We start from the raw sequence: 144,179 nt of genomic DNA on the forward strand, positions 1-144,179 counted from the left end.
AGATGTTTTACGAAATAATTCTATGCTTCAAACTGTATACATGTTAATCTTTTTATGCTTGATAAACCTAGTAGGAACTTGATAATAGGTATATGTATACGTAAGTTCCAAACAGGTAAAAACTGAGAAGCATGAGGATTAAAACATGTTATATTCTCTTTTAACCTCGGGTAGATGGTAAGCAACACTAATCCGTTGGATCTCAGTGATATGGATTTGTTTATCATGTGATATTAATTATCATGTGATATTAAGAGACTAATTGAAAAATATGTCTTGTTTATAAGTAATGAACGCAAATGGACACTTGGTTACTTTTCTTAATAGAAGAGATGATGAACTGTTTGTTGAAAGTCTTTTCTATCACAGGGTTTGTTGCTAAATGTTCATTATTTATGAAGTTATGGATCTAACAATGGAACCTAGTTCCAGTCATGTTTGATGTTTGTAGTAGGAACACAAGATTGACAACAAGTTTCCAACTTTGAATCATGAAAGACATGAAGAAAACAAAGTTATATGCTAATGGTCTTTGCAGGTTCTTTGGAATAGTTTTCAATGTCTCTTACTACATCATCAACACTGAAGCAATAGATCTTTGATTAACAAGACACCCTATGTTCCACTTAGGGATGTTTGATGATAGAAGTGCCAAGGCGATTACCCATAAACGCCTAGATCAGTAAAACAAAAAGAGTTTACACTATCATGTTTGATGTGCAAAAAGTGAACATATTTTGAGACTAACAGGTTTGTTCTCATCAAGCAGGTTATAAAAGATGAACTCACAAATTCTTGTAGAACTAACTGAGTTCCTAATAAAGAAATATGTCACTAAGGATAACAGCAAGGCCAGGGCTAGCTACACATGTTGAGGAACTTTTAGATGTTAAGTTCCATCTCGTGCAGCAAAGTTCAATGAACTCAATACAAGAAAGCAAATTCCGACGAAGTTCCAGAACTGAGATAATATTTGTTCCGACCAGCAAAATCTCAACAAACTATGGAGCTACAGTGTCTTATATGCATATGTAACTAAGATCGAGCCTCAAGATATTGAAGCATTTGAGGATGGAGCTTGAAGGTTAGATGTGTAACAAGAACTCAATGAGCTTAAAAGGAAGAAGGTGTTTGTTACATCCTGAACCTATTCTAGAACACCTAAAAAGGGTCGGAGATTAAAAAGGGTGTTCTGGAAAAAGCTTGTTGAGTAAGGCACGTGATTGGAACAAGGCCATGTTGGTTCTTATAGGAAACAACCAATACAAAGGTATGTATTGTTTTTCAGGAACTTGTTGCTCGTATAGCTAGACTTGAAGGTAATCGAATATTATTTTATCTTGCTGTTTATATGGGATTAGAGTTGTACCACATGGATGTCTTTTGTATAACTTTCTGTTATAGATGTCTATGTGGAACATACTCTAGGATAGATTGTTATCCAAGTTCCTTCTTGAAAATTGAGCTTTAAAATTGTCAATTTTTGTTTTCAAGATGGATTAAGGTATTAGTTGTACTTACTTACATTGATTATATTTTTGGTACAACTAACGAGCCATTGTGCATCGGTTTTTGATGATTCTATGATGAGAAAATATATTTGTAAGCATTAACCATTGACAATGGAACTTGAGTTAGAAGTGGAAGTTCATATTAGATTTGAGATCATCAAGGAACAAAACAACCACTTCAAGAACTCCAAGGTAAGCCATCATATCAACCAATAGTTTTAAAAGTTATATTTTTACTGGTTTAAGACTACATAAGATATAAGTTCCTGTTCACATGACGGTATTAGATGAATTGAATTGATATATTTTTGGTATGAATGCAATATGTGAATTTATGAATTGATTAACTTATGGTTATGTCTTAACTTGTCATATTCTTGTATATTTCTTAATGGAACAAGACTTGATGAAACATAACATGAGTATAAAGTATTTTTCCCTTAAGTTATGTCAAGTTGGGGTTCTTATGCATGTTAAACTTGAAGTAAGAAATGTACGCTTATTGTTTATGTGTCACACTTAGTTCTTGTGTTGTAAAAGACATACTCACTTGCCTAAGAGTATTAGAGGTCTCATAATATAACTATGGGTGCTGTCAAACACGAAGTTCCTAAGTTTCCAAAGGAACAATGGAAGAAACTTTGATGGAACAAGACAGGTAAGTTCCCAGACCGTTTGTATCTCACCCGTTTAAATTTCAGAGGGAACTAACCTATCTATTAGCCAACTTTCAAGCATCCACACCATATTTCTTCGAATGCAACATTATTCAACAACTTTTAGTTGTGTGTCCGTGTTGCGCTATACTTATTTCATATTTTCATATATTCGGAATTCTATTGACCCTATTTCCTTATCTTTTCATATAGCCATAATACTTCTTATTCTTAATTCCCATGTGCTCTAAGTTTGTTCATCATCTTTTTATGGTTCAATGAAACGTGAAGAAAGTGATTACATGTTGAGGGGGAAGTTGAAGAAAAAGAAAAGAAGTAAGCACTTGAAAAGGAAGAAGAATGGTAAGGAACTCAGGGGGAATAAGGTAGGAACCAAGAAATCAAATTGGTTCATATTTGGTTGTGGAAATCAAGTGTATGAGTAAGTATTTTCTTCATTGATTTAAAATTTGTTATTCTAGGAAAGCATGCGAAATCTTTGTAATGACACCCTATGTTAAAAAATAATAATAATAATAATAATAATAATAATAATAATAATAATAATAATAATAATAATAATAATAATAATAAGGGTGATCCAATATTTAATTTCCTAGATATCTAAATATGAAGAATATTGACTATGTTGATGTCGTGTACTCGTATACTTGGTAAGCTAGCTAGTGAAGGAGCAACATTAAACGTTGAAGGAACTTGACTATGAAGCTGAAATCTGTTTAAGTTCCAGTAAGCAGAATGTTTCTCAAAGAAGTTGGTAGTTGAAGTAAGGGAACTTGGTTATCAATTAGCAAGATGAATATGTGTTGTGTTTAGTAGGAGGTTCAAGAGTATGAAATGAAGAACAAATGTGGTGAACCTTATCATCTCAAAGGGTCTAAACAAAGAGCACAAATTCCACTTCATGTTCCCTCTACTTATTTTGTTCCATATGCTTCTTTATATATCCTTTGAGCTTGCGCTTTCATTTGCCTATTCATACAATCCATTTCTAACTTTTTAGCTTTGATCTTTACTTGATTTTTAACTTCTTATTTGTCAAGTTCAATTAAGGGTTTTGAAGTTGGGCCTTTGGATTGTGAGTTGGAAATTAGTGTGGAAAGAGTATCCAGTTTGAAAAGTGAGTACCTTGAGGCTTTTAAGAATAACAAGTGTTTAACCATTATATATTTACTTATTATATGGTGGTAGGTGTGACATATGACTTTATGTGTGTGTAATTTACGGAAAACAAACTTGTGGAACAATACCCTTTTTGATAAAGACAAAAGGGGGAAGAATATGTATGATGCTTATGGTATGTAGTAGTTAAGTCTAAAGTTCTTACAACATGATCTTTGAAAGTATATATATATTGATAAGGATGTGTATTGCTAAGTTTCTAACTATGTGAAGTTCCTGTGTATGTTCCCAACTTGTTCTAAACGTTATTTCCTTGAAGAACTAAGGGGGAATAAATGTACAACGATTTATCCTTTAATGTGTGATAAGCATCATTAGTTTGTCATCATCAAAAAGGGGGAAATTGTTGAGTAATTAGGTTTTGATGATTGTAAACTAATGATGATTATCTATCTAATGTGTTTGTTATGTTGTGCATAGAAAGAACAAGTTATACTTGGAATAGGATACAAGGAACCTGAGCAGTCACATATATATATATATATATATATATAAGGAACCTGAGCAATATATGACAAGCAATAGAGAAACAAGAACAATGATGAGTGTTATGGTTGATAAACATGATGATGGCTAAAGAACCATGAAGGTAACTATGTAAATAGGTGTTTGCATATGTTAGCTTCATAAGGTAAGTACACTATGCATACATGAGTTGTATATGTGTAGGAGTATTTACATAAGCTTTAAGTTTAATTAGTTCTCTCACTTGAAGTTTGTTTATGACAAACAAACTTCAATCTAATGTTTCTCTTAAGTGTTTATGTGAAGACAGGAACTGACTTAGGTGAAGTCAATGGGTTGGAACATAGAAGACTTCAAGAGGAACAAGAGAGAATGAATGAACCTAAAGCAGGTTCTCCCATGAGAACCAAACCACGAAGGAACCTGAAGGTATTCTCTAACAAGATCCAGAAGGAACTTTCGGCAGGCTTTCCCACGAAAGCCGGAGCATGTTCCCTAACAGGTAAATGAAGAGTTCCATGTTCCCTAACAGGTACATGAAGAGTTCCCTAACAGGAACTTAGTTCTCTAACAAGAACTATCTAAGTTCCCTAACAGGAACTTGCCCCGAGATCTAGAATACATCAATACTACAAGATTCCATAACAAGAGTTTCAAAGAAACAACATGAAGACGGAGAAATCGAAGTATATCGCTCTAGGATTCATGTAAGTATGTTGGACATAAAAGTCAGTCTGGAACAAGTCTAAAGAACCAAGGTGAACTCATGATAGTCAATGAAATTGGAGTTACTGACTTGTCAGGAACTCAGAGACTGTCATAGTTCCGAAACCTAATCGGAACTTAGGTCTGCACGTCGTTAAAGGTCGCAGGTCGAATTTAATGATATAAATATTTACCTAATACGTGCATATCTTTTAGGGATTTGGTTTTACAGAATAAAAATATTTATTTTCTAATAAATCCCTTTTGGAAAAAGATAAGTTATTTTTGGAAAATATTTTCAGTAAAATAAGTTTTAAATAAAATCTAATTTTATGGCAAGTACATCTTTTGTTAAAAGATATGGTAATTATATCTTTTATAAAAAGATATGGCAAGTATATCTTTTGTTAAAAAGATATGGTAAGTATATCTTTTGTTAAAAGATATATTAGTATATTTGAAAAATATAAGATTTAGATAAAATCTGATTTTATGGTAAATATATCTTATTATTATTGATAGAATATATTCTTAACAAAAGATATATTTTTGGAAAACTTATTTTTGGAAAATATCTTTTATTTCTATCTTTTAATAAAACTTATCTTTTACGAAAAGAATAATTTGGGTGTACTATAAATATGCTCATATGTATTCATTCAAAGTCGAGGCTGATGAAGCTTAGTGGTCGTGCTTAATGGTTTCATCCTTCACCACGAAGCTAAGTCAAACCTCCAGGTCGAAGTTCTAGTCAGGTTCCAGTTACAGTTCGTCCAGTAAGTTCCAGACAGATCTTGAAGTCTCCAACATATTAGTTTTATCTCTTTATTCATTGGTATGTATTTAGAGTTATTCTTTGAGATCTTGTAATTGGGAAAAAGGGTTTTGAGTGTTTTATGTATTGGGGTGTGAGAGTTCGTGAGGATTCTCGTTATAATTATTTTGTAAGAGTGCAATGTATGAGCTTCTAGGTGAGGCCGATTGAGCTTCTAGTGTGAGGCCGAGTGGGTAGTACTTTGGTGGTACGAGTGAATCTAAGTGTGGTACTTAGATTGGGTAGGATAAGGTCCTATCAAGTAGCAAGTCCAGTGAGGAACTTGTGAAATAAAGGTCCGTGTCTAATAGGTTGTAACTTGGTGTTTGCCCTATTATAGTGAAGTGGTTTGTGTTTGAAATCCCTAAGGTAGGGTCGAGGTTTTACTTCCAGTTGGGCCCTGGATGGTTTCCTCGTAAAATCCGCTTTGCATTGTCTAAGTTCCTAACAACAATCAGTTTTATATTCCGCGAAAAGTAGGCACTAGGAACATACTACAATTCACCCCCCCTCTTGTAGTATATCATCCGAATTAACAAAATGAATGATTTTCGAAAACAGAAATGAATTATTTTTATTAAAAACAAGAGAATTCACGAGACTTTTTCACATTTCACCTCGTTCGATAATCAATGACGTGAAATATATTCATCACTAGATTTTGATTTTGGGGAGACACAATTGGTCATCGCGCTTGGTTGAAAAGACAGTGGCGCGAAGCTACCGTGTGCTAGATTATGAGTGAACACCTCTAAGTAAGAATCCGGGCCAGAGCGATGCATGCGTCCGCCGCCCGATTTCCGTCCTACAGTAGGGGCATCGTACCCCAAGGGCTAAGCTGGCGCGGTGGATGCGGCGCGAGAGCTGCCTTGAAGTACAATTCCTACTTAGCGGTGGGTTGAATCCTTTGCTGACGACTTAAATACGCGACGGGGTATTGTAAGTGATAGAGTGGCCTTGCTGTCATGATCCAATGAGATTCAGCCCTATGTCGCTTCGATTCGTCATTCCCCCCACCTTATTCCCTGAAAACCACCAATATTTTGGGAAACGAGGTTAAAAGTGCTTCTTATATGCTAAAAAATGCTAAGTAGTGGATTAAGACAAGTCACAAAGCCAAAGTGTTGGGGTGTGAGATGAAGCAAGGGGGCGTGTGGCATGTGCACAAGACATATGCACCCAAGGATAAGGCATACAGACAACTAGCTTTGTCGTTTAAGCGCATGTCGTCGTTGCCTTAAGACATGAGGATTAAGGATGAATGAGATGGTTCTGGGCATTTTTTATGACTCCCAAGGGCCTTTGGGAACCCATGGAAGTACTTGGATGCATAATCTTGCCGGGTGAAAAAATGATGTACAAGATCCAACTTTGAAGGCTATAATACACGAATTCGGAGCAATTTAGTAGGTATCGGGACCCGGTGTCAGAAATTCAAGGAATTGTACAGAATACATCCCGGGGTCATATGATGTTTTTTGGACCCATATAAAACCATAAGTCGGCTACACAAAGGCCAAGTGGAAGCTTATAGCTAATACAAGGGTGTGAACGAAAACTAGTAAATTAGATTCTTGAAGGCAAATTGGATGGTTCCACCCACCCAATTGGACTTCCGGAGGGTATTACGGTCTATAGGTAGCGTCTCGGCAATTGTTGTTACCGGGTCAAAAAACTTCAAAAATTGACAAAATTAAAGGCTATAATACACGCTTTTTGGCTAATTTCGGAGGTTCTTGGACCCGGTGTTCAAAAGTCTCGAGATATCAGAGGATACATCCCAGGGTCATCTAATTTCGTTTGGAACCATATATGATCATTATATGCTGCTATAAATGTTTGTTGTAGCCTCGAGTTTATGAAATAGGTGCAAGTTTTAAACGGGTAATTTGATAGTTTGAAGGCATATTGGATGGTTTTACCCACCCAAATGGACTCTCGGGGTGTATTGGGGTCCATGGGAAGCATCTCGTCAATTTTTGTTTCCGGGTCTGAAAAAGTGAAAAAATTGTCTAAAACTGAAGGCTATAATACACGATTTCGGGTCAGTTATTGATATTTTTTCAAAAATTGAACTAAATGGGTGGGGTGACTCATGGGGTTATATATGGTTGTTTGAAACCATAACACACTTATAAAGATGTCTATAAAGTACCAAGAATGAGTTATGTTTCTATTTTGAAATTCATGAAATTTTGAATATAATGATGTCATAAAAGTAATTGAAGTGATATGACTTGACAATAATGATGTCATATGAATAGAATGATGTCATATGTATAACTATAATGATGTCATATGTATAAATATAATGATGTCATAAAAGTATATTGAAGTGATGTGACTTGACAATAATGATGTCATATGAATAGAATGATGTCATATATATAACTATAATGATGTCATATGTACAAATATAATGCTGTCATAAAAGTATATTGAAGTGATGTGACTTGACAATTATTATGTCATATGAATCTAATAAGTGTAATGATGTCATATTATGTAATTATATTTACAATGATGTTATGACATAATATGATGGGACTTGACAATAGTAATGTCATATAAGGAAAATAGTGTCGTATAACCATTAATATTGGTGTGATGTGACTTGAAACTATGACTTGGAATTGGAAAAGAACACATGTTATATATGATGTAACTATGGATAATCATACTACATTCACATGTGTGTTGATTGATGTGCTTAATGATAGACTATGGATAATAATTATGCTACTATTCATGTTTGTAATCTAAGTATCACTTCAATTCTCATCTCATATTCCATCAACTATTAACACAAATTGTCCCTCTATCACCATGTCCAAAGGTCAATTGACACATTCTCGGTCCAAAACAACCCCAAACCTCGAAAGACGAGCATACGGGTAATATGGGATGTTTCAAAGTGTCAAAAATTTATCCCCCTTCTTTTCCAAAGTGTTTTCTTATCTTCTGGGTCTGCTTTAGCAACTTTCCCACTTTTCCCGATTATCGCCTTTTTCCTGTATTTTCCATTTTTGTGTCCCACAAAAATTATTTTTTGGAAAAAAAGTGCCAAAATGAAGCTTAATACCCACTCTTTGGATTCCACCAAAAAAATGGGCGTTATTACAACATTTTCACAAGTTTTAACCATTATTGTGTTACTATTAGTCGGGTGTTCACTTCAACTTTACAAGGGGTACATTATAAAGCTCTTTAGGGGAATTGGGAAACTCAAGCTTGAAAATCTAAAATTTAGTTATATACAACTTTGGGGCCTTCTTTGGATTTGAGGTAGGTTGTGTGCATTGCCAAACGCTAGTAGAATGCACACAAAAATCTCACCGGGGGCGAGGCGGAAATTATGACGGTCTCATAGCTTCAATGTAACACCCTAGAAATTCTTTTCTTTTAAAATACCTGTTTTGACCTGTTTAAAACTCTAAATAGGAAAATAAAAGATATTACCGCCACTGAAAAAACGGCTAAGGCAACTATCAAAGACACACAGCGGAAGAATCTCTTTTAAATTATTTAAAATGACTCAACATAAATAGTCAACCAACCAAAGTAAAGTCAAACCAAAGTAAAATAAAGTCAAACCTACAATTTGGAACCATTGTATGCCCTTATCAAGACCAATCCAATTTAACCTTTACGTTAGTCTTGCAATAGAAATATCATAATATATTTAAAGCAATAACACATCATAAACTTATAGAAACTAGCATGATTCGCTCTTCACTCATGCCCATCATGAATATGCTTCATCACCTGAAAAACTTCTCTCTACTTGTTTTCGCTACTCTCCATTAAAAATGGGTCATCATAGGGCCAAGGTAAAGACAAGTCCAACAAACACATAATCAGCAAAGCTGCGTAAATAAGCGTAATTAAACACACTAACATGCTTTTACCTATCAACACACAACTTACCTCGTAGCACCTGTTTTTAAGCACACAACATACAAAAAAACTTCTAAACTAAGTAACTAAATAATTTATTTAGTTTTCATTACGCATTGAACAAATTTGCCCCTAACATGCCCCAATAAAGGGGTACTAACACAGTAGCTAACCGTGTCAATAATTTATTTAGTTTATTAATTGTTTTATTCTTATTTTTAATTTAGACTACTTTTCTATCCCAATTTCATGACACAAATTAGTTTATCAAATTTCTTAGAAGTTTTATTGAATAGCCATCTCTCTGTGGATTCGACCCTATTTACCCTACTACATTGTTAGTTGGTTTTGTTACGAATTTATTTTTGACATGTTTACGACAACCTATCAGTGGCGGAATCCTGCGAGTAATAAAAAAGGAAAATACAGCATCCTGTACTCCCAGTAGAAGTTATAGTCAAATATAAAGTCGCATAAATCCCCCCATATGTTCATACTCAAGGTATATACGTTCCAAGAGTTTTGGTGCGTAATCTCTTTCACTTTACGTTCTTTACATAATATTAAACTTGGTGATGACTATCAAATCATAATAACATCAAACATTATAATTATGCAAATAATTAAACACTCCAATTTAATTATTGAATAATTAGTGACCATATAATATTTAATGTTGAACCCGTTTTAAATCTACCTCGGTGTCAAAGACACCTTAAATGCTTAATGCGCAAAAGTCCTATCCCTTTAAAAACACCTTATGCACTAAGGCACCAACATACAATTTATTCCTCGTGTACACAGACACTTACATAGCTCATTTCCCATGCTTATAGCATCAATAAAAATTATATGAACCATAATAAAATTCCCTATTAATATTCAGTCCAAATTAAACATTTAGTTTAATTAAACATGCATTCTATCATGCCATAAATAAAAGTGTGGTTCATAATCAACTTGTCAAACTATTATTTTCCAATCATTAATCCATCACAAATAAATCATGCTTCATAATTCAATCACCAATATCAACCTAATCACACTTTCCATTCATAATCTAGCATGATACTACTCGTAATCAAGTAATCACATCTAGCATGCTACTGCATCATCAAAAATATGCTAAGTATGCGAAAGTACCTTGAATACGATCTTAATATCGCCACGACTAATAGAAATCACTCACTTCAAAGTTTCCTACAATTTAAAATAATAGTATAGCATTAAATCCTCTCTACATAAAGGCCCGACAATATATTCTCTTATTAAACCACTCATAATTTAATTAAAATAAGCTGAAATTTTATTTAAAATCTCATACTTTAACCCCAATTATTGAGTAATTAAAATTCCTTAAAGAAACTTGATTTTTAATATACTACCAAAAATTCCAGCATTAGATATTAATAAAAACTTGCTGTAATTATGCTTTAAAACACTTAAATTAAAGGTTTAAACCACTCTAAATCATAATCCTTTAATAATCAATTACTTATGAATCTAGGGTTTCAAAATTAGGGCTTTTTAATTAGAATTAAAATCTGAAAATTAAATTACATACTACTTATAATCAAGCATCATAATATTATCATAAAACCCATATTTAACAATTAGATCTAAGGTTTAAAGAAAAATTAAAAAGAAAGATTATTTTTTTTCGAAGGGAAGAAGTCCAAAAAGCAGGCCGACCACCACTGCCGGTTGCTGCTAGCCGCTGGTGGTTGTCGCCGTTGCCGACTGGTGCTGCTGGTGGTCGACGGCCCACCGGTGGTTGTGGTGGACGGCGGCCCACCGGTGGTTGTGGTGGCCGTCGATGGGGTTCCGAAACAAGGGGAAAGGGAAAAAAAGAAAGTAAGAAAAAGAGAAAAAATAAAGGAGAAGAGAGAGAAAGTTTACCTTGGGTTTTCTCCACTCTAGGCAAAGTATAATTTGCCCAAGTGTTGAATATTTATACACTTTCTCTAGAAACCCTTCTTACCTAAACTTCCCTTTTTTAATCTTTCCTGATCCCTTTCCTAATAAAGCTTTACTAAAATAAAACTTTCCTAAATTAAACCCCAACTTTAATAAAATAAATAATTAAAGAAACTCTCCTTTTATAAAATATATCTAAACTTATTTAAAATAAATAATTAAAATGCCATAAATAAAACATTTCAAATTATTTAAATACTCCACAAAATACTTATTTAAATAAAATACGTGTACAAAAATACAGGGTATTACATTCGAGGCCGGAAATGTTGACCAGACCATTAGCTAGGAACGATGCAGGCGCGACTTGTATCTATGAAGTCGATATTTCTCATCTTGTCTTCGATTAAATGTCCCTCCGTTGACGTTGTGATTTATGTTAGTTAGGGTGTTTTCAACTATTTCTTATAACAACTTTTTGTTATTTCAGGATACGTAGTTCAGGGATTCATTCGGCGAAGCAGTGGTACAACGCGACAAATATTCCTTGACGGGGAACCTATGTGAGTTTGGGGATTCCGGCAAATTCTTCCTATTACGTTTGTGGTTGTGGGGTTTCATGATAGGAAAACCTTGGTGAACTAATGGAACTCTGTCTTTTGCCTTATTTTAGACGTCTACATAAGGTACCCGCGAACCGATGAGGATTTAGTGTTTCAAGGTGGATTGATGGCGGACTATAATAATCGGATACGAGCGAGGTCGATTAGTATTCGTGACTAGTCCAATTCTTCACATTGTTGCATGAAATCAGCGTAGTAGTGAGTCTAGCCCGAGTTAATGATTGGAATTGTTTTTTTCACATCTTACGGTGCTAGTTGAGGGATTTTGACAAATTCTTGCAGCCATATTTGTGGTATTCGATTGTACGCTCGGGATTTCTTGACATAGTGGTACGGAAAACGTGTGAGTAGTTATCGATTTTTTTGGTTGGCGGGCTTCATGCTTGTGCATCAAACCGCACTTTGATAAACCTCTTTAATATTTGCTCCAAGTACGGTAAGTCTTGGGCGAGGTATGATTTTCTATGTTTAATTCCTAATGACGGTATTTATGTCCATATAAATCTTTTGTTTTCGCCTGACATCCGTTTTTAGGTGTTTGGTGGATCTTGTGGTTGGGTCCGTCCTCCAACCTCAATGGAAAAAACCAAATGTTGTTGGTCAGGTGTGTGGTCCCTAACTATGCCCCGAGATGCAGAATTTTGAGGGGGAAAGGGCTTTTATTCATCGCAAACCCAATTAAGCGTTTTACGCTAAGCACGAACGACGTTTGTGTACGAGTTGACTCTCTCCGTCAAAAGGGAAAGCTCATGTATGCCGGTGTTGAATGAGGAGTGCTTCCTGGTTGATCCTGCCAGTAGTCATATTCTTGTCTCAAAGATTAAGCCATGCATGTGTAAGTATGATCTCATTCAGATTGTGAAACTACGAATGGCTCATTAAATTAGTTATAGTTTGTTTGATGGTATTTGCTACTCGGATAACTGTAGTAATTCAAGAGATAATACGTGAAACAAAATCTGACATTTGGAAGAGATGCATTTATTAGATAAAAGGTCAACGCAGGCTCTACACGTTACTCTAATGATTCATGATAACTCGACGAATCGCACGGCTTTTGCGTTGGCGACGCATCATTCAAATTTTTGCCCTATCAACTTTCGATGGTAGGATACTGGCATACCAACACGGTCACTTTTGGGTTGACCTAGGCAAGGCCGTCGACCACCCCGCATAGGCGCGCAAGGCCTTTGGGATCCCACTTGCCCACACGAGCAAGTGCGTGCTCGATTCTGGAAGAACGAGCCAAGTGAGGCTAGAGTTTCTCACTATCATGTCTAAGGCTTGTAAGGTTATCAGGGATGAACCCTGAGTACTTAGACCATGGTGCTAGCAAAGCCTTGGTCGGCTAGGCCTTGGGCCATGGCTGGCGCATGCGCACGTGCACCAGAAGAACTTCTGAGTATTTGGTTGAGCAAAACTCCATAACAACCTTTGATACTTATTTAGGGGACTTATTAGGACCCTAAAAGATCATACATGACCATAGAGCCCAGGTTAGGTTCGAGCATCGGGCTTGAGAGCTCATTATTTTGTTACTGTCAGTTAGATGTTCACTAGTATTTCATGACTAGATCAGATCAAAATAAAGCTCTTTAGGGGGCGCGTGATCACTCAAGGGGTCAGTGGCTGACCTTAGGGTGGCCTTATGGCTAGGGGCCTTGGGCATAGTCTTGGACATAGGATAGAATATGGGGACTATAGCACACTTGGATGGCTATGGTGGACACTCGATAGGACAAATCGACTCGATAGTCCCGAATAGGACAGACGCGGGGTGACTAACGAAGGCTGAGGGCTTAGTACGGTGCATTCTAGCTAGGTGGTGCGTAGTTTGACTAAGGGATGCTCTTGGAATCATGTTGGGATGTCTCTATGGTGGTAACCTCAGTGGCTCCGACATGGAGGAATGAGTGCAGCCCGGGTCAACGATGACTATGGTGCCTCCGAGGGAACCATGGACTTGTGTGGCCATACGCTTGATGATAAGGAACAAACTTGGCTTGTAGATAGTCTACCCAAAGTTTTCCTTGGTGGACTATTTATAGAAGGGACTCCTTGACAGTTAGGCTTAGTAATTGTGGTTACATGCGGTTGCCTTAAATCCAGGGATTGGATAAGTAGTGGGGATAGTGGGCGGTTGAGGTAACCACCCACGTTGCACCACTCTCCCTAAATTGTTGGGACGGTTAAGCTGATGTGGCACGTGGCTAAGTATGGTTCCTAAAATATCGGACCATGATGTTTGTGAGTTGACTAACGATTATCTTGACAACGGTCAAACAGGAATGCGGTTAAGCCAATACGAAGACGATACCTGCTATAAAATAGGAACACCAAAGTAGTGGGGTGTAACCATGAACGTGGGTAGTTATTCTCAGAGGATAATGCCACGTCATGTGGAAGTTACTTCACTCACTTAGTGGCCTTAGAAAATAGGAACATTAGGGGAGTGGGCAGTTACACTTATCAGGCTGTTGAGCGCCACCTATGCACACTGATGCATGACTCTTAAAATGTAGGAACATGGCATAGTGGGGTGTGGCGGTTACCAAGTAGTTATGGGAGCATCTTGAACATGGATAAACTCCCCATGTACGTGGATGACATGCTATAGTCGTATCACCTAATCAAAAGTAATTCCTAAAACCACTAACTAATAATAGATAGGGAAGTAGGGTCGAATCCACAAAGAAACGGGTCTTTTTATTCCTAATTAATTCAAGCAATCTAAATTATAAAGTAACCAAAATATTGTAATAAAAGGAAACTAAACTACGAAGATTAAGAGTAAGGAGAAAATAATGAATAAAAGGCCTAGGGTATAGGTTCACCAATAAATAACATTCCAGGGTAAAACATAATAATCAATCATCAATGCATAATTAATCAGATTATAAAGGGATTTCGCTACGTATTATAATCACACAATTAATTTACCGGTATTAAATCTCATCTCTCGAATCTCGACTTAACCATTTATAAATTAACCTGCATATTGAAACTAGACCTAAACATCAATTCTCATCTCTCGAATCTCGAATCAATATTGTCAAACTCATGCATAAAAGATCTGCGCAAATCTAGTCACAGAGCATTAAATCAATCAATAGGAAATTAGTCTAGCATTGACAATCGATAACAATAAATTACCCCTTCATATTATTTATGGATCCCATAAACCCTAGAAATAGAACTACTCACACATAATTAAATCTAAACTAATCAAAATAATAAAACAAGACATGATCAAAAGAATAAAATAAATAACTAAGATTAAGAGAAAAGAAATCGTTACCAAAGAAATCTGGAATTAAGAATAGAGTTAAGAACAAAGTATTAGAGAGAGAGAAACTAATCTAAAAGCTAAGTAGAGAGAGAAAATCTAAGAAACAATTAAGAAATAGTACAAAGAAGCTCCTAAACTCGCTTAACGGAGAAGTATTTATATTAAGCAAGAATCCTAAACTAAAACAAACTTAAACGACGCTAATCGTCTCCTAATAATAACACGCGCCCGATCGGGCGCGCCTTTTTCTTATCAGGTACGTTTCTCGTGCCCGGCCGGGCGCAAGTTCGGGCGCCGACCTTGCTTCCCCCGCCCGGCCGGGCGCGCCTTCGGGCGATAGCTCCTTTGGCCGGGCGGCACTCTTGGGCCACTCTTTGGACTTCGATTGGGCTCCAATTCTTCGGGCCAATATGGATTTCCTCTTCGGGTCTTGAATACTCGGTCCAATTGCCCCGGTATCACATATACCGAGCCCTTAATCACCGGTTCGATGGCTTTAACCGATCCTGGGCTATAGAAATTGGTCATGCTTCTCTAATGCTCGTAGTTGCTCCATAATATCTCGGGAAAATGCTCCAAAAGTGCAAATCCCTACAAAAGTCAACCAAATCTACGAAAACACTAGAAAACACCAATTAGTAATAAAAGTGGCTCTAAAGAGCCAAAAACATTACTAATTATGACCAAGGGACGGGGGTAAAATACTATATAAAATAGACATATCAGTGGACAAGGCCAGATACATCCAAGTAAGCTTACAAGTAGTGGGCAATTACTAATCATGGGTGTAGTGGGCGTAGTGGGTAGTTTTCCTATCTGAGAAAGTTGTATCTCAAGTCACATCACTTCAATATACTTGTGCCCGCATTAAATTATCCGCCGTCACAATCCCCGACCACCCGTACTCCATCTCCCGGATAGACGTGAGTGCTCCTGAGACATAATTGTCCGCTTTTGTTGCTTTGTGCTCACAAGCCCCTTTTTCGCTCAATGCTAGCGTTCTTGCCGCCAAAAGGCTAGAGCGCACCGCACGTTTCGGGGCCCAAACTCCAGGACCGTGTCACTACAATTTTCTATCACTCTTCAATTCGAATTAGCAAATGCGATGTCTCCTTGCATAATATGGATTCCAAACATTAGCTGTTGAGGACTCGTAGGACCCTTAGTTTGTTCGCCCTTAGGGGCGGCAAAACCGTTGCGACCTCAGGTCAGACGGGGCTACCCACTGAGTTTAAGCATATCAATAAGAAGAGGAAAAGAAACTTACAAGGATTCCCCTAGTAACGGAGAGCGAACCGGGAACAACCCAACTTTAAAATCGGGCTGCTTCGTCGTCCGAATTGTAGCAAATATTCAAATAAGAACTTTGAAGGCCGAAGAGGGGAAAGGTTCCATGTGAACGGCACTTGCACATGGGTTAGTCGATCCTAAGAGACGGGGGAAGCATGTCTGATAGCGCGTTTTGCACGAGCTTCGAAAGGGAATCTAGTTAAAATTCCTGAACCAGGACATGGCGGTTGACGGCAATGTTAGGAAGTCCGGAGATGTCGACAGGGGCCTTGGGAAGAGTTATCTTTTCTGTTTAACATCCTGCCCACCCTGAAATCGGCTCTGCCTAAGGTAAGGTCTAGCGGCTGGAAGAGCACCTCACGTTTTGTGGTGTTCGGTGCGCCCCCATCGGCCCTTAAAAATCCGGAGGATCGAGTACCGACCACGCCCGGTCGTACTCATAAACGCATTAGGTCTCCAAGGTGAACAACCTCTGGTCGGTGGAACAATTTTAGGCAAGGGAAGTCGGCAAAATGGATCCGTAAGTTCGGGAAAAGGATTGGCTTTTAGGACTGGGAACGGGGGTCCCAGTCCTTAACTCGTCGGCTGTCGGCAGACTGCTCGAGCTGCTTCCGTGGCGAGAGCGGGTCACCGCGTGCTGGCCAGGGGGACAGACTGGGAACAGTCCTTTCAAGGGCCTTCCCTGGGCGTCGAACATTCAACTCAGAACTGGTACAGACAAGGGGAGTGGTAATTCAACCTAGTACGAGAGGAACCGTTGATTCACACAGTTGGTCATCGCGCTTAGTTGAAAAGCCAGTGGCGCGAAGCTACCGTGTGTTGGATTATGACTGAACGCCTCTAAGTCAGAATCCAGGCCAGAAGCGACGCATGCGCCCGCCGCCCGATTGCCGTCCTACAGTAGGGGCTTCACCCCCCAAGAGCACGTGTCGTAGGCTAAGCTCGCGCGGTGTATTGTAAGTGTTAGAGTGGCCTTGCTGCCATGATCCACTTAGATTTAGCCCTATGTCGCTTCGATTCGTCCCCCCCCCCACCCTATTCAATTCCCTAAAAACACCTATATTTTGGAAAGGTTAGTAGTGCTTCTTATATGCTAAAAAATGCTAAGTAGTGGATTGAGACAAGTCACAAAGCCAAAGTGTTGGGGTGTGGGATGGTGCAAGGGGGCGTGTGGCATGTGCACAAGACATGTGCACCCAAGGATAAGGCATACAATCAGCTAGTTTTAATTGTCGTTTAAGGGCATGTCGTCGTTGCCTTAAGACATGAGGATTAAGGATGAATGAGATGGTTCTGGGCATTATCCATGACTCCCAAGGGCCTTTGGGAGCCCATGGAAGTACTTGGATGCATAATCTTTCCGAGTGAAAAAATGATGTACGGAAGCCAACTTTGAAGGCTATAATACACGAATTCGGAGCAATTTAGGAGGTGTCGGGACCTGGTGTAAAAAATTCACGGAATTGTACGGGATACATCTCGAGGTCATATGATGTTGTTTGGACCCATATAAGACCATAAGTCGGCTACATAAAGGCCCCGTGGAAGCTTATAGCCAATACAAGAGGCATGAACGGAAACTGGTAAATTGGATGCTTAGAGGCAATTTGGATGGTTCCACCCACCCAATTGGACTCTCGGAGGGTATAAGGGTCTATTAGTAGCTTCTTGGCAATTTTTGTTTTCGGGTTTTAAAAAGTCAAAAATTGACAAAATAAAGGCTATAATACACACTTTTTGACCAATTTCGGAGGTTTCCAGAGTCACATAATGTCGTTTGAAATCATATATGATCATTATATGTTGCCATAAATGTCCGTGGTAGCCTCGAGTTTATGAAATGGGTGCAAGTTGTAAACGGATAAATTGGCAGTTTGAAGACATATTGGATGGTTTTACCCACCCAGTTGGACTCTCGAGGTGGATTGGGGTCTATGGAAAACATCTCGACAATTTTTGTTTCCGGGTCTAAAAGATGAAAAATTGTCAAAAACCGAAGGCTCAAATACACAATTTCGGGTCAGTTTTTGATAATTTTTTTCAAAAAATGAACTGAATGCGTGGGGTGACTCATGGGGTCATATAAGGTGGTTTGAAACTATAACTGAGCGCGGGGAAATTATGTCGTTGACTAACCTCCTCACGGCCAAACAAAATTTATTATAATCCTAAACTAACCCCTAAACAAGTCTAGTGGTAAGTTCGGAGTCGAACCACAAGGAACGGTAATGTTGGATTGTTCTCGATCTAATGCTTAAGCTACGCCGAAGTCGGTTTATGGATAGTGGACACTACAACTACACTAACACACATACAAAGATCAAGATATTACAAAGTCTACTAGGGGCAAAGATCCACTTTGAACAATTAACAAGTTAATGGGAATCGATTTGATAATCAATCATGCAAAGAAAGAATTAAAATGGGAATTAATTACCATCAAGAGCAATCTCTCAAATTCCTAGCCTAGATCCCTCATTGACTAGGTGCATAGAAGAAATTTACCCAAAATGCAATCAAATATAAAAATTCTAATTCACAATCCCTTGTCAAACTAGAACTAACATGCATTAAGTTTGCTATATTGGGAGATCAATCCAATCTAAAACAAACAACATGCCATCATCAATTCAATCAATTTAATCACACAATTATCATCAAATTTATCTCAAATAACTCAATTAACCATAACAAAGCTTCACTCAACACCTAGTAGAAGGAAATCTACTCAAACATGATTAACAAAGCAATTAATAAAGCATAAAGAGAGAAGAGAGTAAGAAATGCTCATTGATATAAAATGGAGATCTTCAAATCATCAAATTCCTCCTTTGATTATCCAAAATCCATGAAAACCATTGTTTCTCTCACTTTCTCTCTCCAAAATTTGAGAGTTTCTCTCTCTAAAAACCTAAAACTAACCTAAAACTCCTGAAAATATGAATTTTTCTCCCTAAAATGAGCAAAAAAATCTATTTATAGCCCTTACTAAATTGCCTAAGAAGCTCCGCAAAAAGTCGAGCAGCGCGTAGAGGAGCGGGCGTGCAGGAGGTGGAGCGCCCGCTCCAGGTCCAGGAGCGGGCGTGCAGAAGGTCGGAGCGCCCGCTCCAAATCTGGAGGAAACAATCTGTTTTTTTATTTTGGATTTCCTGTGAGGAGCTGGCGTGCAGATTTTGGAGCGCCCGCTCCTGGTGGTGGAGCGCCCGCTCCAAGAACCGGAGTTCCCGCTCCTCTCGGACTGGGCAAACTACTCAGCTTAAAATGAGCATATCTCCCACGTTTTACATTGGAATTGAGCATATGACCTGTCGTTGGAAAGCTCTCGAGATAATCTTTCATCTCCAATTAGAATCGCCCCAAAATGTTTTGTAGATCAAAAGATATAGGCGTTTGAAGTATGATCTTTGCAAATCAAGTGCACATTTCTTCATTACTTGTTCTTTTATGTTTTATATTTCTTCAATGTTGAGCAATGAACTTATCCAAGTGTTCCTAAACATAAGAGTAAACCAATAAAGTTTAATCTAATGTCATAAGCCACCAAAATATGCAAGAAAAGCCAAAATTGAGCAATAACGACATTTCACACACAAACATGACAAATGTAGTAAAACGCTATTAAAACCAAGTAAAAAGATAGAAAAACTATGAAAAACTAACTACAAAACTCCTAAAAATAGCGACATAAATGACACTTATCAATAACACACCTATAAAGATGTCTATAAAGTACCAATAATGAGTTATGTTCTTATTTTGAAATTCATGAAATTTTGAAATATAATGATGTCATAAAAGTATATTAAAGTGATGTGACTTGAGAATAATGATGTCATATGAATAGAACGATGTCATATGTATAAATATTATGATGTTATAAAAGTATATTGAAGTGAGTGACTTGACAAATATGAATCTAATAAGTGTAGTGATATTATATTATGTAATTATATTTGCAATGATGTGATGTCATAATATGATGGGACTTGACAATAGTAATGTCATATAAGGAAAATGGTGTCATATAACCATAATAGAAGTAGGAGTTAGCTGAAAAATGAATGGCTAATAGAGACATGAAAAGCAGAAAAGGGAAGGGTTGGAGTTGGGTCATCTTTAGTGTAAAAAATCAATGAAAAGAGGGGAAAAGTGAGTAGTACCTTTGCAGATAAAAAGTCTTTGGTTGAGAGGACTCTAATACAATACAAGCAGCTAAGTATGTAAATGCAGTTAAAGAGAGTTTACTCATGCTTTCACATGTACACACACAGCCTAGCCACAAACACATTTATTTGTGCTTCATCATTTCTAAAACCCCTTTTTCTTTTATTATTTGTACATTTCATTTCACTGTTATTTGATAATGAAAAGTGCAGCCAAAGATAGGAAGGTGCATGGTGCGTTTGGACAAACAACTACTCGTATGTATGTCATTGTCGCCCATTTTTGCATTTTTATTTATATATAATCAACTTTCTTAAATTACTTTCACTACTACAGTACTACTACTACTAACGCCTACAATCTACTTAAGATTATTGGTAGATTACTGTCCTCCCCGCCATTGTGTGGCCAGTGATAGGTTGTGTACCGTGCTTAGAATTCTTCAATGTCACTTTAAGGGTTACATCGAGAGTGATTTCTAATTTTTTTTTAGAAGAAAACAAAAATGCGTGTGAATTATATGAAATCCATGCACCGTGCTAGGCTAAACCTTCAATATAAATGCTCTCGTACAACTTGGGTAACCATTTTGAAAAATTATTATACGTAATAGTATATAGTTATGTTAAATTAAAAAATCTAACAAGAAAAACCTTTGGATTCTTACAGTTGGCCAAAAGGGTCACCCTTAGTGGGCTGCCCTTGTAAGTTGTAACCTGGAAAATGGTAATAATTGCATATTGTTTTGTTTGACTGTCTACTACTATAATTAGCTTTTCCCACACAAACCTTTTACTCTCTCTTTGAATATCACCTCTAAACATCAATAATTATTGATGACCCCACTATTATACTTCATGTTCTCTTTAATCTCAACACCAATTCTTGCACCTAAATAAATCCTTGTGTTAATTGTCATCCCTTTTTGGATCTTAAACTTGATTAATTAACAAAGTCTAAACATATACTACTATATGCAAGCTCACGTGTATACAGAGAGATTATCATACTATTACTGTATTACATATAATATATTGGTGTTATTTATCAATTACACTTATCAATACAATCATAATCGATCATAGCAGTAACAAAAGTTGACTAGAAAAAGAGTAATAATATAGGCCAAAAATTTCAAAAAGAAAAAAAAAACAACTTTACAAATGGGATCCTGTATTACTATTACTATTACTACTTAGTAGAGTTACTACTATACTATAGTAGTATGATGACTATAAAATTGGTAATTCAATCAATTGCTGGTTGTTGATAACTTCATAAACATTCAGCAGATATTAGGTCCGAATCCTACAAAACCATTGGAACCATCAATAGATATTTGAATACCCTCTTGTTGAATGTTTCCTATGATGGACAGTCCTGAAGATGAAGGAGCAAAAGCGAAGCAAAACGTACCCGCTTCGTCTATAGGGATCAAGAAGTTCTTGGCCGGGAGGGTCAGTATTGGCCCGTCCGTAAAGTAGAAAGATACGGTCGGGACTCGCACTGACCCGAACCCGGCCAAGTTATAGCATGTGTCGAAAATCGACACCCCTGAGGCCCGGGGAAGGTTGGCGGTTTGGGTCAAGAATGAGTCCCGAAAAGCTTGGTAGGCGGTGGTAGGAAACCTGGTCACGGCCGTGCCCGTGTCCATGACCACTCCGCCATCTCCTGACCCGGTGAGGTCAAACACACCTTCAGGAAGCGGGACTCGAACCCCGCCTACCCCGAGTCCCATCAGCCCTATGTAGTAGAAGCTAGGGGCCCGGGGACTGCGGACTAAGTTGATCCAAGCAGCCCCCACGGGCATAGCTTCTCGTCCAAATACTAGTGAGCCGGGGGTACCAGACCCCCGGCTCACTAGACAATAACTAAAGGCTCCACCAGTTTGACCCCCAAGTTGGCCTACAAAAGACATGGACCCACCACCTAACCCCAACAAACCAGCAGCCCCAACAAACATGCCTTGATTACTATGTCCACAACCCATAGCAACGTTCCTTACAACAGTCCCACCAATTGTGATGGTCTCAAATGCAAGGTTCCCCTTGGTGTAAGATCCGTCACTGTATAGCACCTCGTACCGGCATCGGTCGGCGTGGCTGCAACCCGAGTTTTGAATCCGACTACACACGGACGACGAGCACGAGACACCCGAATACGAGGCTGATTGGGCCGGGTTGAATACCGGGTCAGATTGTTTGTAACATTGTTTGCAAGGTTGGCATTGTACCCAAACAATGTCACTTCCTGAGTCAATGACAACATATTGTTTTCTTGGAGGACTTCCTACTCCTAACCTTATGAAGTACTCTCCACTCCCTTGATCCATACCCGAAACCACGTCCGACCCGAATGACTCCACCACCTTGTAATCATCCACACCACTAGTGTTAGTATTCGAAAGGCGGTGAATGAGGCCGGTAACTCGCTTGATGTCGCGCTGTATTCGGAGCGAGAATCGATGGGTGTGATCATGCTTGTGCTTGCCAGATGCTGATAGTTTATTGCTAAGCTTGTCCCTATGAATGAGATTGAACTTCAGGTTCAAACTTGAATTCTTATTGTTGTTGTTGTCATTGGATAATAATGTGACGGTCTTTTGTTCGTTAAATTTAGGAAGAGGATGATGATGATGATGATCGATATCTAATTTTGTAGGACGAGAATAATGCTTACTTTGAAGCTTATTGGAGGCTATTTCTTTAGGGACATTTAAGTGTTGGAAATTCGGGTAGGATGTCACACGATTGGTGGTTGTGTGGGTGGCCGCGACACCCGAAAGGCGGAGAAACACTAGTAGTGTAGCTGTGGCCACTACTTGAAGAGAAAAGGAGTTGATGGATAAACATGATATGGTACTAGTTTGAACTAGTCTTCTTTTGTGGAGTGTCATTTGGTTGCAATTATTATGTAGTATGTATGTGTGTGTGTTTTGTTTTGTGGGTTTAAAAGTGGGATAATTAGAAAGTGAAAAATGTGAGATTTTTGGGGGTGAAGAGTGGGAGGATTTATTGGTATTGGGTTTGGAGAAAAAATGAAATAGTGAAAAGCAATGCAAAGAAATGATTGTTGACTTTGATGGCCCATTGGTCTGTTTTATTTGGGTTAATATTGTTGTGTGATGGGGTATGATTAGGATAAAGTTGTATGATGTAAATTTACCAATCTTATTGTATTTTGTATGAGGTAGGTAGTATGTAGTAAAGAGGGCAGAGGAATTTTTAGTGAGCAGTGAAATCATCTTTGTTTGTCCTTTTTAGAAATAGGTGTGGTTGGAATTGAGTGATTGAGTATGAGATTGTATTTGTATTCACATTACTACAACTTACAACATCCCAAGTAGGGAATGTAGCCCCTCTTTTACGGGGCATCTACACGGAGACTATTGCATAGTGCATATTCATGGACGATGCTATGTTGTGACCAAGGCTTACGGGCATGTACATTTCATCGTTGTTTTGTAATCCCTTTGTTCATATGTGTTTGTCTCATAGACGAATTGTACTTTATTAAGGCTTCAACTAAAATTTTGCTATTGAATAGAGTATATGTTTGCCTCATTATATATACTGTATATTTTCAAGTTTAATTTGTACGAGTGAGTGCATGGGGTAAACGATGAGGACATGTTACTATAAAAGAAAATAAGGCAATTTTTTTTTTTTAAAAAAAAAAACAACCTATAAGTGAAATTTGGAGCAAACAATTAGGGAGTACGTAATAAGTGCTAATTGTGCTAGCTATTACCCTATCAGGCTATCACAAGTAAACTATTCAAAATATAGAACTCGGGCTCTTGAGGATTGAGGGAAAGGGATTATGGAGCCTCAATTAACTGGTAGCTAGAAATCAAATGTAGCTATAACATCAATATTAAGGTTCTAAGGTGAAATCCCTACCAACTACATTATCAATGTTATTGTGTTATCGGCTAATGTAAATTTCCTAAGTAGACATAAAATCTGTAGCTCATGCTTTTCCCATAAATAATTATATATCCCCAACTTCTAAAATCTCCCAATAACAAAAATTAAAAATAAAATAAAGGATTATGCATGCAGTATAATAGGATATAACTACATACTTGATAGGTTATGGAGAGTTAATGGAACATGAAAAGGTTAGAGAATACAATATACAGTAGCCTTTATAATAAGGTGCGCTTTAAAGCTAAGACATAGATAGGTAGACAAGCTAATTCCACTATACATGCTCGCATTAGTTTACCTTTCTATAAGCTTGTACGTATATTTTTAATTAATTCATGACTTTTCAAATTTAACCACAACAATAAGCTATATTTTCTATAACTATGTATTTTTAGTGTTGCTTTTACACTTCAGCAGCCTGCTTTGTGCTTAATTAATTAAATGTTGCTCCTTATGTCATACTTGCGCTCACAAACTTAAATCGGGTCGCGTTCAGGTCAACCCGTATATTTAGATTTAACTTTTTAACCCATTTATCTAAACAAGTTACATTCGGGTTGAAGGTGTTCACCCGTGCATATGTAAACAGGTCAACCTGAAACCCATCCAACTTGTTTGCTAGCTCTATTTTTTTGTATATGTCTCCTTTCAGTGGCTAAGGGTCATCAATGCATTTATGTGACTAATTAATTGCTATATATAGTTCAAAAAAAACATTATATGACTCAAAAGCTCGAAAGCTCGATCCTACAATTGTGTGAGTTTTTAACATCGGGTCTCAAAAGCTCGATCTAAAATTGCTCCAATTTCATGTATTATAGTTTTCAAATGACATATTTTAGACACGAGAAAATTACGCATTGAGGTGCTTTTTGGTGTTCCCAAAGGGCCTCAAGAGGCTTACTTGGTGCCTGGAACAATCTCATTTATTCCTTGGTTCACCCTTATCATTATGTCTTAAGATGTCTTATCTTGTCTTATCATTTATTACTTGGTGCCTTCACAACCCAATTAATGAGTTTATGAAGTTTGAAGAATGAGTTTGGTTGCAATAGAGGTTATATTAAAAATGTGTTGCAATGAAAGTCTATAGCAGCTAGAGAGGATCCAATCACCAACATGGAAAAATAAGGCAAGTGGAGGTGGTTTTGGTCCGTGGTGGGTAGTAGCAATAAAATAAGACGTACAACATAGTCACGCACTAGTTTGTATGCTAAATACGTGTGCATCAAGCTAAGACGATATTTTCTCATTTCCCATATATTTATCTATATATCTATCCCTTTTTATTTTAGTGGTTCAGAAACTTTCACCATCCAATCTCTTCTAACTTAAGTCAAGTTTAATTATTTGAAGAAACTGCAATAAGATAACACACGAAATTTACATGTAATTTCACTCTTTGAGCAATAATGTATGCACTTTCTTTGTGAAAATTTTAAGGTACATGCAACTGTACCGTGCTTGGTACAGATAAAATACGCGAAAAGAACATGTAGTTATTTTGTAAATAACATACAATCGTTTTGTAAAGAACATATAGTTGTTTTGTAAAGAACATCCAATTATTTTTTTTTTCATATCTAAAGAACATCTATAATATTAATAAAGAACATGATAATATTATGCAATGAACATTATCTATATATTTGCACCAAAAAACATTATCTATATATACCCACCATAATTTGAAGACAAAATTCAATGAACATTTCACAATAAGCAATGAAAAGTATGTCATAAATAAAAGTACATTACAATGACAATCAAATAACATAAACATATGTTCTTTTCACTCTTTTTTGGTGCAAATATGTTCTTTTCGCTCTACGTATATTTGATTACATTTTGATAATATATTCTTTTCACTCTAGGTATATGTTCATTACATTTAATAGTGTGTTCTTTTCAATATAGCTATATGTTCATTACTTTTCTATATCATGTTCTTTCCTACAAAACGACTGTACAATGCACCGTACAAGCGCCTGTTAGGAACCAGCGATTGCTTTCTTTGTGATAATTAAAATACTTTGTAGCACTTTGATTCTTTTTACTATTTACTTATTATTAATTTTTGTTAACAAACTGTGATACTGAAAAATACAACAAATATGACCATTCCATTTAATAAAAGTCCAATTTTATCCAAAATCTATTCCCTATTATAAATTTCGATTTATTTCATTGATCAGCTTTCTTTATTTCATTTAGTAATAACCTTACTATAATTGTGTGCAGAAACATGAAGCCATTAGTCTCAAATAATATTTTCCAAACATCAATTTTATAATCTATACTAAATATAAAATATGAAAGCCAAAGTTTTGCAAAGTAGATTGAATTTGATCGAGAATGTAGTAATTTTATCTATGCAAATCCATCATTTGAAGAGAGATAACTCATGGTTCAATCAAAGAGGCGAGCTAGTTATATATATTTATTAAATATTAGTTTTGTTTTTTTTTTTTTTTTGAGGACATATTAGTTTTGTTTATTAATAATAGTATAAGATACCAATTATACTTTAGTAGTTGCATGATCGTTCAACTCTTTACGTGTAGAACAATTGGCTAAATTGATAAAGACACTTAGCAACATTACAATACTAGTGTTCCAAATAAATTCGATCACTTTATAAATTCCAACCTTTTTGCTTTCACTGATTAATAAGTAATGGGTTATCTATATGAAAAGTTGGAATTCTTTTGTTGACAAAATGGTTGCCAAGTTCAATTAATTTAAGGATAAATCAAAGTGTGATTGTTTATTTAGCCCACCTTTTTTTGCCTCTCAATCAGTGTAGGGGGTTAGTTTATGAAACATAATATGGCCTGTATAATCTTACATTTTTAATTTATAAACCCTAAACTGTTGCGTATATATAGTACTTATCTTAATCAACTTATTTTGGTCTATAAAGAGTCACGCAATTACTATATTAAAGGAATTGAAGTTAACTATATAATGATTGATCTAAAATCTTTGAGCTGGTAATCCATTCTAGATGTATGCCACGCAAATTAAAGTGAGCACATTCAATTATTTTTGTAAGACTTAGCAATTTATGCATTATATTGAAAGTGGGTGCATGCCAAATTACTGGTCATGTAGGAGCTATTTTGCCTAGATATTTTCGTGCACTTGTGCTTATGCTACATACATGCATGTGTTGGGTTCAAACTTAGGTGGAAACATTTGTGGTTAGTTGAATAGTTGGGTACAACTCGACTAGACTCACACGTATCCGTTTATAAATAGAAAAACTCTCTAAAAAACTCCAATATTAATAACAATAATATATATGCTTGTATGATATAATTGTATTGATATATAGGTATGGCATTTTATGTAAGTGATACACATGATTTGCATGATCAATTCTAATATTGTAGATTTGTAGTGTGACAATTATTTGAAATGATCAAGGTGATCGACATTTTTATCTCATAATATAGGATCATCTATCCTGTGCTATAGGTCATAACATATCATAACGCTTAATTCATAGCCGTTAAATTCAAGCATAATGCAGGACAAATAATAATATGAATAACAAAGAGAAAAGTATATTAAAATAAAGGAGTGTTTTCCAGCACAATTAGTAGGTAAAATGGAAAAATATGATCTCATAAAGCTAGTAATTATTGTTAATGCAGCTTGTGTATGCCCCCATTTATTAATTAAATCTTCCACCTCCCATTATAAAATATATATTAGAATACAAGGCTAATTATAAAAAAAAAAAAAAAAAAAAAAAAAAAAAAAAAAAAAAAAAAAACCCAATTAATCAAAGCTAGCAATCAATTGGATCATAATATCCTTGAGCTTAGGAGTGGACATGGATTACGATGGGAGGCAATAATATCAAAATTTTATTATTCTACTAAATTATTTTGCATGAATACACGACAAGAATGTACCAAACTGATGATAGATTATTGTAGAGAAAAATAAGATTAAGTGGAATAAATGTCACCAAATTAAAATTAAAAGGAGGGTTTAGAAAAGGACATATATATACTTCGATCTTCTGAATGGAAAGTTGGGAATACATTTGGCATGCATAAACTAGAGATTCTCAATAATTGAGCCATTATTACCACCTAAAAGTTTTCTCCATCTTAATCTTATTTTAATACAATATCATCTTTGGTATTTGAAAAGTGGTTTACAAATTAATATATTTTTTTATTTTATCTGTACTATATAGTGGTACGTCCACAATTGATATTATTTTAAATCTTTTTCTTTTGGTCCATATACATAGTTTTCCAGTTTAATTAGAGAAGTTTCCTAAAATAAATAAATAAATAAATAAAAAAGGCTTAATTAGACTCTGGGTCTAGGTTGAGTTTAGAGAGTGTAAGTCCAAGATTTGATGTGGAAGACTATAAAAATGAATAGATCAAGACATTCCTCTTATATTCTCATGTAATGTACGGAATTTGATGACTTTTGTCTATATTTTTTGCCCAAGTGTTAAAAAAAAACAAACTATAGTATTTAGATTCGTTTGAGAACAAAACTGTTCAAAACAATTTTTTTTTGTTGATATACTGAATGATTAATAGATCTAGCTCTATATGCATATAGCTAGTACAAACCTTTCAATTAATCTATTATTTTGAGCAAATTGCACCAAAAGATTTGTCATATGAGTTGTTATAACATTGAACATTTTTATAGATTGCACAATTACATCGATGGCTAAAATTTTACATTAGTTTAATTATGCTAATTGAAGGGATATATAACTCACTTTGCCCCTTAAAGATAATTGTAGCAAGCCACTTCGGAATTCCGAACATGAAAAACAATAATTTGGAAGAACAAAATCCATGGTGGGACAATACGTAGATGATCAAAATCATGCCTAAGATTGCCACAGTGATTCCATATAAAATGTTATAACTGGAATTATATATATGATTGTGAAAGTAGTCTTAGAATATACTATAATCTTACAACCTTGGATAAATGAAAATTGATAAAATCCTTGATCAAAAGCACACAAATCTTGACAAGATTACACTTACATCAACCAACTTTGTCTCAAGTGCATATAGTTCGTCATTTCATTGAATACTTTAATTTATGCACTCACCAATCAACTCTAGATGATGATGATGGCCAAATTCCTACACCCTTTTTCTTCTTTTTGTTTTTTGTTTTTTCCATGCTTGATAATCAATATAGAGCATTGAGACAAACGCAAGGATTTAGATCATCTCCTAGACTCGTACACTTGCATATGTCGCGTCCAAATCAATTATTACATGGCCTGGTGTATATGATTGAACAACAGATGATGTCCTAGCGTTTATATAATTACTAGTGGAAATTAATATTAAGTGGGTTTTTTTTTTTTTTTTTTTTTGAAAGCATGTTAATTTAAGTGGGTTTTAGCTATACCATTGCTATAAGATCAGCAAGATTTTAACTAACTCGAAATAAGGGCATGAAGCCATAAATATAACTATTGGGAATAGCATGATGAATTTAGGGTCAAGAGCACCAGATAGATTGTTAACATGTAAAATCAATTAATCAATTCCTTGTACAAAAAGATAATTTAATAAATTATGTTTGAGAATCCTTACGCAATGAGATAGAATTTTGAAACCCTTAAAAAAAAAAGAATTTTGAAAACTAATTAATGGTACTTCGTTCTAGCTTTTCTTATATTTATTTTTTTTCAATTACAAATCCTATGTGTAGAAGAAAAGTAGAAAACCAATTTGTAGAGAATTGAACTATGAAAACATGCACAACATTAACACATCTCTTAACATGGTTATATCCAAGTTGCTGTGGAAGTATGAAATTAAATTATACATGTGAATCAATGAGAATTATGAAATCTCAATCTGTTTAACTACATACATAAAGTACTAAAAATAGACTCATAATCCAAAACTTAACTTCGTCATCTAAGTACAAAAACTCAAAGAATAATTACTATCATAAAATCCAAAAAAAAAAAAAAAAAAAATCAAGTAATGCCGGAGTGATTATCCTTGAGCAAATCCACAAATTCGAGTAAATCAGATCGCATTTGGTTCTCAACATAGCACCGGAGGACTTGGTTTCGAACAACTTGATACCAAAGACAATATTTGTCATCACTGGCTTTCGTAGACAAGTACCATTCACATATAACGGCAGCAATTTTCATGACATAAAGACCACAATCATACACATTGCTTTGTTGTGGAGTATAAAACTCTATATATACCGCCTCTTCATCATCATCCACCTTTTTGTTGCCTATTCCGTTCTTCCGAATCTTTGTAGGCCGCTTGTCGTCGTCATCATCATCCCCTACAAAATCCTTGACCGTATTATAAAGCTTTTTGGCGTCCGAGTGGTTTAGTCCATTAACACTGTCATGGTGCACAAACACATCAAGGGTCTTGTAATAGACTAGTAGACTCCAATGTGTACATTCTTCCGTGTCTGTCGAAAAATCTTCGTTATTGATGGTGTTGTTGATGGTGAAGAAAATAAGTTTTTTATCGACGAGTTTGAGGGATTCTGCAGTGTGTTTAATACCCGCAAAATCAGAATTAGCGAGTAAGAATGAGACTGCAGGGGATACAAAGAGGATGTCTTGTTCGTCATATGTGAATGTTAAGTACCGAAAGTAGAACTCTATAATCTGGTCATTAATGTAGCATGGGTTTTTAAGGATTTCTCGATCCGACATGTATAAGATTATGCCTTTGAAATTTAGTATCTTCTCGTCTTCCATCACCTGCATCAACAATTTAAGTGATCAGAGGTAAATATGGAAGAAAACAAAGTGCATAATAATTAAATCAAGTTATAACTATAATAATAATGATTTATATAGTAACAAGAATAATGTTTCTTGCCTCCTTGGGGCTCAAGCACTTAGAATTGGGAATTGGTCTAGCTAGGTTACTTGGTGGCCAAGCATTCAAGATTACGTTGTATACAATTGGTCTAGGTTACTTGGTGGCCAAGCATTTAAAGACTTTTAAAGTTTTCATTAAAAAAATAAAAAATAAAAAAAAACCATTGATTTTATTGTTTAATCTCTAAAGGTATGTCTATTTAAGAAAAATAAAAATAAAAATCTCTAAAGGTATTTGAAAACATACAAAAATTATCCCTGTGAAGTATATAACCATCCGATCCTTGGGATAAGATATACTTAACAAACCAATGTAATCAAACTAAATTTAGCATTTTGTCAAAAAAAAAAAAATAAAAATAAATAAATAAAATAAAAAAAAAAAAAAAACACTAAATTTAGCATAAAGTGAGAAATTGATGAATTTGTATGACTTTGTAATTTTAAGTATACCAGCTTTTCATATTTATTTTATTATAAATTAACTTGCAATTAAAAAAAATCAATTTCTTTGGCTTCAAAAAAAAAAAAAAAAAAAAAAAAAAATCAATTTCTTAAAATGTAATAATAGACATGCTACAATAATTAAGTAAACTTTTAGCTAAATTTGGTAAAAGGTGTCAATGCAAACTCCAATAACACTATTAGGCTGCAAAATTTGGTTTAACAATTTGAAATCCATTCGAACTGTTGAGTGAAATATACTTCGCCAACAAAATTCTCTTATAGCTTTTCAAAGCAACTTCGTTTTGCCCTTGAATCCCAAAAAACACCCCATTACATTGCCCGAAACTATAAAAAAAGGTCACTGTTATATGCAAAATTGCATTATCATAGAAAATATACACCAAAAGGGGGTAAATTATAAAAGATAATAAAAGCGATACCCAAGATAAATTTAACTATTTAATACTAATGGACAGCTATAGATTATAGTATAGCAATAACATTCTAATACAGAGCTCTGTGTTTTCAAAGAATTGCCTGGTAACAATTACTATTTCTAATAAAACTACACCCTTGAAGGAGTATTGTAAAAAAGAATAGGGTGTCAAGTCCACATCAAAAATTCGATGTTACCAACACTGCGATCCATACCCTTAAACCCATACAGTTTGTTTATCTTACATTTCACTATTTCAGAGCTGTGTTAGGATATAGAATTGATGAAGATAGATATGCCTTCAACAATACAGTAACGTGTATCGATTGTTGCTCGTTATGGTTGAACCAGCAACATCAGGCAGCTAACTTGCTCCAATACATGGAACTCCAAATCATGAGTAGCTCAGCGCATAACGCTTTCTTTAACTAATTTCCGGCCACCAGAACTGCAAGAAAAGAATGTCAAATCACATATATACATTTCACTGCAACCATCCAGTTATAATATGTTGTCAAGAGGCTCACGTGTATTCAAGATGAATATTCATGAACCGACGGTTCTCCTTGCTTTGCGTTAGGGTCACAGATCCTTCAATGAGCTGGTCTTGCTCAACTTCTATTGGCTCATAAAAGTAAATCAACGTCTGCAACCATCCAAATACATGTTTTTATATCAAGAGGAAGGCTATTCCAAACATAACACAGTAATAAATTCTACTGAGAGGTGCAAGCAGTTCACTGATCAATTACATAAGCAATCCGCCAAGCCACATGATTACGCATGAAGCCAATAGGTTTTGAAAAAAAAAAATCTTGGACATTATCACACAATTGCAGGGGCGGTCCTTGATGGGTTGTCTGAGGGCTTCAGTGGGGATGTCAAGATTCAAACAAACTATGTCCATTAGCTTTCATAGAAAGAGGTTGATGCAACGAACCCACAACGCCCATCCATTACCGTGACTTACAGAAGGAGACACAAGCAGCAGCAGCAGGACAACACCCACAACTCTCAACTACTTGCTCAAGCAGCAGCACTAAAGTTGCAGGAGACAAACTTGGCAGATTTGGCTTATTAGCATTAGTTACTGTGGTAAATTGGAATGGAGACAAGTAGTAGTAAAATTAGCAATTAAGGCTTTTGCCAACTATTGTAATGTAGTGGTAGTATATATAGTAGTTGTCCCTAAGTTAGAAGGCATTCAGAAAATATTTGTATTGACATATGAGAGTCATGGCCTAAAGCCATGTTTATTTCACGCAAGCCTTGAGCTAAATCGAATACAACCTACCGACAACATCCATCTTGTGTTGTGTGCACCACCAGCCCATTGCAGTTGGTATCAGAGCCACCATGCCGCCGACGCCGTTGACAGTAACACCGGAACGAGTGGCGGCGCTAGAAGAACGAATAGAGGAAATTCTCGAAAAAATCGAAGACGGAGAAAACTCCATCCAGAACACCCTGACGAAGAATCAAGACAAGTTTTTTGAGGAGATGAGGGCAATGATGGCCGCGCTGCAGAATAGGGGAAAAGGAACGGCGGATGAAGAAGTGAACCAGCCATTTGGAGGAGGAAATTTTAATGACACGCCACTGGGTAATGCCGTAATGGAGGTCTCAGGTTTGGCAACTGGGATCCCGGCGCCGGAGGTGGAATGCGAAATTTTAATCAAGACCCACGAGAAGGGAACGGAAATTGGAAATATAGGAAGTTGGATATGCCGACTTTCGACGGATCCGACCCCGACGGGTGGATTCTCCGGGGGGGAACAGTTCTTCCAGTTTTATAGATTGGCGGAAGTAGAGGCCGCAGTCGTGGCAATGGATGGAGACGCTCTCCGTTGGTAACAATGGGAAAGTCGCCGGCGACCTCTGATTGGGTGGGAAGATCTCAAAACGCGGATCTTGAACCAATATCGGCCGGTGAACGCCGGTAGCTTGCACAAGCAGTGGCTGGCGGTGTCGTAGACTGCTAGGAATTAACCCAAAACAGGAAATAGAAAAACAGGGGATTGATCAGAAAATTAAGTAAGGGGATGATATTTGTATTGATGATCAAGGTAATCAAACAATACAATCACTCTTCATTCGAGAGGAAGAGTAGCTCTCCAAAACTAAGCAAAAGCTTAACAATATTTTTCAGCATAACCTCTCCCTCCAGCTAACCTCCTATTAATACCACTAATCATAACAAACTGACCAGCTTAGGGAATAATCAACTAGGAAGAGAATTACAAAACTTCCCTCAAGGCTAACAAACTCATAACAGAATTATTCCAGCTCATTCTTCACTTAGATGCTCCAGCCGACTTAGTTCTCTTGCGGGAATAAGTGTAATGGATCATAGGCCTGGGCTGCACATTGGGCTGATTCCTTGCAATACCTCCTTCCCAAAGATTCACCTTGTCCTCAAGGTGGAAGTGAGGAAATCAGTGATCTATGTCAGAGAAACATTCCCAGGTGGCTTCCCAATCTGGCAACCCTTTCCACTTCAGCAAAACTTCAGTGGCAGTCTGGTTGGTGCGAACCCCAAGCACTGCCTCTGGCTCAGTGTCAAGTATGAGCAGCTGTCCTGTTCCCAGGGCTTGCTTGAGCTGAGAGATGTGAAAAACTGGATGGACACGTGCTGTAGGAGGAAGTTCCAACTTATAAGCAACCTCCCCAATCCTTTGCATCACAGGGTAAGGACCATAGTACCGAGGGGAAAGTTTCTAATACCTTCTCCTGGCCAAGGTTTGCTGCCTGTATGGCCTGAGCTTCACATACACCAAATCACCAACCTGAAAAGTGCCATCCCTTCTACTCTTATCCTCCTGTTGCTTCATATACACCTGAGCTTTTGTGAGATGAAACTTAAGATCATCTAGAATAGCATCCCTCTCCAACAACTGATCTTCCAGGGAAGGAACATTAGTGCTACCAGAAATGAAACGCACTAATTGAGGTGGGTCTCTGCCGTAGACTGCCTTGAAAGGAGAGCATTTAGTAGCTGTGTGATAGGCGGTATTGTAGCAATACTCTGCCCAAGGTAACCAGGTTGCCCATGATCTAGGCTTGCCATTAACGAAGCAACGCAAATAAGACTCTACACCCTTATTTACCACCTCGGTCTGCCCATCAGACTCCAAATGGTATGAAGTACTTCTTTTCAGATGTGTACCTTGGAGCCTATATAATTCTAACCAAAAGACACTCAGGAAAATCTTGTCCCTGTCAGAGACAATTGAAGAAGGAATTCCATGAAGTCGGACTATCTCCTTAGAGAAACTTTGAGCCACGGATTGAGCAGTGAATGGGTGTTTCAGGGGTATAAAATGACCATATTTGGACAGCCTGTCTATAACCATGAGGATTGAATCCCAACCCAAAGATTTGGGTAATCCCTCTATGAAATCCATGGAGATGTCCTCCCAAACCTTGTCCGGAATCGGCAAAGGTTGGAGTAATCCGAGGGGAGAGAGAGTAGAAGCCTTGTTTTGTTGGCAAACATGGCAGCGTTTAACATAATTAGTGACATCCTTCCTCATACCTTCCCAATACCATTCACTTGCCAATCGTTGATACGTTTTCAGATCTCCAGCATGCCAACAGGTGAGTCATGATACTCCTTAAGAAAAAGAGTAATGAGCTCAGAATTCTTGGGAACAACCACTCTGCCCTTATACTTCAAAATCCCACTCTCTAGGGTGAACCATTTAGGAACCACTTCACCATTTTGCAACTGAGAAATCAGCTTTTGTAGGGCCTGATCCTTGACTATGAATTCCTGAACCACTTCCCAACTTAGACCACAGGTTGTGGTTAAGAAGGAACACTCTGGTGAGAATTGCCGAGATAGAGCATCTGCTACCTTGTTACAAGGCCCCGGCTTGTAGTGAATTTCAAATGTGTACCCCAACATTTTACTCACCCATTTTTGATATGCTTGCCCTACCTCCCTTTGTTCCAACAAAAACTTCAAGCTCTTCTGATCGGTTCGAACTACAAATTGTCTACCCAAGAGATAATGCCTCCACTTCTCAATAGCAAACACAATGGCCATCAACTCTTTTTCGTATATGGGCTTCGACCTAGCACGCATTCCCAAGACTTTGCTAAAGTAAGCAATGGGGTGAGCATCCTGAATAATACGGCCCCTAGTCCATGGCCAGAAGCATCTGAATGGCCGAGAGAAATCTGGCATAGCTAGGATGGGGGCTCGAGTCATGGCTGCCTTCAAAGATTCAAACGCAACCGTAGCTTCTTTCGTCCACCCCCAACACTCCTTCCGGAGTTGGTCAGTCAAAGGCCTCGCAATCAAGGCATAATTCTGGATAAACTTCCTATAGTACCCTGTGAGTCCCAAAAAACCACGGAGCTCCTTGAGACTAAGAGGGACAGGCCACTCTAGCATAGCTTGTACCTTAGTGGCATCAACTTCCACCCCAGCTACTAAAATTACATGTCCCAAGTAGGCAACACGTTCTTTCCCTATCACACATTTTTTAAGGTTAGCATAAAGTTGGTTTGAAGCCAAGGTGACCAACACTTGCTGCAAATGAACATGATGCTCTGCCATAGACTTACTGTAAACCAGAATGTCGTCGAAGAAAACCAATACAAACTTCCTAAGGAACGGTCATCTGGAAGGTGGCAGGAGCGTTTGTGAGGCCGAATGGCATCACTAAAAACTCATAGTGCCCTTCGTGGGTTCTAAAAGCGGTTTTATGAACATCCGCTTCCTTAACCCGAATCTAATGATATCCTGATTTGAGGTCCAATTTCGTGAACACCTTTGCCCCAAATAATTCATCCAGCAATTCATCAATCACGGGGATGGAAAATTTATCAGGAACAGTTTATTATTTAATGCACGGTAATCTACACAAAAACGCCACGAACCGTCTTTCTTTTTAACTAAAAGGATAGGACTCGAAAAGGCACTAGTGGAGGTTTGAATGATATCTGCTTTTAGCATATCTCTCACCAATTTCTCAATTTCGTCCTTCATTGGGGATATCTATACGGTCGAACACTCACCGGGTTGGCACCATTCTTCAATGTGATAGAGTGATCAATATGCTGTTGAGGAGGTAATCCATCAGGCATGTGAAAGACCCCTTGGTATTGAGTGATCAAAGGCCTGAGAGCTGTTGGTAATTGTGGTTCCTCTTCAACAGAATTTCCCAGGTGGTTCAGCTCTACCAATACACCATGACCAGCCTTCTGGATCGTCTTCACCATGGCCTTGAGCGTAATGCAAGTGCGCCCCACCTCGTAAAATCACCGACTCACCACCTGTCTGAAACCGGAGTGTTTGCGTTTTCCGATTTGAAGAAATTGTTCCCAATTTCTCGAGCCATTGGACCCCCAAAATGACGTCCGAATTGCCTAAGGGAAGGACGAGGAAATCTTCTACTATTGTAACTCCTTGCAGCTCCAACAGTACTCCTTCACACACTCCATCACCTTGCACCGCCGCTCCAGTACCCAAAGTAACCCCAAAACTCTTGGATTCAGTTACGGGAAGATTCAAATGAGCCGCTGCCACTGTTGAAATAAAGTTGTGGGTCGCCCCCGGGTCTACCATCACAATCAACTTACCCCCATTGATCCTGCCTTCCATGCGCATGGTTTTAGGGCTAGTAATGCCCATGACAGAACAAAGAGAAACTCCCGGTGGTGGCTCAATTGGTGGGAAAGAAGGTGGCGGTATGGGTGGTTCCATTTCCGCGGCCAAGAGCTCTCCAGCTTCCTCGTCTTCACCCACATCGTCATCAACCATGAGCAAAACACTTAGCTCACGGCGGCGACAACGGTGGTTGACGTGCCACTTGTCATCGCAACGGAAACAAAGTCCTTGCTCCCTTTTTTTGTTGCACCTCCTTCTGCGCCAGGCGTCTTATGTCGCCGGTGGTTTTATGGGTGGATCGAGACTGAGGAGAGAGAATGGCCGAGTTGTGGAGATTTGGATTTGTGTTTAGATTCGTGTTTAGGTTCGGGTTATTTGGGTAAGTGTTTTGCGGGTTGGGTTTGGTAGTCGGGTATGGAGTGCGCCAAGTGGGTAGGCTGCTAGTGGGCTTGTGTTTTGGGCTGAGTTTTAACTTCTCTTCAATCCTCATAGAAAGCTCCATGGCCTGGTCCAATGTAACCGGATCTAGGATCCGAACTTCGACCCGAATTTCTTCGCGCAGACCATTCAAATACTGGCCCTTAGCTATTTCCTCTAGCACCCCCTCAATTGGAGCAAGCAACTCGATGAAGCGGCGCCGATAATCCTCCACCGTGCCCGTTTGCTGGTGAGCTGCTCGTGGATGGAGTATTAGAGAATATTCATCAAAAAAGCGGCGCCCTTAATTGATATCCCAGAGAGTATAATGAAAGGACAGTTTATCAATGGGCTAAAAGAAGAGATTAAATCGGAGATTCGAATGTTGAATCCCTTCACGCTTGAGGATGCCATGGATTTGGCTATCCGGTGGAGGAGAGAAACCGGGTCAGCCAACTTAAGAAATCGGGTGGGGCATTCTTAAGGCTCGGGCCCTATTCCTATTTCAATCGAAGCCCTGCTACCACTCTAGGTATTGAGTTAGCCCAAACTTCAGCCCCATTTCAACCAGCCTTTAGCCCACAAAGAGCCAACTCACAAAACACCAACCCAGTACACACCAACCCACAAAATACCCAAACCCCACAAAATACCCACACCCCTCAAACTTCAGTAGCCTCTGTTAATTTCCAACCCACGAGTTACCAGACTCGGGCAAACCCGAGCTCGACTCGTTTCAATGGGGAGGTCAGGCATCTAAATGATCGAGAAATTCAAGAGATAAAGGCGAAGGGTCTGTGCTTTAGGTGCGACGGGAGGTGGACTGGACCCACGCACGTTTGCTCCGCCAAGGGGCTTAGTATTTTACTGGTGGAGGACGACGAGGAGGAAGCCGGGGAGTTGTTGGCCTTAGAAACTCCGGTGTGTGAGGAAGAACAAGCTTCGACCAGCGTTTCTATGTGCTCAATTGTGGGGTTGACTAACCCGAAAACGATGAAGCTCACAGGAGAGATTAAAGGGAAGCCGGAGGTGGAGATGATCGTCCTCGGCGCTACCCATAACTTTATTTTGCTCAGAGCGGTGGAGGAGTTGAAAGTTCCGTTGACCGGAGAAAGCAGCTTCGGAGTATCCTTGGGGAACGGGGAAACCATTAAAGGCCAAGGTTGGTGTTAAGCTGAAGATTAATGAGATGCTGACCATTGAAGAGGAGTTCCTCCCTCTTCAACTGGGAATTCCGATGTGATACTTGGCATACAGTGGCCGCAGAAGCTTGGTCCGGTGATGACCAACTGCAAACTCCAAGAGATGAGCTTCATGGAGGGGGAAAAAACGATCACAATCAAGGGGGATCCTAGTTTGATTCGTACAAGGATCACATTAAAGGCAATGGTCGGAACTTTAAGGAAAGAAAAGGAAGGGCTGTTGGTAGAGATAAATCAACTTGAGAGTAAGGATGAGCAATTGAGCAGTGAGATTCCGAGTTTTTTATTGGGGTTATTGGAGGATTGAGAGGGCACGAGCACAGCATTGTACTCAAAGAGGGAAGCAACCAGTAAGTGTACGGCCCTATCGATATCCGTAGTTTCAGAAGGACGAAATCGAAAGGTTGATTGGGGAAATGTTATCGGCAGGAATTATACGGCCCTCTACGAGCCCGTTCTCTAGCCCGATTCTTCTAGTCAAAAAGAAGGACGGGTCCTGGCGTTTTTGTGTAGATTATAGAGCCCTAAACAAAGAGACCGTCTCGGATAAATACCCCATACCGGTGATCGATGAATTGTTAGATGAGTTGCACGGAGCCCGGATATTCTCTAAACTCGAACTCAAGGCGGGTTATCATCAAATCTTGGTGAGGCCGGAAAACACCCACAAAACCGCGTTCCGGACACACGAGGGCCATTACGAATTCTTAGTAATGCCCTTCGATTTAACGAACGCGCCGGCCACGTTCCAATCCTTAATGAACGATGTCTTTCGCCCCTACTTGCGCAAGTTCGTACTTGTGTTTTTCGATGACATACTAGTATACTCGGCTAGTAAGGAGGAGCACGCTGAGCATTTGAAACAAGTTTTGGACACTTTGAAAGCACACACTTTATTTGCCAATATGAAAAAATGTGAATTTGGGAAGGAGGTAGTAGCTTACTTGGGCCACATTATTTCCAAGGAGGGGGTGGCTGTTGATCAAGACAAGGTTAAGGCCATGACTAATAGGCCCACTCCCAAGTCCTTAAGGGACTTAAGAGGCTTCTTGGGCCATCGAAAATTCATATGCCATTATGCCCACATTGCACATCGGGTGGTCCGGGGAAGCCGAGAGTGCTATGACTTCAGCCCCTGTTTTAGTGATGCCGGACTTCAGGAAGCCGTTTGTGGTGGAGTCCGATACCTCCGGCTATAGCCTTGGGGCGGTGTTGATGCAGGAGGGGAGGCCGGTGGCATATTTTAGCAAGGTTCTTGGTCCCTGGGGAAGGTGCAAATCAATTTATGAGAAGGAATTGATGGCGGTTTGTCTAGCCGTACAAAAATGGAAGCACTACCTCTTAGGGAGGAGATTCATAGTCCGGAGTGACCAACAAAGTTTGAGGTACATTGCTCAACAACGAGAGGTGGGTACGGAGTACCAAAAGTGGGTGAGGAAACTGATTGGGTTCGACTTTGAATTACAATACAAACCCGGGGTGGCAAATAGAGTAGCTGACGCTTTATCTAGAAGAGGGGAAGACGCGGCAGGGGCGGAATTGGAAGCCATTGTGACAGTGCAGGGGATGAATTGGGAGGAATTGATACAGGAAATTCGTGAGGACCAAGGGTTGCAAAAATTAAAAGAAGAGACAGGAGGGGAGAGAGTAGTCTGGGTTACACCGTGGAAGATGGGCAGCTGCTCTACATGGGGCGGTTAGTAATTCCACGAAACTCCAGGTGGAAGGCAGCCCTATTGAGGGCATACCACGATTCACCCGAGGGTGGCCATACCGGAGACACCAAGACCTATTTGAGAATGGCAGGAGAGTGGTTCTGGCTGGTATGCGTAGGGACGTGGCAGAGTGTTCGGAATTGCGAGGTATGTCAGAAAAACAAACATTCTCAGCAATCTCCGGCGGGTCTATTACAACCTCTCCCCATTCCCGAGAGAATTTGGGAAGATATTTCCATGGATTTTATCGAGGGGTTACCGAAGTCAAAGGGGGTGGATACGATCTTGGTGGTGGTAGATAGGCTGTCGAAATATGCCCACTTCATAGGGTTGAAACACCCTTTTACAGCTTATGTTGTGGCCAAAGTTTTTGTGAGGGAAATTGTGCGATTACATGGTATTCCCAATAGCATTGTGACGGATAGAGATCGGATTTTTGTGAGTAAATTCTGGCGCGAGCTATTCCGTTTGCAAAGGACTGACCTGAAGAAGAGTACCTCGTATCATCAGACGGCCAAACGGAGGTGGTTAACAACCTAGGGCATGGGCTGTTTGGTTGCCCTGGCAGGATACTCTTATAATACCACAAATCATGTCTCCACTCAAGTGTCTCCGTTTAAGGTGGTGTATGGGCGAGACCCTCCGACAATTATGAGGGTGGGGTTAGGCCAAACAACTGTGGATACTGTGGAAGAGTTGCTGCAAGAGAGAGATGTGATGTTGGATGAACTCAAGCTGAATCTCACTCGTGCACAACAAAAATCATGTAGACAAATTCTGATTTGAGACGGAGAGAAGTTGAATTTCAAGTGGGGGATATGGTATTTGTCAACCTCCAACCTTATAGGCAGCGTTCCCTTGCACGGAGGCCCTATGAGAAGTTGGCCGCGCGCTTATATGGTCCCTTTGATATGGTTCAAAGGATAGGGAAGGTGGCGTACAAGTTAGCTCTACCCCAGCAGTGTAAGCTTCATCCGGTGTTTCATGTGTCTCAACTCAAGCGAGCCGTGGGAAACCACTTCAGCAGCCCGAGCATTCCTGATTAGATGAACCCCGAACTGGAGTTGGTAGTAGAACCAGGGGAAGTACTTGACAGCAGGCCTAAGCTGGGAGGACGAGAGGGGTATGATGTCCTCGTTCAATGACAGGGACTGCCAGCTTTTGAGGCAACTTGGGAGGATGCCGCAGCAATCCAAGCCCAGTTTCCAGCTTTCCACCTTGAGGACAAGGTGGCGCTTTTGGGGGGGAGTATTGCAACGAACCCACAACGCCCACCCATTACCGTGACTTACAGAAGGAGACACAAGCAACAGCAGCAGGACAACACCCACAACTCTCAACTACTTGCTCAAGCAGCAGCACTAAAGTTGCAGGAGACAAACTTGGCAGATTTGGCTTATTAGCATTAGTTACTGTGGTAAATTGGAATGGAGACAAGAAGTAGTAAAATTAGCAATTAAGGCTTTTGCCAACTATTGTAATGTAGTGGTAGTATAAATAGTAGTTGTCCCTAAGTTAGAAGGCATTCAGAAAATATTTGTATTGACATATGAGAGTCATAGCCTAAAGCCATGTTTATTTCACGCAAGCCTTGAGCTAAATCGAATACAACCTTCCGACCACATTCATCTTGTGTTGTGTGCACCACCAGTCCGTTGCAGTTGAGTACAACCAGAGTTCTCAGAATTCCTAAACAAATGGAGTTTGATCTCTACTATATAATCAATGGACATAACTTACCAAAAGTAACTACCACAAAATTCCCAATTTAAGGTGACAACATTGGAGTTACAAACTCAAGCCTCCTAGTTATCAATAATTATCCCATAAGTCTTGCAACCTTTTGGATTTATAACCACAAAGTCCACAATGTTGGTAAGCCAGACGGGACAGCCTATCAGGTGAAAAACAGGACTAAAATTTCTTGAACGATTGCAACACGACTTGTCGACTTCAACTTTTGGGATCTTTAAATCAAGGCTCACATCTTACACCCATCTTGTTAAATACAATCCCAGGTATCTTAATTCTAAAACAAGCACAATAGGACAAGATGCTGTAGAGACAATATTGAATAAGCACATAGAAAGACCACTGGATGAAAACTAAAGCTTCTATCATCTGACTAATAATAAAGAGTCTACTATGACATCAATAAACACACTTATGTAGAGGAGCACTAGAATATGTTGGAAGATATGCTGAATCTAAGAACCTATCAAAGAGAAGTATCTCACACATAACCAAAAAAGAAGAGTATGCATTTAGAGCTAGGTTGTTGGGTTGGTACTTGATACTACTGAATCATAGATTCCACATCACTGCACATGAAAATAAAATTATGGATGAAAAATATAGAAAGACCTCTGGATGAAAACTAAAGCTTCTATCATCTGACTATAATAATAAAGAGTCTACTATGACATCAATAAACACACAATGTAGGGGAGCACTAGAATATGTTGGAAGATATGCTGAATCTAAGAACCTATCAAAGAGAAGTATCTATCACACATAACCAAAAAAGGAGTAAGCATTTAGAGCTAGGTTGTTGGGTTGGTACTTGATACTACTGAATCATAGATTCCACATAACTGCACGTGAAAATAAAATTATGGATGAAAATAATGTCATGATAACAAGCACAGAATCCACATCCACATTACAAAGGAGTTCGTTTATCAGGCCAGGATCTAGCTAGGATTATGTATAAGGAAGAAAGTACCTGTTGCCAATGTGTTGGTGGACCCTCAGGGGCAGTAGATAAAACAAGTGCTTCACTAGGATTTGTAGATCTCTTTCTATGTCCGTCATTTTCACAGTTATTGTTGGTAGTATTATCATTGGAGGAAGCACCATTGTTGGTTGGCAAATTGGCAGGTCCACCAAATTCAACGTCAAACCAGAATGCAAACCCGTGAAGTGGAGCTGAATTCATAAAAATGTAACAGAAGACACGAGTTATAGCTCAGCTGCTCACAACTCACAATTTGAAATGCCACACATATTAAATCAGAATTAAAGTAACTTTTGGAATCATTATAACCATTATTCCCTATTAGTGATCTACAAAGATGTAAAGAAGAAGCAGAAACACATTTCATGCCTTAATTGCCCTCAGCCTATTACTTGTACCCTAGTATGCGGAATCAAGGAGCTACGTTGTCAATCAGCCTCAAGGGTATCCCATAAAATGAAATAGAAGCTGTAACTGTGAGTATAACCTAGATTGCACAGAAACGGATACGGGTACAAAAACGGGTACGGATACGGGTACGAAAAACGGCAAAATAGAAATTCTAAAAAAACGGGTACGGCGAGGATACGGCAAAAAAAAAATCAGAAAAATTAAAATTCAGAAAAATGTTTATAAAAAACCAACTGATTTTTTTTTTTTACATGCAATGTTTTTAAATTCTACTAAGTACGAATCGGAATAATACAGTAGATAAGTAAGACTAAAAAAAAAAATTTAAAAAAAGGAGAGTGAAAAAAGTTAGAGAATTAAAGCTAATTAACCCCTGTTTTTTTAATTACAATTACAACTACTTTACGGCCCTGTTCTTTTGAGCTTCTGGCAAGGCAGAGCAGATTTCAAGATAGCATAGCACAGCTGAGCAGATTTCAACATTATTATTAATACTATTATTAATGTTATTATTATTAATGTTGTTGTTGTTGTTGTTGTTATTATTATTATTATTATTATTATTATTATTATTATTATTATTAAAACCTACAAATTCAATCAATTTACAAGAAATTGGTAGGGAGCCGAGATACAATCTGGGCCCCCACCCCGAACCTACTGAAGATGTGACCGGCTGCAGGAGCACCAATATCTATTATTATTAATTATTGGTCGTCCTATGCACCAATATCTTTTTTTTTTTAATTCTTAAATTGTATGGAAAGATTTGAAAAATAATTCAACTCAATGAACTAACAATCAATACCCACATACATATAATGTTTCTACACATTGTGATTCTAATATCAAATGTTTATAAAATAAATTGTTATTATTATTATTTATTTTTTTGAAAGAATTGTTATAATTATTAAAAATTATTAATTAATAATATTATTAAATATTAATTCTTAATAGTTTGATTTATTAAATATTAATAATGATAACTATTATTATTAATTATTATTATGATTAATAAATATTAATTATTTTTAATATTAATAATTATTAAAATTATTTTTAATATTAATAATTATTATAATTATTCAAAATAATAAATTATTATCATCAATACAATATTAATTATTATTATTACTGAATATTAATTATTATTATTATTGAATATTAATTATTATTATTATTGTTATTATTAATTATTATTTGAGAATAGAGCAGAGCACAGCAAATCTGCTTTTGAGCACAACAGAGCAGATCAGGAGCAGAGCGTGATGAGCTCAGCAGCTCTAAAGAACGGAGCCAACCTTTTACCAATTGAAATGTTAGAGAAAAAAAAAAAAAAAACCATCTTCTTCCTAATCTCTCGAAGGTTCAGAAATGGCTGCTTGTAGATCGCCAACCACTAGTGTCATCTGCAATTGGTCGCCTCCAAGGAATCGTGGGGCGCAATATTGTAGGTGGCTTCTTCAATTTTTAGGGTTTTCAAGAAATCAAAACTAGGTAAGTAAAATTGGGGTGTTTTAAAAAAAAAAAGTGGGTTGGGCTTCTATTGGGGTCGTCGGAAATGGAGGTGATCCGTCCCCGTCCCCGAAACGTTTCTGAAGGTGCTCCAAGCCGTCCCCAAATTTTCTCCCCGTACCACTTTTCAAGGGTACGCCTTGGGGACGTATCCGGGCCGTACCCGTACCGCACCCGTCCCCGGTACGGAAAACGGCATGAGGTTGGCGTACCCGTGCATCATTGAGTATAACCACCATAATCTACACTATACACTCAAGCAACGTGAAGTGTTCAACAACAAACTATAATAGACTCATCATAAATCCATTAATATTTCTTTTATTATTTTTTTTTTATTGGAGGGGGCTGGGGGTAAATATCATTTCTTCAACTTCAATAATACACTTTTTTTACCTGGAAGCCCATGACTGGTACTAGCCTTGTGAAATAGATCACTTCACAAATTTTATAATATCTAAATTTAACAAATAGACAAGATATGATCTTATAGAATTGGGTAATGCAATGATTGGGGAAAAAAAAAAAAAAAAAAAAAAAAAAAAACAACCAATGCTTACCTCGCATCATAGACTGCAATTTAAACTTTGCCTCAACAGTTTCTAATTCTGTCAATGTAGTGGTATAGCAATCTACATGCTTTACCTGTATATAAAAAGCTGATCAGCCATAGGTACTAGATAATACACCACGATAAAGAAATTTCAGCTATCCAAAGAACTGATACATATGAATTAAAATTTTCAAGTTCACAAGAAAATTGCATTTAAGTTATAAATATAGGTAATGTTATTTCACAAGTACATAACAAATGTTCTTGAGTCACACATAGTGGCACAGTCACCAAACTGACCTAAGGCAGAGCTTGAAATCTTGGATGGATGGCACAAAAGTAAAGCCTCGCTAGGTTGCACAAAGCGGATACAGGGACAAAAACGGGTACGGATACGGGGACGGGAAACGGCAAAATCAAATTTCAAAAAACGGGTACGGCAAAAAAAATCAGAAATATATAATACATTAAAGGTTTTTTTTAAAAAATCCACACAGTAGAAATAAAAAAATTAAAAAAAATAAAAAATAAAAAAAAATAAAAAATAAAAAAAAAACCACTTATGTAATAATCACATGATAATAATAATCATTTAAAACAAAAACAAAGCACAAACCTACAGTGATTTGAAAGAAAAAAGAAAACAAAAATCAAATGATCATATAATCATAAAAAAGAAAACATAAACATAAAAAAAATAAATAAATAAATAAAAATAAAAAAATAAAAAAAAATAAAAAAACAAACAAACAAACAAACAAACTGATTTACTGCTAAAGTCAAAGAGAGAGAAAATGAGCAAGTAGAACAGTAGGTAGAAGGTAGAGTAAATTGAAGTTTCGCCGGTCGTGTAATAGACTAACCTATGGGAGGTAGTATGGGTATTTTATTAATATTAGTTTGCTAGGTTAATAATCCTTGGTATAAATAGGTAGAGAGGGTAGAAGGAAGGAAGGAGAATTTTGGAGTAGTTTCTTAGGAGAGTTGTGACCTAAAGTCACTATTGGAGCTTTGTAGGCTAAACCTACTATTATGGTTTGTAAAACCATTAATTTGTTTAATCAAATTTCTGAGTTTTCCCCTTCGTTGTACTGTTATTACATTGAGTAATATCAGTTTATTACAGGTCGCGGGTGTCAGGGTGGGTCGCAAGTGGTCGCCGGCAAGGAATAGTGGGTTGCAGCAGGTGGTCGCCTCCTAATCTCCAAGGAATCTTGGCTTCTCAATTTCTAGGGCTTTTGAAAAATCAACCTGATGCAAGTAAATTTGGGGGTTTGTTAAAAAATGGGCTGGGTTTGTATTGGGGACGTCAGAATAGAAGAGAATTCATCCCTGAAACGTTTCTGGAGCTGCTCACAGCCGTCCCCGAGGGTACGCCATGGGATAGTATCTGGGCCGTACCCGTCCCCGGTACGGGAAACAGCTGCACTTCGGCGTATCCATGCATCACACAGGGGCCTAGTCAACACTTACAGATTTCCCCTAGTTCTATTTCCATCAATTTTTTTTAGTCCCTCTATCGTTTTAAGTGTTACACACTTACACTTCCATTTTTGGCAAACAACTACATTTTAATATAATATCTCTTTTCTCATGGCCCCCACTCAAACCCACTGCTACTTTTTTTTTTAATAATTATTTCCTTCCATCTCACATCCCTTATCTTTCAATAAAATATTAACACACTATCTTATTCTATAATTTTTTTTTTTTTAACCAAAACTGCCCTACTTACCTCTTATTATATTAGAGTCAATTTAATTGCCTAAAACTATGTACCGGTCAAAGTGTAACACTTAAAAAGAAAAGGAGGGAGTAGTGTCATACAACTTGAAGCATTGGGCATTCAGATTAAGAGTAGGATCACACAGCATCCTCCCTAGTCAGTCATCCCTTTGACCCGATGATACTATAAAAACACTACTAAAGCCCATAGCATATGTGCCTTTTCATAACATATTTCTGTTACATCTTTCTGACATTTTTGCTTCAGTGCATTTTCATCTCCAAATGATTCCAATATAAGATGCAATTTTACCACTAGATGTTTTAGATTTTTATTTTTTTTCCTGAAGTAATTGTTTTGATCCACAACATGTCATTACTATGTCTCCTAATTTGTTAAACATTGCTGTATGTCTACCTCACTTTCCCATCTCTGTTCTGCATATTAGTAAATTTCTCACAGAAGAGGCACGTCTTAACCTTATAAGGAAGAATTTTGCTATCCTCTGGCTTATGTAAAGTTTTTGCCACAACCAATGGTTTTATCAATTTGTTTAGATCTTACAAGCAAACATTCCAAAATCATTTTCAAGGAGCTAAAGAAAAGGAAACATTACTTGAACATGCATAAATTCAAAAAACAAAACCTCTCAATAGGAAGAGCATTTTGACAAAAATGCAATCAAACACTTTACATGTGGCTCAGAGATAACCAAAGCATAGGAATGCCACTCGAGAAGATGAATTCAGAGAAAAACAAATCTCAAAAAGTAGAAACATAATAACAAGTTAACCTATAAATGTATTGAAAATGAACATTAATAAAATAAACCACTTGCTCGAACCCTAGATACTCGTCACTCAACTATAATTAGATTTGAAAACAAAAACTAAAATGAGGTGACTTGGGGAAGAAAGGACTCACCATGTGGGGCCAAGTCAAGACATTCTCACCCGATATAGTCTCCACACTTGGCTCTTCAAATGCACACTGTTTAGCAAGTGGCACCATAGCAGACACTAGTGACAAAAAAAAAAAGAAAATTCATCAAATTGAAAAGCCTAGCAAAAAAGGGGTAGTACAAACAATGACTAATAGTTTACTAAAATCTGCTCTTTCACAGTGATCGAATTGAGATAAATGATCAGACAAGATTATTCCTCTTTTATATAGCTTGCAACATAGCTACCAATGTATGTCATCTTGACTTTGCATATAAAGCCATTAGATTATGCATAAAGTTGGTGCATGTTATGATCATAGCTTTAGATTAGTAAATTTACAGGATAAATAAATTTAGTACAGCAAGATGTTTAATAAAAGATTCACAAATAACCTAGTAGCAGAAAACAAAATGTGAGATTCTCGAAAAAGAGTGAAGGATTCTCCATGTGATAAAGACATGGAACTATGGAAGGAACCAAACAATACCAAACAAATTATGCATGTGTGGAGAATGTTGCAGCAACCTTTCTGTACTTTGTAGTTGATCTTACAACTTTACAAAAAGAATGACCTCCCTCAGAAAGAGTAGAAGATAAAAGATGTTGAGACATAATGAGGAGAGAACAGGGCTTTTTCAATATCTCAAAGGAATTGGCACCTCAATAATTGCAAAACTATCCTGACCTTATAAATTAGATAATATACATTACTTTTAAAAATTCTGATGATTTATAGTCAGCAATCTTCCTCATTGCAGTTCAAACAAGGGATACAGAGCAAGTTACGAGAAATTTATTCAAGGGAAAAGCAAACAACCAGTATGGACATAATCCAGAGAAAACATTAAAACTAAATAAATTTGTCAATGGACATGCAATAGTTCATACTTACTATCAATTCCGTATACATTACGCCAAAAATCAATGCTCTGGGAATATCGATCGGGATTTGTAACAGGTGCCATATATAGCTGCAGATAAACCAGTGAAATGCAGATGTTATATACAGTCGTACAAGATGCATTAATTAGTAATTAAAAAAAAATAAGCACAGAAAAGAGCATACAGTTGCATGTGAAGGAAGAATAAGACCTCCAGGCTTCAGCCAACGATCTCGAGCAGTAATCACGCTTCCAAGCATGCTCTACAGAAATAAAAAAGACTAAAGGTTCAATGACAGCGAAATAAAATTTGAAACCTCAGGCTGCAACATCAGAAATGAGCAATCTCAATACTGAGAATATTATAACTGTGACACACATGTTTGAATCTTAACCTCATATAGAAGCATGTACCCCATCCATTCTGATATTATAATATCAACCTCTTCATCAATCTCCACGTCCTGCAGTAATACAAGAAATAAGGTAATACATGATAGATACAATAGTTGGCAAAGCTGTAAAGACTAAAAGAACTACAGACAAGTATTTGAAATGTTCAAATCAGGATATTTAACAAAACTAATAAAAACAAGTTATTTAAACTTTACTAATAAGTCAGGCAGGAAGACAATCTGCAAATTTAATCGTTGTTTCAAATTTGGAAATCAGATTAGAGCGAATAATGGCAGTCAGACATTGACAAAGATCATCAAACAGGCTGGCCATACACAACAATATTTCCCATACAGTGAGATGTCATTGGTAAGTAAATCAACACAGGATAGACTAACAACATAGCAAATGTCGAAACAAATACTTCTGGTATGATTTCGAATACAGCATTTAAAAATGGATAAAAATCATTGGAGTTCTCATAAGCAATTTTTTTTCCTTCTTAATTTCCAACCCAGAAATTCCTGCAAACTGAAAGTTGTAGCATTTATTAATTTTCTCAGTGTCTTTGGACTCTGATCTCTTCAATCACAACAATAAAGGGTTGGAAGGTAGAAAATTCCGGTGTCTTTTAACGCAGTTCAGATCATAGGCACAACAGACAAAAATATCTATCCTTCTAATAATTTGAAACAAAGCCTTTTACAGAAAGATATTGTTGCTATAAATGTCAGGTACAGATTTCAGCTTCAAATACAGTAACCAATGGAAGATTGCTATTATAGAAAAGTAGAATAGTTGAAAACTCGAGACACGGTAATTGCTATTGTGTTTCCAATACTCTGTTTGTCCTGGTTCTAAGTTACATATTAAGAAATGCTTCAGAAGACACATGAATTCCAGAACAATACTTCAGAAGGAATGCTTTTCTTTCAGTATATCAGTGCTTGGGGTTTGAAACAAAATACACATGGGAAAGAGTTGTCTTTTCTTATTTTTCTAAGGGCTCATGCATCTACATGGCTACACCTTTCCCTTTTTTCACCATATACTATTAGATTTAAGTTTGAAAATCAAATTCCTCTGTAATTAACTGACACAGATTACATGAATATATCGGCTTCTGGTGAGTAAAAAAAAAAGACACCTTGCCCAAAAATATGTGAGAGGACACTCAATGATAAGCAGGGACAAACAGAAATCACTGGTTGGATTAAAGCTCATAAATCTTGCTCTTCCAATGAATCCTAAAACTTGTTGTTGAGGTGTTGCTGTCATCGGTTTCTTACAATTGAAATAATACTTGTACAAGAGTTGAATTGAGCCCAAGTTTCCCGAATGAAATGCAAATTATGCAACAAGTAAACTTTCAAGATCTAGAAAAGCATAATCACTCAGAAGAAAAGTTCTATCATATTACATAGCCAGACCTTTGTGGTTTAACCAGATAATGAAAATGTTTGTTTCAGAGTCATACCTCCACTCGTCCATGCAATACTTTAACAATATCAGATAGATTATTTGCATTGACGACTTCATTTGCCTGTTAGAAATGCAACAATTGTGAGGAGGTGCTTGAAATATTTTAAGGAAAAAAAAAGTTTACACACATATATATATTGTGACAGAAGAAGAAAGAGCTACCAACAGGAGCAGACCTTGGGGGTGTTGTTGGGTAGGGTGGGTTGGGGTGGGGAGTTTTATGACCTAAACAAAATATAATTCCTCTGAATCGTTATAATTGCAACAATTTGACTTCCATTTTTTTTTTTTTTAATCCAATTTTGACCACAAATTTCACTAACATTAAGAATATGTTATTATGTAAATGCTGTTGAACAAGTATCAACGTATATTAAAGATATAAATTGTTAGAGATGTGCAGTAGCAAACATGAAAGTCAAACTATTGCAATTTCTAAGGAAATTGAGAAGTCAAAAGCATTGATGGATACTTCAAGTGGCTTGTCAAACTAATAGTGATGATACTACAACCTTAAAGTCATCAAAAGCAACTTGGCACTTCTCAAACCATTCCTATTTCTAGCATTTCTTTCAACATGTACTAGCAGCGATACCATTTTAGAATACAGCTTGATGGATGTGCTGTAGTTGGCTATGGCTAAGGAAAAATGAAACTCTGAAACAAAATTGAATGCCTTGTAATAAAAGAATGCCATGACATTGGTTTCATCCATTTGACATGCCTTCACTGATTATACTTGTCAATAATATTAGGTTCCTAACATAATCATTTAGGCATTTTGAGTACATAACAATGTCATGTGAATAATAATACACAACAAAATGAAATAATTAAAACGTATGTCATTGATTAAAATATAAAAAGAGCACTCCAAATACAATTACAATATTTAGTGACATACATCTTCTAAGGCTAATCCCCTTTCACATAAATACAGTTTCAAAAAAGTAAACCCTTGGTAGAGTTTTATCAACCTCAGATGGAATTCATTACCTCCAACAATGCAGCAATGTCTTGTAATCTCCTCTTCTTAAACTGGTATGTTCAAGGATACACGTTTTACTTTCATATTCAGCTAAATATATTATAAGCCCACATAACAACAGAGAAGCCAAAAGGTTGGCATTTGGGTTATGTTATTGTTGCTACAGCCTACAAAGGCATTGGTTGGTTCAAACGTAAGATACTTGGACTTGGAAATGGGTGTCGGACTTAGTTGGATATTGTACATATAAGATACACTATATGGATGATCCGAGAGTAATGAGAAAAAAAGTTCCAGACTAAAACCAAAAACAAAAGATAGAGAAACACTTACATAATTAAGCTGACTATGCAACAATAGGTAAGGGGAAATAAAGAAGAATAGTTGTTGGGTCACGACTCACTTCAAAATGAGAATAATACATGAATAAAAAAGGAATGGAAACAAGGGACAAAGAGAGAGAAGAAGAAATTTAAATGACAGCACATGACCCTATAAAGAGGGTGTTAAACTGTGACTCGAAATCTAGTAGGGCTGCCTTTGAACGCTTATATCTCTCAAACTACAACTGATTTTGAGGTGATTCAAGTTGGAGGTGATTCAAGTTGGAGGTGATAGCTTGGTTCAAGAGTTTTACAACGATAGGTCATATGCCCAATTCCGATAAGAAACAAGAAAGTTATGACCGTTTTACGAAAACCTGACGAAGCCGGAGATTTGCAACGAAAGCTATAGCTCTATGCGAGTGAGCTATAGCTCGGCCCTATGAGGACTTGCGGCAGGCATGAACTAGCTACCGAGCTATAGCTCGGTAGTTAGGTTATTCTAGGATAATTGATGGAATATTTCCTAAAATTATATCTTTTCTATGACGGCTATTTGAGTATACTTATGGAACAATCTTAAGGTTTTATTAGGGTTTCCTTGTGTTATAAAAGGACCCTTTAGTTGATCTTTTAAATCATACCTTTTTGAGCCATTAGATTTAGGACTCCTTGCATTATTCTCTTGTTTCTTTCTCCATCATAGTGAAGAAGCTCTCGAATCCCCACCCGTGGATATAGGTCTATTTTGACCGAACCACGTAAATCCTTGTGTTCTTTGTTTATCTTCTTTATTGCTTGTCTAAATTCTTATTTTTCATTGATTTGTTCCGCATTAATCAAACACAATTACACCCTTATTTCCTAACATAGGGCAAATAGGACATCTAATTACATCTAGATTTTTTTTTTGGTGTTTAGGGAGCCATAAGGGCAGGGATCTCTAGGAAGCGAGAGGGGAGCTCTAACCACTTGAGTTATCCTTCACTCTCCCAAATTACATCTAGATATTAGAATCTCAAACTTCAAGAAGTCTGACAAGCATATTGATTTCCCTTCTCACAAGAAACCTCTCTTCAATAAATATGTTACATTTGAGAAGATATAAAAAATAAAATATAAAAAAAAAAAGGGGTTATTCTTTCAAACATAAAGTCCAACAAACAAATTAAAAGGTCTCATAACTAGATAGTCTTGATGTCTCATATGAGATGAGAAAAGGTTATCTAGGTTTTGCAAAGTCCAAACTTCAATAAATTTAACAAGAAAATTGAGAAGTCTAAGGTCTAAGAAGAAAGCCCTCTTCCATTAAAATGTTCCATTTTGTTTCTTTGATAATTTATCTCATTATTTGTACTCTACTATAAAGGAAAAGACGGTTTCAGGAATAATTATGACAAAGGGGCCTATGTTTCCTAAACAAAGGCACGTCTACGGTCTATGGATCCAATTGTCTAATATAAAATTTCTTAACTTTTCATTGTGGCAAAGCATAAATCCTCAAAAAAAAAAAAAAAAAATAATAATAATAAGTAAAATAAAAACCACACACATACATACAAAAGGCAATGTATAAAAAAGCTCAAGGCGCGCTGAGGCGATAAGGGATATGCAGCGCCTCAGTGCGCCTCGTTGAAGTGAGGCACACTATATAAATACTTGAAAAAAATTGGCAGAATTTTGCTTCGAGTGCGCCTTGGGTGCGCCTTATCAAAATCGCCTTGACAGGCCAAAAAAAAAGCGCTTACCCCCTATCGCCTTGCGCCTCACACTGACAAAAGGTAAAGAATACTTCAACAGTAGTTCATGAGGAATATAGTGAAAATAATGGAGCACATGCACCAGAGAAGACAACTAGTGCTCTAAAAAATCACAATTTACTCTTCTCCCCTCCATCAACCAAAACACTAAATGTAATCTTTCTTCATATTGTAGATTTCATCTTCAATAGACCAATCTTCGGACTTTCTCCTAGATCTAAAGAGCTTCAACTTTATAGCTTTAATAAAAATCTCAAAGTCAAATTGTCACCCATATCTCCCTCCATCCTCTCTAATTTCTAGTAGGGAAGTTTTAACAACCCTTAATTATTTTGTACCTGAATATATGTCATAACCGATATCCCAACAAATATTTCATGTTTGACTAACATAGCTTATGACATTATGAGTTAAGGGTTTTTTTATTTAAGGTTAAACAAATAGCTTAGGAGGGTAGAAAAGATATTGAATTAAGTGTTGCTAGTCACTTGTTAGATTTTTAGAGATGACAATAGGTGCTTCTAAAGAATGATTTTCTAAGAGATGGTGGTTAATAAGTTGTGGTACATGAACAATCATCACCGTTATTTCACATAGGGTTGTGTTTAAGGTGCAAGGAAGGAATTTAAGGTAACAAGTGGAGGTCTACTACATGAACACGACAACCAAGATTATCTCTCTTGCTTTCCTTTTATCTAATGTAATATTCCTACAAACCAAACTTTTTCATGTACTTTTACAATCCCTTCCATCCAAGATCTATCCTCTCTTCCTTGCCTTATAATATTCCATCATTTCCTTATCAATGTATAGCTTCCATAGTATACCGCCTTTGCATAAATTAAAATTGGTTCTCATAGATGATAGATCCTCATAATTTAATGGTGTGGCTCATGAAATTTATACCAATAGTTTGAGAAATCTAGAGCATCCCCTCTAATCTAATAGATTGGTACCTAAGTGTTTTTTCCTCAAATCGTATGGAATCTTCTTAGTTCTCCAAATCTTGTTAAAAAACGGTTTTAGCCAATCAATAACGACCATTTCCAAACATATCCAACCCTCCACAAGGATACGATATGGGCCAAATGCTTTATTTAGTTAATTCTTTTCAATGCAATTCTAATTATTTGCATAGTCTCCCAATTGATATCCTAATCTTAAATTGTGATGTCTTTAGTGACACCCACCTAATAACCAATGAACCAACTCATGAAACCATCATTACACCTAAATGTGTCTCCCCAAAATAAAATCCTCAGATATTACACCTTTCACATAGTAGGCCGTAGATGGAATTCCGGGTATTGTAATGATGCTGCAAATAACTTAAGGAAGGAATGATGAATGATTAGGAATCCCTAAGGCTCAATCTATAGCTCGGACGTGAATGAAAATCGGTGCTGAAAAAGGCACAATATCTATGGGCTAAGGTGTGGAAAAAGATAGGAAAATTTTGTCATGACGCGACATTATCCCTTCCAACTTTCCTTAATATCTTCATATTAAACTAGAATCTTTTGATTTTAATCCTTCATGCACTTCATTGACAAAAGGTCTATAGTACCATCAAATTACCATCAAATTGAGGTGGCAATCCTAGTAAACTAATAAACCTCTATAGTACCATCAAATTTTTTGTTACATGGTTCCAATGGTAATTGTGAGTAAAGTCATGAAAATATTCAGATATTTGAGGGTAAGTTCTACGAATCGATATGGCACAATAAGGATCACATAGTACAAGCGGGATTAGGATCTTACGACACAATAAGGATAATCTAGAGTGGTTTTAAGGAGTAGTAAGTCACTGTTAAAGATTCCATATGTCAGGAGAGGGCGTTATTTTGTAGGATCTTACGACACTTCGATCCGATTTGATGCTACCCCTTAAAATAATGGAAGAGTGATACAGAAAAAGTCACATAAAAATCATCCTTATTCCTTGGCTCTCTTTGACCTTTTTTATGGCTATTCAGTTCACTTCTATTCCCAAAGTAAACATAAATTGAGGAAAATCATGTTTGTGACACCTTACAAAAAGGTATGAATACAATTTAGTTTGTATATTAACTTGAAAAAAAATGACTTTTAAAAGAGGGAAAAGTAGTTGATTGCCTTCCATGATTCAAAAATGCGGGCAACATCATCACAAAGCAGCCTTTTGGTGATGGGATTCAGTTAATCAATCAAAATTTTCCGAGTTGATACGGCTTAAAACAACAAATTCATTTTTTGCATGTTTGCCCAACTCAACTCCGAATCAAAAATTGATCAAATTTTTCAGATTTGTTGTATGATTTCCAAGGGAATAAAGCACCTTTTCAAGGATTGTCTCCCAATAACATAATAATGGGTCATGGATTCGGACTGCACTGACACTTGGCACATATTATTTTGGTCTAATGCCAATAAAGGTAGGGATGGATTTCCAAGATAAACAAATAGACTTAACAGTGACCTACCTTCAGGAAAAAAAAAAAAAAAGAGGACAGACAGTTGAGAAATTTAGTATAATCCAAAACTGCGCAAAAATTAAAATTGACTTGCCAAATCTTTCCTTTCAACAACTGTTGTATGATTAGCAATCTGTCACTAAACAAAATTGGAAGACTAGAAAGGAGTTATTGCAACAAAGAAGAATCTAGTCAACACATGAACTAAGCAAAGCATCAACTGACTAGTATTAAGAAGCATCACCTGACTAGTATTAGACAGCATAATCTCAATAAAATCACATGAAAGAGTCAGTAACTACTATTAGGAAGCAATGAAGCATTAATCTCAATAAAAATACCTGCACTGCAATGTCACTAGCGTCCACTGCATAAACCTGACAAAGGAAAGAAATTTAGAAGACATAAATGTAAAGAGAATATACTACCCCCTTTCCATATACTTTGCAAGCTTTAAACTTTTAGTAAATCACAGTTCCAAAGCTAGCATGAAATTTGGGAAGCAGGGAGTAATCAAGATAGTTAAAATTCAGCGAAATTTCAAAAGACATAGAGGAACAAGGCATAAATCTATTGGTTTCTTATAGTATGTAACTACTCAGAGGTCTTTCGAGAAAGAAAAATCAAGAGCTAGCTAGTAATATTCCCAAATCCTGATTCCCTTTTAAATCTGGTACATGAGTATCATGACTATAAAAACTTGTAGAGGGAATTTTTTTTCCCCCTTAGGAGTCAATATCATAAAAGGAATATTAACTTCAAATAACAATCACCTTCCTTGTTTAAAGTGTATGGATAGAAAATTTTGAAGGAAAAAGGGGGGGTCAATTTTCATTGTTTGATAGATATGAGGTTAGGATAAGAAAAGAGTGAAAAATAAAAAGGAAAATTTTTAAATCCCTGCTCACAAATCACACCTACTTTATTATAACCACCCGTTAATTTTTTAATTTTATTTTACTACCCCTTTAATCAAAAAAGTACTCGAATTCGCACCTTTTTCAAATTTCCGTGGCTTTTCATGAAATCCTAATTCCCCAATTTCATGAAATCCCCCAACTTCTCCTTATTAATTTGTGCGAAGAACCCTAATTCATGAAATCCCCCAATTAATTTGTGCGAAGAACCCTAATTTATGAAATCCCCTAATTTCCCCCAATTAATTTGTGCGAAGAACCCTAATTTATGAAATCCCCTAATTTCCCCCAATTAATTTGTGCGAAGAACCCTAATTCATGAAATCCCCCAATTTTTCCCAATTAATTTGAGCGAAGAACCCTAATTCATGAAATTTCCCCCAATTTTCTAGGGTCACAAGAACAGTTTTCCCTCACAAAGATGAAATCTTTATCACTATTTTCAACTGTTACATCTTTTGGGAGGACATCAAACATGCTTTAAATTAATGGCAGAGTCAGATTTGAGGAGGGTTTTAGAACTAAGAATTAAGCACAGACTGCCAACAATTCATGGTTTGTGTTGATGATTTTGATATAGTAAGTGTAGAGAAAGAAAGTACTGAGAGAATGAAGATGGAGACTGAATTGAAATGTAAAGATTTCATCTTTTTTGTGAGTTTGGATTTGTGGGTTGATTGTGATTGAATTAGTGAGATGGGGTGGATGAAAATTCGAGAGAAAATGAGTTTGAGGAAATGTTTTGTAGAAAAAATTGGGGGGAAAAACAGTAATGAAGGCTCAATATAGCCGTTATGTGGGTTCCAGTGACGGAAAGTTCACCTAATTTTATAAAAAGGTGAGAATTTGAGTATTTTTTTAATTTAAGGGGTGGTAAAATAAAAATAAAAAATTAACGGATGGTTATTTTAAAATAGGTGTGATTTGTGGGTGGTTATTTTAAAAAAATTTAATAAAAAATGTAGACCTACAAAGATATTGATTATGCCACTAATGAACTTCCAATATGATCATATTTTGACGGCAGGTATGGCACTAATGCACCACATTGGTTTGTTTTTCTCCGGGTGACTTGCTTAAACCTCCTTATCTGGGAGCTTAGAGACTCCTTCTAAACTATACTTGGTCATATCAAGCCTTCAAATCATCCTGTTTGATGCTTGTGTAAAGTAGTAATTAAATTTCAATTCAGCATTCCTGGTCATTGGATGAATATTACATACCATGATCATTAATTTATCTAAGAAAATCAACACATTAACAGTTTTCTGCAGCAAAACCTAAGAGTTTTTGTTTCTTACCTTCATTTCATAAATAAATCAGCTGAAAAAACTGGGAAATCCAAAAAACTATAAAAGTCTCAGTAAGAATCAAAACATATTTACCCTTTTAGCTCCAACGTGTGCACAAAATATAGATAGAATGCCTGTACCACAGCCGACATCCACAACAACCTGCAAAACTTGTTAAGTAAAATCTATTAACAGGTAAGCGTGCATAATCTCCTTTCACCTATACCATAAAGCCAATGCATATGCCTTCTTGTCATTATAATTACAAAGGGAAACTATAAAAACTGACTGTCAATTACGCATTTAGAATTTTAGAGTTATAGTATTAAAATAAGATATGACAAATGTATCATAAATGGAATGAAAGAGATTTTAGATGACTTTGAAAAGAGAGTTATTGATTTTATGTAAATCCAAGTATACCCATGATCACTGTTTGCAAAGGTTGATACTAATGTTTTAGGTGTGAGTTACCAAAGACAAAATCCAAGTAGAAAGTAATTACAAAACGCCAACAATATAAGCCTTACTTTGCCTGCAATCAAATGTTGATGTTTTAGGATTGCATTCTGATAAGTGCTAGTCCTCACATGATCCTGTGCATAAATTAGAGAGAGTTAAGAATATTTATGGTAAGTTACATGGTAATAGGTAGCGTAAAATTACAATAAAAAAAACTCTACTCGTTAACGTCTATTTGATCATAAAGACACTCGCGTAAACAACTCATCATTACCCCAAACTCTGACTGGTAGTTCACAAACCAACATAAATAATAAAGGAACTAATCATAGCAACATCACCACCACCACCACCTCAACACGTCTACTACACTTCAAAACAACCGAATACAATTAAAAGGACAGACCAATCAGATGAAAAGTACCTAAATTATGACAATTCACACCATTTCTAACAATTCCCCATTTTCCTAGATCATCCCCATCCCTAAAAAGGTGGGTTAAAAAGATTACCTCCACCTAATTGCATGTATCATCTACACTCACAAGATAATCAAGAAGTTTATATCCGACTCTCGGAGTAACACTATTATAACAAAAGAGGCAATAATTCACGGCATATAACTGAAACCCAAATAAAGAGTCAGCAAGAAAAGCTTCACACTAAAACCCTACATTACGGTTCAAACTTGTAATACATTGACAAAAAGATTAAAGGGTTGCATAGCAAACATTACCGACTTTCGAGGCTAGTTTTCTAGGTTATAAAACAAACCCGAAATCAATCGACATTAACTAATGGCCTTAATCAATCTTAACTTCAATTAACACAAAACCCCTAAGCATTTCTCCATATTAATCAAAAATTAAAATCTTAAAGCGCCAATGTCCTTCATTAGAAGGTTATAATTAAAGAGACAAAAAGCAATTAACTGTTAATAAACCCTAATTACTGAATTAAATAAAATGATGATAAACGAGAATAGAATTATTAGAAAGAAATTGAAAATAAGAAAAGGCAGAAAATAGAAAGAAAGAAAGAAAAACCTTAATCATCTCTTCATGAATGCCAAGATGAGAGTAAGACTGGAAGTAGGCAACATCGAAGTCAGTACAAGGAGGTGCGTCAGAAATGGCGGCACCGTCGGCGGAAGAGGCGTCGCGTGATAAACGGCGCGCCTTCCTCAGCCTATCTCTGTGACAAGTTGCCGGCGCCGCCGTCGTAGTCGTCGCCGCTGTCGTCGGCGCCGCCATAGAAGTAGAATGGCCGTTGCAGTCGCCGCCACTTGAAGTCGCCAACATCTTCTTCACACACACTCACTCTCTCTATCTGTCTACTGCGAGTATTTCTCTGTGACTCTGTCCTTATTTCGCTAAGCCTTGATGCTTTCTTTTTGTTTTTATTTTTAAACAAGGTTTAAAAAAAAAAAAAAAAAACATTGAATTCACATATACTAAGGCCTATTCTAATAGACTGAACTGAACTAAACTAAACTGAATATTTTATAAGAAAAGGAAATTAGGAGCTGAACTGAACTGAAAATAAACGTATGATAAGGATTGAATAATTTAGGGCATGTTCGGCAAAATGTAGCTGTGAAGGTAGCTGTACCTATGGAGATAGCTGTGAGCTGTGGAGATAGTTGTTAGCTGTCAACAAGCTGTTAGCTGTGAAAAAAGATAATTTAGGTATGATTGTTCGGTAAAGTAGTGGTTGACTAGCTGTTACATTTAAGAATCAATATTTTATTTTTAAAACTATACATTAAATTTTCAAAAGCTACTTCAAAAGCTACCTCTAATTCAAAAGCTAATAATCCTAGCTTTTAATAAAAGCTACCTCCACCACTAAAAGCTACTTGAACCATTACTTTGCCAAACACTCACATTTTTTGTTGAGTAGTGGTTTGACTTGGTCAAACCACTAAAAGCTACCTAAAAGCTACTCAAAAGCTAGCGCCGAACACGCCCTTAATCTCAAGGACGGTCATATAGACATATATACTTGTAAGGAAACGAAGAATTATGATTATATCTGTGTTAATGTAAAGGCAAATTTGTACAAATAATAAAAAATAAAAAAAAAAAAAAAAAAAAAAACCCTTTTAAATGTGAAATTTTTTCTGTGAAAGCGGATGCAACATGCTAGGTGAAATGAACATTTAGTTGTTCAGTGAGGAACATATAGTTGTTTTGTAAAGAACATATAGCTATTTTAATTATAAAGAACATCCATTTTTATATGTTTTTTTTTTTTTTTTTTTTTTTTTTTTTTTTTTTTTTTTTTTTTTGTAAATCTAAAGAACATTTGTAATATTAGTAAAGAACATGATAATATTAAAGAACATTGTTCACATAGTAAATGTACATTGGTATAAATGATCATGTATGTATATGAAAAAGTAAATTTTTACTGTATTATAATATACAATGTATTATATTCTAATGAACATATATGTTATATTGTTGGTTACATGTTTAATGTACATTGTATTATTTGAATCATGTAAGTATATGAAAAAAGAACATTTTACTGTATTTTAATGTACATTGTATTATTTGGATCTACAACTTTTTCTAAGTTTGTCTATTTGCTTGCTTTCATTCTTCTTCCAAAATGTATTAATCGGTCGATCATCTTCAAGAACTTCATTTTATTTTTCATTGCAACAACAAAATTACATCAAAATCACAATTAATTCCCAATAAAATCAAATGTTACAATTTTCAATCAAATTTATAAAGAGCAAACACTCAAACTCAAAATAAACAAGTATAAATGTCAAATAAACAAGTATGATTGTCGAATTTGGTCTTACCTTTCGTTTTTATATGTCATCTTGAACAAAAAATTCGAATTTCTTGAAATTTTGCTTGAGGTTTGAGGATTTAAATGAGTTTGAAGTTTTTTGAGAGAGAAAGTGAACTTTTGGTAAAGAAAAAAATAATAAAATTGAAATGATTTATAATTAATGTATGGCAAAAAAAAATAATTATAGTACCATTTATCTATTTCATTATACAAAATTTCTTTCAATAAAAAAATATATACAAAATTGTTGCACAAAAATCTGATGTATATTATAAATGAACACTATGTTCTTTTATATATGTCCATGTACATTATAAATGAATACTATGCTCTTTTATATGCCCATGTACATTAGTATACACCTGCATGTACATTCCGCCTTTTTGTATTTTAGAGCGATGCACCATGCGGATTGTGCATCCGCCTGCACGAACCAAGCTTTATTTTAAATGCAATATTTTGCGGGAAAAAAAAAAAAAAAAAAAAAAAAACTTTTAAAAGCTTTTTGGCAAAAGAAAACTCAAACTTTAACATTTTAGTAAAAGAAAACTCGATTGTGAAATTTTTTTTGTTCAAGACAACGTAATGCCTCTAATCCACTTAATTAAGCTCTAATTTTTTTCCTAATTACCCTAAAACTTCCACTTAGCCATTAAATAATTAAGTTAAATTATAAACAAAAATATAAACATAAACCGCCATCCCCACCAGCAGCAACCACCATCTCCCTTTCCCCCTCCCATGCCAGCAGCCCCCTCCCCCCAATCGAATGCGCCGCCTTGAACCCCCAACTCCCGGTGACCCACCTTGACCACCAGTCGACCCTCATAACCTTCCTACTTACCCTCGCTGCAACCCTCGACCCTTTTTAATAGGTGTTTCCGGTCAGGCTTCTTCTTCCTTTTCCTTTTCTCTTCTTAACTCACTTTCTCTCTCCCACTTTATGGTTATCCCCGCCACGTCGCGTGCCGACCTCTCCAAGGATCCCTCGCCACTCGATGTTTGATGCTCTCATCGTTGTCTTAGTTGATCCTCTAAGTGAAGAATAAATCGCCGAAGCTAGGGTTTAGGGAAGGGGAGGGAAGCAGCGGGGGAAAGGGGGAAAGGGAGAAGGGTTGACTAGTGGTTCAAGGCGGCGGCTCGGTTAGGGGGAGGAGGGTTGCTGCCAGGGGAGGGGGAAAAGGGAGATGGAGGCCGTTGCTGGTGAGGTTGGTGGTTTATGGTTTTTTTTTATATAATTTAATTTACATATTAAATGGCTAAGTGAGAGTTATAGGGTGATAGGAAAAAAATTAGAGCTTAATTAAGTGGATTAGAGGTGCAGGTTGTCTTCAACAAAAAAAAAAAAAAAAAAAAAAAAAAAAAAAAATTAACTTCAGGTTTTCTTTTACGATAAAGCTTTAAAAAGGTTTTTTTTTCGCAAAATGGTGCATTTAAAAGTTTTATTTTGAAAAATTTGCCTAATGTAAAAGATAATTTTAGTTTTAGATGATAAACTACTTAAGTGATGTATTAATTGACATTCATGATGATATAAATTGGTTGACTTTCTCATATTATTGCTACTTTAAACGGAGTACTTAACTTTGAGGAGAGTATTTGAGGGTGTCGCAATAGAGGTCAATTATACATCAAGAATCAATTATTGCATCAACTTTTGTTCAATTTCAAAACTTCAATAAATTGAAAGATTGTACCCTTTCATAGAAAAGTTATACTCAGCATCAATCAGTGAGAGAATGATCGTGGATTTGCACCAATATAATATTACTCTGTATTTAATTTAATTTTTAAATGCTTTTTTTTAGGAATTTTTTTATATGCTAGTTTGATTTGACTTCTCTTTCAAATGTTATATGACTAGATCAGTACTCGTGTGATGCACGGTTTAATTAGAATTTTTTAAAAAATCAATAATAGGGACTGTAAAATAATTAACCACAAAATAAGGGTTTTTGAAAAGAGAAAAATCATTAATATGTTTTTGATTAATTGATGTTCACACTTTTATTTATTTTTAAGAATTATGTTTTCCAATCTTGAATTTCGAAAGACAAAAATAGGAAGAAAAAAAATGATGATGTCATAAGAAAATTGGAGGGAAATTTTTTAATGATAAAATGACATGTGTACACATGTGATGTAAGCGGTTTTTTCTTAAGTTATAACTAGGTTAGAACCCGTGCGATGCACGTTTATATAAAGCGTATTTTTTATTTGTACATTTTTAAAAAAATAGCTATTATACATGAATATAAATAAAAATTACGTATATTTTGTAATTTTAAAATTTTTTATTTTAATCTAAATTATGATACAGTATCTGTTCAAGTTGTCTAGTTCATAGTTCAATGTAGGAGGTCATTTATTGGTGTGCTATTTAAAATTGTTTCAATTTCCTACGATAAATTGATAGATTTTAGTTGTAATATAGAAGCTTCCAATGTTTAAATTTTAAAAATGTTAAATATGATAGCTTTCCCAAAAAAAATGACATCATCATTGCATTTAGGCGGGGAAATTTTTATTGAGGAAGCGACACGTGGATAATGGTTATGTTAACAACTTCTGTTTTAGTAATAGTTAATAGATTATAGATTCTTCTATTTATAGTTATTTTTTATATTAAAAAAAGAAACACTCTCGTGGATTATCCTAACATAAGCATTAGCATGCCTTAAGCTAATGTATTTAGATTTTCCATTATAAATCTTATTTTAATGCTCTTAAGTATAGGCAATGTAGATTCATTCTTGCAATTCAAAGAAATAGAAGAAATAGACGATCCCGTCGGTTGTGGCCAAATGTTCCTTATTAATTAGCATAATTTAAGATATTGGCTGTGTTTGATAAACAACTTATTTAAGCAAAATTAGCTTATTTGACCAATATTAGCTTATTAACTATTAAATAAGCTAATTAATATGTTTAATGGAAAGCTTAAATTATTTAAAGAACTTATTCCACTAGAGAAGCTCTTTTTGAATAAGCTCATTTTAAGATATTTTTTAATTAGCTTATTCATTAATTTATGGTGAAATGACACTAATACCCCCATTTAATTTAAAATTTTACCTAAACAGCCTACCCTACAATTAGAATATTGGTCATTTCACATACTCAAACAACTTTAAGCTATTAGCTATTTACCAAACACTGTTAAACAATCAACTAATAAATAAGTTAATCAAATCAGTTAATACAATCAGCCAGTCAAAATCAGCTAACACAATCAACTTCAGCTTTTAGCTTTAAGCTATTCACCAAACACGACCATTATAAGTCAAAGTTTTGCATTGACATATGTATACAAAGGAAATGTTTCGCTTATTTTAGATACACAAACTATTGGGTGCGGCAGCAGTCCACACCCAATAGTTCGTGTCGCAACATTAACCCTAATTGAATGATCTTCAAAGCATTACCGGAAAAATACGTTGAATCCATTGCAACGAAGGAGTAATCGTTGATCAAAGATCGAATCAAGAAAACTCAGATTCGGGATTATTAAACCATACCTCACGGACCTTAATTGATTGAACAAAGGCCATGAAGAATCCAGATTTTATCGAAATTGTTAGGGTTCTTCAATCTTCACTTCTTCAATCAATATAGAGTACTTCATTCGGTCGCGATTCGCTGGTGCAGGTCACGGGGGAGGCCGTGATTCGCTAGTGCACGATTCGTTGTTGTGGACGGTGGTTGTGATTAGTGGCGGTTCTATGCTGGTGGAGTACGCTTGTTGATGGTGGCTGGTTGGGCGGCAGTTGGGGAGCAGCGGTGGTGGTGTTGTTGGTTGGGCATTTGGGGAGCAGCCGCTGATTTGTGCGGTTGTTGGGAAACAGGGGAGTTATGCTTGCATGAGTGGTGAGGAGAAAATGACTTAAAAATAATGACGCTTATAAGCCATTAAAATGAATATATTAGCCAATTAATGCTGATATCAGGCAACATTAGGGACATATCATACATTAATAAAAACGTATAAATTAAACTAACAAAAGGAATATATCAGCAAATAAAACATACATATCAACCAACAAGAGGAATATATCAACCAATAAAAGGTACTCATCAGCCAACAGAAAGAACATATAAGCCAATAAATGAAGCATATATATATCAGCCAGCAAAAGGATGAAATCAGCAAACAAGGCAACAGGTAAGCTAACAAAATAAACATATCAACCAACAAAATGAAACATATAAGACAACAATTAAAATATACATATCAAACAACATAATAAAGATATCATCCAACTAAAGAAATATATCAACCAACTGATGTTTGATATCAGCCAACAAAAGGAATATATTAGCCTACATAAAAACCATATTAGCCTACAAATGAAACACATTAGCCAACACATAAAACATATCAGCTAACAAGTGAAATATATTACTCCGCCAAGTCTGACGCAAGCAAATTTTCGTGCGGCAGTCCGCACCCAATACCTTCTCTTTTAGATAAGGAGGGAGTATGCTTTTTGAAGATATTCAAGATAATTATCAAATAATTAAGAAAATAAGGTTAAACTTACTGTAATATTGTACTATTTTTTTTTTAAATCACGCATAATATTGTACTATTAACTTACTCTTATCATTGTCGTACATTTTATATTAAGTAGCAACCTGCGGCATTTTTTGGGTTGCAAGTATTCTGATCTAAGCACATACTATCTCCGTTTTATTTAATTGACATGTATTCCTTTTTAGGATTTTTTTTAGTTGACGACACATTTCTATTTTGGGTAATATTTGTGTTGTAAATTGTCTATTTTAACCTCAAACTTTCCAACTAATATTCTCTCTCCTCCTTTCACATGTTCATTATCTTCTCCACTCCAAAGATGGATCGGAGCAGCCCCACCACCCGTGAGGTCATCATTCCACCACCACCATTTCAACCACCCATCAACCTCTTTAACACCAATTTCAACACCCGCCAACCCCCTTGTCATCATAACACTCAATCCCACCACCTGTAGATCTAATGCCACCACTTCAACCGTCAACCCCTTGCCACCATTCCCAACGATTTCACGAGCTCTTGCCCACAATAATGTTGGGAAAAACTCCAATTCCCTAAATACAGTCCCTTTTTTTGTTATTCCCACCGTACTGTCCACGTCACCGGTTCAGAGAAATTAATTTTTTTTACAGGTTTATTAGAAAACCGCTACTTGAAGTAGCGGTTTCTAATTTAAAACCGCTACTTGAAGTAGCGGTTATTTTATCAATAAACCGCTACTTGAAGAAGCGGTTTTGTATAAAGTAAGTTTTGTTAAACAAAATTACTTTTTACTTCCTCCAGTAAACAAGTCACGAAAAAAAAAAAAAAAGTTTGAACAACCATCTGCGAATTGAAGTTCAGAGGGACCCCAACCGCCGCTACCGCCGTCGTCTCCGTACCCACCACCGCAAATCGCCGACGCCGAGTTTCAGATTCTGAATTGTCTTCAACGCTCAATTGTTTCTGAATTTTGGTATGTTCATATATTTTTAAAATATATTATAAATGAAATTATATATTATTTATAATATTTATTTGTATTTTTCCGGAATTTAATTTCAAAAGTTTCAATTTTTAATTTTGGGTCGAAAATTATTTTGGTACAAATTTTTTATACATACCTTCATTCTATAATTTATGTCCAACAAACAAACCTAACCAACTTTACTTACTTAATTGACCCATTAATTTTGAGGCCCAATTTTACTACTTACCCTACACCACTCTCTCTCCTATAAATACCCCATACATCCCCAAATTTTTCACCACACAAAAAAGGTTAGTAAACTCTCTTCTCTTTATTTTATTTATCTTATTTTCCCTTTAATTTTCTTTTCTTTTATTTTTTTCCCTTCTTTTTCCTTTTTCTTTTTTTTTTCTTCTTTCCCTTTCCTCCTCCTTCACGTGAGGAAATCCTCACTCACCACCATTGCCGCCCAGCCACCTCCGGCGCACCCCCCTGCCGCCGCCGCCGGCGACCCTGCCGGCCCACCAGTCCAGCCACCACCGTGGTTGCCGCCCCTCTCTCTCTCTCTCCTTTGTTTTATTTCATTTATGCTTAATGTTTGATTAATTAGTTTTGGATTTTGATTTTATAGTATAAAGTTTATATTTTTAGTATCAAAATCATGTTTTTGATGTTTTAAACTAATAACTTCAGATTATAATTGTTGTTATAATTTTCAGATTTTATAATTTTAAAACCTAGGGTTTCAATTTATTTAAATTGGGATTTTAGGGTTCTAATGAGCAATTAATTTGGGGCTTTTATTCCTATTGTATTTCCATTGATTAATTAAGCATAAAAACATGTTTTTAATGAAGTTTTAAGGAGTTTTAATCTAAATTATAATGCTGGAAATTTGGTTAAGTATTAATTTATTGTTGTTGGTTGTTTTCTAGGAGGTGATTATTCCTTAAGAGACTTTTAAGTGATTAAAAGTGGCACAAAGAATTGTTTATACGAGGTACGTACATGTCTACTTCGTTGTAAGTAGTATCATGTTTAAGTACCAAAGAAAAGAACTTAGTTTCATGATTAGAGAACACTTGGATGAAAATTGTTTGGTTATACATTTAATTAATTCACGTGCTTATGTTTATGAGACATGCTTTGGTGAATTGATTATGTTTGTATGGAATTATGGATGCAAACATGTTGAATTATATTGGATTAATTGTTTGTATGGAATGTTGATACAAGCATATTTTTATTGGACCGGTTTGTTAACCACATTTGGATTATTAAAGGATTGAAATTGAATGGTTTAAGTGGAGTGAATTTATTAATTATTCCACAAGGTTGTTATTTATTTTATTACTCAATCATGAATTGTTAGTATGTTGAGTAAAGGTGGATTAAGCCGAAATGGCTAGGTGAGTTGACTATGTTCAACAATTTGGATAATTTGGAAGTTTAATGAAATTAAAAGTCAATTTGTGATGTGATCACCCTTGTTCTAAATAAGATTAAAAGTAAATTGATGTATGATTTTTATGTATGGCCTATTTGATTGAGTCGGCTATCAATTAAAATTGTAATCACGTAAAGTGAAACATGGATGAGCAATAAAACTCTGGAAAGCGTGCACTTCTGGAGTATTGACAATTATGGGTTGGGGTACACGGTGGTAGCCCGTGGCTTTCCGAGGCTTGTTTGATCAACATGTCCTCTTTTCTTTTGGTATTTACATTTTATTTTATAATGAAAGTTAGATGGGGTCCTAGACTAACTTTGTGAGAATGGAGTCGCGCCCATTCTTGCATCGCGCTAAACTTTTATTTTAAATGGTCATTTGGGACCAAAATGATTTGGTGGATTGGACAACCTCGTCTATTGCTTACTCCAAATTAAATTAATTAAATTAAATATAAAGAGTCAAGTGTTTGGAATTGATTAGCAAGTATGTTTAGTCGATTGAATTGTTTAAGTGTGGAGTCTTTATTAATGAATTCGTGTTGTATGTTTATTTACTTTAATTGGTTGAGCATGCTAGGTTTGGTACGTTTTAGCTTGTATGTACTCAGCTTTGCTGATTGCGTGCTTTTGTGTGTTTTCTTTTGGTCATGGCCTTCGCCTTTCAATGACCCTGTGATGATCCAATTATTACACCTGTATTATTGGAGAGCAGTATTGCACAGGTTAGCTTGATGATGTGAAGTTCGGGGATTTGGCATACGCATTGTCAAGGGATTGGTGTGATTGAGAGTATTCGTTCTTTGTGTTGAACTTATTTATGTTTTACTATTTTAATTATGTTTTGGGATTTTGAATATTGGTTTGGTTTTAATAAGGGCCTTTATGGTTCCAATTTGTAAGCTTTGACTTATTGGTTTTCTAAATTATATTATTTTAATATTTAAGTTGGATTTCCGCTGCAATACTTTGATAAAGTCTTAACGTTTTAACACGTGGCGGTAACATGCCAATGATTCTCCTCTATTTTTATTTAAAGTAAGTGGTTTGGAAGAGGGAGAATTATTGGGGTGTTACAATTTAAGCAGTTGAATTACTTTGAATGCTTTAATTTTATTTTAATTCAATTATCAAATTTATTTGTTGTTTTATTGTTAATCTATGCTATATTCATAGTGTTTGACAATTTGTGATTACTTTGGGTAGTTTTAGTGTTGAAGTTAGAAATTATTGAACTTTTTTGCTGCTACTGTTTTCTTTTTCAATTGAGGTAGCATTGATGTTAGAAAAACGCAATGGGTATTGTGATTAATGGGGAATAATAGTTTGAATTAGTCTTGGGTTGGGTGTTCTTATTTGTAGATTAGTGTTGTTAATTTAATATTAATCATTGTTAGAGTATGTATACTAGCAACCTCTATCAATTACAACATGGGACCATATGCATACTACTTAAATACATACTTTTGTACCTATATAATATCATATTCTTTTAATTTGTTGGGACCATTGACTTTTGTTTGTTTCATATTCTATTATTGTTTTTAGTCACTTTATGGAAAAAGAAAACAAACCTGTAAGTTGTAGTTGTTGATTTGAACTATGTGTTTTTCCTTGGTGAACTAGTTATTTGGTTTTGTTGTAGCTGCTATAGCAGCACTATCAAACTTGTGGTGGATGATTTAGTATTAATATAAGTCTCCTTTTCTCTAAAAAAAAGTAGTTGTTGATTTGAGATGAGTTAGTTTTGTGGCTTGTCAATTCTAAAGTGTATGCTAAGCTAATAGTCTGGATGGAGTTTATGTCAGCACAAAATAGACATGGAGAAAAGAAGGTTAAAGGCTTAAAGCAATGTTTTATGAACTAATTCATGAAAGGGATACATAATGCTCTAGTAGATATAATTCCTTATTGTACTGTAATGACAAAAGTGGGAAATGGTAGAGTAGAAAGTTCCAAATTCTCTTCCGCTGCAATTTTAATAGTGTTTAATAAGAAATCCCAAGTTAAAGTGTTTATTATTTATATTTAGAATAATTGTACTAATTATGTTGTTATCAAATATTACATTGCAAAACTAATGCCTTTGAATAATTCCATTGTTATCTAGAACAAAATATGGAGGTACCAAAAAACTATCCTCTTTATTGCTATTGGAGTGGGGAAATTATTCAGAAAGAAGGTGATGTAGCTTATAGAGGAGGAAATCAAAAATTTATTTTTGTTAATCCGGAGATGACATATTCACAAGTTTTGACCAAGGTATATGAGGAGTTGAGTATTGATCCTAGATTTGTGGAGTTGAGGCATATGCCGCAATTCCTTTGAATGACGATAATGCTATTAAAGCTATGTGGATTGCTATGACTCAAACATCTTCTGTTGCAATGCAATTGTACATTGAACAAGTTCCAAAGCAATCAGTTGTGCAAACTGATATTGGTTCCTCTCTTAAAATGGATTCCTCTTATAGCATGAAGTAACTTATTCCCCTTACTTATCAAAGTGTGGGGATGGGGTCATTCACAAGAATGCTTGTTGACGATCAATATGTCACTGAACATCTTTCGGAGATTAGGTCTCCAACATCATCACCAACCGTTGGAGCCTCAACAAGCACACAACAACAAGGCATTCTTGATTCTCTTGACCCAAACAATGTTGATGTTTTTGGAGACGTTGAGATGAATGATACTGACGAAGATGATGATGAAGATATAATAGAAGCTCGTGATAAAGCGATCAAAGAAAGTGCTCCCACACAAGATTTCAGTGAAGTGCCATAAGTTGATCCACTTTTGAATAACTCTTGGATGACTTGGGTGAGAAATGAGACATACAATACCAATGGAGAATTTGAGGTTGGACAACAGTTTGACTCATTGCAGCAATTGAAGGATGTTGTGAAGTCGTACTCAATAGCTAGAAATCAAACAATTCGAGTTGTTGAGTCAGAGCCAGAGAAATATGTTGTTGAGTGTAAGAGGAAAGCGCAATGTAGTTGCTCGTGGAGGCTTCGAGGAGTAAAAGATCCAGCACTTCCCACTTTCAAAATTATTTGGTACAACGGCCCTCCTGCAAGTAATTGTGTTGGTGACATTGACTCGGTGGCTCATAAACTACTCACTTCTGACTTTGTTTGCAATTCTCTTTTAGATGTCATTCGTGTTGACCCTTCATTGAAAATCAAGACAATAGTGCAACTTTTGAAAGAGAAGTTTAAATTTTCGATAACATACAAGAGAGCATGGCTTGCAAAGGAAAAGGCAATAAAAGTCATTTATGGGGATTGGGAGAGTTCATATCAAGAGTTGCCTAAGTTCATGCAAGCATTGAGGGAATCAAATCCTGGGACCGTGGTTGAGTGGAAGCAAATACCGACTACAAATCAATCGATGTATTTTTTCCAATGAGTTTTTTGGCCGTTTAGGCCATCAATTGAAGGATTTCGTCATTGTAGGCCCCTCATCACCATCGATGGGACTCATTTATATGGAAAATTCAAAGGATCTCTACTTATTGCTATGGGAACTAATGCCAATTTTCAACTATTTCCCATTGCATTTGCTGTTGTTGAAGGAGAAAACAATGATAGTTGGTCTTGGTTCATGGCTTGTATTAGAGCTAGGGTCACTGATAGGGAAGGGCTTTGTGTCATATTTGATAGGCATGTTGGGATCTTAGCAGCAATGGAAGAAGTTGGTAGTGGTTGGGAGCAGCCTTATGCGTACCACAAATATTGCACCCGACACTTAGCTTCCAATGTGAACAACAAATTTAAAAGTGTTGTTGTGAAGAACCTTTTTGGGAAAGCGGCCGATGCAAGGCAGAAACATAAGTTTGATTACTTTATGGGTAGAATCGGTGGCTTGAATGTTGAGGCTTGTCGTTACTTGATGGAGATTCTATACCATAAGTGGTCCATCCACCATGATGGTGGTTTTAGATTTGGCGTGAAAACTACTAACATGTCAGAATTTTTTAACGGGGTCTTGAAAGGGGCTCGATGTCTACCGATAACCGCCTTAGTACAAATGACCTTCCATCGAGTTAACTCCTACTTCGAAACTAGACGTAGTAGGGGTAAAAAGAGGCTTGATGAAGGCCATGAGTTTTCCGAGAAGGCAACAAAGACAATAGAGGCCAACATGGAGAAAGCTATGTATCATCGGGTTGAAGGTTATGATTTTGACGTAGGGTTGTATCAAGTTGCTACTGGTCGTGGGAGTAGAAAGGCGGGTAAAGGAGGGAAAACTCATACTGTGAATTTGTTTCGGAAGACCTGTACTTGTGAAAAGTTGAAAATATACAAGTTTCCATGCTCTCATGTACTAGCAGTTTGTCGACAACGAAGCCTTTCACATTTTGAGTTTGTTGACTCTTCTTTCAAGACAACCGAATATAGACTTTCATACTCGAAATGTTTCTTTCCTGTTCCTGATCCTTTTCATTGGACCCCATATAATGGACCAATAGTTTTAGCTAATCCGGATCTAAAAAGAGGCCCATGTCGACGTTCAACTAGAATTCGCAATGAAATGGATGAGCGTCCCTAGCTATATTGTCAAGAAGGCATGTAGTGTTTGTCGACGACAAGGACATAACAAAAAGACATGTCCCACAGTTACTAGTAGTGTTGGATCATTTGGGTAATGTTGCCTAGTTATTGTTGAATTGCGTTATACATGCTTATTACTTTTATGATTTTATTATTTATTCATGCCTTATTATTTTTTTTTCCTCACACATGCTAACATAATTAAAGTTAATGTGGCTGAGACGACATTTCTCGGTGGTTCCAGAAGGAGCGGATGACATGGTGATTCAGCAATATAGTCGAGCTTACATTTTAGCTCTAATGGGATCCATCCTCTTCTCCGATAAGAGTGGCGACGCTGTGTCACTCTACTATCTCCCATTACTCAAAGATTGGGAGACAGCTTCGACCTACAGTTGGGGGAGTGCAACTCTTGCTTTTTTGTATCGTTAGTTGTGTCGAGCATGTCATAGAGGAGCATGTCAGATTGGGGGTGCACTCATCCTCGTGCAGTTGTGGTCGTGGGAGCACATTTTCATTGGCCGACCCTACATACGGGGGGCTCGTGACCCACCTCAAGAGGACCTTCAAGAGGAGGGAGACATTTTAGGGACACAACATGTGCGAGGTGTTGACTCCCTTGCGTGCAGGTAGTGTATTGTTTAACTTTTTTTTAAAAGATGGAATTTAATAAATAAGTAATTTAATTATGTAATTTACAGTTGGCTTCGTGTACACCTTTCGTGTGCACATACAGCATCTGGACTTCCATATTATCGAGATGCTTTTGACCATCAGCGTGAGGACCAGGTACAATAAGTTGTTCAATATCTCTTTTTTTGTTAAAATTCACGTATTATAGTTATGCCAATTTATTACTAATAACAATCATGTGTTGTGAAACAAATGGTTTGGCAGCCATATACCGAGGCTGTGATGGAGCGACTACCAGAGATTTGTCGTTCTGATACTCATATTTGGCGTACACGATCCCCATTAATTTGCTTTGATGTCGTTGAGTTACATTTACCAGCTAGAGTCATGCGTCAGTTCGGGTTAGAGCAATCGATCCCACAAGGAGTTGACACAGGTGATGCTCTACACAAGAAGGATCGGAGGGGACAGAGTAACTGGGAGTCTCGACATTCCACACATGTGCAAGAATGGAGCCGACGAGAGGCATTAGTTGTTTAGGATAATCCGTTTACCGAATCTTCGTCACCGGTTATGACAGAGTACCTAGCTTGGTATCGTCGTATCACCAGGCTTATTATTACTCCGCCTTCACAGTCTCGTCCACCGAATCATTACCAGCCATCCACCTCCGACCTCTTACTCGTATGAACTTCATTTCATTTTTATTTCAATGTAATTGTTTAATTGTCTAATTCATTGTACTGACATTGGATGTTTAATGTAGGCTCGTGCAGTTGCAGAAATGCACACGAGGCTATGTAGAGCTACAGAGACCATTTCTGATTTGCCTGCAGACAAGGCTTTACCTTTTGCCATAGAGACCATACGAAGTCTTACTACATTTTGTGGCCAAAGCTTATCTAGGGTTGGACATTCACGCCTTATTGAGCAACCTCAAGTGTCATCTTCTTCTTCTTCTTCTTCTTCTTCTTCTTCTTCTTCTTCTTCTTCTTCTTCTTCTTCTTCTGTGAACACTCAACCGATCAGACCACCACCTCATCATGGTGGTTAAACTTCACTTGCATTTCGTGCACCCTCTCCTATTGTGCGGCCTCCCTTACGCACTCATGTTCCTACTGTGAGACCTACACTTCGTACTCCTTCTCCTATTATGTGTCCTCCCTTACGTACTCCTGCTCCTACTATAACACCTACACTTTGTACTCCTCCTCCTTCTATTCATCCCCCTTCCCCTCCGCCACCCCTCCGCCACCCCTTACGTACTCCTACTCCCGATTTGGTTTTTATATGCGGCCCAATGATCTAGAGGAGGGCCTATTATTAATTATCATTACTAAAGCTATTAGGATTGATTATAGTCTTTTAGAATACTCTAGGAGGTTCTTTTAAATCCTAATGGAGTTAGGATTGATAATTATGTTTTAATAAAGAGTTTGAAATTGAATAAAACTACTCCTTTTAAGAATCCTTGTTTTGTACGAAGTGGAATATATTCAGATTTTATTTTCGTGCCTCATAATACTTATCCAAATTTTATATGGTTGGATAGATCTTGAAATTATATTTCCAATGATATATTATAATATTAAATCCGAGTTATAACGAAAAAGATATGAATGAGACATGAAACTTTATCCAAAACCGACAACCTTCCAATATTTTGGTAATATATTTTTATCTACAAAATATTTTAATCTTATTCTAATTGGGTTGGAAAGTAGACTTTAAGAGCTTTCCAACGACATATTATATGCCTTATTTGGACTTCCGGATCAAAACATAAGATAAAAACAAAAACGCGTGAATTTCTGAAATCAGCGCCTGGAACTAGGCCTGGCGCCAGCCATTGGCGCCTGGTGCTAGCCATTGACGCCTGGCTTCAATAAGCTGGTGTTGGCGCCAACTCTGTTTTAGGTGCGCCAATCTTGTTTTACGTGCGCCAAGTGCGCTGTTTTGATATTTTATCTTTTTGGCTGATTTTCTTTATAAATAACGTCGTAAAAACTCCGTTTTCATTCACGAACTCTCATCAAGATTTTCTTGATTATTCTCTCTCTCTCTCTTTCTAAACTAGCCTTTTCTCAAATACAAAATTCCGCATTCGCAAGATATAGATACACCTAGCCATATTCGAAGTTTCCTTCGCCCTAGACGTGAAAGGTTTAATTTCTGAGGGTTTGGTCCCAAATCTCTATTTCAATTATTTAATTTAATTGTTTTAATTATTATTTTCCTTGAAGTTACTAACGTGTGTATTTTGTTATTAGAAAGAGGTACAAAGCATCAAAGTAAGTGCTTTAATGGTTTTTAATTGATATTATGATGTAGAAATCATGTTTAGATTGTTATTATGATATTCCTAGTATCATGTCTAGGGTAATTTTAATATTAAATATGATTGTTACGATGCTTCCTATTTTCTTCCTAATATTTATGATTGTTAGTATCATGTTAGGGCTAAAGATTTGATTTTTATTGCTTAGTGACATGCTAGGGTTTGTTATTAATCTTGTTAGTATCATGCCTAGGATCTTGCTATTTTTATTATGCTTTAATATTAACATGAACATGATTATGATTATAATTGTTATAATTTATGATTATTATTATTTTGATGATGATTATTTTATTATGATTATAATTTTGTTATCGCTATTGTTTCGGGTGTTTTTAGGATTTCCTGGGATACTGGTCACGCTCTTCAGGCAACGAGACGGTCCAACCTGCAAAACAACGAATATTCCGATCAACGGAATATTCGCCTCCGACGATCAAGTCAGTGATCAGAACTGAAAAGGCTAGAGGGAGAAAGTAGAGAGAAGGTGGAGCTATTTAATGCTCTATTGTTGGTCAATGTCTTCATCCCCCTCCCATCATAAATGATTGGGGTATTTATAGGGGTGGGACTCGTGCCCCTCTCTAGGATTTATACCCTAGATTTGTGTGACGTGATTGGCTGCGCAATCAGTGAATGCCACGTGCTACTCTGGGGGCGCCGCTTTGCGGATTTCATTGATATCTCTCGGGATTTGGGCCCTGACGTTGTTAGGGTTTTCTGGCATGTTGATTATTAAGGGAACAAATGCCCTTAACACATGGCATCTTCTCATGACGACACGTGTCACCCTCTGACTGGGCCACGTGTCGCGACGAGACTGGCCTGCGGCCTTAAGGGCTCTGAATTACGTGGCATCTTCCCGTGGTGACACGTGTCACCCTATAACTGGCCACGTGTCACTATGGGATTTGTCCACGTATACGGGGTATTTTTACCCACAACATTTGCCCCTCAGAGGGGGTGGCTCGTACGCTTACAGGCCGACTCCTCTGACCTCAAATAGACTTGGTGCGTACAAGTGTATTATGGTTTTGTCAGTTTTTCGTCCGCTTGACAATTTTAGAGCGAACACCTGTCTATACAAATGGCGCGGACGGAGATAGGCCGTCTTTCTTTTGGGAGATGCGACCGTCTTGCCATCGCGGAGAGGGCTTTAGCTCTGCCAACTTCCCTGGACGAAGATAGGCCGTCTTTCTTTTGGGAGATGCGGCCGTCTTGCCACTGCGGAGAGAGCTTTAGCTCTGCCAACTTCCCTTTGGACGCGCCGTTTATTAAGTCATCCTCTTTTCCGCTTAATTTAACGGAGTTGCTCCTTGTCCCTCCAAATTCTAGGTCACATTTTCAAATTGTAACCGTTCAGCTGTGTTAGGCGGGAAAGATGAATTTACTCTCTTACCCTCATAAATTTTCCCTATATATACAAGGGTTTTGACTTCATTTTGGCACTTTGGAACTTTACATTTTCTAGAGAGAAGTCAGAGCTTCTAGAGAGAGAAAGTGTGTTTTCCTTTGAATCTTCAAGAGCTCCGCCGTGCGTTTGAGTTTTCCGGGAACATTTGTTGAGTTTTCCGATCAATCTTCAAGGCTTCCAAGTTTTCAACACGTATAGAGGTAGGCCGCCTGTTTTCTTTTCCTTGCATTTTTATTTCTTTGTTTATTTAAAAGCTGGCTCAACACTCGGCTTCGTCCGTTTCTCCTCATGAGGCCGGCCGTTCGCATGGGACTGAGGAGTCTAGAGTGGACGGAGACGAGTTGTCTCCTTCATGGAGTGGGTCCATTTCTAGTGCGTACCAACTCACATCCACCCATTCTTCTCTGTCCCTGCAGTCGAACATGGCACGGACGATGCAAACGCACGATCGTCATGCGGCCCAAACGGAAGTCTGTTACATCCTAGGCCTCCCTATGACCCCAATAGGGCTGACTTAGAGACCCCTTCTACCACTCCTACGACCGCTTCCATGGGCACTTACTGCTCGGCCGTGGAAGTAACTTCCTCGTTCGAGGAGCGCCAAAGAGCTCAAGGCGCTTCTACTGCGGGGGGAACGTCCGGGTGAACTCCGGGGCTGAGGTTCCCCTAATATGCCAGCTCGGTCATGGATGGGGCCGAGTTGCTACTCTGTGAAGGGCCTCCTTCTTCTTCTCGGGCGGACGCTGATACGTCCGTCCCCACTCCCTCAGAACTCTATCTCCAATATGACAGGTCGGACAGACCAAGAACAAGGGTTTCAATTAACGAACCGTCCGACCTGCCCCCTCGTAGAGCACCTCCTACGGGAAGTCAGGCGGCCGGTGCCAAAGATAAAGGCAAAAGGCCGCTTGAAGATATTGTCTCTCCCCGAGGCGGCCATAGTTCTAGGAGCCGCAGCTCAGCGGAGGCAGCCGATCTGGACAAAGTGTTGTCTTCCAAGTTGGGAGCATTCCTCAGCGAGATGAGGACGAGATTGAGAATGCGGCCGAGGGCAACGCAGCGGCCGCTGAGGGTGAAGAGGTGAACGAGGAGGATGTTGCCAATATTGACAACTTCAAGGATCCGTTCGCCTGTACGGTGGGTAGCACAGCCTTGGGCTACCTAAACTACAAATTTGAGGAATACAAGGCATTCCTCCATCTTGGGGAGGGATTTGAGATCCAACCTCTAAGAAAGTCCCGTGCTTTGGCCGCTTGGGAAGAAGAGAGGCCGCGACAAAGATCCTTTAGCGTCTACAGGGCGGCCTTAGACGTTGGACTGCGCTTCCCCCTCCATCCTTTCGTCCGCACAATCTTGGACGAGTATGACATAGCTCTCTTCCAGCTGATGCCAAACAACTGGTTGAATATTTTTGGGTACTTAGTGACGTGCATCTGCAAAGGCTTCAAGCCGGACTTCGCAGTTTTCTGTGAGATGCACTCACTGACTAAGCTGGACGCGGATACGGACGGCTGGTTCATCTTGAGCACCACTAGAGACTACATGATGGTGGTGGACCGCGTCTCTAAGTGGCGTGACTGGAAGCACCGATTCTACCGCATCAAAACCAAGGATGTTGAATTCAACTTGCGGATGAATCAGTTCAATGCTGAGCCAATTCAACTTGGACGCGGGGACCTCAAGCCTGATAAGCCACCTATCCACCCCAGCCAGGAGTACCAGCTTGAATATTTCAAAGTCAAGCGGGTGAAAAGGAACGACAAAACTGAGCGCGTTCCAAGTAACTGGGTCCCTTCATCGAGCTGGCTGCGGGATCCCACATTCATGTCCGCCTATGGGTTGTACAAGAACCTGCCCTAAGGTGGACGCATGGACACATATTCTTACACATACACAGATTATTTGAACTTGAAAAATTTTCTAACACTCTTTCCTTTTCTCTTTTAGCTGAGGCGTACAAGATGCTTGACCCAGAGCAGAAAGGGGAGGTCAACATGACCGAGATTGACTTGGCTCGGTACAAGGCTCGCCAGAAGCTGTACGAGCAATCTAAAGGAGTAAGTAAACCCATCTTAATTTCTTCTTTTCGTCCGTGTATGCATTACGAAAGAGATCTTCTTCCTTACTTGGCACGGCCTACCAATTATATTATCTTGCTCTCTTTTTACTAACTTTTGCCTCTATAGCTGGCCACTCCAACCCCTCGGTCCAAACGGAAGCAGTCGTCCCCTGCGTCCAAGATGGATCAGGACGGCAAGGCGTCTAAACAAAGGAAGACGGTCGCGTCCAAGACCACTTCCACTTCTGCGGCCAAGACGACGTCGCAGACTGCCTCTAAGAAGTCCAAAGGAGAAAAACCCGGCTGAGTGATAGCGGGGCCTCCAAGTCCATAGATCCGGCCGCCATGTCGGGTCATGTTAGGTCCGAGAAATCGGACGATAGGGGTAAGTCGACCCCGGCAAAACCGACCAGGCCAAAAGTGACTCCGCCCGTCCAAAGAGTCAATGAATCTGATTGGCTTGATGCCAGTCAGTCGGCCGGCGATCAGCCTGGCCGGATGGAGGAAGAGGATAACGAGCCTGCGCCGTCCTCGCCATTCACTTTCAACCTTCCTATCACTCCAAGCTTCTCTGACGATCAGTCCAAGTAACTTTGGATTTCAAATTTTGTATCTTCTCTTTTTTAGTGAGCTTACATTAAACTCTTTGCGTCCGCATACAGATATTGCAGAGGAGCTACACATGAAGACGCCCGGCCAGTCCCTTACTGGGGCGGACAGAAAGGCTATGCGGGAAGCCATGGCCCGGGCCGTCCCTGCTGAGCAACGAGATAAGCCGCGGGGGATACATGAGGGCTTCCTCGGCCCCATGATCAATTGCAGCGCTGAGGTAACTTTTCCCCTCAAATGCACTTAGTCAATTTTTTTTTACTCTTACTTGGCTAACACATTTACCCTGTTTTTCTTGTGCGCAACTTTTCTTGCGGCTGACCGCCTTCCTTGAATGGAAGGAAAAAGAAAACGAAAGGCTGAAGCGCGCCTAGGAAAATGTCCAGAAGGCCCAGGACGCTGTTACTGGGGAAACGACCATCCAGCGCCGATATTTTGATACCCAGATCAACGCGTTGTCCGACAAGGCCGCGCGGCAGGCGGAGGACCCGGTGAGACTGGGTAAGGCCCTCGAACAAGAGGCCTTAGTCAGGGACACCATGAGGCAGGAGAGGGATCAGGCCCTCTTGGATGGCCAACGTTGGAAGGAGGGATTTGAGGCTACAGAGAAGCTCAGAAGTGAGGTGTCCTTGGCCCAGAAGCATTTGAAAGAATCCCTGGAAGAGGCGGACGCACTTAGGGCCGAGGTGGAGACCTTGAAGAAGTCTGTTGAGGACTTGACTCTCCAGCTGAAGACGCCTCGGGCCCCTAGCGCAGACGAGGTCGTCCGCATTGAGCAAAACGCTGAGGATAGGCTGAAGAGCCACTTCTTCGAGGCGTTCGAGCTCATGGTGGACGAAGAGGAGGCTGCCTATTTTCAAGAGCGCTTCACTAAGCGCCTCTACTTCGTCTGCCTCAGGGAAGAAGCTAAGAAGGCTGGACAACCTTCTCCAGAGCTAGACGCCACACCAACAACCTCAGAGGATGAGGAAAATGAAGTGGCGGCTGGCCATGATGGTGAAGCGGAGAGCAAAGAGGTGCTAGCTGAGGACGCTTCTCCTGCAGCTTCTCAGGATCCCATCCCAGCTTCGACCCCGGCCGCCCCCTGACTTTCAGCTTTTTGTCTTTAAGTTCTATTTATGTATATTTTTCTTGACTTTTTCAATCGCCTTTTCGAGCGGTTTTATGTAAGATATTTTACCGCCTTTTGAGCGGTCCTTTTATTAATTCAGCTTTCAGGTTTTGCTTCATACTTTGCAAATTTTACACTTAAGTTTTTGCATTTTTGTACGCATATTTTTTCACGTTTGAGCGATTTTATGTATGCGTATTTTTGTATCTTCGTACAATTGGGGGGTATGCCCCTTTATTCGGCGTTCGCCTAGTCCATACTTTGGGTGGTTTTGATTGACTTGGTAGAATTTATACCTTAGGTGGTATGACTTCTACCAAATTAATCAAATCATAATAATGATTGCCCTTGGACTAGGTGATACGACGAATCAACACATTAATTGGCCGTTCAATTGGCTTTATGTGAGTTTGTCCGTTGAAACTATCGCTCGGACACACTCAGAAAATTCCAAGTACGATCTCAACTTAAATTTTCATGTTCGGCTGGGCTGGAATGCCTAGGTATGCCCTTGCCCCATTATATGGGTTTCACAGGGTACCTTACCTTTTCTGTCCGCCTTAAATAAGGGCGGACGCATTCATATGACTTGGGATCAAGTTGCCCATTCTTATTTTATTTAATTTACTTTTGTTCTGCGACCGAGTTGCTATGTTGCAAGCAACCTACTTGCAAATTTCACGCGGCCTATCAGTATAAGTCATGACTGTGCAAATAAGCATAAATTAAATGGAAAAATAATTATAACAATGTTTGACTTTTTCATTAATTTGTCAAAATTACATTGTCGTGGCCGTACGGCTTACATTGCTCGGTCAACAGACCTAGCTGTATACACAACTTTTGGCTAAGTAATTAAACATAATATTTCTTCAGATTGTCAGTGTTCCATGTTCGCGGGATGGGTCGGCCGTTCATAGCTTCAAGACAGTAAGTCCCATCTCGGACCTCTTCCCTGACTCGATACGGCCCTTCCCAATTTGGGGTCAGCTTTCCATCCTCATTTGCTCGTCCCAAAACCTCTATCTTCCTTAGGACCAGATCTCCCAATTTTATCGGCCGCTTTGACACTCGGCGATTGTATGCCCTTGTCATCCGAAGACGATAGATTTCGTGTCTAAGCGCCGCGTTGCCCCTAGCTTCAGGAAGGAATTCTAGGGCGGTCTTCATGGCTTCCCAATTGGCCGCTTCATCATATAGCATCACCCTAAGGGTGGGCTCATACATTTCAATTGGAAGGACCGCCTCGGCACCATAGACTAAGAAGAAGGGAGTTTCTCCTGTGGAACTCTTGGCCGTGGTTCGTATGGACCACAGCACATTAACTAACTCATCAGCCCATAAGCCGCCTGCTCTTTCAAGCTTGCGCTTAATTCCATTGGAGATCAATTTGTTGTATGCCTCTACCTGACCATTTGCTTGTGGACGGCCGACTGAAGCAAAGCAATGAGCTATGCCTTGGTCTTCCAACCATTCTTTGAGTTGAGGCGTTTCGAACTGAGGTCCGTTGTCAAACACCATAGACTGAGGAACGCCAAAGCGTGTAATGATACTCTTCCATATGAAAGCTGAAACATCCGTCCATTTGATGCCCCGGACGGCCTCGGCCTCTACCCATTTTGTGAAGTAGTCTACTGCTACAAACACATACCGCCTCTGGCCGGACGCTGGTGTGTACGGTCCTAAAATGTCCATCCCCCATTTGGCAAAGGGGAGCGGACTACTGATGGCCGAAAGACTGTTGGCGGGTCGGTGAATTAATGTTGCGAACCTCTGGCACTTGTCACACTTCTTTACCATTTCCATTGCGTCCGAATTTAAGCTCGGCCAGTAGTAACCCAGGCGGGCAGCCTTTTCAGCCAAAGCTCGTCCTCCAATGTGAGAACCGCACTGCCCCTGGTGAAGATCATCCAAGACATCATGCCCTCTCTCAGGAGTGATGCATTTTAGGTACGACTTTACAAATGCCTTTTTGAACAACTCTCCTTGCTTAATTTCAAACCAGGCCGCTCTCTTTTTCATCAGCCAGCTCTCTTTAGGATCGGCCGGGAGTAATTCGTCCTTTAGGTAAGATATGATCCCGTCCATCCAAGTGGAGCTTCTATCAATGGCGTGTACTGGTTCAGCGTCAATACTCCTCTTTTCTTTCACTTCCCAAAACACTGACATGGGAGTATCACATGATGCTGAGGATGCTAACTTAGAGAGGGCGTCCGCCTGATGATTAGACGAACGAGGGACCTGTTGTAGAGTAAAATGATCTAGGCTCTTAGCCTCCTCTTTTACAATCTTCAAGTACTTTATCATGGCCGTCTCCCTTGCCTCGAAGTCTCCATTCACCTGGACGACTACAAGTAGGGAGTCCGAGCATACATCAATTTTTGTCGCTCCTGCCGCCTTACACATTCTAAGGCCGACCAAGAGGGCTTCGTACTCGGCCTCATTATTAAAGGCTTGAAACTGGAATCTTAGAGCATACTCAAACTTATCTCCCTCAGGAGACTGACATATAACACCTGCTCCACAGCCAGTAGCTGTCGCACTACCATCCACGAACACTTTCCAGATCTGGTCTCCGGCCGTCTGAAGATCCGGCCGAGTCATTTCTGCTAAAAAAATCAGCAAAGGCTTGCCCCTTAATTGCTTTCCTTGGCTCAAATGCAATGTCAAAACCTCTCATTTCCAAGGCCCATTTAAGCATACGGCCGCTTGCCTCTAAAGTTGTAAATGGCTTCTTCAGAGGTTGGTTTGTGTAGACCACAATTGAATGTGCCAAGAAGTATGGTCGCAGCTTTTTCGATGCCATGTATAATGCCAAGCCAAATTTTTCAATAGGGGGTACCTTAGCTCGGCGTTATGAAGTACGTGGCTAATAAAGTAGACAGGGATCTGGCGGCCGTCCCGTTCAGTAAGTAGGACTGCACTTAAGGAGTGTTCTGAGATGGCAAGATAGATAAATAGCTTCTCGCTCTTAAGTGGACTGACTAGCCGAGGCAATGTATGTAGATGGCCTTTTAACTGTACGAATGCTTACTCGGCCTCCTCTGTCCACTCAAACATGGCTTTCTTTTTTATGGTTTGAAAGAAATAGCGGCACTTATCCCCTGATCTTGACAGAAATCTACCAAGTGCGGCCAAACAGCCGGTCAATCTTTGGACTTCTTTAATTGTCCTTGGTGACTTCATGTCCATGACAGCTTGGATTTTTTCAGGGTTGGGCTTAATTCCACGTTGATCAATTAAAAATCCGAGAAATTTACCGGACTCAACACCAAAGACACATTTCTTTGGATTTAACATCATCTTATGCTGCCTGAGTTCGATAAGAGTTTCTCGTAGATCCTTTAGATGGTCGACCGGCTCTTTTGACTTGACAATCATGTCATCAATGTACGCCTCCATATTCCGGCCGAGCTGATCTCTGAAGACTGTATTAACAAGTTGTTGAAAGGTAGCTGGGGAATTCTTCAGGCCGAATGGCATAACTTTGTAACAATACAGCCCCTGCTCAGTCACGAACGCTGTTTTCTCCTGGTCTTCTTCCCATAATGGAATTTGATGGAATCCGGAGTATGCGTCCATAAAACTCATCAGGGCATGCCCGGCCGTCGAATCAACCAGGCGGTCGATTTTGGGCAGGGGAAAGCTATCCTTAGGGCATGCCTTGTTTAGATCGGTGTAATCCACACACATTCTCCAAGTTCCATTCGGCTTCTTCACAAGGACCACATTGGCCACCCATTCTGGGTAATAACATTGCCGAATGAAACCGGCGTCCAGAAGCTTCTTGACTTCTGCTGCGGCCGCCTGATTCCTCTCTTCTCCATGATTCTTTTTCTTCCGGCGGACAGGTTTAACGGCTGGGTTTACAGCCAATTTATGCACGGCCAGGTTAGGACTTATACCTGGCATCTCCCCAACATCAAATGCAAATACATCTTTGAACTCTCTCAATAATTGAATTAACTCATCCCCAAGCACACCCACAGCTATAGTGCCTACACTAACTATCCGACCTAGTTGATCGGGGTCAAGCACTATATCCTGGTGACTGCCGGTCGGCTGGGGTCGTAACTCTTCTGGCCGACCGACAGTCATTAGCTGCTATGCTTGCTCTATCTTGGCCGCCTTACGCTTCTGGCCGACCTGGTGTGTTGGGAGTGAGGTTCCTTCTTCTTTTGGCTCGGACGACTTTGGTCCGCGCGCTGTAGGCTTAACTGCCAACTGATTACATTCTTTTTCCATCTTCTGACTTCCTTAGATTGTGCCTATTTTCCCGTCCGTCCTTTCAAACTTTAGCAGCATTAAGTGAGGCAGAATGACTGCTTTTGCTGCAGTCAGTGTAGGACGGCCGAGTATGACATATCCCTTTCTTCCCCTTTTTGCCCGAATCGGACGGGTAAGTCTATCCGCCCCACTGGGTGGATGACATTCCCCCCAAATCCAACCAACAGGTGAGTGATATCTTGGAGAGCATCCTCTGGGAAGCTTAGATTCTTCAAGGCGGCCAGGCTGATGATATCAGCCGCGCTACCCGTGTCAATCAATATTCGTCCGACCTTCAAATTGGCTATCTTCATAATGAATACCATGGGATCATTGTGCAAGGCCTTGACCTCCCCCCGATCGGCCTCACTGATGATTACTTCGGGGAAGGGTTCAGCCTTCACTGAGTCCGTCTGCATCACCTTTCCCAGGTTCCGGGCGTCCTGCTTGATCCTTTTCATAGTGGGACCGCCCGAGGCAAATCCTCCTGATATCACGGCCACAAAGCCTGAGTCAGTGCTATTGCCATCATCTTCCTTATCTTTGTTCTTATCATTCTTCTGTCTTTGCTCAGATGTGTTGTTTGTCCGTGTGTAAGTGAATTTGGACTTCATCACATACGAATTCAGCATGCCCTTCTCGGCTAACTTGTCCATCAGTCTCTTCAAGTTGATACAATCGTTTGTGTCATGTCCCACGTCCTTGTGGTAATGACAATACTTGTTCTTGTTACTATACTGAGCCGGGCCTCTCAGCGGCTGTGGCTTCTCAAACTCAAACTTATCCTTGATTTCCATCAAGATTGAATAACAATCCTTGTTGAATTCAAACTGAGGCTCGTACGCCTTGACCTTCTTGGACTTCTGTGGCTGGGCATCAGCCACCCAGACTTCCTTTCTCTTTTTTCCTTCCTTCTTTTGGCCGGCCGAGTCTTGCTGAGAAGGTTTTTTCTCAGCCCCCTTGGCCGGCGCTTCTGCTTTTGTAAGCGAACAAAAGTCCGTCGCCTCAATATAAGCTTCGGCTTCCCGCAGAACACCTGCGTATGTCCGAATATTTTTCCTTACCAAGTCAAATTTAAAACCATTGTGCCTTAATCCCCGGAGAAATTCAGAGTAAGCCATTTCGTCCGGCAGATTATGAATTTGGGCTTTTTCTAGGTTAAATCGCTGGACGTACGAGCGTAAGCCCTCATTTTTTTCTTGGACGATTGTCGCCAAGTTAAGGCTAGTCTTTCGAGGCGGTATGTTGTATGAAAAATTTCCCACGAACAGCAAACTAAGAGTAGTAAAACAATTGATACAACCGGCCGGCAAACTGTTGAACCAATCCTGCGCCACACCTTTCAGAGTGGCCGGGAAACATTTGCACCAAGTAGCGTCATCTACGCTTTGCAAGTACATCAGGTTCCTGTACGAGGTGATGTGCTCTTCTGGGTTGCCTGTGCCATCATAGGCTCCCACAAGCACACTCTTCACCTTTGGTGGCTGAGGGGCATTTAAGATATCTTGCGAAAACGGGGGCGGCTTATCTCCCAGAGTAAGTAGGCGCATCTGCCAATCGATGGGCTGTGGTTGCACGGATGGTCCAGCCAGGTAGGGAGCCTGTCCGTACACCTGTCCGTATGGCCCAAATTGTCCGTATGCTTGGGGGTTTGGCTGCATCAAGCCATTGAACCCCTGAGGAGGTTGATATTGCAATGATTGGGCTGGAATAGGAGTAAGAGCATGGAAGATTGGAATAGGAGTTGGGGTGCGGACTGCCTGACTTCCACTGGAGATGGCCGTGTTGGTATGTTGGGAAAGAGAATGATGTGAAAAATCATCCGGCATAGTTGGGGTTGAAGCCGTGTTCAAGTAGGCGGCGCGCTCCCGCTGCTTATGCCGAAGGTAATCTCTTGCGTCCTTCCATCGTCTGGACGGCTCAGGCTCCTCTCTTCGAGGCTGCCTACCCCTCCCCCCAGCCGACTGCGTTTTCGCCAGCAAGTCAGAGAAATTAGTCCGCGGTACTCTCGGGGACCTTCCAGTCGGCCTTCGAAATGGAGTGTTTCCAGCGTCCGTTGCATGGACTGCTTTGCTGTGTGTCTTCTTTGGAGCCCTGTGTTCCTCTCTCCTGGGCGGCTGCCTAGAGGTAGAGGCTCCATTTTCAATTTCTTTTCTGAGTTTGTTAAGCGCGGCCTTAAAAGAGGCAGCGGTAACAGGAGGGTCATCAGCTTCTTCAAATGTGGCTATCAGAGGATCGCTAGTACGGATCGTAGGGATTAAATCCTCTACATGTCCATCCTCGCCTGGATTAGGTGTCTGACCGTCTATCACAATAACGTACGAGTATCCCCACAGACGGCGCCAAATGTTTCGGGTGTTTTTTGGATTTCCTGGGATACTGGTCATGCTCTTCAGGCAACGAGACGGCCCAACCTGCAAAATAACGAATATTCCGATCAACGGAATATTCGCCTCCGACGATCAAGTCAGTGATCAGAACGGAAAAGGATAGAGAGAGAAAGTAGAGAGAAGGTGGAGCTATTTAATGCTCTGTTGTTGGTCAATGTCTTCATCCCCCTCCCATCATAAATGATTGGGGTATTTATAGGGGTGGGACTCGTGCCCCTCTCTAGGATTTATACCCTAGATTTGTGTGACGTGATTGGCTGCGCAATCAGTGAATGCCACGTGCTACTCTGGGGGCGCCGCTTTGCGGATTTCATTGATATCTCTCGGGATTTGGGCCCTGACGTTGTTAGGGTTTTCTGGCATGTTGATTATTAAGGGAACAAATTCCCTTAACACATGGAATCTTCTCATGACGACACGTGTCACCCTCTAACTGGGCCACGTGTCGCGACGAGACTGGCCTGCGGCCTTAAGGGCTCTGAATTACGTGGCATCTTCCCGTGGTGAAACGTGTCACCCTATAACTGGGCCACGTGTCACTATGGGATTTGTCCACGAATACAGGGTATTTTTACCCACAACAGCTATAATAATTATTATTCATGATATTTATGGATTATTTATTATGTTGCTTGATTATTTATATTATTGCTTGATCACGCCTTTTATGCATGTTTAAAGGGAATTTGTACTTGTAATCACGCTTAATAAGATATTTAATAATCTTGTTTAGGATTAATGTGATTATAATTCAAGTGATCGCCAATAATAGATTTATTTGTGCATAATATTCAACCAACATAGATAAACAGGTTTAGGGTAAACTTATTGATTGCATGTTAGTCAGAAAGCGCACATGAATACGATCAAAATAAAGTAGAGGCCTATTATTAAGGCAGGTTCAATCTCTTTTAGGTTGGATTTGTACCTTCATTTCCGAACCCTTATTTGGTTCTAGACCTTATAGAGTTGACGATCTCTTGTATCGTTAAGGGGTGTAGCCTTCATCCTATGAACGGTTTACAAGTTCCTAAAACTTGTTGGCGACTCTTTTGCTCTATATTCTTCCCTTTTGGACGTTGTAGACACCCATTTGTGTCTCCGCAAAACCAAACCCAGTGATGAGTACCTTTCACGTCGAATCATAATCGAATGAAACGAAAGTGTGGAAAGGTCTAGTGTTGCGGAAAGTTTTAATTTCTTTTCTCTTCTCTCCGTTTTTGAAAACTTATTTTAAGAAAACAGCCAATCCAGTTTGGTTGGTCCATGATATGGGTCCAATAGTAGTGTAGTTGGATGGGGCTTGCAAAGACCTTTCCAACGATATATTATAAGCCCAATTCCGATAAATATTGAGGAAGTTATGGCCAATTTACTAAATTGGGCCCGGTTTGAGCTTTATGTACGGCCTAATGATCTAGGGGAGGGCCTAATATGATTTATCATTCCTAATGCAATTAGGAATGGTTTTAGTCTTCTAGATTCTTCTAGAAGGTTCTTTTCATTCCTAATTCAATTAGCATTGATAAATTGACTTTTGTTGACTTTTCAGAGTTTTAATCAAAATCAAATAGCATTTTCGAGGAAATTATATTATTTTATCCTCCAGTACGGTAAACTTATCGGATTTTTGAAAACGCGTTGGAATCAAGCTTGGCGTCTGACTCCGGGCCTTGGCGCCTGGAACCAGGCTTGGCGCTTGGCGCTAGCCATTTGCGCCTGGCGCTAGTGTTGGTGCCTGGCGCCAGCTAGCCAGAGTTGGCGCCAGCCCTGTTTTCTGAGCGTCAGACTCTGTTTTGTTAAATTATCTTTTTTGGCTGATTTTCTCTATAAATATCGTATTAAAAACTCCGTTTTCATTCACCAATTATCATCACATTCATTCATTCACCAATTGAATTCATTCATCTCTCTTAAACATTCAATTCTTTCTCTTTGCTTTTTTAATACAAAATTCCGCATTCGCAAGACTTAGATACACCTAGCCATATTCGAAGTTTCCTTCGCTCTAGACGTGAAAGGTTTAATTTCTGAGGGTTTGGTCCCAAATCTCTCTTTCAATTATTTAATTTAATTGTTTGTTTTATTATTTTCCTTGAATTTACTAACGTGTGTATTTTGTTATTAGAAAGAGATACGAGGCATCAAAGTAAGTACTTTAATTGATTAATTGATGTTATGATGTAGAAATCATGTTTAGATTGTTATTATGATATTCCTAGTATCATGTCTAGGGTAATTTTAATATTAAATATGATTGTTACGATGCTTCCTATGTTCTTCCTAATATTTATGATTGTTAGTATCATGTTAGGGTTAAAGATTTGATTTTTATTGCTTAGTGACATGCTAGGGTTTGTTATTAATCTTGTTAGTATCATGCCTAGGATCTTGCTGTTATTATGCTTTAATATTGACATGAACATGATTATGATTATAATTGTTATAATTTATGATGATTATTATTTTTATTATTGCTATAATAATTATTATTATTGTTATAATTATTATCCATGATTATTTATTATGTTGCTTGATGCTATTTATTTTTATTGCTTGATCACACCTTTTATGCATGTTTAAAGGGAATTTTGTACTTGTAATCACGCATAATAAGATAATTAATAATCTTGTTTAGGGTTAATTTTGATTATAATTCAAGTGATCGCCAATAATAGATTTATTTGTGCATTAATATTTAACCAACATAGATAAACAGGTTTAGGGTAATCCTATTGATTGCATGTTAGTCAGAAAGCGCACATGAATACGAGCAGAATAAAGTAGGGGCCTATTATTAGGGCAGGTTCAATCTCTTTTAGGTTGGATTTGTACCTTCATCCCCGAACCCTTATTTGGTTCATGACCTTATGGAGTTGACGATCTCTTGGATCGTTAAGGGGTGTAACCTTCACCTCGTGAATGGTTTACAAGTTCCTAAAAAACTTGTTGGCGACTCTTTTGCTCTATCTTCTTCCCTTTTGGACGCCACCGTACTTTAGTGTATGATCACAGTGGGGTTCAAGCTAGTGAGATTTAAAGGCTTGAAATTATTCCCTACTGACGCCACCGTACTTTAGTGTATGATCACAGTGGGGTTCAAGCTAGGGGTTAACGCTTGAAATTTATTCCCTACAGACGCCGAGGTACTACTTACTCTCGGGGTGGAGTTGCTCTACATGATATTCCAGAGGACGGGTCTGCTTTGCCATCTTCATCATCACTTCTTGGGAAGAAGCAACGTACAAGTTAGGTGTAAAGATTGAGATTGTTTTGCTAACATTATTATACATATTTTGCAAATGTTGATTGATTGGAATTTGGTTAATGGACTTTGCTTGTAAAGTTACTTGAATTATGATTGGATTTTAGATCAAACAATGCTTGTTGATAATTTATTCTCGTGATGGATGAGATTGGAGTGTGTGTGATTTGGTTGCTTTGCAGATTGAAATTGAACATTTTGCTGGTTTAAATGATGCAGGTTATTATAGTGTGTTATGCAATTACATACTTTATTTTTAAAAATGTATTCAGTAGAAACCGCCACTTGAAGTGGCGGTTTTTAATAAAGAAAACTGCCACTTAAAGTAGCGGTTTCAATTCAAAAACCGCTACTTCAAGTAGCGGTTTACTTTATTAAAAACCTCTACTTCAAGTGGCGGTTTTCTTTATTGAAAACCGCTACTTCAAGTGGCGGTTTTCTTTATTAAAAACCGAAACTTCAAGTGGCGATTTGTTACTGAACCGGTAAAAAAAAAATCGGTCTGCTTGAACTTGCTTGCGTGGACGGTAATGTGGGAATAACAAAAAAAGGGACTGTATTTAGGGAATTGGAGTTTTTCCCAACATTATTGTGGGAAAGAGCTCCGATTTCATAGTCAATTTTAAGGATTTTACTCAATCTCAAGGAAGTGTTTGAAGGAAACACCCCTTCCCCTCTGTTCAACAAAATGAGTCTTGGATTTTACTTCGAAACTTTAAGGATCTCAAAGGATTTGGGTATTTCTAGGTTGTAATTACATGGATTTAAGCTGTCTTGTACCATTGTTGTTAGTATTTTTTCCCTTGAAGATGGTTTATTTGGATCTAGATTTAAGTTTGATGGTTTTACTTGGGTAGTTGTGACTTATGAGCTTGAAAGGAGATGACGACATTATGTAGCGGCAGCTAAGGGTTAGAGGATGGTGGGGGTGGGTGTGGGGGTGGCAGCGTCTTAGGTACATATAAAGGCCAGGGGTGGTGGTGGCCTAATGGGCCTTAGTTGTGTGCCTTGAATTGGTGGTTGTTGGTTCAGTTTACTAAACAAGAAGGGTAGTGTAGGTGGGATGAGGGTGCAGTGGGATGAGCTAGGGTGCAGTGTCTTTTGTCTTTCTCTTTAACTCCACCTTAATATGTGCGCCAAAATGAAACGTGTCATCTAATAAGAAATGGAGGAAGTATAAGATAACTTACTAGTCTACTACTCTTTCTAGTTATAATGAGAACCAAGGCCCTTAGATCATGTTAATCGCACAGTCCATATGCTTCATGAGTCACTAATGGCAATTTTGTAATATATTAACTTTACAAAGTAGTTTCCAGTATTTTTTTTCTAAAAAATAAATGAAAATTTAGTACTAGTAAATGAAATCAGTCATAAAGTAAATGTAATTGCCTTAAAAGTTAAAAAAACTGGAAAAAAAAAGTTTGAAAACCTGCAAATTACGAAAATGCCATTAATGAGCTGAGGACGGGTGAAACATGAGTCATCAGATGGAGCGTGATCAAGATTGAGATTGGTTCTTAGTTCTCAATTCACCTAGGTCCTCACATGATCTCACACTACTAAAATTCGGCCAAATTGTGACCGCCTTTGACAGTTGTTAAAAATAGCAAAAACGATCGCTAAACATAATTACGACCGTCAACGGTCTTAACGTGGTGGTCGTTATTAACTTGGTCGCAAAAAAACAAAATTACGACCGTTTCCCACGAAAATAACTCCGGCCACCCCCACACCCACCCCCACCACCCTCTCCCCTCCCCCTCCTCTACTCGCAGCTCCCCCCCCCAGCCAAACCGGACGGCTGGCGTTGAGCTCACCCACCGCCGGTTGACCCATCCCCTATTCCCTGACCGAACTCCCACGCAGCCCCAAATCAACCCCTTTTTGGCCACCGCAGCCAACCTCCACCACCAAAAACTCCCACAAATCGCAACCAATGGACCGCAACCAACCCTATCCTTCATGAACAGCAGCCTTGCTGCCGTTCCCAATCCTCGCACCAATAATTAAAGCCCCAATTGCGCTTCAAATTAGAGCCAACGCTTCGGTAGATTTAGGGAGGTTTTGGGGATATTTCAGGCGACAATTCAGGCGAACATTACAAGTGATTTTAGGCGAATATTTGGGCAGATTCTCAGGCGAGTTATTTAGGAAAAAATTCAGCCTGTTTCAGGCGAAAATTCAGGCTATTCCTTTCGATTACTGGTGCAGTTAGGTGTCTTTGATGCGATTTTCGGGCGTTCTTCCAGGAGGTTCAGGCTGCGGTTTTCAGGCGGTGGGTCGGTTCCTGGGTGGAGGGGGGGGGCTGCGTGTAGGGGAGGCACTACAAGAAAAATCACTTTTCGTAGCGATTATTTCGTAGCGATTGTTCATTCGCTACAATATGCAAGTATGTTTGTGAAATAATTAAGGATGTCGTATCATTTTTACAATCGCGATGGTTTTCCCATCTAAAATCGATACGAATAGCATTATAATACATATCCACACTATTTTTACACATTTATATAATTTTGAGAAATCGTATCATTTACAATCGCCACTAAATCCTAAAAATCGATACGAAAAGCCTTTTCAACACTAGATATATAAATATTGTTTGAAAAAGAATACATAAAATATGTCATAGCTTATTGGTGAAACATTTAATATAAGAGTTTGAGGTTGCATGTTCGAATCTTGTAAAGATCATACGCATGTTTTTTTTTTTGAAGAAAATGAGTTGAACATTTATAGCGATTGTAATCGCTACAATAATCACCACGATTGGATGTAGTTTTTTGTATCGATTATTGAGGTCAACCCCAGCGATATTGAAAACCACTACTAAAGGCTAAGGCAACGGGGGATATTGTATCGAATGACCATTCGTTGGGAAAGCTTTTTGTTGCAATTACAATCGATACTAAAGGTTAAAATAATCGCTACGAAAAGGTTATTTTCTTGTAGTGAGGGATAGAGGTGGTGGTGGCGGGGTCGTGTGGTGGTGGTGGTTCTTAACCATGGTTAACCACTTAACCATACGCTTAAAATGCCTAATTACCTTGCTTAATGTTACCAATGTTACCAATGACTAAACTTTTTAAAATATGGTTCACCAAGGATAATAACTTATTTTGTATTTTACCACTAAGAATTTTTATTATTAGAGGTCTACCAAAGAGAATTTCCCTTTTTTTTTTTTTGGAATTTATTTGTGATTTACGTGGTTTTGGTGTTGCAATGAGAAACAATATGAAGTTGTTGAAGAAGACTAACCAATTATTACATTTTGAAAAAAGAAAGCAAGCAAATAAACAAATTCGAAAAAAGTTGTAGATCTAAATAATACAATGTACATTAAAATACAATAAAATGCTCTTTTGCATGTTCTATAAAGCGGAATGAACATATTATAGAAATTTAATGAACATATATATATATATATATATATATATATATATATATATATATATACAATGAAAATAACATACTGTTAAACTGTAATGAATATAAACCTAGAGTGAAAAGAACATGCAGTTAAATAATAATGTTTTTTTTTTATCTCCATGTTCTTTGATTGTCAAAATGTATATTTATTTGTGACATAATGTTAATTGTTTATTTTGAAATGTTCTTTGAATTTTGTCTTTAGATTATGGTGGTTGAATAAAATAAAGTTCATTACATTATGTTATCATGTTCTTTAATTTATTAATATTATGAATATTCTTTATATATATATAAAGAACATAAAGTTGGATTTTTTTTTAATTTTATAAAATAGCTATATGTTCATTACAAAACTGTCTAAACAATTAATGTTCATTACCAAACAACTATATGTGATGTTCTTTATAAAATAGTTGTATGTTTTTTACAAAACAATGCAACTATATATCATTCCGTTTTTTTTTTTTAAATACGAATGCATGAAGCAACGTGCATCTGTCTACAGGGAAAAAAATTTCAAATATATAATGGGGTCAACTGACCCCACTTATTAACTCACTCTTCTAAACGTTTGCTACATTATTAATTATACCTAGATCAAAGAGAAAGCAATAAAATTATTTATCTTGGAGAAACAATTTACGAGTTCGATTTACAAATATAATGTACCCAAACATAATATATATTAATATATATTATATATTTTATATAATATATATTAAAATCCGAATCCGACTCATTTTTTATTTAAATTAAATATGAAACCTTTTTGTGCGCAAGGCAAAAAATTTCAAAGTTAAAAAAAAAAAAACTAATCGGAGGGGTATGTAGTACCATATTACTTAACGTACTTTAGGAGTCCCATATCATTTTCTATATCACTCACTTTTGTAACTGTTTATGTCTTACCATCAGGGTATTAGATGACATTATTAGCAGCGTTCCGAATGCCTTTTAAAATTTTTCCTTAGTTGTTACAACATTTTATAATTGTTAGGAGGTGTCGTAAGGATAACTTTCTCGTGGATGTACTTAAATCGTGTTGCCTCTATAACCATTTGGATCGCGATGAGAAAGAACTGAGCTTCAGTTTTGCTATAATCTTTGGCCTTAGTATCCATCCCATATACCTTCTTCATGTAAGTTTTAAGGTTCTCAAACCATAACGGAAATGTTAATCGTATTTACTACCAGCATTGCTTTCAATATCCTCAACATCTGGAAAAAAAAAAATCTTTACGTCTTATTTTTCTTAATGTTAAGATGAGGAAATAAATTCCCACGTACCTTACCTCCAAATTTATCAGCAAAGGTCACTACATATAAATTGTTTCTACTTAGAGCAAGTGTAATGGATATCTTATATTTAATTTTTTCAGCTTCAAGTGTTAAATATATCATACATATATTTTCCGATATCTCATATCTCTAATATCAAGGTTTACCAAAAGATATGTATCTGGGTTGGTTGGTGCTCTGATCGAAATTCCTTCGTACACTAAGCTTGCAGGATCTTTAGCTTGGTTGCGTATACTTTGCAGAAAGGTGGTATAAGTACTCTTTATAGGTATTTGTTTGAGTTTGAAGGTTACACCAGCTGCATTAACATATTGAAGGATCGGATGACCCATATAGCTATCACGAGAACAAATTAAACCATGCCTTCTTATTTTCTTGTTGCATTTTTACCTAGTAGGTTACACACACACATACACACAAACCCTAATGTTAGCAATATGTTATTATGAAGTGTATGAAAATGAAGTATGTGGATATCAGGAGATTAAGATGGGAGAAGGAGAATAATAATGGATTTAAAATGGATAAATTACTATAATCAACAAAGTTCATTTTGTAGAAATTGTATGAATAAAGGACAAGAATTAATTATAAAAAAACCTTAATTATTCAAATAATAAAAAAAGAAAAGAAAAACAAGAGTATGGAGGTCAGAATAACTTACAACTAAACTAAGCCAAAGCTTGTGTTGAGCAGGAATATAATTTTGGTGTGTATTATAATATATTAAGTAAATAATCATGAATATATAACTAAACTAACATGATATATACTACATATATAAATTAAACTAAACTCACAAATTATATAAGCTAAACTAAACTAATATTACATAACTAAAATGACATTATGTATATATATATATATAGGGAGAGGCTCATGTGAGAACACCTCTCTTATGTGAGAAAACTTTATATGTGAGAACACATCTATGTTCTAATATGTTAAGGTAGATGTTCTGAAAATAAATTAAACCCATCATCTTCAACCTCAACATTCTCTCTCCTCTCCTCACCAACACTATCCAATCTCTAGTTCTTCTATCATCACCACCGCCTGTTTCATATCCTTTATGTCGTCACCTCCGCCACCATCACTCTTTCTTGCTCTTCTCCCCGACATCATGTCCAACACTCTCTCTCCTCTCCACGACGACCAGCATCACCACATGCTCAAGAATTCATGTGTTTTGTATCAACTTTTGAACAATTGTAGTCAAGAATTCATGTGTTTTGTATCAACTTTTGAACAATTGTAGTCAAGAATTCAAGTTGTGAAGCTTAATTGACAGTTTAATATGTGAAATCAAAATTTTTTTCCATCCAAATCAATCAAATTGGACAAATAGAGTTTGAAATTGCAAGGATTTTTAATTGAATATAATAAACTAAACAACAATTCATATGTTTTTGTTACCTTGGAAATCAATAATAAACTAATTTCGAATCGATTGTTGTAAAAATCGAATTTCAATTCTTGTTCAATATTAACGAACTATGTTCTAAAAATTTTAAGTATGTTATAAAAACTGTTACATATGTTCTAAAATATGTTGCATATGTTCTAAAAAATATTGCATATATGTTCAGATTTGTTTTTGAGTTCAAGGTTTTAAAATTTGAATATCATGTTCCAATTAAAACTATATTCCGTATTTTGAAAAGCTAAGTTTATTCTTCTAAGAACTATTATATATGTTAAGAATCATTGAGTCTAGGTTTCAAATTTCTAGGCATTTTGTTCTAAACGCTATGCTACAGAAAGTTAAGTATGCTGTTCTAAATTTTTACTCACATGTTTTAACTCTTAAATCAGATGTTCTAAATTATTACTCACTTCTAAATTATTACTCATATGTACGTTCTAATTTTTAATTTGAGACACATGTTCTAAATTTAAAATCAGTTCTCGTATAAGAGTATGAATTCTCACATATGTGCCTATTCTCACCGGATCCCTCTCTCTCTCTCTCTCTCTTATATATATATATATACTGACCAACACAAAAATCATATCAGCCAACAAATGAAACATATCAGCTAACACATGAAACATATAAGCCAACAAGTAAAACATATTAGCCAAGCCATCCGCACATAAATTTGCATATGTACAGGCATCCGCACACAATAGCTTCTCAAATATGTATTGCGAACAATAGAATATGTATCATATAGACCAACCCATGTATATATGGATAGTTATTAAGCTATACACTTATACACTAGTAGAAAAATTGCATTTGGCACCCCCCATATGGCACCGGTTCAGCCCAAACCGGTGCCAAAAATCGGCCCAAAATTGGGCGGGTTTTGAAAAAAAGGGAAAAGGCACCGGTTCAACTTAAACCGGTGCCAAAAATATAAAAGGCACCGGTTTGAACCGGTGCCAATTAAACCGGTGCTCTGTCAAAAAAAAAAACGCGGCCTTTTGCTTTATTTTTTTCTCCTTCCTCTCTTTCTCTTTCATTCCTTTTGACTTCCCCACTTCACAATACTGTGTCATTGGAGACGATTTCTCAAGAAACCTCCCTCTTTTCCCTCCACCACAGCCTCCACCTTCACCGGCCACCAACATTGTCGAAAACCACCGCCGTTAATTCTCCCCTGCCCTTGTCTTTTCCCTACCCTGCCCTTCTCTGTCTTTCACCAGCCTCCACCGCCCTTCTCTGTTCGAAACACGTACAGCAGCACGCACCGCCTCCACCTCCACCAGCGCGCACCGCCTCCATCTCCGCGTACAGCAGCACGCCTCCACCTCCATCAACACGTACAGCAGCACGCCTCCACCTCCACCAGCGCGCACAGTCTTCCAACTAATTTAGGGTAAGTTTTTATTTTTTTGTTAAAAATTGAACAATTATTTTGAAATATGTAATTCTATTATTTTCAATAGCATTTTGAACAATTATTGTTAAGAAAATTAAAGTCAAGGAATGTATATAATTTTACCTAATTTTTTAAATTTTTGCATTGGTTGTTTATTTAGAAATTTTGAATACATATTATACATTAGAGTAATTTTGTATGTTTAGAGTAATTTTGAATACATATTATAGATTAGAGTAATTTTGCATTACCTTGTTCCTTAGTTGAAAAATTTGTATGTTTTAATGGGTTATTTTGAGGTTGATTTAATGAGTAATTATGAATATAATAGAGATTAGTAAAAATGTTACTTAATTAGTTGAGTTTTTGTATGTTTTAATGTGTAATTTTAGGTTGTTTTAATGGGTAATTGTGAATATATTAAAGAATTAGTGACCTTGCTTCTAATTAGTTGTGAATAAATTAGAAAATTGTGAATAAATTAGAGAATTGTGATTACATTATAGATTTGTGAATAATTTAGAGAATTGTGATTAAATTAGAGAATTGTGCATAAATTAGAGAAATAGTGATATTGCCACTTAATTAGTTGTGAATAAATTAGAGAATTGTGAATACATTAGAGATTTGTGAATATATTAGAGAATTAGTGACGTTGCTAATTTTTGTTTTTTTAATATATAGATTCATATGTGAATTGAAGCAAGAGTTTAATTAGCTTGAGGACTACATATTGAGCTCAAGTGGGTAGTTGCTATATTGGTATGACTACTAAACTTTACTTAGCTATATTTCTTTCTATTCATCCATTTAATAAAAGTTTATTCATGAAATTGCAACTTGTGTATTGTTTAATTGCAAATAAATACAACAATATATAGAATACTTGAATTGCATCATCATATGCCTAGATACCCGTTCAAGGCTTTCTCATTAGGAGAAAGTCTTGAATAGTCCCCGGTTGGGACTGTTCTTGAATGTGTACTCTTACTTAGGTGGTGAATGTATGTTTTCTTTTCGATTTTAAGGAACATCTTGGCTTACCATTTCCTCACTATGTTCTCTGGGTACATATGTGGGTAATTAATTATCTACATCGTGTACTTGGAGAACTAGGGGGAAATGCTGCCGGATTTTCCTTAAAATTGGAAAGTTGACATACATTCACTAGTGAGAGTAGACATTCAAGGATGGGTTAGGTTGGAGTGATAAGGACCCTTTGGAAACATGCATTTTTTTCACTATATGAATGGTATATTCACGTTTTGTACTTGAATTTGATTTACATAAAATATGTAGCACTTACACATTAAAATTATATGGTGCTATATATATGTTTAGAGACAATTTACTAAATGGAGAAGGATCGTGGTTGGATGTATGGTAGACGCGATACATTGGAATTTTGGAATGGGGTTCAAGATTTTTGCGAGAGGGCTTTAGCTTATCAACGCACACTGGGAGGCAAAGGCCTTTATTGTCCTTGTGTTGATTTTAATTGTGTGAATGTGGTCTATAGTGTTGAAATCATTAGAGATCATGTATTATGTCGTGGGTTTAGGCAATTTTACCATGTGTGGATTTGGCACGGAGAAAGTGGAGAGTACAGTGGGGATCTTGATCGGAATGATGTGCGTGTTAGAAGCACTGAGATTCATGTGGACGAGGAATACGAGAATGATGAGTATATTGTTGATAATGGTGAGGATGGAGCCGATGAAGATCAGGCGGATGAGGTCGAGGATGAACAAGTGGATGAGATGTTGCAAGGTGTTGAAGGTGAAGTGTTTGAATTATTATCGGAGGCTTCCAAAAAGCCTTTGTATCCCGGGTGACAAAAATACTCCAAACTATCGGCCGTGCTAACACTTTTCAACATTAAGTCGAAGCATGGGTGGACGGACATCAGTTTTACTTCTTTGTTGACCGCATTAAGTGATATGTTGCCTGATGGGAATGAAATTCCTAAGTCTTATTATTACGCATAGAAGCTCATGTGTCCCTTTGGTTTGGAGTATAAGAAGATACATGCATGTTCTAATGACTGTATTTTGTATCGAAATGAGTATGAAAAACTGCAGGAGTGTCCACGATGCAAGCGGTCGCGGTACAAGCGCATGAGTTGCAATCCTGGCACGGAGGGACCTCCTGCTAAGGTGTTGTGGTATCTTCCCATTATTCCAAGGTTTAAGCGTCTGTTCTCAATACCAAAAGACGCTAAAAACTTGAGGTGGCATGCAGAGGGAAGAAAGAAAAACAGAATGCTGAAGCATCCAGCTGACTCTCCACAGTGGAAGAACATTGATTTGAAGTTTGAGGAATTTGGTAATGAAGTCAGAAATTTAAGGCTTGGGTTGTGCACGGACGGGATGAATCCATTTGGCACTCTTAGTACCCAACACAGCACATGGCCGGTACTTTTAGTGATTTATAATTTGCCTCATTGGCTGTGCATGAAATGTAAGTATGTAATGCTTTCATTGCTAATAACTGGTCCTAAGAAACCTGGAAACGACATAAATGTTTACCTTGCACCGCTTATTGACGACTTGAGAAAGATGTGGGACGAAGGGGTTTCCGTTTTTGATGCTCATCAGAACGAGATGTTCACATTGCGTGCAGCCCTTATGTGGACCATGAATGACTTCCCTGCATATGGCAACTTGTGTGGGTACAAGGTCAAAGGGAAAAAAGCATGCCCCATATGTATTGATGACACATCAAGCGTATACCTGACTCATTCTCACAAAGATGTGTACCTACGGACTCGAAGGTTCCTTAGGCGTGATCACCCGTACCGTAGGCAGAAAAAGGCTTTCGATGGAACCGTGGAACTGGATACTGCGCCTAGACCATTGACTGGTGCTGAGATTAGTGCTCGGGTGAAAGGGATACAAACGGTGTTTGGAAAATCAGAAAAAACTGTGGTCTCAGCTGCTCTGTTTAAGAAAGAATCAATCTTTTGGAAGCTGTCGTACTGGAGAGAACATGACGTTAGGCATTGTCTTGATGTGATGCATATAGAGAAGAATGTGTGTGATGCTCTTTTGGGGACGCTTATGAATATCCCAGGCAAAATAAAGGACGGAAAGGGTGCACGGTTAGATTTGAAAGAGATGGGGATTCGTCCAGAATTGTGGCCTCAAGAAAAGGTTAGAAAGGGGAAGGAGCCGAGAATAGAAGATGAAAGTGTTTCGAAAAAAGGGAAGGAGAAGAGCAAGGGAAAGGGAAAGGCCAAAGATGCGTCAAAGAAGAAAGTTAAGGGTAAAGGGAAGGATGAAAAGAATTATTTACCCCCGGCTTGCTATACATTGTCAAGGGTAGAGAAACGTATGTTTTGTGCATGTTTGTACGGCATTAAGGTTCCATCAGGGTACTCATCTAACATGAAAAGATTTGTAACCTTAAATGGAGAATTGAAGCTGACAAGTATGAAATCCCATGATTGTCACATTATGATGCAAGTATTCCTACCGATTGCAATCCGTGGTATTCTACCGAAACACGTGAGGGAAGCGATTACAAGCCTTTGTTCGTTTTTCAATACAATTTGTAGCAAAGTTCTTGATCCTTGTACACTAGATGCTTTGCAAGCAGATGTGGTTGTGACTTTGTGCAAATTTTAGATGTATTTCCCACCCTCATTTTTTGACATAATGGTTCATCTGGTTCTTCATTTGGTGCGTGAGATTAAGTTGTGCGGTCCAGTGTTCATGAGGTGGTGCTACCCTTTTGAAAGACACATGGGTACATTACAAGATAAAGTACGAAACCGAGCTCACCCTGAAGGAAGTATAATGCAAGGGACAGTGGGTGAGGAGATAGGTAACTTTGTGGCGGACTACATAGCCCTTGCTCAACCTATTGGTCTTCTTACTTCTCGACATGAAGGTAGACTTGATGGTCATGGCACAATTGGGTCGAAACGAATGTCACCAGACCGAGATCAGTTCTTACAAGCACACCTTTATGTGTTGCACCATGTTTCAGATGTGCACCCATATTTAGACGAGCACATGGCTTGTTTGCGTGCCGAATTTCCATCCAAAGGTGAAAGGGCACTTATGCAGTTGCATAATAAGAAATTTGTTGATTGGTTTCGTGAACGAGTAATGAGTGGATTGAATGATACTAATGTGACCGATACAATACGGTGGCTTGCGTACGGTCCTAGGGATGATGTCCATTCATTTGAGGGATATGACATCAATGGGTACACTTTTTGGACCGAGGCTCGTGATTTGAAATCTTCCTCCACCCAAAACAGTGGTGTAACTCTTGTGGCATCGTCAAGGGAGTTTTCAAGTTCTAAGGATAAATCACCTGTCGATGCAGAGTTGTCATACTATGGTCGAATTCAAGAAATATGGGAGCTTGATTATTGTTACTTCACGGTTGCTCTTTTCAAGTGTAAGTGGGTTGGTAATATCAGGCGTAACGTCAAACATGAGGACTTTACTCTTGTAGATCTTGGCCACTTGAATGATAGTGCGGAACCATTTATCCTTGCATCTCAAGCTAAGCAAGTGTTCTACGTAACTGACCCAATGGATTCAAAATGGTCTATAGTGCTAGCTGGAAAAAGAAGAATCTTAGGCATTGGAGATGTTGAGGATGAGGAAGAATATGATGCGTTTGATGATTCAGCACCTTTCACTGTTCCTAGACCTGTTGTACTAAATGACATAGACAACGAAGCTGGTTATATGCGATCAGACCACAACGAAGGAATTTCAGAATGAGGTAGTTTGATTAAAAGTTAGTAATGGTTTCATTGCAAATATAGTTTAGTTATCATGTATATAGGAGCATAAGTAGGCGAAAATGATATATTTGTAGTTTGTAATTGCCTAAGTGTACTCATTATCATGCATATACAAGGTTATAGGACCATAAGTAGGTGAAACTGGCATAAATAGCTTCTACTTAACCCAACTCCTTTGTTTTGTGTATGAACTAACATTTATTCATTCTAACAAACTATTTTCCATATGTAGATTGAAATTGGCATTTTGTACTCATTATCATGCATATACAAGGTTATAGGACCATAATAAGTAGATGAAAATGGCTAAAATAGCTTATACATAACCATAATAACTATCATGCATATACTTTACTATACACTAATATTGTTTTATGATTGCTTTGACATGTGTTTATATCTCATGGTGGACGATCATGATCCTCCTTTGGTAGAGGACATTGACGATGATGAGTATGAGGACGAGTATGAGGATGACGACTTCGATGATAGTGATGCTCCTTATGATGTGAATAAGGAGGATGACTTGGGTGAGCCAGAGGATCAGGCTCAAGATAAGTTCGATCGTAGGCTTGACGATTTTGAAATGTCAGCTGAACGTGCACCGGCCATTGTAAATACAGCACGTGAGATTGTTGGTGAGAACCCGACTCCTGAAAGTCAAGGCCAAGGACAAGATGAAAACAACATAGGTGGTGGAGGGGGGGAAAAGGCACCGGCTGAAAGAAAAAGAAGGGGTCCGACGAGAAGCTTTAAGAAACCGGACGGTCCCATGGTCTTGGAGTATGACAACAAAGGCCAACCCGGGCCCAAATGGCGTCGACAATATGCTAATCAAGTTGGCTTATGTTCGCGGAAAATCCCCATTACACTTGTAATGCGACAAGTACCTCCGGGTTTGATTCAAGCATTTTGGGATGATACAAGGGTAAGTGTGTTTTTGGCACATTTAGACAATTTAAGATACCTCAACCTTATGATTGTTTTTAAATAGAAACTAATAATCGGTTTTAATTTGTGCTTGCAGAGGCAGTTTTCTATTCCTAATGATCCCGAGAAGAAAAGGGTGTTTGTCTCTTTATTAGGGGAAAGATTCAGAGGCTTTAAGACCAAGTTGACTAATCGGTGGATCCACAAGAAGAAGAAGGTGCAAACAAAGAAGAAGAATTCCAAAGAGGATGACCGTCTCCCGTGGCAAATATGGCCGACCGTGTCAAAAGATGATTGGGAAGAGTTCGTTAGAATGAAGAGTCAAAAGAAAGCCATTGTAAGTTTGTGTAAATCTGATGTCAATTGAATAATAGCTTGACACTTTTTGTATTAATGAGACTAACATTTTTTGTTTTGTAGGAACTTCGAGAGCAAAATCAAGCGAATGCAGAAAAGAAGGAATACGTCCATCGTATGGGTCCTAAGACTTTTGCTGAAAAGAGACCTGAGTGGGCCGCTTCGGGTTTATACCCTAAAGCGCTTCTAGTGGCATCGAAGGAACCCTCTAGTTCCACGATCACTACATTGGTGAGTCGTGCCGGTGATTTCTTTTGTTCTCTCCATTCGTTTGATAAGAAAACCGGAAAATGGTTCATCAAGGGTCCGGAAGCCAAAAAGCTGGCGGATAAGCTAGTAAGTTACCTATGAATTGTTGAAATTAAGTCACTTTTGCATCTAATCACTGTACAAACCATTAACTGTTTTACTGACCTCATTTTTCGTTATACTATAGCTTGAGCACACTCAAGAGATGGTGGAGGGCAAATTTGAACCAAGTGTGGAGAATGACCCTTTCACCATGGCTTTGGGAAGGCCATACCATCCAGGACGAGTAGTAGGTTCGGGAGGGTCATTGCTTGGATGGAATAAGGTGATGGGTCCCGAATACACAAAATCGGGTAGATCTCGAGCTAGTGTTAACTCACCGGGGGAGTTGGATGCCAAGGTGGCATCAATTAAGGAACAAGTACGCAACGAGTTAGTTGGTGAATTGAATGCTTGGGCGAAGCTGATGAACTTACCGACTTTGCCGTTCCTCACTCGTACCCCGGTCGACTCATGTTCTGAACCAAAAGGACAAGGAGAAGGTGATAGACATGGAGGAGATGAGATACGTGGTGAAGATGTGCCACCTGAGGTAAAATCAATTGGGTTATTAAAAGTTTTAAAATACCGAGTTAATTAAGATTTGAGGTGCAATGATTGATGTACTGTTGCAGGTTCCTACTCCTACACATGCGGACTCGAGGGAGCTTGAAAATCCAACACCGCATGAATTTCCAGAGTTACAGGTGATTTGTAACCCTCTACCTTAATGAATTTTGTTATATCTATGTTGTTGTAAAAGTCCTATTTAACTATCTTCTTTTTATATATATACTTGTGTAGGAAGACACCCGGTGTGCACTTCTAGCCCCGGGGCATGCAAATAGTACCGTGTTGAGTTTGGTGGCGTATGGTAGTGCCCAACCGACGACGGGTGCTACGGCGGGGCCACATCATTACTCGGTTGGGATCGATTCTGTGGTTGCGGGGTTCGAAGACATCCCACTACCCGTACCAATAGAGGAGGTTGAGATAACAGCGCTTTGGCAAGCTGTAGGTAGCTTCGTTGATTGGCCACGTGCATGGGTGAAGTTGATTAATAAGGAGGTAAATTATTTACTCACTTGCCTATTTTCTTCATTTCTCAACTTATAAACTCCTTGCATCTCAAAACAACTCATAATCACATATTTATAAGTGTTTGTCATTTGAAATTACATTAAAATCGCTAACTTCTAAGGTTTTGGGTCCAATTCATCAAACTAAAGCCACTTTGAGCCGAAATGGCTACTCACTTGCCTATTTTCTTCATTTCTCAACTAATAAACTTATACATTCTCAAACCATATCATAATTACATATGTATAAGTGATTGTGACATGAAATTGCATAAAAGAAGCAAACTTCTAATGTTTTTGGCGCATTTATTCAAAATAAACCCAATTCGAGCCGAAATGGCAACTTACTTGCCTATTTTCTTCATTTCTCAACTTATAAACTCCTTGCATATCAAAACAACTCATAATCACATATTTATAAGTGTTTGTCATTTGAAATTACATAAAAATCGCCTAGTTCAATTTTTTTTTTTTAAATAAGCAACTTCCGCCGCGCCGGGACACCCGAGGGAGCCGCCCCCGCTGCCGGAACAGCAAAGGCAGCCCGTGCCGAGGCCACAGCAGCCCCGAAAGATGGCTGCCAAGGCTGTAGCAGCCACGATAGGTGGCTGCCAGACTGCTGCAGCCTCGGCAGCAGCCTGCCTGGGCTGTTGCAGCCTCGACAGGCGGCTGCCATGGCTGCTGCAGCCTCGGCAGGTGCTGCCTGTGCTGCTACAGCCATGGCAGCCGCCTGTCGAGGCAGCAGCAGCCCAGGCAGGCTGCTGCCAAGGCTGCAGCAGACTGGCAGCCACCTGCCGTGGCTGCTACATCCTTGGTAGCCACCTGATGGGGCTGATGTGGCCTCGGCACGGGCTGCCTTCGCTGTTCCGGCAGCGGGGGCGGCTCCCTCGGGTGTCCCGGTGCGGCTGCCGTTGCATTTTTTTTTAAAAAAAAATTTAAGCAATTTTGTCCAATTCATCAAAATAAAGCCATTTTGAGCCGAAATGGCTACTTACTTGCCTATTTTCTTCATTTCTCAACTTATAAACTCCTTGCATCTCAAAACAACTCATAATCACATATTTATAAGTGTTTGTCATTTGAAATTACATAAAAATCGCCAAGTTCTAAGTATTTGGGTCCAATTCATCAAAATAAAGCCATTTTGAGCCGAAATGGCTACTCACTTGGCTATTTTCTTCATTTCTCAACTTATAAACTCCTTGCATCTCAAAAGAACTCATAATCACATATTTATAAGTATTTGTCATTTGAAATTACATAAAAATCGCCAAGTTCTAAGTGTTTGGGTCCAATTCATCAAAATAAAGCCATTTTGAGCCGAAATGGCTACTCACTTGGCTATTTTCTTCATTTCTCAACTTATAAACTCCTTGAATCTCAAAAAAACTCATAATCACATATTTATAAGTGTTTGTCATTTGAAATTACATAAAAATCGCCAAGTTCTAAGTTTTTGGGTCCAATTCATCAAAATAAAGCCATTTTGAGCCGAAATGGCTACTCACTTGACTATTTTCTTCATTTCTCAACTTATAAACTCCTTGCATCTCAAAACAACTCATAATAACATATTTATAAGTGTTTTTCATTTGAAATTACATAAAAAATCGCCAAGTTCTAAGTTTTTGGGTCCAATTCATCAAAATAAAGCCATTTTGAGCCGAATTGGCTACTCACTTGGCTATTATCTTCATTTCTCAACTTATAAACTCCTTGCATCTCAAAACAACTCATAATCACATATTTATAAGTGTTTGTCTCTTGAAATTACATAAAAATCGCCAAGTTCTAAGTTTTTGGGTCCAATTCATCAAAATAAAGCCATTTTGAGCCGAAATGTCTACTCACTTGGCTATTTTCTTCATTTCTCAACTACTAAACTTATAAATTCTCAAACCATATCATAATTACATATGTTTAAGTGATTGTGAGTTGAAACTTATTATTTCTCAATCTATTTCAGATTTCCAATGGAAGCAAAACTTCAAAGAGAAAGAGGGTGGAGAAGCCTAAAAGAATTGATCAACCTAAGAAGAAGCTAAGTGAACAACAGTCCAAGAGTGAACAAGCGTCGAAGTTGCACTCTTCGAAAGGTTCACCCATGCCACCTACTCCACTTGTTGAAGACATTGTTCTTCAATCGCTCTCTACTGACATGACCTTTCTTCACAACCGTGCTTGTCATTTGGTCGATCCCATGGAAGTTGCACTTCCTAAGGCAATGTTCCACTATGATGAGGATGCAATTGCATGGATCAGCAAAGAAGATGTGAAGGAATTTCTACGTGGTGCAAAGCTTAACATTTCCCTCATTCAAACATTCATGAGGTACTTCAATGCCCACATAATCTATACTTTTTTCAAGTTATTCAAATTGATGGTGATTATCCTACATTTGATAAATTATTCAATGTTCATGCACGCAGAGCACTACAGGAGCACTTAACTGACACTGATTCTCCTTGTAAAGTTGGGTGGTTATGCCCCGAGCAGTTATCCACTACTAAAATCATAGGCAACCCCCATGACGTGTTGTACTATGTTGAACAGAGTATAAGGGAATCAGCGCATGCGGGAGACAAGTTCATATTCGCCCCATGTTATAGAGAGTAAGTCTAACCATGTCAAATTCTATCGATTTGGCCTCATTATATGTTGACTCCTAAATATTAATTACCTTGTCTATTGTGAACTTATGTAGGGAGCATTGGAGCCTCATGGTGATTTGTAATTCCACTAACACAATTTATCACCTTGATTCAGCTCGATCATCGGAGAAGTGGTTCGTGAAGTCTATATTGCAAAAGTAAATATATATAGCAACCTATAGTGATGATTATTGCTAATAATAACTAATTTAGTAATCATACGACTAATCAAATTTGAATGTACTTTTTTATACTACAGTGTTATGAAGAAGCTACATTGTCGTGCTCCAAAGGGTCCAACATGGAAGACACCGTTGGTAATTTACATGATATTATTGTGATTATCTTGAAAATCTATGGTAGTAAATATTTGCTCATTTCCTTTGCATGTTTCACTGATGTGATTTGTTTGTCATATGCTAGTGCGCACAACAAGAGAATGGACTTGATTGTGCTTTGTATGTGATGAGATTCATGCTTGACATTGTGACTCATTGTACGGACACTCAACAGCTTGATGAGGTAAGTCCTAAAACTTCTTGAAATGCTATATTTATGTGATTTCACGCCTTAGACACCTAATATTACCCAACAATGGCATGTTATGAGAAACAAAAAAGCTATTTCACAAGAAAGGTAGAAAATGGGCTGAATAGAAGTCATATGGGCCATGTTAGGGCCATTTTGTGTTAATATGCTCTTTTGATGTGATTTCTTTCCTTATACACATATAACTAGATAATATTGACATGTTATGAGATAAATAAAGTTCATTTAATAAGAAATGTAGGAAATGGGCAAAGTAAGGTCATATAGGCCATATTCGGGCCATTTTGAGTAAAAAGCGTCATAAAACTTAATAAAATGCTCTCCTATACAATTTTAGGGCTTACACACATACAACTACCCAACATTGACATGTTATGAGAAAGAAATAGTTCATTTGATAAGTAATGTAGAAAATGGGCTACATAGAAGTCATATAAGCCCTATTTGGGCCATGTTGAGTAAAATGCGTTGTTAAACTTCTTGAAATGCTATATTGATGTGATTTCTAGCCTTAGACACCTAATATTATCCAACAATGACATGTTATGAGAAACAAAAAGGCTATTTCACAAGAAAGGTAGAAAATGGGCTGAATAGAAGTCATATGGGCCATATTAGGGCCATTTTGTGTTAATATGCTCTTTTGATGTGATTTCTTTCCTTATACACCTATAACTAGATAATATTGACATGTTATGAGATAAATAAAGTTCATTTAATAAGAAATGTAGGAAATGGGCAAAGTAAGGTCATATAGGCCATATTCGGGCCATTTTGGGTAAAAAGTGTCATAAACCTTAACAAAATGCTCTCCTATACAATTTTAGGGCTTACACACATACAACTATCCAATATTGACATGTTATGAGAAAGAAATAGTTCATTTGATAAGTAATGTAGTAAATGGGCTATATAGAAGTCATATAGGTAATATTTGATAAAATACATATTGTTTGCCTAATTAATTATTTTTAAAATAATGTTTTTGTATTTCAAGTTTTGCAAGGTCCAAAAGGATGGTCCGTTGACAATCAAGGAGCTTAATGAAGTTTGTGACATGTTGGCGTCTTTCATCACCTTCAACATGTAAATGGCATTGTAATTGTAAATTATTTATGTTAACTTTTGAACTATATAACTTATTATTCATTATATATGTGTACTTACTATTATTTGTATATGTAAGTAACTTTTTTTTTTTTTTTGTATTGCGTTTGGGAATATTTATATCTATATATATAATTGAATTCTTGTTTCTAATATTATTTTTGTATATAATAATTAATAATATTATTACTAGTTATTATAATAATAAAATTATTAATTATTATATTTAATATAATTGCTGGAATTACAGGTTATTATTATTGCAGGTTTTTTTTTAAAAATATTATTGCACGATGGAAAAAAAACGAAAAAAAAAAATTGACTAATAGGCACCGGTTAGGCAGCAACCGGTGCCTAAACTATCCACCCACCAAAAAAAAATGGCGGGAGAGCAGTATTAGGCACCGGTTAACCGGTGCCTATTCCACCCTATGGCACCAGTTAACCGGTGCCTATTACACCCTATGGCACCGGTTTTGAACCGGTGCCAAACACCATGTTTTTGGCACCCCTCACATAGGCAGCGGTTCAAACCGGTGCCTTAGACCGGGTTTGAACCGCTTCCAATTGCCTTTTTTCACCTAGTGATATTACATGTATGATTCAATGATATAATATCATTGCTTATTTATTATTGATAATTCATGCACATAGTCCATATGAGATAGAACACGGAAGATAAAAACGTAGAAAATGATACATAGTACGTACACACATACACATTAACTAGGATAGTAGGATGTATGATCGATCAGATGACAACTCATGCATCAACGAAAACGTACATCATCAGCATCCGATAGAGCAGTTTCTAGTTTATTTACTTCTTTTGAACTTAAGGATGGCCATGTCGTTTTTAATGTCATCCAGTGTAGTGTATTTCTTGTTATTGATTGTTTGTTGTGGTTTCAATTTAGTGCATGGAGGTGTTGAATCATGAATAGATTTAGAGATTGAATTCCAATTATTCTGAAATTCAACCATTTTATCTCTGAAGGCTTTTGTCGAAGCAGTTCTCACATCAACTATGGCTTCCTCCATGAATTTAAAACGTGCTGCCTCGGAAACAATTTGGACCGCAACAAGAACAAATTTAGCCTCTTTCTTGGGCTCTGGATCTTGTTTCCCATAAACATCAAGGATGGTTTCCTTGAGGAGTTTAAGTTTTAAGCTGAGGTTCACTCTTTTTTCTTTAGAGACTTTCTCGAGGCTGCCATAGGTGCTTGAGAACTTGGTAGTTCTTTCTATATTCATTTTTGCGAAAAGGCTTTTGATGGCAGCGTTAGGAGTGTCAACAAAGAAATTGGAACGATAATCCTTGCGTTTCTTATTCTTCGGATCCTCGTACATGACATTGTCTGTATAACCCACCACATAAAGGTCCATCACATCTATTCCTAAGATGACCCATTGTTCCGGAACCTTGCTAATCATAAGTTTTACATGAACATATTCCTTGCCTTTTGATGGTGTGCCGTTCGTCGTTGGTAAGCCGCAGACCCCGTTTTGGGCTTTCACTTCATCGCGCAGGTTCGTCAAGAATGCCTTGTAGCCCGAAGTACCCTGATCAGTAAGATCCAATGTCACGGTAGTCTTCAAATCCTTCCTAATTTCCAATTCATTACTTTTCACGATGGTCAATGATAGCATAGCCACTACCACCATTATCGTGGCTGCTGACAACATTTTCATACTGGCTATATATGTACTTCTCGTATATATTACCAATCGTTCGTCACTCTTTCCACCTGCATAGGAATTGAATATTCAGCATGTTAAGATCTTGCTTACTTAAAAAATGATTAATACACCAATTAAATTAGACCACATCTTTTTAATTGGTAGATATCATTGATTATATTCCATAGTTTTAAAAAATCATTTATGACAAGTACATTAATATCAATCTATCTATGCTGATTTATTAAAAGACGCTCTTAACAACGTCCACGTATCACATAAACCCCCATCTCTACGCCAAATGGCTCTTCCTTCTTTATGTTTTTCATAGCATGTATAATAATAATAAAAAAAGTTCTACACAAGATTTGAACACACAATCTCTAATTCTAGAACTAAGTGCCTTACCATCAAACTATGTAATTTTTTATGCAATATTTTGAATTTAAAAAATTACTTCCTACGTCCGTTTTAAAAATTAATAGTTTAAGTAATGCATTGACAAGCGTAAAATCTTTCATGATGCAATAAAAAAACGGAGAAAATATGATATATGTACTGTTTGAGAAGTATTTTAGTAATTACTTATTACCTTATGCATCAAGTTATAAAAAAATTCGTATTCACAAGTATTTTTGTTTAAATCCATGCATCACACAATTGTTAACCTAGTTATCAATATAATATATCATCTATAAAAATCTCCTTCAAATAGGTTGCCAATCAAACCATCCAAGACCTAAAAGTCTCATTTAATTTCTTCTAACAAAGACTTATATATATATATATATATATATATATATATATATATATATATATATATATATATATATATATATATATATATATATATATATATATATATATATATATATATATATATATATATATAGTTGTACACAACTTCTTATATGTGTGGCCAGCTATTATGTTTGTTACTTCGTATAGTAGTGTTTTAGGAGTTACTTCATCAGTGTTACAAAGGTTATTTTGTAAGTGTTACAGGGGTTATTTGGTTAGTATTTTAAACATATCATATATTACGTATGGTGAAATCAACTTTTTTTACAAAAAAATTAAGCCTAAAATGGTTAGGAACTAAATGTACTTAATGATTAGGTCATATGTAGTTGAATTTGACAAAAAGGACCCAAATTGGTTAAACTTGTACACATATATATGTTGACCTCATTCGGATTTAAAATTAAAGTATGTAATGGAATAACTTTTACCATTTTAGCCTTTTTAGGTCATAATAATTACATAATAGTAACTATATTAGGCCTAACTGCACTTTGTTTTTTTATGAATTGAAATTATTTTTACTAAATTTAAAATATTTTTGCTTAATTAAAATTATTATTATTATTATTATTATTATTTTTTCTACTGATTTTCTATTAAAGTTACTAAATTTTATCAAACTAAAATTAATTTTATTAAATATTACGAAGTAATGTTTTAAGATGAATTGAACCATGCCTAAGCTAAATTTGTTGCTAGAGGTTTTGAGCTAAAGCTACATGAAGAATAAATCTTCAATATTGTTTTAAATAGCCACACATTAAAAGAGAGTCTAACCACTATAAAGTGTATAGTAGCAGTTAAAACACGTTGGTAATAGATGTAATCTAGAGTAGCCTTTTGAAATTAGCATTAGTGTCATGTTTGACTATGTTAATGATAGAGTGTAAAATATATTCCTGGGCCTCAACCATCGGCTTGACCTTTTTTTGTCACGTTGGTTTCGATACCTTGTTAGTAGACCATGTTAACAAAAAACTTAAGCTGATGATTGAGCCCCAAGAATTCATTTTATAGAAATTGTATAAATTAAGGACACATTTTATTTTTAAAAACTAAAAGGGAAAGAGTATAGAGATTAGAGTAACTTACAACAAAACTAAGCCAAAGCTTGTGTTTAGTGGATATAATGTGTAGAACGACTAACTATAGTAGAGAGAAGAGATTTGTGATGGTGAGAAGAAAAGGTTGGCTCTTCGGCTTTTTATATAGGCATATATGGCACCTATCCGTAACTCAAACACGGGTACGACCATACGATCAACTAACAGATCTAGGAATTTAAAGATCTAGGAATTTAAAGATCGGAGTATGAAATTAGGCTTAAAAGGGCAAATACAGATTTATCTGCCAGATAAACGAATTTTTATAAAGTGTGGTCATATATTCAGTACTTTTGGTGAGCTGTCCAATTATTGTTTGCAACTTGCTTTTACTGTTTGGTGAGGTTATTTATAAAGTATGACTACTATTAGATGAAACTTGTGCAATGCACAACTTATTTGTGTCGCTGGACTTAGCAACGGAATCTTCAATCGCAATATTGCTGTTAATAGGAGTCGAACCCGTGACCTCAATGTCAAATAGTGAAACTCTTACCAACTATACCAAATATTATTTGTTTACTTTTACGCACATAATTGATAATAAATGAAAGAAATATTAGAGACGGAATTTAAAATCCATCTCTAGTTTAGAAACGGAATTTAAAATCCGTCTCTTATAGAAACGGAATTTCAAATCCGTCTCTAATTTAGAAACAGATTTTCAAATCCGTCTCTAATTTAGAGACGGATTTAAAAATATGTTTCTAGTTTAGAGACGGATTGAAAATCCGTTTCTAATTTATAGATGAATTTAACTTACATAATTCGTCTCTAATGTAATATTTTAAATAATTAGTTTCAAAAATTATCTAGAGACGGAATAAAAAATCCGTCGCTCATATTAGCAACGGAAAAAAAAAATCCGTTGCTACTTAGCAATGGGAAAAAAAATTCTGTCACTAAATTTAGCAACGGAAAATAAATCCGTTGCTAGATTCAGCAACGGAAAAAAAAATCCGTTGATAATTTAGCAAAGGGAAAAAAAATTCGTTTCTAATTTAGAGACGGATTTTCAATTCCGTTGCTAATTTAGCGACGGAATTTTTAATTCCGTCTCTAATTTAGAAACGGATTTTTAAATTCCTTCTCTAAATTAATTTTGAGACGGATTTTTTGATTCTGTCTCTAATTTAAAAACGGATAAAATTCCGTCGCTAGAATTCCGTTTCTATATGGACATTTTTTTGTAGTGACATATTTCAATGTAGGAGTCTATTTATTAGTGGGCTACTAAAATTATTTCATTTTTTAAGGATAAATTGATAAGCTATAGTTGTAATCGTAGAAACTTCTAATATTAAATTTCAAAATTATTAAATATGATACCTTAAAAAAAAAAAAAAAAAAAAACAAAATGACCTCATTCTTGCATTTAGGTGGGAAATTTTTTTATCATGACTTTCAAGTTTATTTTATTATTTATTATTTTCTTTTGATCCCAAACTTGTATTAAAACAACTAATATATCTCTGTTAAAAAAAAAAAACCAACTAATATATCGTCGGAAAGCCCTAGAAATCTACTTTCCAACCTAATTAAAATCAGGTCATTAATTATCAAAATTAAGAACAAAATTAATTGAACCTCGATTATCGTACATTTTATTTGAATTAGTAACCCTATCTTAGATATTGCCCAAGTTGCAATAAAATAACTTACTACTCCATATTCTATAGAATTGTCATTGTGTAGGCAGGGGACAAGATATCGTTATTCATTTAAATGGAAGTTTTGTTAGAGATAATATCGGAAAATATATGTGTGATATATTTTCTGTATTGATCTTATTAGGAGAATAATATATTTAGGTTTATTATATGTTGATATTATTAAAGTATATCTTTTAGGAATATTGTTTCCTATCTTATGTTCTTAGGTTTTGTATAAATACTTTACCTATGAATAATATTCAAGCTATTCTCTCATAAATAATTTGTCAAGTTTGTTAGCTAGAATACGACAAACAAGCTAAGAGCCACTTTTTGTTTGTTTGGATGGAGATTAAATTCTACTCAGCACGTTGTTAGCGTGTGCATCAAGGGCTCTATATAATTGATTTGTTTGGAATTTTGGATGAGAATAGTACTCCGTATAAGAACGAGTAATAAATACAATATACTTGGTACCATTAAGTCTTTATCAATTTATCATAAGTCATTATCAATTTATCATACTCGTACATATTTTCAATGCATGTCCAACGTTTAGTTTATCTTGTTTGTTTTTATCTGCTCAATCATGAAGCCAATACTCAGTATTTTTGCTAAATAACAACGCAATGAATCCAAAATATTGATGCATTGTGCGATAACGTGGTCCTTATAGTTGAGATGTATTGTGTTTCATCTATGTTTGGCATCAAGTAAATTTAATTTATATGTAGTATATGGGAATAATTTGTCAAAAATGGTACGGACTATCACACTTCACAACTAGGAATAAACGGTGTTAAGGCTTTACTATGCTGCTAGTGCTTTGATAGCATGAAAGAAAGCAAATTAGTTTCTTGATTTTGATTTTACAATTAGCAAGAAGGTATTTATGCATTCCAAACTGTTGAGAATGCTTAACACAAAACTATAGTAAAGATAGATGGACTAAGCCCACGATACACTAGTCTCAACCTATTGCCTGAACAGCACTTTAGGGAGGAGTAAACAGACAATTTAGATCAAATAACTTGAACACCAGTAAGATAAACATTATGTTGAGTTATTGCCCTTATCGGTGAACCGACTTGCAAAGAATATCTTAAAATTAAACAGCCACTGCAACTGAATAAGGATCAGCTGTTGTTAGTACCGTAAGCATGTACCATATGCAAGGATAAGAACATACGAAGAAGATGATGTCAACAGCAGCACAGCCTGTGTTTGGTATTGTGTAACACATTTCCAGCATAACTAGTTTTTGGAGATATTAATAACATGTTTTTTTACATAAAAAAACAAACTAAGATGAGCTGATAAGGCACTCTTATTTCATCAATTGGAATACACAAAATAAGCAGATTACCGACAACACATCAAAGCTATCTCTAATTTACAAGATATTTCACCATATAACTATCGATGGCATTATTCAGCTCTGAAGTACTTGCTAGAAGAAGAAAAAAAAAAACACTTCATTTTTAAACAAAGCACTTGACAAACATAGGCTGGGTTTGCACTGGTATGTTGAATCCAATACTTAGTTATTTTCTGCTTCAACTTCCTCAGGCTGCAGCCCTGCCTCGTTCTTATCTTTTGATCGAAACCAGACTTTCCATGTAAGCAAAAACTCCTTCACACCACCTTTCCTTCTGAAATGCAAGATCTTTAATTTCTTGTGGTGTTTCGGGATCCAATAAGACCAGCTTACCATCAACACATTCTAGTAAGAGCCTGTTATTTCTCCAATGACCAACAGGACTCCGAATATCTGACAATGGTCCCACAGTAAATTTCTTGGTCCAACACTCCTCACTCCATATCCAAATTTCGAACTTCTTGTCTGTCTCATGGAGAGTCAGAAACGCAAGAGAATCATCATACACTCCAAGACACTTAGAGCTTGGTTGTGCATAGTCTGGAACATCAATCTCTTTGAATGCATCAGTAGCCATATCAAAAGAAATGATCACTTCAGAACTATATTCAAGTGATCCAAACCAGTAACAACATCCATTCACATAGATGTAACATTTATTACTTTCCAAATCATAAGCTCTAGCCAGATCTCCGCAATACCTCCATGAATCAGTCCTTAACGAATAGACAAGGACTGACACAGGATGCTTGACATCACTTTCATCATCATCATTAGTACTCCAATAACCTTTCATAACAACCACCTTATAGTCTCCACTAACAGGATCAAACCCGAAACCATAAACTTCATTAGAAGCATAAGTGAATTCAGACGGAAGATCAGGCTTACAAATTATTTTAGGCAAGGGTTTAAATTCATTGATGGCCGGATTCCACAAAGCACGACCACTAGAATCGTACTGGTACAGATAATATAATCCATGACACGGACCACAAATATACGAGCTATACATTGGCATACTATATAACACTTCATCAGCTAAAACTCGATGAGATTCATCAAGCAACAGCTCATACAGCTGAAGTTCAGCATGGGTAACATAATATTGAACAAGGATACAACGGCGCCAACTTTCATCATTGTTATAGTAGTTATTCAGGTGTTTGGATATGAAATTTGGACTCGAAATAATAGCATGCCATGATTTGCAAACACTCTTAAACTGCAACAGATCTTTCACAGGTAACCTTGACAGAATCTCAATGATTAAATTTTCAGGCAAATGATCAATCCTTTCAATTGCAATTGACATTGACCTCTCTTTTTCATTATTAATTCTGAAAAATTAATCCCAAAAACATAATCAGCAAATTTAAAACACCCATCAAAAAATAAATTAAATTAGAAGGAAAGAGATATAAAGATTTGACCTTTGTTTCAAGAGATGATTAAAACGGTTGTTGTCATCTGACCAAGTGTAACGCTGCAAAGATAGAGCCATTGCTGCAACAAAACAAGAAGATTATTGGGTTAATTTTAACAACCAATTAACTAAGTATATATAATGTATGAAATAAGAAATTGAAAGCAGAAAATGAACGGGGTTAGAAAATATACAATTAAAATTCCAGGTTTAACGGCAAAGCAGGAAAACGAATGATAATTAGATGAAATTAAACATCAATTTGTTAAAGATTGATACAATACCTGGGTATTAGTTATAAAAGATTGATGGATCTGAATCTGGGATTGAAGAAGAAGAAAATAAAGTCAATCAAAATGACAAAATAATTGGCGAGTAAGTATGATGTCAATTTTACAAACTGAAAAAGAGGCTTAATCGGAGTATTGAATATTTTGTGTCTATGGAGTACTTGTCTTGTTTAGTTGTTTACGTACGATTATACGAAAACTTGCGATATACTCCGTATATTTTTTCATCTTTTGTTTGTGTGGGCGTTCGAGTCCCAATACTTGTGATTATGATCGTTTTAGGGGTGCAATTTGGTTAACCAAATAAAATTTGGGTTGACGCACGACGGGTCCGAGCTATTCAGGTAATCCTTTTAGTCGCCTTGGTTTGGGTAGGGTCAATTTTAGGTTAAGATTTATCGAGCCAGGTTTAGGTTAAATTTATATCAGTTCGAATCAATTCGTATTGGGTTCAAAACGATTTTAACAAGGTTAGTTTTAGGTCGGATGACTTCGGGTTAGGCTGCTTCGTTTAGGTTTATTTTAGCTCGGTTAAGTTTTAATTTAGTTTTATTTGGATGGATAAGGTTGATTTATCGTCAAATCCAATTCAGATTCTTTTCGATTTGATTAAATTTGGGTCGTATTGACAAAATTCAATATTCAAACAAATAAGATCATTTTAAAACTAGTAGTAATTATTGAGTATTATCTTATTATTAGATTACTATCAGGTCATTTATGTATCATTTTTCACATAGTGACAATAAAACTTACATGTATATATTACATTTCTCACTAAATCGGTTCTTGTGTCTTTTTAATCTTTAACTCAAATAATTAAAACCGAATTAACAATGATGACTTATTGTATGATGTATCTACAAAAATGAGATGATAAGTAATGAACTAAGACAATTTAATAGAAGATAGCCACACATTGATTACGACTAGTATGCCAGCAACATGCTAAGTCAGTTACTAGTATTAGAGATCTCTCCTTGTTAATGTGCGTTGAAGAATGATATTTTACATTGTCTTGTATTTTTTCATGTTTATTTTACACTAGTCGTTGGTGCACGCGCTACGCGCGTGCCCCCCGACGGCAAGATAAGTAATATTCGCGAATTTGTATGGTCCGTGTAGTATTCGTTATTATGTTCCGGCTTTGTAATACAAACAATGAAAAATTGATATAGAGTATATTTTAAAAATTGTCTATTAGAAGTGTAATGATTGAAATGTGTGTAAAATATTAGTTCAAGTGCAATGTGTTTTATTTTTAGAAATGGCTTATTGTGTTGTAAAAATAGTGCGGTGTATACATAATGTAAAGTAAGAAACATAGTGCGATCCATACGTGGTGTATTTTAAAAAAACAATTGGTATAAAAACAAACAATCTAGAAAAAAAATTAAATCGTAGTCAACACACGTGTTTCATAGATGTAATCGTGTTTCGTAGTTTGAGATTATGAATTTCCCAGCAACCTACACTACGCGCATGCCCCCTCGACAGTAAGATATGTAAGATTCGTGGATGTGATCGTGTTTCGTAGTTTGAGGTGTTATTAACATGCTGATTAGGGGAGCATAATTTAATGAATTGTAAAAAGAGCTTGTTGAATCATTAATGTTATTATTGTGTGTGATTATCTTGAATATCCGATATCCAATTTTTTCGAATCAAATATCCAAATTTTTTGGATCGGATCCGGATCGGATCAACAAATATTCAAATTTTCAAATAGTTTTGCTTAGCCCTAATTTAAGGACTAATCGGTGCAATATATGTAATGTTAATTGTGTGTTTTTATCTCTAAGATTATATAAATGCACATAAGTTTGGTTTATGCTAATTAGTTACATTTGAACGATTATAGTGTTTTTAGCAATCGAGCATCTTATTCTATAAATAGGATGTTCTTGTGTTGTTTTAGGAAAGAGCGCTAAGGGCTTTAAACAATAGATAAGTTGAATTCTAATTTGGTTTGTTGATTAAATATGTATTTTTAAGAGTGATATTGTGTATGGGTAAATATGAAACACATGATAAAGCGTTTTCTTTCTCATGATTTATATAACTACTTAATGGCTTTTAAGTGTACTAATTAATAATCTCTCTCTCTCTCTCGCTCGCTCTCTTTCCCATCCCCCTATCTCTATTTAGTGCTCTAGCTTTATTCGATCTTTCGACCTCCTCTATCTCTCTTGGCCCTCGTTCTCTCTCTATCTCACTTTATTTTTCCCAGCCCCTCTTTCTTATTTTCTCTCTTCTCCCAAATCCTTCTTCCCGTCTCTTGGCCCCTCTCTCCCGGCCCTTCTTTATCTATCCCTCGACATGCCCTTTACTCTTAGCTTATGGCTTGCCTTTTCTCTTTCTTTTTTGAAGTACCTTTTCTCTATTTCATAGCACCTTTCTCTCTCACCCCCTCTTCCCTCGCGACCTTGCCTTCTTTCTCTTTCCTAGCACCTTCATCTCTTAACCGGCCCTCTCGATCCCCCCCCCCCTCTCTCTCTCTCTCGATCTCTTTCTCTCGGCATTGCCTTTTCTATTTATCTATATATATCTATCCATTCTTTCTCTTTCTCCTGGCCTCTTTTTCTCTCCCAACCCTTTTCTCTCTCTTCTAGCCCTTTTCATTCTTGGCTCTCTCTGTCTTTTTCACTTGACCCTTCTCTTTCTTTTCCATCCCCCCTCTTTTTTTTTGTCTCCCTCTCTTCCTATTTCTTCCTCTCTATCTCTCTTTCTCTTCTTTCTCGAGTCTCTCCCACTGAATTTTGTAGTCATAAATTTGTGACTTTATTCTTGTCAATTGTCCCAGTAAGATTTTTCAAATTGTATGGTTGTTTAGTGTATGTGAATCTCTGTCCAAAAAAAAAAAGTATATGTGAATCAAATTCATTAATATTGTGGGGAATGGGGATTAATCGGTGCAATTATACATGTATTAAGTAATAAAAACGTTTTTGATACATGTTTATTACATTTTAAATAAATAAATTTATGATAATTATAAGTTATGTTCACTTAATAATTATGCTCAAGATTTTTTCCTTTTTTTTTTTTTTTTTGTGTGGAAACAATCAAGATTTTTTCCTAATTAACATTAATAAGTTGTCTTTGTATAGTTTTACAAAAGAGTTTTTATAGGTTTGAATAGTAGAGTATATTGACTTTGAATATATTTAGTAAATTAAACATATAACTAACTCTAAAAGTACTAAAATTAAACAAAGCATGTTTTGAGTTTTTTTCGCAAGCATTAAGTAGGTTATAGATTCCTTAAAATTAATTATTGAGTGTACATATGTGTAATGTGGAGTTAGAGACAGAAAAATTAGTTGAGAATTATTATAGAGAGAGAGGGAGAAACTATTGGGATTGATGTCAAAAAGGCATCATTAGTACAAAAAAAGAAAAAAAAATGACAACTCATAAAAAGGGGCAATATTGTCAAAAGTATTAAAATAAGCTTTTAATTTTGACTTACCTATAAATGAATTCAAACTTTGTAATATGAGACACTAAGACTAACGGAGCAATACCTAAACTTGTGCTTAAGTAAATAAGTCTCATTGTAAAGCTGAGCCAATATTGACTTTATTGAGTGATTCCAAAATTCATCCTATTGTAATGACGACATTAGTACTTTGTTGATGATTACAAAATTAACACTCCTATGTATATTAACTTTGATTATGGGGTATATTTCAACCCCGTTGGACATTTTAATTTGTTCAATTACTCTAAGAAACTGATCTTTCCTCTTTGCTTTTCTTTTATGTATCTCTTCATTAAATTTTCAGCCTTTTGCAAAATCTGAATTATAGTATGAAATTGACATAAATAAATGTTAATAGAAATTGATCAAAGAAATGAATCTGAATACATCATAATTACATTAAAAATCTACAAAGATTCACAATGGAAATCATGGATCATTAAGATTTGTTTTAACAACGATATGTAGGTGACAGTTGCATGTAATGGAAGTTCTTCAATTGCAGAATAGATGGTTGCAAATTCTACCTGACTGCCTCTGAATCATCAATAGCCAGTTGTAGCTGAGCTCCAGAGTGGTTAGACACATCAACTTTTCTCATGTATACTTCTATGCATTCTTGTTCAAGCTCAAGCTCAAGTAACATCTTGGCCCAAGATATTTCAGCCTTGCCCACTTAATCCCAAATTATCTGAATAAAACAGTATAATAAAAATAGAAATAGAGCTAATCACGGATGAAAACACAATAAACATTAAGCTTGTATTATACCTGAAGTTCATACAAAAGAGACCTACAAGGCTACAAGTAGTTTCCTCTTGTGAAAGAGGAGCATTCTGAATGTCACCCATATTAAGAGATATTTGTAACCATGATATTATTAACCTGCAGATATATCAGTTACAGAGATAAGCAAACAAAAAAGAACAAATGTAAAATTAACTTGCGGACATAAATTTAAGAAATCTAAATGATGATTAAGTCATATGCAAAAACTGATACTTTACATTCAAGATACTTAGTTCTACTATTCTAGCTGCCTTAACAGCTTATACACTTAATTTGCTATAGAGCGCTGGGGCAAATCATGGCCTAGACTTATATACACAAGGCACAATATAATGAAAAAAAACACTAACCTACATACACATCAGAAAACAAAGCAAAGAAATAAACCAAAACTGATATAACATAGACTCGGCCTTTCTGGTGTTTATGTGTGTAGCTTAAAGCTAATTCACAAAGTCTATCCCATAACTACCTGACTTGCGCTTGTGAGTAGTTTGGTGTATCATATGTCAGAAAAATGAACCCCTTTAATTACCCTCCCCTTTTTTATAATCAAAAGAGAGAATGGAATACATATCTATTGCCTTTATTATCTCCCTAGGCTGTTCCCTCCAACTCATCAACCCAAACACAAAGCAAAAGGGATCTGAAGCCTTATGTATCAAGTTAGTAGGATGTATGCAAATATATAAACTAAGCATATTAAATTTAATCGCCTATAAAATTTATGGAGGTTGGTTTGCTTAGTTTAAAGTATTCTATAGAAAATGTGATAGCTCGTACATTAAGTTATTCAAAGCTCATCCAAGCAGATTATCTAGCTGCTCATCTACTCTAGGCACATTATCTGTTTCCTGCTTCTTTAAGAAGTGCAGACAGAACATACAATCAATATATTTGACAGTAAAAGTGAGAATATAATCCCAAAACTAACCTAAGTCTTTCTTTGCTTGCTCAGCTTTCCCTTGTTCTTGCAGCTTCATGTATCTCTCATGGCCCCTCTCTGTTTTTCCAACTCCTCCCTAAAAATTGTTTCGGCACAGTCCTGCAAGATATTTAATGCTTAAATCTTAGATGCACTATATGCAATAAAATTAAATCAAGTAGTTAAGTTCTCTAATACGCTATTGAATAATGTGTATTACGTTACTTTGATTTGAGCTGCTTCACAGACTATATCAAATTTCTTTCTCCAAGTCTTCATAAAGTAGCCTCACAACCTTACGACCTTCACCTGCATTGAGAGTTTCTACTATCTTCACCACCTTTTCTGAAGTCCCATTCTATAACAAAAAGAAGTATAGATAAAAACCTCAATATCAATACTGAAAAAACTAAAGTCTGCAGTGATTGATTCAGCTTCCTATCCTCCATAACAATTATCGAGACATTAAATTAAATATCAAAATTTTATAGGAAGGTGTATCTAAAAATGCATTCATGAAATAGTTTATAAGAAACCATATGCCACTCAGCTCCTACTTATTTGCTCTCTAAAGAAAAATAAATCAATACACGAGAATGGACTCAACGATCCACTATGCCTATTTATTAGACTCGATGAATTACAATGTAATCAAACATATTTTTTCTCCAGATTTTACCAAATTACTTCTAGAAATGAATCATATTATCTTACAACACTAAGAAATGGCAAAAGGTCAGATTATCAATATATTAGTCCTGAGAAGCAAATGTGTAGCAAAAACTGAATGTTTAGAATCTTGCCTGGCATAAATGGTCAGTAAGTCCTTCACCTTGAATTTTCTGCCCATACACATCCATGACATGAAAGACTGGTAAATCATAAGTATAAGATTAAACAAAAAGCTTGACTTGTTAAAACTTAAGAAGAGTAGAAAACATCAATCAAGAGAGATAAGATTAAAAAAAAAATTTAAAAAAAATAAAAAAAATTACATGATTCCCATTATACTTGATGATGAAGTTCCTATGTGTGTACAGTACGTGCTTAGCATTCTCCCCATTTTTATCATAACGAAGCTCTCCCACAAAACCTGCACACATAGAAATTACATAAATAAGTTAATAAAGAATAAATGTGCCATTTTACAATTATAGCTGAAAATAAAGATGTTACGGACATACCCCACAAAGGTAAATCATCTGAGGTGCATTGAGTAGCCAGGTACCAGCAAAGAGAAAGCAAGATGTCAGCATAAAATAGTCAAGCTAAATAGTGATACAGAAACATGCAAACAAGGTAGATATAGCTGAGACAATAGTGTCAAACTCCAATGTGAAACCTCTCTTGACTTAGATGCATAAATGAGAAAGAATATAATGCTACGAATCTACGATTGCAGTGGCAACTTTACTACCAGTAATTAACATACCAATGAACAACTCAAACCAATATGAATTCTCAATTGCATCTCTGAATCGTGCTGCTTTATACTGGTCAAGTTCAAGTTCACATATGGAAGTCCTATCAACATTTTCTGCCAGAGAGAAATGCTATAGATGTCAGAACTTGCATTTCATAGATTGACGGCATCTAAACATGGGCAAGAGATGAAAACATGGGAAAAAAGCATCGGAATTAGCATGCAGAATTCAGATAAATCCTGAGGTATCCATACTTCTAAATTTCAAATCAATTCCGCTGTCAACAAGTTCATTTCCACCAAGAACCTCACCCAGGCGACCCCACCTGTGGGCAACCTTGCCCTCTGGATGGCAAAATGGAAGGCTGAAGTAGTTGTAGGATTATATTGTAATGACGACATTAGTACTTTGTTGATGATTACAAAATTAACACTCCTATGTATAATAACTTTGAATATGGGGTATATTTCAACCCCGTTGGACATTTTAATTTGTTCAATTACTCTAAGAAACTGATCTTTCTTGTTTGCTTTTCTTTTATGTATCTCTTCATTAAATTTTCAGCCTTTTGCAAAATTTGATATTAGATTATTATAAAAAGGATAGAGATCTTACCTCAAGAATACTGCAGAGTAGGGATGATCCCAAATGGATGTCTCAACTGATCTACAGGTTGACCACCTTCCAAGCCCTGTTCTTCCATGTCAATTCCTCTTTCTTTCCTTCTGTTCAAAATCAAATTAGGGGAAATTACTAACTTATTCACCACTAAATTAAAAGTAAACCCCAATTTCCTAACTACTAAGAATCTCTTTTTTTTTTTTTTTGTTCTATTTCAATTCCATTCATTTTTAATTTCTGTTAAGAAAAAAAAAATTGACTAAAAAAAGAAATACCCAGTTCATCATCATGCTTGAATCAACGAAAATTGTAAAATAAAGAACTGGGTTTTTCAAGAAATTCTTCTTTTTCCTACGCACAAATACACCCACAAAGATTCAACCTAAAAAATTCGAAAACAACAGGAACATATATGCAAAAATCCACGACAATCGAACAAGTAAACCCCAAAAATTTGAAACAAAATCGAGAAAGAGAAAAAAGATCGGACCTGATGAATGTGACGATCGAAACTCTGAGAAGAATCGAAGCCCCATCGTTGAAAGGGATGATCGGTGGTCTTGAGTTGCTGAAGTTTTAGTTTTCTCTCTCATTGTTTCCCCTAAATACTCTGACCTTTTTTCTTCTGAGATGGAAAGACAGAGGGGAAGAAGGTGAGGAAGTAGGTGAGAAAGCAAGGGCAAAATCGGCAATTTAATGAATTCAGGGGTGGTAATGTAATAGCACCAAAAGTTACTGTTACTAACTTCCCATATTTATATGGGTTAATTATAGATTATCTTCTGTTTTTATATTTGGTTTAATGGTTTGTGAAATTTCCTAATAAAAGCCACATACATGAGAACCTAAAAGAAGTTTAATTTTTGGTACTCTATTATATAGTTGAATTTCAATACCTAAGTTAGATCATGAAATAGGAATATAAATTATAAATTTTTAATAACACCGTAACCTGTAGGTGGGTTGAGCCAATGGTTGAGAAAAATTGTAATATATAGGGCTACATACTTGCAATGACTCATTTAGTGGTAGATCTTGATCAAGATAAAATGGTCTAACACAAATAATGATAAACTAGTTATGGGCCCGGACGATGTCCCGGTCATTAAAAATGTATTACTTTAATCGAACTATATATATTTTGGCTTGTTTGTCACTGAGAGCGTAAGTTGTTGTTTTTTTATTTTTTAAGATGATAGTATAAGCAGTTTGTGGCTTGTATGAGTTGGTTTGACTATAAGAATAAATTTTTTGCATTAAAATAAACTCTTTGTAAAATAAAAAATGATGAATCAAATCTTTATAAATTTACTCCATAATGCACAATAATCTTTTACTCTATAATTACAATTTTATGATTTAATGCACAAAATAAAAATGGAGTATGTTTAATTAATTTCTTACAAACTTCATTATTCTGTAATTATTAAGCAGTTATATTCAAAGGGAAATTATTATGTATATGAAGAGTTTATCAACTAAATTAAACATTAATACATAGACGTTAATGCACGCATGAAGTTTTTCAATTATATATAGTATGCTATGATTTGGCGACACATCATATGCCAAATGGCAAAATTAGTGACACATGACAAAACAACATGTTGATATTGATATATTGATTGATATTGATATTGATATTGATGTTTCTCATTAGCTTGCTTAAAGGTTAGTTAAACGCCTTAATCTTAGCTTCAATAATAAAGAGTCGTGAATTGTTCCTCATCTTGCTAACGATTTGACTTTTAATTCCCTTCAAATTAAAGATTGTTTTATTTATGCCATGTATATCATTCATGAACGATAGATCATAAGATAGCAATGCTCGTTTTATAATATGTATGTGTTGATAATAGTGGCCTTCCTTCCTTCCTTCCAAGTTATAGACATATTAATCTTAAATATCATGTCTAAATTTTAGGGTTGTTTTACCACCACTTACAAGATCAAGGTCTTATGGAAAAATAGCTCAAGCACATGCGATTTTATATTACTCTCAACGGACTTCAAAAGGAGGTTTGCTCATATCTGAAGCAACTGGAGTTTCTGAAACTGCTCAAGGGTATGCTTGAGGCTCCTAATTCTATATATCTTTACCTTCATTCAATATATATGTTAACTACATTTTAAAAAAATTGTTCAAATACTCTCTCAATCGGCCTGTATAGGTATCCATACACGCCTGCTGGTATATGGACGAAACAACAAATTGAGGCAAAGGGAGGTGTATTTTTCTGTCTACTCTGGCATGTTGGACGAGTTTCCAGTCGAGGTACGTACTTGCCTTCAAATTATTGTGTCAGCTATTGTGTGACGGAGGGAGTATGTAAAATTGTTGTTAATAATAAGTCTATTTTATGCCTTTTGTGATTCTTGTTTTTCTCTTAAATTTGGAATTTCTTAATCTATCTAACTTCCCTTAGTAAAAAATTACCAATTTAATTATTTGTTGTTGCAAATCATAGATTATCAACCAAACGGGGAAGCTCCAATCTCATCCACTGATAAGACTCTGTCACCTCAACTTCGAGGCAACAACATTGAAACTGATCAATTCTCTCCCCCAAGGCGGCTTAGAGTTGATGAAATACCTTCACTTGTAAATGATTTCAGACTTGCCGCTAGAAATGCAATAGAAGCTGGTAAGTATGGACTATATATATAGTAACTCCACAAAGAAATGATTTCAGACTTGCCGCTAGAAATGCAATAGATTTGCCTAGAAGATTTGAGATTAATGCACCTCTTAATCACTACCATCGAGAGACTTTTTATACTTCTGATCCCGTTGTTGGCTACACTGATTATCCTTTCCTTGAAGACTCAATGTAGTATATTATTTTTTGAATCATGCAAATCAAATGCATTTTAATTACGTACGTACTTTCTTTCAGTAATCTATTAACCATGAGATTGAGTGGCGTCAATCTAAAGTTACGCAAGGTTAAAAGATTTAGTTATTTATTTAGATTAGTTTTAGGAAAATCTAATTATTTTAATTACTTTCTTAGGAATTACTTTTTTTTTTTTTTGAGGAATTCTTAGGAATTACTTTAGCATAAGTATTATCTTTTAAAATCCTAGTTGATATGGGATCAATGTAAATCTTATAAAATTCAGAGATCGATGAGTTGAATGATAAGAATTTTGTTTAATGAGCTTTTGAGGGAATTAAGCCAAACACAATACATAATCGCACATTTTTGGCATTACTAATTTTGGCAAGAAACACTCAATTTATGCGAGAGTTAGGATCTGTCCTTGTTAATTTTTGTTAGCTCTACTTAGATCCATATCATTATTGCATCGATGATTCTTTTCATTTATTGAATATGGAATGAAATAATGTTTATTGATATGATAAATAAACAATTTATTTGTCATTTGATAATTAAAATTATTGACATTGAAATCAGTATTATTGAATTAATGATTTATAAGGATTAATTGAAATATTATTTTTAGGCAACGACAATGAGGCTTAACATTACATGGATCTTGGTTATTGGTACATTGATACAAGTACACGCATGATTATTTATTCATCTACTCCGTAAGAAGCTACGGATGGAGTAGTAGAGGTACGATACATGCTTAATTAATTGTTGTTGAATATACCCATGGTGAGGCTGTGAATTACAGCAATGCAGTCAGTCACAGCCAACCAGAAGATGCAGTCAGTCACAGCCACTCAGAGGAGCATAGCTCTCATTCTGTTATAACAGAATTGTACAGTCAGCATTAGTTTGTTACATTACAAACTAATTCCCTAGATGCTGTAATGGAGCTTTCTACATTGTATTAAGATCTCTATAAATAGCTTGCCTCTAGCTTGATGATGTATTCACAAATATACACACAAAATCATAATACAATGCTGAGTTTCTCTCTAAATTCTGCTGTTCTTATCAATTGATTTTCTTTCAATTTTTCCTTGTTTTTCATACAAATTCAATCACTACAAATTGTAACATGGTATCAGAGCTTGGGAATTCATTTTGTTGATCTGTTTTTCCAGAAAAGTGGTTATAATCATCAGTTCCAGCGTTTTTCAGTAAGATTTCTCTTTGATTGTGATTGTTATTTCCAGATTATTTGCAGAATTTCTGTTGATTGTGAAGTTGTTTCTTCTATCAAAGAATATTAGTTGCTTCATCTTCGATTTCTTCTTGAATTTTTGGATTGAAATCATATTAAACAGTTGAAAGTATGGCTGCAAATTTTGATTCAATTACTGATCCTTCGATTGATCCTGCATCACCTTATTATCTGCATCCTAGTGATTCACAGTATAAGCTTGTTTCTGAAAAATTTAATGGCAGTAGTTATAATGAATGGAAGAGATCTGTGATGATAGGATTATCTGCTAAGAATAAGCTTGGATTCATTGATGGTTCAATTGAAAAACCAGATCCATCTAATGTTGTATTACATAAGGCATGGTATAGATGCAATAGTACACTCATATCTTGGTTTATTCAAGTTCTTGATGTCACTATAGCTCGAAGTGTTCTATATTTTGACACTGCTAGAGAAATTTGGATAAATTTGGAAGAACATTTTGGTCAGACTTCTGGTACACAGATCTATACTATTCAGCAGCAGTTAGCAGATATGCATCAAGAATCTGAGAATATTTCTACATTTTTCACTAAGATGAAAATGCTTTGGGATGAATATGATGCACAAAATCCATTACCAGTCTGTGTTTGTGCCAATTGTACATGCCAAATCACTAAGAAGATTCTGAAGGCTCAAGAAGATCAAAGGCTTATACAGTTTCTGATGAAACTCAGAGAAGAATTCAGTCAAGTTAGGGCTAATATTTTGATGCTCTATCCTCTGCCTACTATATCTCATGCATATAGGCTGTTAATGCAAGAAGAAAGGCATAGAGAAGTATATTCTGCTTCTAGTGCAGGAGAAGGAGTAGCATTTGCAGCAGCTCATAAAAGAAGATTCTATGAACCAAACAATCAACAGAGAAGCAGATTTTCTAGCTCACTCAATACTGGAACTAATAGAGGTGGATTACAGTCCTGGAACGAGTCCTCAAGGAGAATATCACCTTATTTTTGTGATCACTGCAAGATTGCTGGTCACACCATTGACAGATGCTGGAAGGTCAATGGTTATCCACAACAAATCAAGGAGAATTGGAAGGGAAAAGGCATTACAGCTGCAGTTCATGGTTAACATGAATTTGATGATGCTTTTCAGCACACTGATGACACAAACAACAGTGCAACTATAACAGTTGATCAGTACAATCACCTTATCTCTTTGCTAGACAAGAAGAATGATGATGAGAAGGCTAAAATTGCAGCGATGGTGGAAGGTACTTTCTGTCTTCTATCTTTCAGTAATTCTCATTGGATTATTGATAGTGGTGCCACTGACCATATGAGTCATGATCTAAGCTTGTTTCAAGATTATCATAATCTATCTAATTCTGCTAGCAATATTACTATACCTAATGGGAGAAAATTAGTTGTCCAAAATAAAGGAACAATTTGTTTTGGAGATAAATTGATACTAAAGGATGTGATGCATGTGCCTGGTTTTCAGTTTAACTTGATATCAATTCCAAAATTGTGCAAAGACATGAATTGTGTAGCTTATTTTTCCTGTGATGAATGCTATGTTCAGGGCCCTACTCTGACCAAGCCACTGCTGCTTGGTAGATTGAGAGATGGTCTATATTGCTTGGAGAGGTCTTTCTTTCAAGATTTGCAAAAGTCGAGTTGTGCTGCAGTTCATAAATCTCAGGATTCTGTGTTAGATATTAGTACAGTCAATAATGTAAAGCTATGGCATTTGAGACTAGGACACATGCCAATAGCTCATTTAGACAAGGTTAAACCTGATTTAGACACTAAGGATTATTTAGTGTCCTGTACTTGTCAGATTTGTCATTTTTCTAGACAACACAGGTTGTCATTTGGTCATAGTTCTATCAAAACTTCTAAAGTGTTTGAAATGTTGCATTTGGATATCTGGGGGCCAAATAAAATAGCTACACATACTGGTTGTAAAATTTTCTTGACTATAGTGGAGGATTTTCTTGCTTAAAAATAGATCAGATGTTGTCCAAGTTTTATGTGATTTTACAGTGTTCATTAATAATCAGTTTGGTGCAAAGATCAAAAGCATTAGAACTGATAATGCACCTGAGTTATGTGAGGGTGAAATGAAGAAGTTTTATGTGAAGGAAGGGATTTTGCATCAATCCAGTTGCACAGAAACTCCACAGCAAAATGGAGTAGTTGAAAGGAAGCATAAACACCTCTTAAAAACAGCTAGGGCTCTCTATTTTCAGTCTAAGGTTCCAGCTAGGTTCTGGGGTGATTGTGTGATGACAGCAGCACATTTATGAAGGAGTTATGTCTTCGATAAATGCAATTACTAGATATATCAAGGATCACTATTATGGAGATAATAAGTTCGTTCTTTTGGGGCGTCATCCTCTGTTGCTAGACTATGAGAGATGATCTTTGGACTAGTCAAATAGTCCAAAGCCCTCTAGAATGGATCCTATAAAGTCACACACAAGGGTATTGGGTTAAACAAGTTAGAGGCCCATTAATGGGCCTCATGAGCAATTAACTAATCATGAATTGGATTAGGCTAGCATAGTTAGATTGGAATTAGGTTTTGGGCTTTTGACATGGGCTCTTATTTAGAGATGAGATCTATAAATAAGATCCATGCCTAGGGTTGGATGTAAGAGTCATAATTCACACACAGTGTATTTTGACATCAAGGCAACCAATCCCAAAGACCCTAATTCCTCTCTCTAACTCACGGCTTTCTCTCTCCTCCCCTCGTCCGTACGGCCGGCCACCTTGGTGGCGCGTGTGGTGGTTCGTGGTGGTTCATGGTGGTTCGTTGCTCGCACTTCTCCATAGAAGGTCAATTGAAGGGTTCAATTGCAACTAACTAGCATTAGTGGAGGTCTTAATCTGTGCCCGTGGACCAAGTAGAGGAATCACGCTTGAGGTTCTTTATCTCCCAATGTTCTTGCTCGATCGTACGTGGAATCACGCTTCAAAGGTACGATTATATGTTCTTTATGTGTTATGCATTAGATCTTGGGATTAGGTACTGTATGAATATGATTCATGTTTTTCCGCTGCGTAGTACCTATAATTCCCTACCGTGGTATCAGTTAGCCTATTGCATTTACACATATTGACTATAATTCTTTGATAGTCCACAATTTTAATTCAATTAGGAGGGAGAATAATTAATTATGGTTCAATCTTTATATTAAATGGAGATTTAATTTTTGGGATATGATTAAATATTATTTAATTGCTCAATTTGTTCTAGCAAAATCCGAATTAAGCCCTAGTTTTTCGAAAATTTTGATTGAAATAAAGCCCTAAAATTTTGATATTGTGTGCTTAATTTTGATGATTTTCGAATATTTATGCTTCATAATTTTAATTGGATTGTTTTGATACATAAAATATGATTTTTTGTATAATCAATAATTTGATTTAAAAGTTAAATTAAAATGGAATTAATTTTATGAAGAACCCTAAAATTTGAAATTGAATTGTGAATTTGATTTCAAAATTGAATTAGGCCTAAATGTTATGTTTCAATTCAAAAGACCAATCTAATTTAATTTCACAAATGTTGTTTAATTAAATTAAATCTCAAATCAAAAAAAAAAAAAAAAGGTTGAATTTGGGAGGGGCAGCCGTGGCTGGGTGGATGAACCACCATCAGGTGGCCACGGCGGCTGCCCAGGTGGTCGAAAAGGGTGCGTAAAGGAGGGTGGCGCAAGGGCGACGAGATAGGGGCGCAATTGTTGCACCACTGTCACAGCAGCCCGACGTTTCGCCACCAGAGGGAAGGGTACCGCGTGTGGCTGGGCTTCACTTGGCCACGGTGGCGCGGCAACCTTCCAGGCTGGAGCTATTTTGGAAGATCGGCGGAGCAGGGAACCGTCACTGGTCTGACTGTGTTCAGGCGTATGGTTTGGTGGTTCCTTGGGCTGCCGATCACTGCGGGTGGGCTGAAATGCCGCCTGCGAAACTGCTGACTGCTGCGTTGGCTGGGGTTTCCCCTTGCTGACGTGGCAGTTGGTAATATTTCAAAAAAAAAAAAAAAGGTTTTTATTAAAATTATTTTATTTTAAAGATATTTCAAAATAAAATCTGATTTTATTTTGGGATAAAATCAAATTTCAAAAGTTGGTTTTTGATAATTATCCTTAATTAAGGTTGTTAATTTTGGATAAAATCTGTTAGAATATTCTGAGCATATTCCAAAAAGATAAAGATTGATTTAAATAATGTGATTATCCCATAATTATTTTTGGATATAATTGATTTAAAATTTTGTGATTGGCTAGTAATTAGGATAGAATTTCCTAACATTGTTAGGATAATCTTTGAGGATAAATATGATTTATCTTTTAAGATTAAAATAAGATTTGATTCTATCTCATGACTAATTTAGAATATATGATATTTTATTGATTGTCATGAATAATATATGATATTATCTAATTGCATTAATTAAAATATGAGATATTTTGGTGTCATGTTTCCTTAATTATGATCATTCGATGTTGTAGTTTAGGAAAGCATGATGAGTGATTTGTTATGTGACACTTTATAATATATGATATTATTTACTGCTATATAATGACTAGTATGGCCCAGTAGATTGCTAAATACGATTTGCGCATCGTGATGTATTTTTGTAATCTTAGTACGGTCTACGTACCGGTAAAGTATTTTTGTAATTTATTTTATTTTATTTAAGTGGATAGAATAGAATAGTATTACAGGTTGCAGTTAATCCAAGAAGCCCGTGAAGTAAAGGCCCAAAGGAGTAAGGTGGATAAGATCCATGAAGGTTCAAGTGGGAGCTTTTGCTTTATTAGTTTTCTTAGGATTAGGGGCCATGCTATGTCTTGTTTATGCATTCAGTTTATTATGCATGTTAGATTTTATTTATGTTTTGTGATGATGCGCTAGAGTTCACTATTTAATCACAACATAATAAATCTAGTTCCCAGTAATATCGAGGTAGTTTTTCCAATTAAAAACCCGATGAAACCTTTGACATTTATGATGGGTCATGCCAAAGCTGGGCGTCATATTTTTCATTGGGGAGTGGGGGTAGGACAAATTCTACACTTTTAATTGGTTATACTCAACAAGGTTACCTAAAGATAAAGTTTAGAACCTTGAAGCTAAGGGTAATAATTAAACATGTGATGGGTAATTATTCAACCAAGAATTACAAGAGTTGTAATCAGTAAAGAGTTTACTCACCTTGAAAATGTAATGGTTGATGGCAGGGCCAAAGTCCGGTCAATTATTGCACGAATAAAGGATCTTGGAATCATTTAATTCAATTGGGATCAATTAACATTGAATAAATGTTTTAAAGTTACCAATTTAATTCGCTTATGGTACTTTAAATTTTATTAAACATAATTGAATTTTGCGTTTACTTATAAGTAACATGTCGTTCTAATTTTATTATTTTATATAATCTCCTCGATTGAAAATAAAGTTGAGAAACGTTCTCAAAAAGTTTAAAAGATAATCCATAAACCTATATTCCAATTTTGCTAAGATTGTTCTAAAAGGCAAGTTTTAGAAATTCATGTCACATGTCTAAGGTTGGATTTATTCAAAATGTTTGAGTAAAATACCAACACATCTTCATTTTGAAAAGTGTTTTCAAGGGATATAATGAGATGGGAGGTACAAACCCTCTAAAAGACAAGTATAAAAGTCCAATAACATCTCTTATCTTCAATATGATTGAATATAAGAAAGTGATTGGAAATCTCTATGATCAAAAGTTGATCAATTGACGCTATTCTTCATCCACTTTATATAAAAGTTAAATAGTTGATTAAACTCTAATATGAATGATGCTTGAGTAGACTTATCAAAATCATGAAATGTGCTTAAAGCAGTTAAGCAAAGCATCATTTTGAACCTAAGAGAAGTGTTCTAAGTGGCTCAAATGGGAAAGGTTTAGGAATAATATATGAGGATTGCATTAAGAAGTTATAGGCCAAGAAATGCAAACAAGTTGCTACTTCTCAAACCTAGAACTACTTACATGCTAAAATTTGTTATGAAACAAATGTTTCAAATTAAATGGACCAATTCCAATTGATTCGAAACTACCTCATATAGTTGGAAGGTAAAAGAATGGAAATGTTCCAATTTAAGAAGTATATTATAGAAATTGATTTAGCATATTGCTACTTCTTGGACATATGATGTCTTGTTTCACTATCTGGTTGAACTAAAGGAAGAATTTAGCTAAAGGAGGAATAAATCTACAAGTTTAGAAGCAAATGTTGCTACTTCACTAGTAGAATCTACGAGTCTGGAAGCAAAAGTTGCAACTTTACAAGTAGAACCAGTATTTCACCACTAATAATTGGCTAGAGTTAAATAAATGTTATTCACTCTTGCCATTATCAAAACACCATTCAATATTAGTAATGACTAAACGTTGAAGATTCAAAAACATGGAATAAATGTTATTCTATGCTTCATTGAGTCATAATGTGTTTTAAATTGCTAAATTGGTTTAAAGTTCTATATGATAGAAATAATTAAACCATTTCTCTATATATACAAGTTGTCTCTAAAAATGTCAATTAATTCGAATGAAAATGAACATTGCATGCGAAAGATCCAAAGGGATGGACTTTCAATATCAATTAGATTATGAATCTATTGATATATGTAATTATCATTCTAATTTGAAATTTTGACTAGGTCACCATTTAGAGAAATGATGATGTGATGTGAACTCGAGGTCATGTAAGAAAACCATAGGCTCAAAGGCTAAAGACAGTCAATGAAACTTCATTTGTGACACGATCACTACTTATGCTTAGTTGAAGCATGAGAGTGAAAATTTTGAAAAGTTCAAAATGTTCAGTATGAAGTTCAGTATCAACTTGACAAGAAAATGATTACATTACAATATGATTGTAATTGTGAAAATTTAAGTCAAGACATGTACTTGGCAACACATTCGAAATATTGCGATATGATCGTAATAATGAGAATTTAAGCCAAGACATTGATAAACATCCAAGAGTTATAAAATCGTTTTACAACAAACTCCAAAAGCAAACCTTGTGAAGTGTTTATAAAGGGAGCTATCAATCTATATGAGATATATTTTGATAATGGATGTAAATTACCTATCTTCCAACCATTGTTCAAGGGATATACTTTTTAAGATAAGCTACAAAACTAAACAAACGAACTACATAAGTCAAATCAAATTGTAGCAAAGACTTCATATGTGATATGGATAAGAAAAGTTCTTATTAAGTCTTTCTACAAAGCAAGGAATAAATATTGTATTAAATCGTTTAATGCACGATCAATTCCTATACAGAGCACAGGGTACTACTACACAAATCATACTTAGCACAAAATGTTTGTTGCTCAAGTAGGTGCCCTTATGGAAATCGTTCCAAAAGGTCAAGTGGGAGTAGTATAAATCTCAAAAGAGTTCGAGAAAAGCAACAAACAAACATGGTTCAAACCATGGTTGGTTTACCCTATGCTAAAAGTGCCTCCTCAAAAGGCAAGTGGGAGTATAAGAATCTCGAAAAGTTTGAGATCCTTGAAAGAGTTCAAGAAAAGTGATTTGAAAATCTTGAAGAAATTTGAGAAGTAATCGAATCAAAACAACAATATGAGCATGATTCACCTCATGTTACAAGTGAAAACGCGTGGTCTCATTAAGTGTAATGGGAATAATAACCATGTGTCGAAGGTAGTACATTCCAAGTGCACATCCTCAATTGTCGTTTCTCATTGAAACTAAACAAAGTTGTTGTATAAGTTTCAATTGTTGCATCAAAACCCACAATGATGACTAGCATATGTAAAACTTAGCCAAAGAAATATGATTTCTTATTGATTAAGAGTTATAAAATATTCATTTTGGAACATGATGATTATGCAAGTAACAAAGATGATTTGACAAGTAATGACTCCAAGTGGTTTAAAAACCAGGAAATCTGAAATAGATTCTAAATCTGTAAGCAAGTGTACGACACTTGAATAATTTGCCTAATTGGGTGAGACCCATTATAAGCAAAATAGACAAGAAAGAAAAAAATTTTCTAACTAAAGCAAAGACTTATTAAAGGATTCAACTAATTCATAGTATGACTATGACTATGATGAAAACTTTATATTAGTCATGTTGCAAAGATCTATTAAAGATATTTTAGTGATTACTACCTTATAAGATATGGTAGATGGACTTCAAAACACTTTATTGAAATTGTTCATGAAAGAAGATTTGTATATGATACAATCAAAAGTTTGAAGATCCTATAATCCCAGGGATGCATAGCATCATGGAGTTAGTGTTCTTAATTTTGTGAGTAAATCAAATCGTTTGATGTTCTCGTAAAATGAAGAAAAGGTCTTGTGTGTACAAGATGTTTAGTGGGAGCTATGAAGTCTTCTTGGTCTAGTACAAAGAGCAATTATTCATTTCTTGAAGGGTCAAGTGATGGCTAATGCATTTTGTATGGAAATCTTGAAGAAGAAGATGAGTACATTTGGGATTCAAAATCTATAGAGATAGGTTTTGATTGATGTTTGAGTTTGGTTAAGAAGCTTATATTGATAAGATTCTTATAAGGTTCAACATTATAGTGAAAGGAGTTTCAATCCTATGTAACATGGCACATTGCTTAATGATTCAATACTTTGAGAAAGATTGATGAAATTAAGGTGTTGAGTGATGATCCTCATGCAATATGCAAAGGATGCATCATGCATGTTGTGGACTATACTCGTCTATTTGATTCACACGTTTTAGAACAAGTGATGATAGATTTCAATCAAAATCCAATATAACGTTGGAATACAAATTAGAAATTCCAGAGTTCCTTGCGAAAGGGCGAAGGAAAATTCTTAGTGTTTGGAGATGAAAATGATTATAAGATTTAGAAATTGCAAAATTCATGTTTATGAGAATGTCTCATGAACTCTACTTTCTAAACCCCTTCCATTTCCAAAGCATGAGAAACATGCTAATGAAATTGGATTGAGGCAAATGATGTAATTAGAAGTTGTATTTGTTTTTGGGGAAAAACAAGTTACATATGTAATACATTCATTTGCAGAATTATGTTTATCAATTGAAACAAAGTTTCAATCTTATTTAATCGTGGTTTCAAGATTAAATAAAATGTCCAAAATAATTATGGATTGATGGGCTCATCAGGTTAATTTATTTAAATAACCTGGTGAATGAAACCCCACAGGTGAACTGAATTCATACATTATTTAAGTTCCTAGTTCGGAATCATTAAAGTGGACATAAATGATTTCATAAATTGGACTAGCATGTAAGATTGATTGGATAGCGCAGTTTCATGGGCTATAGGAGCGTAGTGAAGCTCGGTCAATCACATGGGTATGCATGAATGATGCATGATCGAACTATAGACCTAATTTGAAGTTCAAGTATAGAACTTCCGGATATATTAGTGGATTCCTTTGACATGAGTGGAACATTGATTTCATTCAATGATTGATGTAACTGTGTACATTCAAACGTCTTCCCGTAACTAGAGATTATAAAGGGTGTTTCCTGGTTACCTCATGATTTGAGTGGGAGCTTTGGTTGCCACAAGATTGGATAGAGTCTACCTATTTAATTAGGAATGTGTCTTGGCCCCTTGAGGAGGGAGAATTCAGAAAATGCATGGCCGTGCTCAAATGGATTACATAGTAATCATTTGTTTTGTAATTCTAACTCAGATTTCAAGAAAAGATTTGTAGATTAATATGATCACGACATAAGATGCAATCATATTATCAAATCGACACACATTGACTTAAGGAATTTGAATATTGCGCACTTGTCTCAGACAAGTGGGAGATTGAAGGAGTTATGTCTTCGATAAGTGCAATTACTAGATATATTAAGGATCATTATTATGGAGATAATAAGTTCGTTCTTTTGGGGCGCCATCCTCTGTTGCTAGACTATGAGAGATGATCTTTGGACTAGTCAAATAGTCCAAAGCCCTTTAGAATGGATCCTATGAGGTCACACACAAGGGTATTGGGTTAAACAAGTTAGAGGCCCATTAATGGGCCTCATGAGCAATTAACTAATCATGAATTGGATTGGGCTAGCATAGTTAGATTGGAATTAGGTTTTGGGCTTTTGACATGGGCTCTTATTTAGAGATGAGATCTATAAATAAGATCCATGCCTAGGGTTGGATGTAAGAGTCATAATTCACACACAGTGTATTTTGACATCAAGGCAACCAATCCCAAAGACCTTAATTCCTCTCTCTAACTCACGGCTTTCTCTCTCCTCCCCTCGTCCGTACGGCCGGCCACCTTGGTGGCGCGTGTGGTGGTTCGTGGTGGTTCATGGTGGTTCGTTGCTCGCACTTCTCCATAGAAGGTCAATTGAAGGGTTCAATTGCAACTAACTAGCATTAGTGGAGGTCTTAATCTGTGCCCGTGGACCAAGTAGAGGAATCACGCTTGAGGTTCTTTATCTCCCAATGTTCTTGCTCGATCGCACGTGGAATCACGCTTCAAAGGTACGATTATATGTTCTTTATGTGTTATGCATTAGATCTTGGGATTAGGTACTGTATGAATATGATTCATGTTTTTCCGCTACGTAGTACCTATAATTCCCTACAATTTAGTCAACAGGATGCCTTTACAGTGTCTTGGTTATGTGTCACCCTTTGAAAAATTCTTCAATAAGAAGCCTGATATTGACTATCTTAGGGTGTTTGTGTGTCTTTGTTACATGACTACAATACAACAAGGAAGAACTAAGTTTGATACTAGGGCAAATCCCTGTGTTTTTATTGGGTATCCAGCTTCTCAAAAGGGTTATAGGGTGATTAATCTTGCTGGCAAGATTCATGTAACCAGGGATGTAAAATTCTATGAAAAGAATTTTCCATATACTATGCCAGATTCCAGCCTTTCTTCAGCTTCAAACCTACCTTTTCAGATTTTTCTACCTGTTTCAACACATATTCCTGCAGTTTTTGATGATGACATTCCTAACATATTACAACCTATTCCTTTAAATATCCCAAATACACCTCAAAATGTTTCTCAAACTCCACAAAACATTCCAGAAATCCCAGCACAATCTTGTCCTGTTCCTTGTTCTGTGCCTTCAGAGTCACAGAATAATGTAACCTCAGTTCAAGAAATTGAGGTTAGAAGATCCACTAGACCTAAACATCCACCCAAACATCACAAAGATTTTATACCTCATTCAAAACCAATTCAAACACATAATGCTCTTGAATCACAGCACTGGTGTAATATGGTCATTTTTGAAAGCCTACCTTCACATCATCAAGCTTTTATTTCTTCCCTGGAAAATATTGTAGAGCCTACTTGTTATGCTGAGGCTGCAGGTGATCCTAGGTGGTTGCTAGCTATGAACAAGGAAATTACAGCTTTGCAGGATAATCATACTTGGGTTCTAGTTGACTTGCCTAAAGAAAAAAAGGCAATTGGGTGTAAATGGGTCTATAAAGTCAAATTAAAAGCAGATGGAACTGTTGAGAGGTTCAAAGCTAGATTAGTAGCTAAAGGCTATAATCAGAAACATGGAATTGATTACCAGGAGACATTCTCACCTGTTATCAAACTGGCAACCATCAGATGCTTAATTTCTTTGGCAGCATCTAAGTCTTGGGATTTGTTCCAATTGGATGTTAACAATGCTTTCTTGCATGGAGATTTGGATGAAATTGTGTATATGCAAGTGCCTGCTGGTATACCTAATCCGGATAATAAAGTTTGTTTGCTCAATAAGTCTTTATATGGTCTAAAGCAAGCTTCCAGGCAATGGTTTGCTAAGCTTCTTGCAGAACTCAGAACTTTAGGGTTTTTACAGTCTCAGTATGATAGTAGCCTGTTTCTTAAGAAGTCTGGTGATCTATTGGTTCTAGCAGCTGTTTATGTAGATGATATTATCATTACTGGTAATGATATTCAAGCTATTCAGTCTCTCAAAGCTCATATACATCAAGTCTTCACAATCAAAGACTTAGGCTATTTGAGTTATTTTCTGGGAATTGAAGTTGGTTACATGGATTCTGGTATCTCGATGACTCGGACTAAGTTTACTAAGGAACTTTTGAAGGATTCTGGTTTAACTAATTTTAAACCAGTTGTGACACCTCTTCCCCTGAATTTGAAGCTCACCTCTGACGATACTGATCTGCTGTCTGAACCTGAATTTTACAGAAAAATGGTGGGAAAGTTAAATTTTTTGACACATACAAGGCCTGATCTTTCCTATTCTGTTCAGCATCTCAGTCAGTTCCTTCAAAGTCCAGGACAGTCTCATTTACAGGCTCTCTTTCATACCCTTAGATATGTTGCTTGCACAATTGGGAAAGGAATTCTTCTTAAAGGTTCAGCTGAACCTGTTTTACAGGCTTTTTCAGACTCAGACTGGGGTTCTTGTCCAGACACCAGGAGATCAGTTTCAGGGTATGTGATGATGCTGGGATCATCTCCTATTAGCTGGAAATCAAAGAAGCAGGGGACTGTTTCCAGGTCTTCTAGTGAAGCTGAATATAGAGCATTAGCATCGGCTGCTAGTGAAGTGACTTGGCTTGTTAATCTGCTGTAAGAGTTGGGTTTGGATAAACTGACACCAGTCACTCTTTAGTGTGATAACCAGAGTTCTATCTACATAGCCAAGAATCTTGTCTTTCATGAAAGGACAAAACATATAGAAATCGACTGTCATTTCACCAGAGATAAGGTCCTAGAAGGTCTCATTGCTCTCAGTTATTTGCCTACTACTCTTCAACTAGCTGATGTGTTTACTAAGATCCTACCTTCTGCTCAAC

The 144,179-nt window shown here is 36.8% G+C and overlaps 5 protein-coding genes, 1 long non-coding RNA gene and 3 pseudogenes across 15 annotated transcripts; 2 read left to right on the top strand and 7 right to left on the bottom strand.

Moving 5' to 3' along the window:
- The first annotated feature begins 16,278 nt into the window (after positions 1-16,278).
- Positions 16,279-17,392, top strand: LOC145561229 (25S ribosomal RNA; annotated as a pseudogene).
- Positions 17,393-21,480: 4,088 nt separating this feature from the next.
- LOC145559312 (protein ASPARTIC PROTEASE IN GUARD CELL 2 pseudogene) lies at positions 21,481-23,685 on the bottom strand (annotated as a pseudogene).
- A 6,776-nt stretch (positions 23,686-30,461) lies between these two features.
- LOC145559241 (NEDD8-specific protease 1-like) lies at positions 30,462-31,175 on the bottom strand. The gene has a single exon (XM_081620680.1). It carries the CDS (start codon positions 31,173-31,175, stop codon positions 30,462-30,464), a length of 714 nt encoding a protein of 237 aa, XP_081476806.1.
- A 1,014-nt stretch (positions 31,176-32,189) lies between these two features.
- LOC145558166 (putative protein arginine N-methyltransferase 6) lies at positions 32,190-61,393 on the bottom strand. Of its 2 annotated transcripts, XM_081619313.1 has the most exons (14): positions 61,073-61,393; positions 60,095-60,160; positions 59,658-59,726; positions 57,697-57,732; positions 52,825-52,866; positions 51,824-51,889; positions 50,346-50,414; positions 50,136-50,213; positions 49,962-50,040; positions 49,050-49,144; positions 46,407-46,491; positions 43,906-44,108; positions 32,757-32,875; positions 32,190-32,677 (listed from the first exon to the last, which is right to left on the bottom strand). In XM_081619313.1, exons 1-14 carry the CDS (start codon positions 61,325-61,327, stop codon positions 32,635-32,637), a joined length of 1,305 nt encoding a protein of 434 aa, XP_081475439.1. In that variant the 5' UTR covers positions 61,328-61,393; the 3' UTR covers positions 32,190-32,634. The 2 variants fall into 2 exon arrangements, with proteins under 2 accessions (XP_081475439.1, XP_081475440.1); XM_081619314.1 differs by lacking the exon at positions 52,825-52,866.
- An 11,900-nt stretch (positions 61,394-73,293) lies between these two features.
- On the top strand, positions 73,294-74,325 carry LOC145559242 (uncharacterized). The gene has a single exon (XM_081620681.1). It carries the CDS (start codon positions 73,294-73,296, stop codon positions 74,323-74,325), a length of 1,032 nt encoding a protein of 343 aa, XP_081476807.1.
- A 22,360-nt stretch (positions 74,326-96,685) lies between these two features.
- LOC145559313 (antiviral protein alpha-like) lies at positions 96,686-97,530 on the bottom strand (annotated as a pseudogene).
- Positions 97,531-112,302: 14,772 nt separating this feature from the next.
- Positions 112,303-115,355, bottom strand: LOC145559315 (antiviral protein MAP-like). The gene is made up of 2 exons (XM_081620737.1): positions 115,277-115,355; positions 112,303-113,448 (listed from the first exon to the last, which is right to left on the bottom strand). Exon 2 carries the CDS (start codon positions 113,390-113,392, stop codon positions 112,517-112,519), a length of 876 nt encoding a protein of 291 aa, XP_081476863.1. The 5' UTR covers positions 113,393-113,448; positions 115,277-115,355; the 3' UTR covers positions 112,303-112,516.
- Positions 115,356-118,181: 2,826 nt separating this feature from the next.
- On the bottom strand, positions 118,182-120,234 carry LOC145558168 (putative F-box protein At3g10430). Its single transcript, XM_081619315.1, has 3 exons — positions 120,028-120,234; positions 119,751-119,823; positions 118,182-119,657 (listed from the first exon to the last, which is right to left on the bottom strand). The coding sequence occupies exons 2-3, from the start codon at positions 119,819-119,821 to the stop codon at positions 118,529-118,531; spliced, it is 1,200 nt and encodes a 399-aa protein (XP_081475441.1). The 5' UTR covers positions 119,822-119,823; positions 120,028-120,234; the 3' UTR covers positions 118,182-118,528.
- A 3,624-nt stretch (positions 120,235-123,858) lies between these two features.
- Positions 123,859-127,919, bottom strand: LOC145558169 (uncharacterized). 9 transcript variants are annotated; one of them, XR_014092385.1, is made up of 10 exons: positions 127,767-127,919; positions 127,271-127,380; positions 126,664-126,768; positions 126,416-126,433; positions 126,227-126,324; positions 126,035-126,073; positions 125,457-125,589; positions 125,241-125,351; positions 124,289-124,402; positions 123,859-124,208 (listed from the first exon to the last, which is right to left on the bottom strand). It is a non-coding gene; the product is annotated as an uncharacterized LOC145558169 (long non-coding RNA). The 9 variants fall into 9 exon arrangements; XR_014092383.1 differs by adding an exon at positions 126,910-127,019 and having other exon boundaries at positions 123,859-124,402; XR_014092389.1 differs by having other exon boundaries at positions 123,859-124,402; positions 125,457-125,540.
- Positions 127,920-144,179: the final 16,260 nt, after the last annotated feature.

This window comes from Chenopodium album, chromosome 9 (assembly GCF_948465745.1).
Source record: "Chenopodium album chromosome 9, dcCheAlbu1.1, whole genome shotgun sequence".
Classification (NCBI taxonomy): Eukaryota; Viridiplantae; Streptophyta; class Magnoliopsida; order Caryophyllales; family Amaranthaceae; genus Chenopodium; species Chenopodium album.

Excerpts from the sequence above, each read along its gene's own strand:
- LOC145559241 (XM_081620680.1), bottom strand. The coding sequence starts at position 31,175 with ATGTCGGATCGAGAAATCCTTAAAAACCCATGCTACATTAATGACCAG.
- LOC145558168 (XM_081619315.1), bottom strand. The coding sequence starts at position 119,821 with ATGGCTCTATCTTTGCAGCGTTACACTTGGTCAGATGACAACAACCGT. Across the intron at positions 119,658-119,750 it reads AATCATCTCTTGAAACAAAG|AATTAATAATGAAAAAGAGA; the intron begins GTCAAATCTTTA and ends TTAATTTTTCAG.
- LOC145558166 (XM_081619313.1), bottom strand. The coding sequence starts at position 61,327 with ATGTTGGCGACTTCAAGTGGCGGCGACTGCAACGGCCATTCTACTTCT. Across the intron at positions 50,415-51,823 it reads TATTGCATGGACGAGTGGAG|GACGTGGAGATTGATGAAGA; the intron begins GTATGACTCTGA and ends GTATTACTGCAG. Across the intron at positions 46,492-49,049 it reads TCTTGACTTGGCCCCACATG|GTAAAGCATGTAGATTGCTA; the intron begins GTGAGTCCTTTC and ends TTTTATATACAG.
- LOC145559315 (XM_081620737.1), bottom strand. The coding sequence starts at position 113,392 with ATGAAAATGTTGTCAGCAGCCACGATAATGGTGGTAGTGGCTATGCTA.
- LOC145559242 (XM_081620681.1), top strand. The coding sequence starts at position 73,294 with ATGGGAACTAATGCCAATTTTCAACTATTTCCCATTGCATTTGCTGTT.